At 53.1% G+C, this 136,177-nt stretch overlaps 8 protein-coding genes across 10 annotated transcripts; 6 read left to right on the plus strand and 2 right to left on the minus strand.

Annotated features, from left to right (window-relative positions):
• The first annotated feature begins 3,545 nt into the window (after positions 1 to 3,545).
• SLF2 (SMC5-SMC6 complex localization factor 2) lies at positions 3,546 to 32,947 on the plus strand. 2 transcript variants are annotated; one of them, XM_041461505.1, is made up of 20 exons: positions 3,546 to 3,789; positions 8,884 to 8,927; positions 9,402 to 9,556; positions 10,759 to 10,816; positions 11,492 to 12,636; positions 15,710 to 15,792; positions 16,764 to 16,874; positions 17,147 to 17,314; positions 19,255 to 19,357; positions 20,761 to 20,836; positions 22,110 to 22,251; positions 22,679 to 22,787; positions 23,410 to 23,583; positions 24,077 to 24,252; positions 24,897 to 24,984; positions 25,482 to 25,607; positions 26,430 to 26,507; positions 28,095 to 28,181; positions 29,565 to 29,633; positions 30,771 to 32,947. In XM_041461505.1, the coding sequence occupies exons 1-20, from the start codon at positions 3,680 to 3,682 to the stop codon at positions 30,804 to 30,806; spliced, it is 3,138 nt and encodes a 1,045-aa protein (XP_041317439.1). In that variant the 5' UTR covers positions 3,546 to 3,679; the 3' UTR covers positions 30,807 to 32,947. The 2 variants fall into 2 exon arrangements, with proteins under 2 accessions (XP_041317439.1, XP_041317440.1); XM_041461506.1 differs by having other exon boundaries at positions 24,155 to 24,252.
• A 2,662-nt stretch (positions 32,948 to 35,609) lies between these two features.
• On the plus strand, positions 35,610 to 64,820 carry SEMA4G (semaphorin 4G). Its single transcript, XM_041461637.1, has 17 exons — positions 35,610 to 35,768; positions 56,157 to 56,393; positions 57,549 to 57,697; positions 58,232 to 58,294; positions 58,374 to 58,472; positions 59,640 to 59,733; positions 59,925 to 60,038; positions 60,241 to 60,407; positions 60,550 to 60,719; positions 60,883 to 61,027; positions 61,105 to 61,327; positions 61,414 to 61,529; positions 61,854 to 62,005; positions 62,196 to 62,257; positions 62,353 to 63,609; positions 63,821 to 63,940; positions 64,023 to 64,820. The coding sequence occupies exons 2-15, from the start codon at positions 56,270 to 56,272 to the stop codon at positions 63,192 to 63,194; spliced, it is 2,520 nt and encodes an 839-aa protein (XP_041317571.1). The 5' UTR covers positions 35,610 to 35,768; positions 56,157 to 56,269; the 3' UTR covers positions 63,195 to 63,609; positions 63,821 to 63,940; positions 64,023 to 64,820.
• Positions 64,821 to 64,870: 50 nt separating this feature from the next.
• Positions 64,871 to 65,884, minus strand: MRPL43 (mitochondrial ribosomal protein L43). The gene is made up of 3 exons (XM_041461394.1): positions 65,715 to 65,884; positions 65,271 to 65,383; positions 64,871 to 65,102 (listed from the first exon to the last, which is right to left on the minus strand). The coding sequence occupies exons 1-3, from the start codon at positions 65,843 to 65,845 to the stop codon at positions 64,888 to 64,890; spliced, it is 459 nt and encodes a 152-aa protein (XP_041317328.1). The 5' UTR covers positions 65,846 to 65,884; the 3' UTR covers positions 64,871 to 64,887.
• A 29-nt stretch (positions 65,885 to 65,913) lies between these two features.
• Positions 65,914 to 71,049, plus strand: TWNK (twinkle mtDNA helicase). Its single transcript, XM_041461392.1, has 5 exons — positions 65,914 to 67,321; positions 67,830 to 68,070; positions 68,737 to 68,844; positions 69,178 to 69,319; positions 69,907 to 71,049. The coding sequence occupies exons 1-5, from the start codon at positions 66,061 to 66,063 to the stop codon at positions 70,159 to 70,161; spliced, it is 2,007 nt and encodes a 668-aa protein (XP_041317326.1). The 5' UTR covers positions 65,914 to 66,060; the 3' UTR covers positions 70,162 to 71,049.
• Positions 71,050 to 72,740: 1,691 nt separating this feature from the next.
• LZTS2 (leucine zipper tumor suppressor 2) lies at positions 72,741 to 78,439 on the plus strand. Its single transcript, XM_041461198.1, is given in 7 exon segments — positions 72,741 to 72,785; positions 72,787 to 72,981; positions 73,573 to 73,641; positions 74,670 to 75,110; positions 75,449 to 75,964; positions 76,482 to 76,751; positions 76,835 to 78,439. Coding segments are annotated over 7 exon segments (2,214 nt in total). The 3' UTR covers positions 77,513 to 78,439.
• Positions 78,440 to 78,635: 196 nt separating this feature from the next.
• PDZD7 (PDZ domain containing 7) lies at positions 78,636 to 86,620 on the minus strand. The gene is made up of 17 exons (XM_041461197.1): positions 86,128 to 86,620; positions 85,096 to 85,503; positions 84,772 to 84,912; positions 84,216 to 84,390; positions 83,706 to 83,882; positions 83,344 to 83,491; positions 83,057 to 83,117; positions 82,177 to 82,602; positions 81,490 to 81,693; positions 81,262 to 81,303; positions 80,917 to 81,074; positions 80,641 to 80,732; positions 80,404 to 80,495; positions 80,236 to 80,307; positions 79,371 to 79,862; positions 78,961 to 79,061; positions 78,636 to 78,819 (listed from the first exon to the last, which is right to left on the minus strand). Exons 2-17 carry the CDS (start codon positions 85,286 to 85,288, stop codon positions 78,670 to 78,672), a joined length of 2,724 nt encoding a protein of 907 aa, XP_041317131.1. The 5' UTR covers positions 85,289 to 85,503; positions 86,128 to 86,620; the 3' UTR covers positions 78,636 to 78,669.
• Positions 86,621 to 87,304: 684 nt separating this feature from the next.
• Positions 87,305 to 92,107, plus strand: SFXN3 (sideroflexin 3). 2 transcript variants are annotated; one of them, XM_041461199.1, is made up of 11 exons: positions 87,305 to 87,335; positions 87,880 to 88,046; positions 88,263 to 88,433; positions 88,595 to 88,693; positions 88,941 to 89,016; positions 89,453 to 89,538; positions 89,856 to 89,983; positions 90,109 to 90,158; positions 90,306 to 90,355; positions 90,807 to 90,854; positions 91,118 to 92,107. In XM_041461199.1, exons 2-11 carry the CDS (start codon positions 87,883 to 87,885, stop codon positions 91,212 to 91,214), a joined length of 969 nt encoding a protein of 322 aa, XP_041317133.1. In that variant the 5' UTR covers positions 87,305 to 87,335; positions 87,880 to 87,882; the 3' UTR covers positions 91,215 to 92,107. The 2 variants fall into 2 exon arrangements, with proteins under 2 accessions (XP_041317133.1, XP_041317134.1); XM_041461200.1 differs by having other exon boundaries at positions 87,311 to 87,335; positions 87,883 to 88,046.
• A 2,156-nt stretch (positions 92,108 to 94,263) lies between these two features.
• On the plus strand, positions 94,264 to 104,487 carry KAZALD1 (Kazal type serine peptidase inhibitor domain 1). The gene is made up of 5 exons (XM_041461653.1): positions 94,264 to 94,427; positions 99,478 to 100,077; positions 101,285 to 101,445; positions 102,408 to 102,555; positions 102,758 to 104,487. Exons 2-5 carry the CDS (start codon positions 99,570 to 99,572, stop codon positions 102,841 to 102,843), a joined length of 903 nt encoding a protein of 300 aa, XP_041317587.1. The 5' UTR covers positions 94,264 to 94,427; positions 99,478 to 99,569; the 3' UTR covers positions 102,844 to 104,487.
• The last annotated feature ends 31,690 nt before the right edge of the window (positions 104,488 to 136,177 follow it).

The raw sequence follows: 136,177 nt of genomic DNA on the forward strand, positions 1-136,177 counted from the left end.
CATCAAGGACAGGAATTAGCTTTGTTGAATGTTAACATCATGGATGTCTGCTGAAGAAGCCACAGGTGAAGGCCATTTCCATTTTTAATTTGCTTAAGCTATAAACCAGATTTTAACTTGTAGTCATGACAAAGGAATTTTGTGTGTGTGGTTACATGGCTATTGCCAATGAAACTTTAAATATTGAGAGACCTGGAACTCACAACTTTGAAATACTTGAATAAATAAAAGGTAGGGAAGAGAATAGGTGGAATTTCACTGACCTAGACTGATTTGAAGTTTTCCATGAAAATGACTGTGGGAATGGGTATGTGTGTCAGGAGAACCATTAGTGTTAGTTAAAGTGAGCAAACTATGTACTGATTAGTAAGTATATATTAATGTTGTAGAATTATTATGTACAGACAGGTATTTTCTACACACTGTGTCCCCTTGACATATCAGTGCAGTGCTGCCAGCTTTTTGTCCAGCCAAAAAAAAGGAACTGGTGTGCTAGTTGAGTTCCACATTTCAATTCTCTGGGTGAAGCAGGCTCTGAAAAACACAAATACTTCACAATCTTGAGAAACAAACCCTCTCCACTGATTAAACTGTTATTGCAATTGACAGTGGTACCGTAAATATTCTCTCCAGATGTTTACCTAAAGCCAAGTTTAGACTCTGCTCCAGGAGCTGCATGTCAAGGTATCAGTGTCTGCTTGGTAAAGGAGGTGTAAATTGGTTCCTGCAATGCACAGCAGGGAGTATCTGATCGAATAACATCTGGGAATTAGTGAGAAAGGGAATCTTTTCTCCAGAAAGAAGGAAAGAAAGGAAACCAGGAATGCCAAGAAATAAATGTCTGTGTCTGAACTCTGCTGTAATCTGTGGCTGTGCCGAAACCACACAGCAAACTGGTGATGAAGGGAACAAAGAGCAGCTGAGGCAACCCCGGGCAGGAAGCTGAGTGTGGAAGCGCCTGGAAGAGTGCATCACCCTGATGAGTTTACACAGGCTCGGCTCAGACATGTTCTGTGAGGTGCTGCCATGCTTCTGGCTTTGTGCATTCAGTCAGAGGAAACCAGCCTAAGTCTGAAGAAAACATTATTATTCTGGTTTCAAAATAGGTGTTTTTCTACTTAAAAACCCCCAGCCTGCACAGTGCTCAGCAGTCCCCTTTGCATGTGCAGCACAAAGAGTAATGAATGCCTATATCTGACACTTCCACATGAGACTGGGCTTTATCCCTTCCATCAGTTCCACAACTTTTTTCAGTATCTGTGTTCTTCCAGGAAAAACAATGAAAATCTTTAAACATTTCCTTTCTCTTTCTGAGCACTGACCCTGAAGCCAGTGGCACATCAGTGTGTATCTGAGAAAACCACTGTGATCAGCTTTTCCTTCCCTCCTGGGTAACAATGAGTGATGGCATGTGTGTGACTCTTGATAGAATAACTGAATTTACTGTCTGGATAATGATCTGCTATTAATAAGTTGACTACAACAATTTAATAAAAGAGATGCTAATAAATATTGGTTGATCTGTTTCCACACAGACTGGGTCCTGTATCGGGGAAAAAGCAATTTACAACACTTAATCTCAAGGGGGTAACTTAATACAATACCAGTATTTGCTCTTACCAGCCATTCCCTGTGGTTCCTTAGCAAAATCTTCCTTTTGTGGCCTCACTGCTTGTGTTTGCTTTTATTCTTGTACTCACAGTTGTAGGAGAGTTTCACAGTCCTGTGCCACTTCAGAACTCCATCCTTACTTCCCATGATAAGCGGATTCACCTTGCCATCACCAGAGCAGGAATTGGATGTTCTGTCGAAGCTGCTCTGTATCCAACTCCTTGGTTGTCTTTTAGAAACTCTTTACAACTCCAGGTGACTTAACTGTAGGAATGCCTCTCTGTCTATTGCCATTTTCTGTGGTTAAAGTATTAAACTTGAATGACAAAGCAAATGTTTATAGGACTTAAATTTCATCTGTTCCTTCAATGTGTTATAAAAATATTTCTGGAATTCCTGGATAACACTGGGTATGAAACTTTAACACTTTATTGATGGTACTTAATATATACACTACTGTCTTTTCAAACAAATCTATGTGACAGCAAGTCAAACTGTTCTTCATTTGTTGCTCAAGGAAGTTCACCCAGCATAAACATGGATTTATTGTAGTGTTGTGCGCAGTGGGTGTAGAAGCATGTTGTCAAACAGTGGGATCCACTCCAGAAAACATAACAGTCACAGGTGGTCCCTGGGGCAGAGAGCTCGCAGCTGGGGGCAGGATTTGTGTAGGAGGGGCTCAAGCAAGGAAGAAGCAGGGTGCATGTTGTGACGGCAGCCAGTGTTTTACGCTTTTGAGGCTGAGTTAAGAGATCAGAAATTACATGGCTGAAAGCTTTTGAAAAACAGAGACTGAGGGATGGGCATGATGAAAGGGGGTGGGGTGCATAGCACAGGGCAGACTCAGATATTGGGGTGTTCAAAAAACATTTTCTTATTTTGTCCTCTGCCTCTGTTTCTGTGTCACTGTCACTTCTGCTTTGCAGCCTTTCCCTGGGCCAGCCTAAGGCAGTGTGTGAGAAGAGACGTGGGGTGGATCCCTCCTTTTCATTTGAGTCAGCTGTCTCCTGGTGTTTCTGAACCCTAGAAAACCATCAGGAAAACAGTCGCTTTGGTCATCTCCACTCTTAGGCAAAGTGCTAAACAAAACCTCCAACAAAAACCCCAATACATACCTATAAGGAATATCTTCTATCTGTACAGTGCCTGCTTTGAACTGCTAAAGCAACTGTTTGATACTGCTAGTTTTTACAGACTAATTGTGTGAATTTACACAGAATTACAGCCAGCAGTACTGGCACTCTCTAAGCTGGCAGGTCTGCTTCTTCAGTTGCCTAGTCCAAGATTTTGTCCAAAATGTTTGCCAGGTGGTGGTGCAGGACACGGGATTCCACTCGGGATGCCTTTTGTGGGGGAAGTCCAGGCACAGAGTGAATCTTGCACAGCAGGCTGAGGACGGGCAGGCACAGGGTTTAGTGATGATTTTGAAAAAGTTCCTGCCATTCCAACTTTATAGCCTCCCCGCCTTGTCCCGCAGCTCTGGAGGAGGATGGGCAGCCTGGATCTCCTTCCAGACGCAGTGCAAGCCGCACGCCTGCAGCTCGGTGGCGGTCCGTGGCGCTCTCCTCGCAGGACGCTTCTGGTCGTGCAGGAAACCCGCGGACTGTCCCCGCCCGGGCCACCGTGGGGACACCGGGGGAACACGGTAGGGACACCGGGAGCGGCGGGGGCGGGGCCTCGCGCGGGGGCGGGGCCTGCCCCGAGCGCACCAATCAGAAAGCGGCAGCGCGGGCGGGGGACCGGCACGAGACCAAGGCGCCAAACAACCCTTCCTCCCTCGGACGCGGAACGGCGCTCCCGCCTTGCGCTCCCCAGCAGCCAATCACAGCCACGATCCGGCTGCTCACTGCAGAAAGAACCCAATGGGAGACGCAGCTGCTGCGGCCGCTCAGCCAATCAGCGCCTGAGCCCATTGAAAAAGGAAGAGCGAGCCCGTTAGCTCCCACCCGTGACCTGCGGCCGCGCTGGGCGTTCCGGCCGTGTGGGGCGTTCGAGCCGCGGTCCTGGCGATGCTGCCGGCGGCGGCCGCTGCCCTGCGCCGCTCGGGCCCCGCTGCGCCGCCCGTGCCATGACCCGACCGCTCGGCGAGGGGCTGCCGTCTCCGGGCCCTCCCTTCGCCATGTCCCGCCGCCATGTTACGCCGGCGGCCGCGGGCAGAGAGGCGGCCCAGGACTGCAGGTACGGGCGGGGCGCGGCAGAGGAGCGGTCGCGGTCGTCGCCGGGCACCGAGCCCGCCCAGAGGGACGGCCCGGCTGCCGGCGTGCGCCGCGCTGCCCAGGGCGGGTGGCAGGGCTCGGCTCGGCGGGGGTTACCGGGACCCCCCGGAGCATCCCCGGGAGCCCGCCCCGGTGTTCCAGCCGCCGAGGGGCCCGGCCGGGGCCTCCCCATCGGAGCCGGCACGTGTGCCGCTGTTCGTTGGCCAAGGGGTCTGGCCAGGAGTGTCCGGCTAAGTTCTGGCTGGCGTTTCCAGCTCATCCCTCAGAGCCCCGCGGCCGGGCGCTGCCCTGGCGTTACCCGGCCCACCTGCAGGGCTGGGCGGCTTCGGCGGTTCGGCTCTAACCGAGAGCCTCGGGGGTCGGTTCCGCTTCCCAGCCTGCTCCGGCCCGAGCTGCGCCTAACGGTGCCGGGGACGCTGCCCGGGGAGAGCCCGGGCTGCCAGCGGCAGAGTTTATACACCGGGCAAGCTTGCCTGCTAACTAGAGATTCAAATTCTGCCGAAGATTTGAGGCTTTTCAGATGCTGCTGTGTTGTTTCTTGCAGAATGAGACAAGTCATAATTTTCTTATGCTGTTAGTAGCACCTTACTTTGTTCAGATCCTCTGTTTTGGTGGCATTGTCGTTTAAATGAAGGGGACAGGGTAAAAATCACTTTTGCAATCTTTTTTGCCCGTGAAAGTGAAACGAAACTGCAATTTCGGTTTTGTTGCAGTTGTCTAAAAGACTGAGTTTTATTATGTAAGTTTCTGTTTTGACTGTTTTTGTCGTGATTTTTTTTTTTTTTTGTTCTTTTTACAGAGCTTTTCAAGATACTCTGTGTTATCAAAGATGTAGCTTTTTGTAGCATATTCCTATGTTATGGGAATTTGCTATCTCGGAGCTATTGCTAGTGTTTCCATACAGCTTTTTTAAAGGATAGTTTTTATCCAGCCAGAGATAACCACGAATGTCATTGTAAACAGTAACAGCTTTTACCAAATGCTTAGGGGATTGTTTTTTAAGACAAGTGAAAGTATTTCCTCCTTCCCTCTTCCATGCCGGCTGTGTCCTTAGTTTTGAAAGGCCTGTTAGGTTCACCACCTGGCTGTGCAGCTTTTTTCTTTTGTCGGGTCAGCTAATGTATTTATGGGTTTTGCATTTTCTTTTGGGTTTTTAGTGTCTCAGTGGAGCTGAGATTTCACAAAATATGGTGCGATAATTTTTATTTGGGGTAAAAGGTCTTGCAGAATTTATATATATTGCTGAAAAGTGTTGACCAGAGCTGTATAGTGGTTCAGAAAGATACATTAAACAACTGTGATTTTCGTGTTAACAAAAGAGTGGAACACAGTAACCTTCTACTAAAGGGCGGAGATTCTCCTGTGAACTGTTTGTGAACAGTTTTTCACATAGAAAATCATATTTCTCTCTGTACTTTCACATGTATGTGAAAGGCAAGTTGGACAGCCCAGTTCTTTTTCACTTTCTTCCTTGTACTGTATTGAGTTTTTTCTGTTTTTCTTTTCCCCACCCTTTGCTTTTGTCTGAAGTTTCTAGTACACTTCCTTGTCTGAGACACGATACAGAACTTTGGCTGGACAGTTCCTAGCCCTTGCACTCTAAAAAGCAGAGTTACAAACACAAAACAGAAAATATTGCTGGATTAGCACTTCCAAACGAGCCACCTAAGAATAATCACTCACCATCTCTTCATTCACATTAAACTTGAAGAAGGGAAGTGCCTTCATTCCCTGTTGTTTTGTCTAATTATGGAATAACCCGAAATTTTGTTACAAAGCTCTTGGATTTATAATAAAAGACAGCAAAAAGAACAATATGGGAAGGATGTAAGCAGTCATTTGGAATCAGTGGCTGTGGAAACAAGGACAGAGATGGCAGAAGGCCTTGGGTTTTGGTTTTGTTACAAGCTGCCCCTGAAGGCCAGAGTAACTGAGGTTAATTGCTCCCTTTGGGTAGATTAGAGAGAAAGAACACTGAATACCTGGTGTTTATGTATATGCACCCATAGGGTTTATTTTAGGATCATTTGGTTGCAATTGAAATGAGGTATGTAGGCATTTTGGTTATTATCCCTAGTAATATGACAATATAAAAGTATAAAAATACACTTAAGGAAATATATAAGGAAAAGAAAGAAAAAGCAAGGATAGGAGTAGATTGCAGAGATCACCATCATGGATCCAGTGATGAGACTTGATTGTTGCAATTCCAGTGTCTGCTGGTCAAAGTGGTACTTGCAGTCTTGGCCAGGGATGTGGGAAGCCCCCAAAATGTGGAGCTCAGTGGGTTAATGGGTGTTCAGGTGGGAATGCCCAGGTACCTCCCTCGGAGAGGGTGAGTTTAACACTGTCTGTTGCAAGGCCCCAGGAATGAGTCTGGGGACACTTCGGAGATCTTTGGTGGTTTATGACCCCATCCTAGTCTGGTGCTTCTCACACCATGTTTTCTCACAATATGCTTTATCAGAAGGGGTAAATACCTTCAGCCCAAGTGTGAATATGCCAATACCTCCCCCTGGATGGGGGGGTGTTGTTTTACACCTGAGCCAGTTGTGTAAGGGAGGACATTGGTGTGATAAAAAGCATTTTCCCACCTCTGCAGCATCTGTGCCTTGTCATCCTTGTCCCTTACCTGGCTCAAGCCCCAGCTGGTTTTGTCGTGGTCATCCTCTGGTGGTGGGTGTACACCCCCTCCCGTCTTAGGCACCCCATCAGAGGTTTCAACACCACACAAAAACCCTCTCCTTCTCCCCTTCCACTGTGAGGTGCAAACCTGGGCCTCAGCAATATTGCAAAAGATTGCAAACCTGGGCCTCAGCATTTGAGTAAAATGACCTTTAACGTTTCTGTCCCTCACAGTTTGTCTTCAAGATGTGGGTGCACAGAGGAATCTGGGTGGTAACTGAAGATGAGACGTGGCCTGCCAGCCACGCTTCATGTGCACATGGGGCTTTAGAGGGGAAGAAAGAAGTACAGTCACTTAGCTAGGAAAATAGGAATGGTTTGGAAGGATAGGCGGTGTGGAAAGCTCTGGGCACCGGATGATTTCGCAGCCTGAGAGCAGTCCAAGCAAGCACTGGGTGTGTCCTGAGGAATGCGAGGTGGAGAGGGCTTTGCAGAGAGCAGGTGAGGCCCGTGTGGAGTGCAAGGAGGTCTGGGGCAGACAAACAAATCGGTCAGCAGCAACAACAGTGAATAAACCTGCATTTAGTCTTTGGTTCTTCTGCTGAACTGAAGTACAGGGGATCCTGTGTGCTGAAATTTTTCTCTTATTTGAAAGTAGCCGAGTGATAGAAGCAGCAAGAGTTGTTAGGCCGCAAGTTGAGCTTCACTTGAACTACAAGGCTCTGTTGAGTAAGTCAGAGATGGATTATAGCAAAACCTGGGGCTAACAACCTGAGCATTAACAGTTGTTAGACTAGGCAATGTTAATGGCTTAAATATTACTTTAAAATTAATAGCTGGAGTGGACAGCCCATAAGTAGTGGTACATGAACAGTAACAGCCATATTTACAACATGGAGCACAGAACCAACTGAAATTCCCCCTGAAACAGCTGAAGAGGGTGTGAATACGACCACAAAGCACCTCTGGGTAGCAAACAGTGAACCAAGGAACACTGACAAGACTCCAGACCCTAAAATCACTATTGGTCTGGACCGGTGGGTAGTTTAGATTGCCCAGGATTTCTGTTTGTGGTCCCTTTTTTGAGGCACCAGCTTAAGCTACCACCAGGTAACTGATCTGTGCCAGTAGACCTGTCTGATGGAGTTGAGAGCCTGGTGTCCAAAATGTAACACCTGCTGTAGCATGTGGGAGGAACACACATATTTTGTCCTATGTCAAAATGAGCTGGGACAAGCTGGAGGCAGCCAGTCTCTGACAAGTAGTTTCTCTGCTTTCTTTGGTAAGCCAAACCCAGTTTTGTGCACTCACAGATTCTTATTACAGGTTACCTTTTCACTGAGTTACAGGATCTTCAAATATCACTGCTTGCCAGTATCCTGATTTCAGAAGTATCAGTGCATTTTAAACAGCTTTTTGTATTTCTGTAGGTGCTAACAATGCAAAAGCTGTGTCAGAAGATGAAAAAGTGATGATTACAAGCTTAAAGATTCAAAATTAGATCCAAATTCATTTCATTTTGTACAAGTGAGCAGGGGGTTCTTCTGGCCTAAACTTCAGAAATGGTTACTGAATCTTTGGGGACACAGTCATGTATGGATACTTGAATATGTTAGCTTAGTTTCTGGAGTAAGTAGGTTTTGCCTTGGTTATCACTGTTACTCAGGCAATAACAATGTAACTTTGCCTTGGAAGGTACAGAAAGACAAAACTTGGAACCAACCTCTGCTGTTCTTGCAACAACGTGACCAAGTGTTCTCACATCAATTCTTTGTTTGAACTTCTGACCCTTCCAAGGCAGGCACTCAGTATAGCCTTAAAGTCATTAGCAGGCTGTGTGCAGGAAATGAAGATACCAAGTTCGCAGATTCTGATGTATTTTGTTGTTCAAAGTGCACCTTGTTCAGCCAATCTGCCCATTTTTAGAAGTGATATTCTTCAGTGGAGAACACCCTGGTGTTCTCATGCCCCACTTGTTCTTGCCAGAGAAAAAACCCTGATGCAAAGCCAGTGATTACCTTGTGGGTGGCTGTGTTGGAAGCTGGGTGAGATGCTAACTTGGGTTAGCAGCTCAGAGTGCTGGTGGACATGGGGAGGTTGTTAAATGGCACAATGTCATCACAAAATGTGCTGGTGAGGTCAGGCCCATTCAGGACAGTTTAGTTTAAGGTGGAAGGGTGGCTGAGATTTGCCAGGATTATAAAGAAAACAGTTTGAGTAAGGAAACTGACAGGTTTAACTTCATTAGTCCAGCAGAGTGAAGGCTAAAAGGTGAAGATGATGATGATGCTTTTTCTGATTTATCAGAAATAAGAACTGGCATGAAAGAAAATCTGTAGAAATAATTTACAGTATTTTAATTATATAACATTCAATGAATGTCCATTTAATTATTGCTCTTTTATAAAGATAAGTTGTGTTTTCTCTTCAGAAACCAGTTGATTACGGAGTTCTTCAAGCCAGTTTTAAGTCAAGGTAAATATGTTTTTTTCTAAGTTGAAGACATTTATATGAATTTTAATTATGTAAGCATGCAGAATGATAATTCAGTCTCATTCCACAGTGGAGCAGCAACATAATGAGTATAGCTTACCAAATATATCAAAATGAGCACATTAAAATTTTTTCTAATAATGCAACTGAAAATATCAATTTCCTGTTTAAACTAATTTTTTTAAATAGTGATGCAGTTATTATTTCAAGTTCTGTCTCATGCTTAAGCCAAATTGTTTATAACAACTGAAGCTGCATCTTAGGTCATGTGATTCTTTGCATGGCAGTAGCAAAACTGGATGATTAAGTGAATTAATTTTGGATTACATGGGAGAGAGAGAGAAAATAGCAAGTAATACACTATAATAAGGTTTGTTGTTTTGTTTTTAGGGTTTTTTTTCCAATATAGTTTTTGTGAATAATTGGTCTTTTATCTCCTACACCATGTCCATAAAGACAGAACTGTGCTGTCCTCACCAGACAAAGGAAATGTAAAAGATGAAGGAATGGGACTGTCAGTCTTATGCGCTGAAGGTTTTGAAAGGAATTCACCTTCTCCAAGGAAGGTCAGAAGAAAAAGATGCCAGACCAAACACCAAATGAGTCCTGTGGTAGGTGTCTTTTGGAAAAGAATTGAGGAAAAGGACAGTGCGAACATGTCAGAGAATGGCAGAGTGAGCAGGGCCCTGGGTTCATTGCAGCCAAAAGTTGTGATTCAGAAACTCCTCATTGCTGCAGGGTCTCAGGTGCATTCCTTGACCAAAAAGGAAAAGACTGCCTAGCCAGAACAAGGAAAGAAATGAAAAGTGTCTGGGTTTAAGGAGAGCTCCATTGTCTTATGGAAATAGTTGGGCAGAGAAGAATGACTGCATGGATCTCACAGATGCCAGCTCAGACTCTGACAAATGGGTTTCACCTGCAGAAGCTGATATTTGAAAAGCCTGGGCTGGAAAAATGGCACTGTGAACACCACATCTCTGTGCTCAAGCCAGATTTCCCCAGTGGCCTGCTCTCCTACTGATTCTGCATTTAGGTTGTCACTGGAAGCTCTCTGCAGAGAAAGGGAATGTGAGAAGCAGAAATTGAAACAATCTGATCCACATCCTGTAAAGCCATTCTAAGGAACAAATGTTTTCTATCAGTTATTCAAGGTGCAAATCAGTGACCCATTGTGCATGTGAATTTTTAAATTTTTAGATTTTTGAAATTTTACACAGTAAGATCAGATTCTCGGTGCTGCCTTTTTCAAATGTAACACGCGTTTATGTTCTCTTGCTATTCCTTTGTAAGTTTTAGGTCATGCTTGGGTAACCGGTTCTTAATAATTTTGCAATCAGTGAAAAATCCTGTTTTAAAAGCAGGGGAGATATTTTGGGCTAGATGCAAGCATGGAAATGCAATAGAAATTGTAACTTGAAATTGTATTTTCTAGCAAAAGATGCCTTTATCTTAAATGCCTTATCTTGTGTTTTCTTACAATGTAGCTTTGGGGACAGACTGGCAAATTTCTTCTATTTAGAAGCTGCAGTTAAGAGCAGTTCAGATTTATGCATTTGAGCCAGAGTATTTAGATAGAGATGGGCGTGGTCCTATTGCAAATGTAGTATTTAATTACAGGTCACTTTTAATCTGAAGGAAAAAGTATAGAATTTGGTTCTGGAGAGATCTTTGCAGCTGTGTTTAAAATTTGTCTTGAAATAAGGTCCATTAACATGTTTCTGGAGTTGTGTGGAACTAACTCTGTGCTAGGTTCAACACTGGTTTTTAAAAGTATACAATTAACTTTTTTTCCTCCCTCTGTCTTTGTTTTTAGGGAAATGGATGTCCTGTAAGAAAAATAATGCCTTTTGGCTCAAGGGAGATTGCCCCAGGTATGAACATTGCTGTTAATATAGAATTAATTAATCAAATTCGTCACTTCATGTCTATTTTTGATGGCTTTTTTTTCTTGAAATTGTTCTTTTACTAAAACAATAATTGCTACTGAATAGTCAATATTATTTCTAATATATGGCAAGTTTTAATAGCTTCAAAAGTAGTTTAGGATTTTAGTGTAAAATGTGTTGATTGTAACTTAATTAGAATTTGTGATATTCCTTTGTCTTAAAACTTTGATCCCAGATTTTTTTTTTAATGGTTTCTCTTGTGTTTTGGATAATCCACACTTTCTGTGGTGGTTAATAATTTGTGCCTTTTAGTTTAATCCAGAAAGAATATTCTTGTTGAACCAACCACTAAAGTTGAGCTGGTTTTTTGTTGTTGATCTTTTTTAACCACATAATTTTGTTCTGTGAGTGGTAGAATGGAATCTGAAAAGCTTGAGGTAGGTCAGTAGGAAGATAAACTTTAAAAAGAAAAATAAAGCGGGTCTTTGGCTGTGGAAGCTCAGACTGTTTGCTGCTCTAGTCCTAGTTGACTTAAAAACAGAAGTTAGTTTTTAAAATGGAAAACTGTTACATGTTTGTTTTTTAAGACAATTAGTGTTACTATTTTGATTTTTTTTAACCTGATAATGATGTTTTATCTTTTTCTCCAACACTTTACAGATGACCCAACTCAACTAAGGCTAACACAGGTTTTAGAACATGAGGCATCTTCTCCACATGCATTAAGAACATCATCTGAGATGGCCTCTGGTGCACCAAAGAGCCCAGCTGCTCCTTCACACTTCCTTAAGGTGTCCTTTGGGCTATCCAAACCGAGAGACTCTCCTGGGAAAAGAAAACAATCTGCCATGAGTGTGGATGCAGATAGTCCAGAGCAATCTGAAGTGAACGACCCTGATTTTAGTAGACCATCAAAATGCAAGAATTTGAAGTGTGGCTTTGTAAAAAATATCTTTTTGAAGTCTCCTCATGATGATGTTCTGCAACTCAAGGAGCCTGCTGCCCTGTCTAGACATGATTTGACTCTTTCAGAGGAATTCCTCAACTCAAGCAATGAAAAGGAGAAAAATAATTACTCCACTGTAGTTTTTTCACCTTCATATTCTGCACACAGTCCTGCTAAAAATAACCACATTTCTGTTGTGGATACCAAAGAGAATCAATTGCAGCTGGCTAACTCATGCTTTTCCTTGGAAAAGTCCCTTCCTTTTTCTCAGGAAAAAAGTACTGTATTGCTTTCTCCCCATTACTTAACACAAACAAAAGGTATGAAATCCCCTCTCCAGGTTGCTGGCTTATCTCAGGTATTGGATGTTAGGAAAGAGCAAGATAAAAGACCAGAAAGACATGAACGGAATAAAGGATGCAGTATTCAACCCAGCAACAGTTTTTCAAATGCAGTCCCTGAGATTTCTGAAAATACTTCTGATTCCTGTAGAATGGAAATCTCTGGCAGACTTGGACTGTCCCCAGAGACTGGCAAAGGTGTTCCCCCTTCATGGCCTTTGGAAGAGCCTTTTGTGGACAGCAGCCATGAGTCTTCGCAACCCTCAGGAGAGCTGGAAGTTAAAAGGAACTCTACACACAAGTCCAAGCTGAGCAGAAAATGGCAAAGCAGCTCTGAGAGTGAAGATGACATTTTGGAATCCATTCTAGATGATGATGATGAAGAGGAAGCATTAATGCCACTGCAAAGAATGCTTAGTTCAAACCACAGGCAGAGTCTCAAACCACAGGCAAAAACCCTGGAAGACTCCTTTGACAATGCTTCTCAGGACACTGTAACTCCATTACTGAAGCTTCATGTAAGTTGGCTAAAAGCCAGAAAAAGACATTCTTTCAAGTATTCTTTTAGAGATGTTATTTGCAAGAAAAATAATAGAGATTTTAGCAGAGTGCAAGGCCCAGTGGGTCGTAGGTTATTACCCCATATTTCAAAATTTAGGAGAATAAAATTTTATATAGTAGGTATATACCACCAAAACACAGATGGAGGCCCAGTTGATGGAGACATCTCATACTCAAAAAGAAAATTGCCTCCAACCTCACCTGTTCCATCTGGCACATACAGACAGCAGCTTGTTCAGGTGTGCCACAGAACTCATTTCTGCTATTTAGCTCAGTTTTATAAACAAATGACAAGCTGCTCCAGCAGCTGAGATGTCCAGTAGTCTTTAGTACCTATTCAGTCAGGATGTGTGTGACTGATTGGTAATAGTTACTTTACATTAATTTTAGTCAAAAATGTACCAACACTCAGCCACCTCTTGCTGATTCTCATTATTATGCCATTAAAGCTATTGCAGAGTATAATGAGATAACACAACATAAAGCTGATTATCTGCTTTTATATGATTTTCTCCCTTATTCATAATGCATGATAATTCAGAATTATTTGCCTGCAAAACTGGTTACTTGGCTTAAGGGTCCTGTGCTGCTGTACAATTACAGTGTAGTTGGAGCAGGGATGTGCTTGTTTCTGTGCTTGTCCTGGGAATGGCTGAAAGATGGTTTGTGCAGCCAGATTGATTTAGCTCTATCCCTCCTGGTTGTTTTTAGGAGTTCTGTTTTTGCTGTTTCACCCTCCCAAAGATAGGAGGCTACGTTTAGAAAATGTGTGCAGTCTAATGTTTTTGTTTTCCTAGTCAAGTAAGGTTTTGATGAGCTGAAGTTAACTGGAGGAATCTGATGTAGACATTTAGAGGTCTGTGTGCTAGACTCCAGTCATATAGCCTTGCCACAGTCTGTGGTTGGCAGAGATCTGAGAGAGTAAGTGTGGTCTTTTCTTTGAGGTTCTATTTCATGGAAATTGGAAGTATTTTAGGATTTCAAAAAGCTGAATGAATTCTGATCACAAGGCATAGACTATGTCTTTGAATCCCTGTATACAGGATTTTATGGTGATGAATTGGTGTTTTTAAAATTAGCTCATTTGTTCAATAAGAGCTTGTCAAATAGGTGGTGGTTTTGAAGTTTTATTGTAAAATGATGTTTTAACAGGGAAGGTCCTGCAGTGGGTCTTAGTGTGGCAGTCCTGACAGTTGGTACAGGCTGGAAATGGCTGTATTTAAACAAAGAGATTTCATACTGAGCCTGGCTGGGTTGGAATTAATTTTCTTTATAACAGCTGTATGGTGCTGTGTGTTTCAGACAAAACCAGTGTTGATAATAGACCAGTTTTCTACCTGTTGTGGAGCACTAGCACAGCATCAAGGCTTTGTCTTCTTCCTGTGCTGCCCCCATAGAGCAGACAAAAAGCTGGGAGGGAACAGAGCCTGGAAAGCAGACCCTGAATGACCAAAGGGATATATTCCATGCCACATAATGTCATGCTCAGCAATCAAAATCTGAGTGGGGGGATTTGGTCTGGCATGTAGCCATTGCTCAGAGTGTAGTTGGGCATCCCTCTGCTTGTCAGAGGTGCTGACTGACTGCTTGTATAGCTTTTTCTTTTCTTGCTTGTGCCTTTTCCCTTACTAAACTATTTTTATCTTAACCTATGAATTCTCTCTCTTTGCTTTTCTTGCTTTTCTTTTCACTGCCCTGCACCACTGGCTGGGGAAATAACCAAGCTGTGTGGTGCTTAGCTGCTGGCTGGGGTCAGCCCATCACCAGTTTCTAAAGTGGAAAACAAATAGCAGAATACCTGTATAAATTCTCTCTTCTGCCTTCCCCTCACCTCATGCCTTTCAATCTCTGATAGGGTTTATTTGTTGGCTGAGTTACCATCTCCGTGGGCAGATGTTGAGCAGCCATAATTATTATGTGTTCTTATGATTCTGTAATCAAGAGTGTTATAGATCAGACTTGTGTGGTTTCACATGTATTTCACAATCTCAGCCAACATGACACGTGATTAATGGTTAAACCCGATAAACACATGCAGCCAATGCTTGTGGGACATGTGTGTGACCACAACATTGGGCTGGCTTGTTCCTGGTATAATTAATGGCCAAGTAAGGCAAAACAGTTAAGAACAATCCCAGCATTTCCATGACCATGATTTTTGTGTACATCCACATTCTTCTCTTGTAAGAAAGGATGTATGTGTACATTGGAATAAAGCTTTGATTCCCTGTTTGTTCAACAGCTACTTGACAGATATTAACCAAATATAAAATCAGCTAAGTCTTGCAGATTTCCCACACAAAGACATGCTGCTCTTATATTTAAGAGATGACTGAATATCAAGATGGTGTCAGAAGAGCTGTGTTTGTCCAAAGAATGGAATCATGGCCATAAAAGTTTTCAAATCTGTTACCTGCTACAAGCTGAATAAAAGACTGGCTACTGAAAACCAAGCCACTAGCAAAATTTATTAAAACGTTTTGTGTGTTATGTTTATTACCTCCTTAATTTGGTTTTGTATTGGGATTTTGATTGGAAGTTTTGTTTTGTTTGATTAATTTAGAGGTCATTTAGCAAACACTGGAGTTTTGCCCTCTAGGGACTCTGAAAGCAAAAGAACTGAGTAATTTTTGGAAGTTCCTGTCTCATGCACAAGAATGGGGATTCCCAGAGTCTCAGTGGATGATAATAATAGTAAAGTTGTGAGGTAAAAGGTTTCTGATGGTAATGTTCTTGGTGAAGGATAGCTGAAGGTTAGCCCCAGACATGCAGAGACTTGCTTCACTGTTCAGATCCACTGTGAAGCAATTATTTCTAAATTAGTCATTGAGAAAGATTTGACCATTATGTGAAATTGTCAAGGGATTGAGAAACTTAAACTGATAATCATCCTGTTTCACAGGGTCTCCTTTAGGTTTATATCTGTGTGTAAAATACTAAAATTAGGAGAAATTTCTATTTTGATTATTGTCTAATGATGAATTGATGGCTTATGGTATTTTTTAAAATGTCTTGCTATTTCATTTACAGCTTTCGAAGACTCCTGTTATAAGCAAGGTGTCCTATGTGAACAGCTTAGATCATCTCTTGAAGGAGAAAGAAGAATCTAGAAGGTTTGTTTCTTAAAGCTGGTTTGAATAATGCGGGATGGTGTTGTAGAAGCTTGGATTTGCCTTGTCTCCCCAGAACTGATGGAGTTTGATCAGCAGCAAGCTAAGCTTTGCCTGCTGATGCCACCAACATACAACTGAACTGACAGGACCTACAAGTGTTGCTTAAATGGTAAAAGCTGAATGACAGGCTTCTTCATAGCAACAAGGAATGATTTGTGATCCATCTGTTTACCCCTGAAGAGCCAGGCTAAATTTACTGATGCCTTCGTTTTAGGTCACTGTGCCAGCTAGCAGCTGCTGGTCAGGCATGAAATAGAAATATTTATGTAGACTGACTGTACTAGTTTTTTCAAAGGCATTTGCAGCTCAGTATTGGCCAAATTTTGCAGGCAATGGGTGTCTGAGTAGTTACACAGGTCACTGAACAGAACTAATGAGTATTCTTACAAGAGATCTTTTGGGTAGGAAGTGAAATGTGGTTTATGTATTAATGGCAAGTGGTGGTGATGAGTATATGTGTTTAACTGCTTATGTGATTAACTGTTTGGATTAAAGAATTTGACCCTGGTAACCATGGGCTGACTGCCCATGGAGTAGCAGATACTCCTGTAACTAATAGTGTTTAACAAATAAAATACTTGTTTGGTGCTTAAAAAAAAAGCAAACACTCAGCCACAAGATCGAAAGTTTTGTGTAATTACAAAAACTTTATCAGAGGTTGGTTGAGTATTTGTGTCTGACAAGCCAGTGATTGATTGTGCTGTTGGAAATTCATTAGGTTCTGGGAAAAAATCACTTTGTGTCTTGGAATAGTAAGATGCTTGGGTTTTACACAGATGCAATGCCTCACATGGTTTTGCGGTGTATAAATGGCTCCTGACTCCAGGGTTCACATTCAGAGCTTGGGTTTTGTTGATTATGTTCTAAATATGAAATGGTGATGGTATGCTCTGCTGCTGCTGTTATTTCAGGTTAGAGGAAATAGCGAAACAGTTACAGGAAGACATAGAAAGAGAGGACAATGCTTCAGATGGAGAAAAAGAAGACAATGCCAGTGGAGATGATCTCTTGGAAGAACACAGGTCCTTGCAACTCCAAAACCAATGAAATCTTGATCTCTGCTTTTCTAGCTGTTTTTTTCCCTAACCTCTCTCTGTTTCCAACTATTGTCAATATGTTTAATGAGAACCATATTAAAATCTTTTGAGGTTGGGTGGATTTCCTTGGGTGCAACTGTATTCTAACAATTCAGCTTTCATGTAAGACTGATGTGTTCATGACCTACAAATAACCTTCTCAAGCAGCAAATAGCTTCTCAGTGTTTGAATTGTAAAAGCAATTTTGAATTTTACAGGGCGTTTATAAAGAGATTTTCAGTAGCAACTTATGTTATACCTGACAAACACCCTGGAGAAGATTTATTTGATTTATCAGCTGCTGGGAAAATCTTCACTCAACATAACCTTGACTTGAGGAATTTTCACTTGGTCCCTCACAATCGTATAGAATATCTGCTTGTGAAGTAAGAATATGCTCTTCACTTTGGTGTGTTTACTTGTACAATTTTCTTGTTATTTTTAGCAGTTTTAAGGTACTATCTAATCTTTGCATGAAAATGAGCTGTCTTACTAAATAGGCAAGACTGGTTCCCTTTCCTTGGAATTTTCCTTTCTGCGTTAGCTTTACAGAACAGTAAATTGTAATTTGAAGCTTCCTTCTTTCCTCCTCTGGAATTCTTGAAAAACCTCTTAAATGAGACATGAGGAAAAACAGCTGTTCTGGCCTCTTCTGTGTTTCTACCACACTGGGCTATCAGTGATAACCTTACCAGTTTGTGGGAGACAAAAGCAGAAGTGAAATGTTATAATGAACACAAGCTTAACCATGTGCAGACTGAAAGACCTTTGTGGTTACCTGTTTGTGACCTTCTAGTGTTACATTATGTCTGCTGAAAGACTTCTGGTGCTTCCGTCCTGGCTGGGCCTGGCCCTTGGGGCTCCATCTAACGAGGATTGCAGAGGCCAGGGTCTGACATCTGTTAGATTCTGTCACTGAGCCACTGTCTGTGTGTACTTAAACAACTGCTCCGTAACCCACAGGCATCTCTGCTCTATGTTTGTGAGGCTGTCACACTACAGATAGCTGGACAAATACTTGCCTAATGCCACAAGTGTAAATCCTGAAAATTTCTGGTTATTTTGTTTGGTATTTTATTCCAAACATGCATCAGAGGAACTGAGAGAATTCAGTTACTCTTAAAGGATTTTATGTACATGTGTATGTATGGCTGCGGGTGTGAAGAGGAGGAGAGTGACTTTTCATCTCTTGAGGAAGTGGTGTTTGTGATACACTCCTTTGGCTTCAGGCCTTTCTATTAATGTTTTGAAGATCACAAGGGTATGAGCTTCAAAAGCATCTTGTAAATCAGTGACTAGAGGAATGAGGATTAAACTGATCATCCCTTGCAGAAGGCAATTATGATTTAATTGCTTATGCATTCAGCCCAGTTGGCACATGGAGGTCTTACCAGTCAGGCAGGCAGAGGGTATATGCAGGAGTTAGGACACAGATCTCTCGACAGAGTTACCTGATTTAGTAGATAGAGAGAACAGAGGAGACTAAAGAAGGGTGTGTGGGAAACTGGATATCTTTAATTCAGCTGCTTATGACATCCCTAACTTTCTAAAGAAGAATCCTAGAAGAATCCTAGAATATCCTGAATTGGAAGGGACCCACAGGGATCATCAAGTCCAACTCTTCAGGGAATAGTCCATGTGGGATTTGAGCCCATGAAATTGGTGCTACCAGCACCCTGCTCTGACCAAGTGAACTCATCTGGGTGACTAAAGCTCCAATAATTCAGTAATAGCAATGGCACACTTTGTTATCCCAACAGCTACTGTTTGCACCGCACAGATTTGCACAGTGAGATTAGGCTGTGGGATTTTAATTACATTAGTTTGCCCTCCAGACCCTTTATTTAAAAGGAAATTTTAAAAATTTTGAAAACAGTATTTTTTCCACTCTTATTCTGAAAATGTTGGTGAAGGTCATTGGACAGTTAAAAATCTTATTTAATAGTCTTATTGAGCATAGCAGGCTGTCTGTGTAGTCAGGTATAGTGGTTCATAGACCAATGGTGTAAATCAATGTTTGTTTGAAACTATTATTTCCTAATAATACAGATGTTTCCAGACTGTACAGTATGGCTTTATACAGAGAAAGATATTTGTTCTAAAGGACATTTGTAAAGTTGATTGCTATTAAAAATCAAGGCTTGATTACTATGACATTTTATATAAGTAATAACATAAGAATAACATCTGTTTTGCATATTCAGATCTTTCTTTGCTGTTGATAATGATCTGAGGGGTGAGGAAGTTCATATGTTTTTGTGAAAGTGATGATGCAACCACTAATCAATTTCTATCCTCTTTCCTTGCCCCCATTTTTCTCTTACAGTTCTAGTGTAACACAGCAACTTTTTTTAGTTGTTAATGGCATTCTAAGTTCTGCTTACCGTGATACATTGTGTCCCATACCAATTCTGAAGTGGCTGTTCCAGGTAAGTTTGTGCTATTCATGCAGTTATCATGACTCTGTGCATGTCTGATATTTTTCCTGGAGCCAGTTGAAGCAGCTTGTGAATCTCTTCCATTAACAACTTTTAAATCAGACATTATATTTTCCCCCGGGTTGTAATTTGTTCTCCCATCTGAAATGCTTTGATTGTCACTAGGGGTAAAACAACTGAGAGCCTTTTCTCCACACTGAGTGAATGCAAAGCTGCATGTCCATGTTCATATATGCTAGTGCATTGAAAAATGACACAATAAGTGAGGAGAGGTGCTGTGGGCTAAATCATGAGCAAATGCTAATCTTGTTTCCTTTCACTCTTAGAAAAACAGCACATGCTGCAGTATATAAAAGTGCAAAAGTACAATTTTCTACATATATCATCTTCTAAGTCATCAGTGATACCAGCATTATCAGATAATTTTCATTTGGAAAAGGCTTATGGCTCAGGAAGAAGCCTGGAGTCATTCACAAAGGAAGTGTGGTGACTCTCTCCTTTCAAGATATCTGTCACAGTGTCTGAATCACCAGGAATTTGCACAGTGCTGTTACTCACAGAAATGCCTCCCTCCAGTCTCCATTCTGTTTTTAATTGCCACATTCTAACTTCACCTGAAACAAAAAGAAATCTGGACCACCTGGGTAATTGCAGCTTCAGTCTGTTGACTGGCTTTCTACTTTTGCCAAAAGCAAAACATTTTGCTTTTCCGTGTCCTTCCCTCCAGCCAGTTAAAAAATTGCTTTTCCCCTTTCTGTGAGCTCTGGTGGTCCACTAATAAGGAAGAAGTGTGAGCCAATTGAGATCACTTACAGAGCAGGAAACTGTCCAGCACTTGGGGGAGAAAGAGTTTTTGTTGGGCCAGTGAAGTGCTCCAAGAAACCTGAACTGTACTTCATAGTCATGTTTTTGTAGTTAAGAGTTATGTGAAAAACTAAGAATTCATTGTTTTGGTTTAGTATTGCATATGTCCAACTTGTCTGTGACTGGAAAAGGGTGTAGTTAACTCTGTTGCCTTCACTCCTGTTCAGGGAGCTCAGTTTGATCACAGATACAAATGGGTTCCAAAGGGGTATGTGATACTTTCTATTCTCCTAACCCTCAGAACTTGTTTGTAAACCAACATGGAGTTACAGCATTCTGATACTGTAAATAATTAATTTTACAGTATTCATATCATCTTTGCACTGCTTGAAATAATAAATGTTCACAGTATTCTGTTCTGATTGGTGTATCTTGCTTAAGAGGCTTGTTTGTTTGTTTTTAAATTTGTTACTGATTTTGCTCTGCTGGGAAGTTTGGAGTTGTTTTTGTGGGGTTTTTCTCTAATTAAAAGAAAACTGATGCCATGATGCAGCTTGGTTTTTGATGCATAGCTCCTTCCCTCTTCACAGATGATGTCTATTCATTCTGACCATTGTGTTTCCACCAAGATCTTAGACAGATTGATGGAGTTATCACTAAAAAACTGTAAGTATTTGAAGGATGGAAAACTGACCACCTGAGTGGTCACTCTCTTCTCTTCAGTTTAGAAAAGTGTTAGTGAGGAAGTAAAAGGCACTAGTTCTGTTGGGTGATTTTGGCTGGAATTTGGGCTCTATTTTTACTAATGTAATGCAGAACTGCTGGGGGCTGACCTTCATTGAGTGTGTGCATCCTGTATCACAGTATGGCACATACCTCCAAAGTAGTGCATCCAGTACAGAGCCTTTTAAACTCACTCCTGGTATTTCACAAACAGAATTGACCTGAAGAGAAGCTCAGTCTGCACAAAAGTTTGCCCTCCTTTCTATTTTTTACTTTGGATGATGTGGACATTTGTAGCTTAAGAATTACAAGATGTTTTTCACATTGTCATTCCCAGTATGTAGCACTTCATGATTTATTTTCCAGACAGATGACAAAAATGAGGTGAATCATACACCTGCACAGAAACACTTTGAAGGATCTGCTTCAGCCCACAGTGCTGCTAATATCTTCTATGTTTTGTCTTCTTCCTTTGTCTGTACTCAAATATTTCTCCACTACAAGTTTCTTTCTATGTTCTCCATGTTTTCATTCAGATCCATCAAAAGTGACATTCATTTAAGACTACCAGTTGACATTGTTAAAGTAATGTGGTTCTCTTGAAGTGTTTGCTCAGGCCTGTCCAAACTGTACCCTGTATTTTAATTCTTGTTTGAAATCAGAGCTGATATCAGAGGGAATGTAGCCTCCTTTATTTTATGCCTTGCTGGCATTAGGCTTGATTCTGAATGAACAGTTCAAGATAATGAATAAGCATTCAAACAATTAAGGCTGGGAGTTCCTTGTTTACCACTTCTGTTCCAGAAAACTTGCTTGTTTTCAAATCTTACTTAGCTTCTCTTCTAGTCCCACTGTGATAACACCCTCTTACCTTTGCCTACACAGGCAGTAATTTAGTGTTCTCTTAGACAAAAATATTGCCTTGTTGCTTGTTCTGCTGTTTGTGATGAAAGAGAACTATGACAGAAAATGGGTGGAACTTGAAAGTAATTGAACTGTTATGTAGGCAAGTTGTTTCCCTAGTGTAAAATACTGTATTAGACTTTTTTTCCTCCCTCCTTGTTCTGAAAATAAGCTTACTGTTTAATGTACTGACTCCTCTGAGATGAGAGCTGGTAGAATTGATGCCAACTGCTAAGCTTATTTGTTTCCCTTAAAAGGAACTAATGCTAAGAACTAAATTTATGCTAAACCATTGCATGTCTCTTATTTGTAGCTTCCATCAGTGATGAGCAGCTTAAACCATGGATTCCTTCAATAGCTGATATATCAACTGTTTTTGTCAATATGGGTGTTGGGTTCAGATCTCTCTTTCCATTGCAACATCTTCAACCCCCCTTCACCGAGCATGATATTTTGTAAGTGTTTTCCTTTTGATTTTTTTTTTGCCTAGATCCTGTGAAAGCAAGTTTTTTTTGCTTAGAATGTAGAATCAGAAGTTTCTTTATTTCCTTTCCCATACTCGATAAGTTCTTGCTCAGGTCTTAGTAAGAATAAATAACCCTGGAATTCAAACAATGCCTTCTAGATAAGGATTCAGCAAACCAGAGCCTTGTCCTTTGTCCTGCATCTTCCTAATGAAGGTATGCAGGAATACTGGCTAAATAGGTGGGCAAAGTAATTGGCTAAGTTGAGTTAGATGCGTGTGTTAGATGCTCTGGAACTGAGGATTATTTTGATTTGAAGGCATACAGGATTTTTTTTTTCTTCAGTTTGATGTCAATGAGCCTTTGTGGGCTTTTGAATTGTTGTTTTTTTTTGCTCAGATTGTGTTTCTTCTATTAGAAGTCAGGTGCAGGAATCAGTGAGTCAACAACGGCCAAGAGGAGATGAGGCCATTGCCAGTCCAGCGCTCCCCAGTCTACTGGAAAACAATTTAATTAATGTGATTAAGGTGAGAAAACTCAAAGGGTTTTTTGGCTGTGTTTCTTTTCTTTTCTTTGTGTCTTCTCTTTTGGGAGGGAGGATAGGGTTTGCAATCTAGTCCTGAGCATGTGTTTGAGTAGATGCTATCCTGAGACTTCAGCTTCATATTCAGCAGGGTTTATTGCAGGCATTTTGCAAACTTCCGTTGCTTGTCTTCTGTTGGCTTCACTCACAACTGCAGAGTTTTTCTGCCTCCCTTTCACAGCTGTGGCACTTCATAGAAATTTTGGCTCCCTCACAGAGAAGAAACTATCCACTGATTTCAGTTTTCAGTATTACTGGAGTATTAGAAAATCTTCTGGCCATTCCTTCAATTAAAGGAGGATTGTGTTATGTACTAAAGAAAGCTCCTTCCTGCTCCAGTAGTGTCTGGGTAATATTGCTATTGCTCAAAAATGAGTTTCCAGCAGGTATTAAAATGAAAGGGTGGTGTTACTGGGAGATGGGGACATGTTAGTAGACAAGTGTTGCCAAAGCAGTAGATCATTTGAGGTACATTTTAATGTGAGTGTGGAAAACTTAAGTTCTCGTCATGCTTCAAAATAAGCTAAAATATTTCCATATTTTAATGCTTTGTATTTCTTTTCAAGTTTCTAGTTTTCTGTACATCAGTAATTCGTGATGGATATACTGACCAAGAAATATGGCTGCTGCTTATATTGCTATTTAAAATAAGCTTGGAGAAACAGTTAAAACCTTTTATGATAGATTTTCAGTGCCTTTTTTTCAAGCTTCTGATGAATATAAAAGACTGGGATACTAAGGTAACTTCATACATTTATTGTACTAGATTTGTGGATTTGTGAAACTGCAACTTCTGTTTTGAAGTTTTCTTTATTTTTTCTTTTTTGACATACAGAAAAGTATTGGCTGAAAATGTAATATAGAATTTTCAATAATAGTACATATAATATGAAAAATTCAAAGCTTTGTGTTTCTGTGAGATTTAGGAAGTGGGTGGCTATACTGAGAGGGTTTTTGTTGCATGACATTGAGTTGCCTGTCCTCTTCTACAAGTTTGTTTATCTTAAGATTATGTGTGCTAAAACAGCTGTATGTTTAAAAAGGCAGTCTGAAAGAATGAAGAAATTATTGCATATGCGGGTAAGCTGTCATTAAAAACATTCTGATCTCAACTACCCTACTTTAAATTGTATTTGGCAGACTCACCTGCTGGTGCAGCGCAGACGTTTTTTAATGCACGTCATCTCTTGTTAGATCGGTTCCTTTTATCACTTGTGCTGCCTGTGTTTCTAGGGAGTAGGTGTGTGCTCCTTTGCAAATACAGCGAACAGCCCTTCTTCAGTTTCAGGATGTTTTGTTGTTCTTTTGAAGATGTCTGAGCTGTGCCTGTCAGTGAGTGAGCTCTCCAGCAGCCCCCACAACCTCCTGTGGCTCGTTCAGCTCGTGCCCAGCTGCGTCGCGCGTGGACGGTAATGCCGCGGCCGTGGCAGCAGCACACGTCATCCACAGCTGCTTCCTTTGTGTCACCTCAAAGCCTGAACAATGACACCTAAAAAAAAAAGGGATTTGTTTGCTCATATGTTACAGATGCACCCTGGTGTGCACGTATAACTTCCTGATCACCTCTGCTGTGAAAAAGCGTTGTTAAGTCTTTTGTGTGGTTTCTGGGCTGTGGGTTCTTGGTACACTGTAGCACAGGAAGGCTTAGCTTCAGGTTCTGACATCCATCACTCTAATTCTTGTCTGAGTGATCAAACTTTAAATTTTCTTTGGGTGATTCATGTCTGCTTCTAAGCATTATTCTGAATTCTGTATCTTTGAAATTAGTAAATGATGTAACTGAGTGAGCAGAATTAGTTAAGTCATTAACTTCAGGCTTGGAGAGAAGTATCTAGCATTGTTTACTTGTGCAGAAGCTGAGATACAATGAGATTAAGTATACTTCTGTTTTACTAGCCTACTTACTGGTTTATATAGCACCTATATTCAGAAAATCCAGTTTAATGGTTGCAAGCAGGTTCATGTCTAAGGAAGACTTGCATAGCCTCACATACTTTGTAGAAACTGTGGATTAAAAAAATTCTAAGGGAAATAATTTTTTTTTGTTTTTCAGGGAAGTAAAGAGGCGCCTTAGCCTAGTGATAATTGCAAAATTTCTTCATAGAAAGCATGTAGAAATACCTGATGACAGTGACAAGCAGGTATGCTTACATGTGTTGTCTTTGTAGAATTTGGAAGTTCAGAAAATATAAGTATTGTATGCTTGTGTTTTTTGTTTTAATATTGTAAGCCTGTTCTCAAGAACGTTGCCAAATGACCAATTAATAATTTTCTGTTTAGATTACTGTTAAAAGTGTATTTGCACGTGTGTGTAATTTGCATATTCTGCAGCTTGTGCTTGTTTATATGCCTAAACATTAGTTTTAGACATTGGAAAGAGGTCTACACTTCTTTGAGTCTTCCTTTTGTAATCATGTGGAGACACACTGTTTTCATAGGTTTGATCTTTTATTGAGAAAGTGTACAAACACTGAAGTCTTTAATAGTCAAAAATTACTCAAAGCATGGAAACGTCCTTTTTAATTAAAAATCCCTTTCTGTTCTTTTTCTACTGGATAAGTAATACTGTAGTGGCACTCATTTTCCAATTTTCTGTTGTTAGTAAATCAGTCCAATTTGTTAATGCTTGTGTCTGTAGATGTTTCTTCTGCATCACTTTCTGGTGTGTATGAAACCTTCTTATCTACTGAAGAAGATGAGAGAGATGAGAAAAGAGCAGAACGAGCACAAAGATGATGAAGTTCATGCAGAACTGGAACATGAGGTATATAGGCAATAGTGCTTTTTTTCCTTTGTTTTTTATTCATCTTTTTATATTTTATATATAGTAGTATATATTTTATACAATTTGGGGAATGTTTCTTTTACTTTGTAACAGTTCTGTGTGTGGAACTGTAAATACAGTTTTGTTACTGTTCATCTTTAAAATATTATTAATTTTGGTTATAGTCATGGGGGAAGGAAAGGAACGTATCATGGAGGAACATGTACTGGTTGTTTTACAAACAGGGAAGTGGTCAGATTTTCTGAAGTCACAGGGAAGTCTTGAGTCTCTACTTCTGTAATCAGAAGACAATCTTCCCTCTCTTCTGATGTAATCAGAGAAAACTGTTTGGTGCTGAGCCAAACCTTCACCTTCAGGCTTCAGAAAAAGATTTGTGAATCTTCTATCAATATCTTCTCTCAAAGAAGTGCTAAAAAGATTTAGTATTTCCATCCATCCAAAAATTGAATATTTGAATTTGGTTATTTAAGGGGTTATCATGGAATCTCTCAGCAAGTGTTTTGATCTGGGGGTAGAAGATGGGAAGATAAAGCCAACTGCTGAATTTAATTTTCAGTTTGTAAAACCACAATTTTAAATAACTTCGGTTATTTAAACCAGTATAATACTGGTTTAAAATGTTTTTAATATGTGAGTATACTGTTTCAAATTAGTTATTTAGGCAGATTACGTGGATATACTTGTCCATAGGCCTGGCTGTTGGAGGATTCTTTCCAGAAAGCAGAGATGATTCCGTGTCTAGATGTGAAGAGTTTAAAAAATGGTGCTTTCACTGCTAAAGCTCTTTTGATTTCTCTCCAGGTATACTACCTAATCTATGTCCTCCTTCATCTAGTCAGTGAAGCCAGTTTCCTTGATGTTGTAAATTCTAGTCAAAGGGTAAGTAACTTTAGTAGCTAGACCCTTAGATTTTAAAATGTTGTTTATCATGCACATTTAATCTGTTTTGGTAAGAGCTATCGTGTGATGAAAGATCACCAGTGTGTAAGATCACTGGGGGAAGCTTTTGTTCTGGGCAGGGTAAATGCAGAAGAACTTCTGTGTGTTTACTGCAGAGAAAACTCTCTTCTGTGTTTCTGTGAATGGAGCTACCTCCAGAAATAAGGCTGTGAAAGAGCAGGCATTTGTTGTGTTAATCTTTCCCAGAAAGTATCTGGAGATAAACTTAACACAGAAATTCTAAGTCAAATGATTCTATCAACTTTGGAAGTCAATTTGAAGTTTTTCAATCCGGGAGAAAACCATTTCAAATATATCCAGTAAAATATTTTCAAGCACATTTCAGTTTCCTGTGCTGGAGTGCAGCAAGTTAAAGCAGGACTGTAGCTCTTCTCTGTAGTGGCAGTTCCTTTTTGCCATGTGATGTGAACCTCTTCTAAGTAATTCTGTCTGCTTAGCCTTTCAGTATTTCTGTTCAGATTTCTGTGATCATTTGCTGGGAGTTGCTTGCTGCAAGGTGTCTGTGTAAACCTTGTGCCCTGTGGAATCACTCTTGGCTTTTAAGAATCTGTCACAGGGACTGTTTGAGACACATAAGCCAGTAATGTTTGGCTACATTTGGATGCTTAGGTGTCTCAGTATGTTACTTAGATTTGTGGAGAACTTGGTATTTTCAATTGTTTTTTAATGTCTCAATTTCTTAAGGAAGAAATACTTTATTATTCACTGACCTGTTAGCCATCAAGTGGCAAGAGAGGTATGGCTGAATATTGTGCAGGCTAGACTTGTGCAAAATCCATCTTAATTATTTCATTTCTGCCCCTCTTCCAGTTAGAGAGAATAAATTGTGGTGGCCTTGGGAAACTAGCAAATGTTTATAAATAGGATTTCAGCATGTCTCACCTGTTCTGCAGAGAGGAGCCTCTTGGCAGCTGTTCAGTGAGAGACTGAAAACAGGAATTTTATGAAGAAATTAACAGAATGTGAAAGACCTTGGGAGTCATAATCAGGAGATCCTGAAGTGCAAAACTGCTTTATTAAAGTAATCAGAAATTTAGAGAAAATAAAAGATCAGCTCATAAAAAATTGGCTATATTTTACCTGCTCAGCCAATTCCTACAAAAGAAATTACCTGAGTCATCATTACTGAAAAGGTTATTTTCAGCTGTTGTAACTTGAGAATTTTTTTGCTGATAAAAGATGTGATTGGCACTGCACTGTGTTTGCTATTTTGGGGGACAGAAAGGATTAGCAAATTAGTTAGTAAGCACTTTAGAATTTGTGTTGTATAGCTCTGCTATACTTTGAAGCTGCTTTTATAAACTTAGACCTGCTTTACCAGGAGCATGTCAGCAACAGATAGAGGATCTTGTGATGTGATCTTGTTTTCTTTCTTTTCCTTAACTGTGTATTTCTGAGAAAAATTCATACTGAAGCATGTAATTTTTAAATTGATATAATATTTGAATAAAGCCTGTAGTTTTGACATGGAGGATTTAATAGCTGTACACTTTTGTCTTTATTTAGCAACACTTACTGAAGCTTTGTCGTGCCTTAGATAAGCACGTGAAAGGTGATATTAGGGAAGATGCAAGAATGTTTTATCGGTCTAAGGTAAGATGCAAAACTTGATTTTTCTGTTTTGTTTTGGTTTTGGGGTGGTTTTTAGTGTTTGTGATCCATGTTGTTCCCTCATCTCAGCCCTGGAAATTCTAGGAGTTCCTCATGGGCTTGGGGGTTTTTCCTGGTTTTTTTTTATCTGCATCATATCTTTGCATGGGAATAAATACATGCCCATTTTAATTCACTGAAAATACCCCTTATGCTAACAATGGGACTCTCAGCAGCTCTGAAATGTGGCTGATCATCCCTTTAGCCAGGCATCTCCACATTTAGGCCCACAGAGTTGCTCTGTTTCTCTTTGTGGCAGTCACTGGTAGCTGACTCCAGTTGTAAGAGCAGAGCCTACCTGCAGGGCAGGGTACAGGGGGCTGAAAAAGTTGCCTGTCTTGCACGAGTCTCCATTTTATTTTTCAAATGAATGAATTGATTAAAAATGCTTTGGATGTAAGCGAACTGTTTGTGTTGTAGCTCCAAGCTTGGACAGCTGCCTTTTGTTTGCTTTGTCTGTGAGCCTTACATTTGGTAGTCCTCATTTTGTGACCTTCATGCTTTGCATGCTACAGACCAAGTCAGCTCAGTGATAAAGTCACCAGCCCCAGCTTTGAAAAGCCGTGGCTTCTTCGGCTTTAAATCAGACATTTGCAATTGCATGTTTCCTTACCTCTCAAAAACATTCTTCTTTTCTTACTCAGACACATTAGTGGAGCATGGATCCTTTTAACAAGTTAATTGTTCTTGCCTTGGAGTGTTGTATCTCCGGTTGCTTTCACTTCTATTTCTATTTGCCTTTGCACTGAGAGGGGAAAATCTTACTCTGGTTTCTCCATTGCTTCATTTGTGTAATACTGCAGCAACTTCTAGAGGATGCCACTGTGCTGGGTGTCAACACAGCAGATGAAGCAAATCTCAGTGTGAATGGCTTGGATTAAACACCTGCTTGTGACTGGTTGTGAAAAAGCACGGTTTTATGTACAAGGAATTTGTTTCAGAAGCAGCCGGTGCTGCATTGCTGGCTTTTGTGGCCACAGTTGCCCCTGTTCTAGGTACAATCAGCCTTGTGACAAACCCATTTCCCAGGGATGAGGTGGTGTTTGGAGGGCAGAGGTTTGCATGGTGATTCCAAGCATTCAGCCTGAGGAGTCATGTGCCTCCAATGTTTGTGGAGTGCATGACTTTCAGTTCAGAGTGATGAGTTACAGGGATCTGAAGTGGAGGTGATGATACTTCGTGACAATTAAATTGTTCCTTTCCAGTAAAGCTTGTATGCTGAGTTATCTGTTTATTTTTGAGTTTGAAGCTGGGAGGGGGAACACAGAGGTATGATTTTTGTCTTTTTTAACAAAAACGGCTAAATTAATCAGTGTGAATTTGCAGGTAAAAGGCTTGGCTGCTAGGATATATGGGAAATGGCAGGATGTGATACAAACCACTCGGCTTACTCAGGTACTGTAATGAAACTTCTCTTCCCTCATTGCAGGGTGCATTTAACTGAGTTTTTAGCACTTGAAAATGGCAAATCTTTTCAAGAGATTTTCTTTTTCTATATAAATGGCATGGCTGTGGAATACACTTAGATGTATTAGAATGGATTTTAATTGGAATGCTTGCTTTGCTGGCTTCAATAAAAGCAGGACCTCCTCTCCATTGTTAAAAGCTGTTTCTGTAAAGGTGTGTGTAATACACTGAAATCCCAGTCCTGAGTAGAGTCACAGGGCCTGTCTCTGATTACAGCTATTAGCAGATGCTTCCAAAAGGAAATTGGGGCAGGAATGCAGTGAGGCACATCCTGCTGGGGTCTGGCACCGTGTAGCTTTGAGACTTCTTGAGTCCAGGGCTTTATTCACATATGTTTAAGGGTTCTCAACAACTTCTCCCCCTTTGAATGTGACAAATTTCATGCCACGATTAGGCAAAGCCCCTCATGTTTGTAAAAGTATGAAGTAGTAAATAGTGCCATGATAAGTCTCAGAAATATTTGCCTTTGTGGCACTTAGCTGGCCTTGGTAGAATAGGTGGATAATTTCTGCTGATACTCAAAGTTCAGAGCTCTTTCTTCCAGCCTTGGCTTGTAAGGTTTCTGTTGTAATGTGATCAGGCCACCTGTGTTATTCCTGTCTGGGAACATAAAGCTATCTCTCCTGGAAAAGCTTAGCTTTCCAGTAATGTAGAATATAATTCATATAAAATTTAAACCATACATTATGCTTAGTACTGATTCCAGTTAAAAACTGTGTAATTAACCATTTGTAAAGACTATTAATTGCTCCCAACAATGTGCAAAAAAAAGTTCAGTGCAGTGTGTGTGATATTTCGAGTTCTAGAACGAGGAGTGACACGCGGCTACAGAATCTGCTTAGCAATTAATGGAAGTTGATAACGAGGTGGCTCTTTCAGTATTTTTTTTTTTTTGGGTGTTTGGGGTTGATTCACATATGGGAAACTGACAAGTGTTTCAGAATAAAATTCCAGGAACTTTTTCCAGCACATTGTGGTGCTCCCAAGCTAAGCACTTGCCTACTGTACTAATTTCTTCTGACACTGGATTTCTGACTTGTATACTAATTTGTTTTTACCCTTTAGGGAAAACTGCATGACTTCTGGGAGCCAGATTCATGAAATCTTCACTAGTTAAGGGAAAATAGCAGAAACTGAAATCAAGGAGGATGTAGAATGAATGGAGCTTCACCTTGTTTGGAACAGAAGAAATCAGTCACCTGAGTTAGAACTTGAACTTGATTCAGACAAGTTCTAGACACATGAGAATCTGATTTGACTAACATTGTTTTTACTACAAGTGCTCTACTTCTGAGAAATTGAAGTGGATCAACTGAAAAAAACCCCAGCCATTCCTACAGCCCTATCAGAACTGGCTAGAAATATTTTACTGTATTGAATGCTGAGGGGAGTTTTCTTGTTTCCCTTGTTAATCACAAGACCTGTTTGATAACAGTAAGTATTTATTTTCTTGCCAGCACATACCTGCAAGCATTGTTTTAGGTTGGCTGGGCACGAACTACCCTGTGACATGAAATGTGAGTTCAGGAGGAGTGTTAGACCTCCCCTGTTGTGAGCAGGTGAGGAAGTGGTTCAGATGTGGGCTGAATCATGGTAATCTGCAAAGCAGAATTGGTATGAACATCCAGTATCTCTTAAAAATACAAAACACAGCAGTTGAACCTTCTTTAAATGGAGAATAAAATATCATCTCAGTGGAGATTAGAGAACACCATTTGGCTCACCTTTGTAAAGACTGTGAAAGCCATATGATGGCTGAATTCCTTGGTGTGAAGTCCTGCTGCACAGACAATATGTGCTCAAAGCTCCAGGAGCTGTTTATGAAATAATCAGAGGAAGGTGTGATCTCCTTTTGTGATCTCTGTACAAATGCTACACTTAAATCATACACTGTGGTTTGTCTGTAGAATGGATGTAATAGGAAGAAAAAGTTCAGTTATTGGGTAGAAGCACCAATGGGGATTCCCATAATAAGAGAGATTTTTAATAACATCAACATGTGTATTTTATAATACTGTTTTGTTTTAATTCTTGTAGATTACCCTGTCTTGTATGAAATTCTCTATGATAAGAATGTAAAATAAGGCTTAAAAACCTGCCAACTACAAAACCTTCAAATTTAATTATGTGTAGTACATATAAAAGAACTGCTATAGAATGGACACATCTAAGAGGAAATCTATTAGATTTGCAAATTCATACTAAATGTTTTTTCTTTCAAGTGTTACATTGTTATGTCAATGTCATCTTCTGCTCTTTGATAGCTCATCTGCCTTCCCTCTCTAACAGTTGCTTACTTTGTTGGATATATTGTATGTAATTTTATTAATGTTTTTATTTTTTTCACTAATATTGTATAAAGGTAAAAAATGTGGAATGTTTACTGTATTTAATGTGTACATATTTTCTTACTGTGTAAAGTTGACATTGCTGGCCTGTATATTTTGAAGAAAAGGGGAGGAGTTTAGATGAACAGCTTTTGTACTGCAGTTCAAAGCATGTTGAAACTGCTGAGGGTTTTTCCACACAAAATAGCCATTTTGATACTTTCTTTCATTTAACAGAACAATGAAAAAATAAAACCAGACACTCCTTTCTAGTTAAATACCCCTGGACAAAATGGGCTCTGTTTCACAAAAAACAAATGACCACAGGTCCTATTTTATTCTTATGGCACATGTTACAATTCTTGGGTTCACAGGTGATTAGCTCACTATAGATGGAGACAGTCCTGAAATCATTCTCAGCTCAGCCAGGCCTGTGTTTTCATGCTTAATGCCTGTTCCAGCACTTTGCCTCTTCCCCCACTCCTGCTTGGTCTGGACTTCTCTTCCATCTGGTTTGTAGCTGAGGAGTAATTCCTCAAGAGGTGAAGTCTAGGTGTGGGTTAAATTGGTGCTCATCAGAATCCTTACAGAGATGATTCCCAAGCATCACTACAGGGTCTTTACAAGAGGGTCCTGGCAGTGAAATAGCAAACCTGCTGCCCTTGTCTTTTGCCAACTCATTTGCTGTCCCTCAGCCAGGACTTACGTGCACTGGAAAAGGCTGTTCCCTTTTCCTGCAAAAGGTTGTTGCACACTAAAGGTCTTAACTGCTTTGGATGTCTTCAGAGAAGCATTTTTGCACTTGAGGTCTATCTTTTGATACTGTGTTGGCTATATTAAGAGCCACATTATCACATTTCATGTGGAAGTAGGTGCACTTTATTGCAGTAATAACAGAAAAAAATTAAAGTCTGGTTGTAAAATACAATTTTGTAGCTCCTTGCCTTTTTTTTTTATTTTTTATTTTCTGACAAGCCTCTCTCTGGCTTAAAATAACACAAGCATTCTGGTTTTAAAGTTGAAGAAACCTGGCAGTGAAACTATTTGTGCATCTTATATTCTCACTGTTCCTGTTATGGAACTTGGTAATGGATGGGGATTTCAGAAGTGATTAATGATGTGCAGGTAGGTCTGGCTGAAGGTCAGTAGGACATTTCATTGATGCAGCAGCTGCAGGAACTCTCTGAAGTCCCCAAGATAATGACTTAGTTGAGAATGTCTTTGGGAAAAGGAGGTGACTGGAATACCTGAAGTGTGTTGTTATTGGTGGAGGATTTGATTAGATGGCTGCAAAGGCATTTTAGAGGTAGGATTTCAGTGTGGAAAAGGACTTAATACTGAGGGTTGATTTACATATGGGAAACTGGCAAGTGTTTCAGAATACAATTGCTGTGCTGCTTTTCTGAGCACAGAAAGCCAGGTCTGTGTCCCTGAGAGGTGTCTGTGCTCAGCACTGTCCAGCACCCGTCCTGGGGGCCAACATTTGGGCACAGGGGCTGCAACAGACTGTGCTGCTGTGGAGAGTCAGGCAAGTGCTGCCAGGGAGCCGGGTTCCTCTGCTCATCCTGTCACTAGCAGGATACTGGAGCTCCAGTACTAATGCTGGTCTTCTGTTTGTTTTCTTTCCCAGGAGAACTGTGTGTATAGCACAGTATCCCTGGCTTGGGGTTTCTGTTTTGGTGTATTGTTGGTTTGTCTTCCACTGGTTTGTGGTGGTTGTGACTTTTGTTTTACTGAGAAGGGCAAATCAGAAAGGTTTCTGCTGGAGGTTACCCTCCTAATTTTTCTGGAGTCCTATTCCTTGGGTTTGTGAGCTTTTGGAAAACTGCTTCTTGCCTAAAGTTTCCCAGTGGGAAACACTGCCCTCTGCCAGAGGGGCAGCTGTTTCTACTGGCATATTAGTGCTTCTTTTTGCGTTCAGAAAGAGAGACAAGGGTCTTAGGACCGGCTGACTTTGAGCAGGGAAGAGGTTTGATGAGCTTGTAGGAGCCTAAGCAGCTGCTAAGGAGCTCCAAAGGAGCTGCCCAGAGAGGTCAGACAATCATTAGTGGATTTAGCTTATTCCTTGTGGTTTAACTTATCAGAATTCCTTTAATTGCCGTTTTCCCCATATTCCCCCCAGGCTGTGAAATACCTTCATGTTTTGGCTTGTGGATATTTTGCCAGCTTTACTGGCAGGGCCCCTTCTTATCACGTGTTGAAAAGGGCTTTCAGTGCTGGGGAATGGCGTGGGCTGCTGGTGGGAAGGATCCTAGGAAAAGTGAATTCCTCGAAGCGCTTCTCTTTGCAGAGAGGCTTTTAGTTTTGCCTGACTGACGTTTTTTTCAGCCAGTGCTTCCTCGCCTTTGCAGTCAGGAATTTGAAAGGGAGTATTTTATCTGGTATCAAAAGCAAGGCTGGGTGGTGAGCGAAGAAAAACATTTGCGTCTTCCATCTTGGTATTTTGATCCGTTTGGAGAAAGCCAGTCCTATGCTTTAAGGCTGCTTTTAAGTGGCATTTGGATATGTTGTACTTTTTTGAATGCCTCCCTTGTCTCTGCGTGGTGAGATGCTGCTAATGCTTCACCTCCTTCAGCTTTCCTGCCACCTCTCAGTTCCCTGTAGGGAGGTCACAGGGGAGGGGATGGAAACTCCACTGGAATTGTTCCCTTCATTGTCATCAAAGCGCCTTTGCCGTCAGCCTGGGGGGAAATCTGAAGCTTTTCAAGGCAGGTTTGTCCCGCACGGTGTGTAGGGGTGGATAAAGGGGCCATTTTCACACACCCTTGTCCCAGTGCTTCCCTTTGGGTTTGCATTGGCGGCTGAAGCTGCCTGAAGCCTAGTGAGCGATGCTCCTTCCCTCTCGCAGAGGAGCAGAAAGGGTAAATGGATTTGTGCTGCTTTTGTGCTACAAAAGGGGCGAGTCCTTCACCCGAGCAGCGAGCGCTCTGAGCTGGGGCTGGGCACGCAGGCTCCGGGGCTTTGCCTCTGGATTTCAGGCTCTCCCAGGCTTGGTGAAACGCCTGGCTCTCGGAGCAGATGCAGGAGCAGAGGGTTCTCTTCCTCTCCGGACTGACCGCCAGGCTGCAGCTGAAATAAAAACAATAGCTTCAAGCTGCCAGGGGCAGTGGTGGGGAGAGGGGGGCAAGGCATTCAGTTTCATGCTTTATTCACACTGCAGGCTTTTATAAATGCAGCGTAAATCATGCAGAGCAGCCGTGGGCTCCGCAGACAGCATCGCTCAGGCTCTCAGACACATTGATCTGCATGCTGGAAACTGAGCGTGTCCCCTTTGCCCTACCCAGGCTGTGGGGAGAGGCCTGCCAGGTGAGGATGCTGAGCTGCTGCACTGCATATCAGCTCTCCTTCACCTTTGTGAAGCGCTGCCTGCCTCCCCTGTGTACTAACCTATTTTTTCCCCCCGGAATTTTGTGCTCCAGCATTGTTATGGTGAGGTTTGCACAATGCAACGTGTTTTTCCCTCCAGTTGATTTTCTCTGATTAGCCCATTTTTCCTCTTGCCCTCATTCTGTTTTTTCCCGCAGTATGCGAACGCCGTTTGCTGAGAAACTGTGTCAGCCTTCCTCTAATTAAGAGTCTGGCAGGAGCCAGCGCAACAGTAATTTTGGAGATGACGCTTCCAGTTTGGAGCTGACAGTGAGCTGAGGTGCTGCGGCAGGGGCTCGTGCTGGGGATGCTGGAATGTTCTCCGGCTGAGCAGGACAGGGGGACCCACAAGGAGCCTGGTGCAGGAGCAGTGAGTACCATGGGTGTTTGGGTGTTTAAACCGTGTCCTCTTGAAAAGCAGCTGCAGGAATGGTTAAATCCGTGGTTATGTCACAGGTTTAGCCCTTTGTGAGGGAGTCTCTGTGTGTGTGTAAAGGACAGGAATAAATTGTAGTGGCCCTAAGTCGGCTGCATTTCTCTGAAATAGTTGTAATGTTGGAAAGTAAGATGGAGAGCTCAACAATCAAATGGCCTGAAAAAGGGCAAATAAGGAGAAGCCATTCAATGGTGCTCCGTGATACGGCTTCAGACTCCATAGTTCTTTTATTAGCAGGAAAGCTCAAAGCAAAGAAAAGGAGACAGGAGCTGGGGATCTGCTTGCCTCAGGATGTTGTGGATGCTAAAAGCTTAGAGGTTCAAAGAGCATTTTATGGCAGAAAAATGCAGTGTGGGTCTGTGAAATGAAAGCAGTTCTCCCTGGCTGAGAAAGCTTCAGGCTGCTGATCCCTGGAGGGTGGAGCATGTGCTGGGGAGATATCCCAGATGTCTGTCCTGTTCCTTCACCCCCTGCAAGGTGCTAGGATTTGGTCCAGTGTGGGGTTAATGCCTGTATGCTTTAGGTGAACAGCTGAGGGATTTCGTGTCATCTCTCAGTTTCCAAACAGTCCATCATGTCCACCATTCCATCTCTCCATCCACTCCTGAGACAGAAGTTGCTGTTGAAGGTGGTGCCAGCCCTTGCTCTGAAGGAGCCCAGTGAGGTGTATGGGGTCAAATGTTTATTTGGCTGAAGAAAACTCAGAGACATTTTTTGATCTTTCTAATGACCCTGTGAGTGAGACTAGGAAAACGAGTTGTGTGGTTCAGGGACTCCAGCAGAACACAGCCAACCACATGCCAGAGTTGACCTCCTTCCTCTCTCCTCCCACCCCATCCATAGACGTTTGCAGCTATGGAGAAGTACAAATAAGAGCAGATGAGGAGATTTTTTAAAAAAAATATCCTTCCTATGTGGTACCTCTAGAGCACAATTCAGCATTTTCCCTCTCTACTTGCTGTGTCAGATTTGCCTCTTGGGGGCAACCTCACCCCACTCCGGCTGAGACCAAAGGGCGTTCAAGTGCTTGGGGGCGATGACTCACTGCGCATCCCTCTCTGCCTTTGCGTTATCTGATCGTTTTTAGTAATCGAGGTCATAATTTGCTGAAAGGATTTTAGGATTTAAGCCGTCAAGGCTGACTGTTAGTGGCTTCTCAAAAATGATGTGATTGGCTCTTGAAGGTCCCTTTCCAGGCTTGGAGTCCTTCAAAGTTTTTTCCTGCTTTGGTGTCCTTCAGAGAGAGGAGGGTAGTATGGAAGGACATGTGTTTTGTGGTTCTGGTTTAATGGGTAGAGCATAAATCTCTTCGAGGAAGATTTACAGTGTGCTCCTGGCTCTTTTGCCTGGGTTGGCTTGGACTGTCACTAAGCCTATCCGATAGTGCTGAGGACACTCTGACTTGTCAGGAGGGAGAGCAAAATTACTGCTCCAGCTCCATTTCAGCTCTGAGTCCCAGAGCAGGCGTCTTGTACAAACTTCGTCCACAAAAAACCATTTGCATTTATTTAAAGGGCGTTGAGGTATATGATGGAATAAAGGAAGTATTATTCATGCTTCGTGCTGTGGTTCCTAATAGTACTTTACACGCTGATATGACCTACAAAGCTTGTTGTTTTGTGCCTGCAGTGCTCTGATGTTCTTCCTACCTTGAGGGTCAGAAATGACAAGAATAAATGATCATGATGAGCGTCTTGCAAATCCCTGCTCCCTCTCCTTGGAAATGTCCTTGCCAGGGCACAGCTCAGTGACCTTGCTGGCACAGGCAGCAGCGGGGCAGCATCCTTGTCCAGCCCACAGGACTGAACAGAGTGACCTTCCTGTAGATGTGAGGGCAAATCCATTTATCCATAGGTGTGTTTCACCTTCTCCCCGAAGCACAGGGATGCAGCTTGGGCTGGGCAGGGGGCTTGGCCCAAGCTGAACACACACAGGGCCCCTCCTCTGGAAAATACCAGGGAGGAGGTGGGAGCAAGTGAGGTTAACCATGGACCCCAAAGCATAGGGACTACTCCAAAGGGGGGTGCAGGGCCTGCAGCCTGTGAGTGCCCAGTGAGGGACTGAGTCAGCCTTGCTGGGGCAGCAGCTCCTGGCTCCAGCCAGCCTGGGCACTTGGACAGCAGCAACCACGCAGCTCATTAACCCAGCCCTCCGGCACTTGCTCTGCTGGCCTTGACACTGTCCTTCTTAATAGCTCCTCTTCTTTGCTTTCTTTTTTTTTTTTTTCCTTTTCTTTTAATAAAGGTAAATTAGCTATATGGATATGCAGGGACATGAATCAAAGGAATTGACTCTCGAACCGTTCGTACAGAGATGTGCTAAAGCACCAGGATGTGATGGATGCAGCCCGCTCAGAAAACACCTAAGGACAAAAACTGCTTGTGAGGCATCTCACTGCAGCCTCCAAAAATCTGATTATGTAGGGGGAGGAAAAAAAAAAATCAGGTTTTGGAATACATTAACTCAGTTGAACAGCACAGAGAGAAGGTACCAGTAAGAAGCAAATCAATTCCTGAAGGCTGCTGGGAAATTTCACTGAATTGAAGCTTCAGAGTAAGGCTGGCTGCACTTAGAAGAGTTATGTTTCACCTGAAATATTTAACACTGGGCATTTGAAGTGCTCTGTGTGTCCAAAGAGCCCACCAAAAATACGCTTAGGAGGAGATTTTAGAGGAACCCTGGGCTCATGCCATGCTGTTGATGGGTGAACCAGATATTCACGTTGTTCGGTTTTGTTGGGTTTTTGTTGTTTTTTAGTTTCTTGGGGTTTTTTTTAAGAAAAGCATGGGCAAGATAAGTCCCTCGCCTCCATCACAGGGAAGCAAAAATTACCATGCAATGAATGCTGGTCTGCTTTTGGGACATGTGCTGACAGATCTGTTGTTAGGAGTGAGATGTTTCCATAGCAAAAGCATCATCATAAATGGCACTGAAATGCAGCAGAGATGCCGTGGTGGCCCCGGGGACCATCTTCCCAGACCATTCTGAGCATCCTTCCAGAGAATATGGGAGAATGATGGCAGGGGGAATCAGAGCAGCTCATGGTGATGCTCCCCACAGCACTGCCACAGCACCGGGGCTCTGCTGGCAAGGCTGTCAGCTCAGCATTTTTCAGTCCTTTCTGACTTCAACAGAAAACTACAACAAAAGGCAAGCTTGAAATAGCTCATTTTATCTCTGCAGACAAACAACTTGCTTTGAGCATCATTGTCACTCAGCCTAAATTACTTTTAGATGTTTTTAATGACTGGGTAACGTTTTTCAGCTGTTCATTCTGCAGCACCCTGCTGAGGGACAGTCCATCTGTAAAGACCAAGGACTCCAATATTGTGGTTGCTCTTCCTGACATTCATTTGGCTTTATTATTTGATACGTGATTCCCTGTGGCAGAGATGTTTTCAGCTAAATTTACAGCTACAAGCTCTTTTCTTTGCATAAAGGGGATCTGTTTCCAAAAGGGCTGGGAGGCTGGCTATGCATGTACCAGTGGAAGGTCAGGGATGTAGAGGAGAAAGTCTGGGAGATTGAAGGTGACAGTCCAAGTCCTGTCTGCACTGAGGGTGACATTACCATTTGTGCTGGAAGGATTTTAGCCCATCATTTGTTACCTCTACCTTTCACTTTACTTGTAATGCTCAGCACGGAGAGCTGTGACTTGCAAAATGATCCCACCGGGGCCATGGTTTGTGACATCAGCCATGCAGGTCTCTCGAGTCCCTCTTTTCAAGGCAGGCACAGCTTTTGCATTCGTTTCTAAAGGCAACATCTAAGCCACTCGCCTTCACCATCTCTGGCTTTTGCAGTGCTTCTGGGAGACTGTATTTTTAAATCCTAGCTCATAAATTTTGGAAGCTACTTTCCTTCCCCACCCCCTCGCCCCTATCAAAGTGTCAGAGCTGAAGAAAAACTGCGAGAGTGATGGATGTGCCCGGCTCTGCTTGCCAGTGCTCTGCTGTGTGTGGGGGGGTTATTTACTGCACTGCTGGGGTTGTTTCTTCTTTGGTGGCAGAGGCAGCAGTGTAGGGGTTCAGTGCCTGGGAAGGAGGGGTAGGATGCCCACGGGTCATCCAAGCATTCGGCTGGAGGAGGCAGGGCTGGGAGAGAGGTTGCTTTGGCACAGTTGACACAGAGAGCAAAACGGTGAAGCCGTGGGGACATGGATCCTGTCTGGTGGCTTGGCCCAAAGCGTGGATGCTGGGGACCATAACATCTTCCTGGCCTCAGTTCTGGGGGGTGCAGGGCTCACCCAAAAGGGCAGCTTTTAACAGCCACCAGTCTTCTCCCATCCCTCAAGCAACCCCAGGTATTTGTGTTACTGCTCTAGGCAGTGTGTGGCAGGGACCTGACCTGCCATGCAGGGGAAAACACAGGGGCCTGTGCCCCACAGCAGAAACAGAGAGAGACACTCCTGTGCTCCCTGGCCAGGCTGGAGCCTGCCTGCTTTTACTGGGAGCAGCTGGATGATGGGCAGAGGGGTTGTCAATGTCCAGCCCAGCAAGACACTTCTCCTGGAGCTATGCCTCTGTTTCTTCCTTACCTGCAGCCACCTTTGTCCCGCTCCTGCCCCAGAGCTGGGACAAGACCCCACAATGAGCTTCAAAACTCCATTTTCCAATAGAACTCCCAATGCCTGCTGGCGTTTCCCCCCCCCATGCTGCAGGAGCATCCCAAAGCAGCTCTGCCTGGTTGAAAGGCAGGTCAGGACCCTGCCCTCCCGCAGTCTCACCAGCCCTTCCCTGAGGGCACGCTGCCGACAGATCCGGAGCCAGGGAGATGCTTTCCGCTGGCTTAGAGAGGTTTGCAGACAAGCAAACCAAACCTGCCAGCTCGCTGTGCGAGCGCCTGTCCTCCGTGAACTCCCGTGCGTCTCTTGCAGCCGGGCTTGTGGGAACGGATCGGAGGCTGCTGTGACTCAGCTGCTTCTCCCTTGAGAAAATCTGCCCTGGCACGGCGCTTGGCTCTGCGGCGGGGCTGCCGGCACCTGGCAGCCTTCATCAACAAATGGCCTTGGGCAGAACATCCCAATTTCCACTGCCAAGCATTTATGGGAGGAGAAATGCAGCATGTGATTTTGCAGGAAGTGGAGGCAGCAACTCTGTGCTGTACTGAGCTGGGGGGAAAAGTCCCATCCCTCCCTGAAGCTGAGCCTTGGGCTGGAGGGGCTGCAGCACAGGCTGGCTCTTCTGGTCTGCCCCTGCCTTTTCCCATCTCCTTATTACTTTCTCAGACAAATTCTTCTGCAGTTGTAATTTTCCTCGCTGGCTCTTAGCCTGAAGAAACAGTGGTTTGGAAAGTTTGCTCAATGACTTGAAGGGAAGAGGCTCCCAAGCCTTTCATGCTCTGTGCCCATTGGAATATTTTTTTTTCCCGGGGCTAATCTGTGGAGCATCACACTTGGCTTGATGAGTCCCTGACGCTCTCAAGAAACAAAGCCAAGCCTGGTGAGTGTGTACTCAGCTGCTGGGAAGCCCCAAGTGCTGCTGTCGGAGTCCAGGCAACACCATGTGGTCTTTTCTGTTCCTCTGCCCCACACGGATCTGCCAGCCTGGAATCTGCGCGGGCTGGGCTGCTCCTGTGGTGGACAAAGGGGACTGATGAGGTGGTGGGTGCTGGAGCAGCAAGACTCCCCTGTGCCGTGGGGCTGGTGTGCTCCCCATTGGGCTTTTTTTCCAAAGGAGGCAGGTAAAGCAGCAGTGCGGGTCTCACAGCGTAGCTGAGGGATGGAGGGACCTGGAGAAAGGCTGTTTGGCTTGTTACTTTCTCATGTCGAAAGGGGAAAGTACCCGTTTTTCCGCTGGTGGTTTTGACTTTATAACAAGCCTCTCGCTGTGGTGTGGGCTGGCATGGCCTTAGCCTGAGTTTCACAACTCCTTTGTGGGTTTCATAAAGCCCCAGCGGCTGGAACACCGTGATTTTGTAACTCCCAGCTGGCTTTTAAACTAGTCTGGAGAGGAGCTTGAAATGGTTGGATGCCTGCTGCCTCTCAGACTACAGAGGCTGGCAAACCAAATCCCAGATCTGGAGTTTTATCTGAGTTTCCTTACCTGGGGCAAGGGAAAGACAGACTGCAGATACTGCTGAGCAGAAGCCAGGCCTGCCTTAGGAAGCAGTTTCCTACCAAAGGCTGGGGATCCTGGTCAGCCCCATGGGTTTGATAAGCACCAATGCCCTGTTAGTGCTGCAATCCCAAAACAGAGCCCTTTGTGACATGCTGCTCCCATGGTGTGCACCCTGCCAGTGTATTTCTAATTTAATCCTGGCTGCTATTTGATCCTGCTAAGTTGTTTGTATTTACACCTCTGTGAGCCATAATGAAATCCTCTGTGTGACCAAACCTGGGTTCCAGTACTGGGAGAGGTGACACAGAGCAGTGGGGAGAGTGGGGATCCTCTGACAGTCACCCTGGACACCCCTGTGCGTGGGACATCCGCTGAGGTTTTGGTTGTGCCAGATAAGCCTGAGAGGGGGCAGGAGGGCTGGGGACTGGCATGTTTTGGGACTGCAGGCAGGGTGAGGGTCCCTTAGAGCCCAGGGTAACTATCGGTGCTGAGCTACAACCAAGCCAGACAATGGTTCCTCCCCAGCAGACCCTGAGGCACTTGAGGCACGGTGTCCTGCATGAAGCACCCTAAATTTTGTTGTTGTGTGCTCTGCGGGTCCTTGTGTGCTCTGCGGGGTCCGCGTGTCTCTCCAGGGAGGCTGAAGGCTGGCGGAGGCTGGGGAAGTGTCTCTGGCAGGGAGCAGCCGGCAGCGCTGCTGCCCTGGGTGCTGAGCTGCAACCTGAGTTGCAGCTCAGCAACCAGGTCGCCGTCTCCCAGGCGTGGGGCGGGCGCAGCATGCGGCTGGGAGAGCTGATCCGTGCTAATCCCATCAATATTTCACGGTGTCATGGCCCTGTTATAATTCCTCACATCATTTGGGATGCCGGCTGGGATGGGGGTGTGGTGCCAAGTGAAACATGAGCGCTGCCACGGCTTTGCCCTGGCTCCCTGGGCATCTCAGGGGTGAAAGGGGCTGTCTGTGAGCTTTTCTGCTGGCTGCCGTGGGTAAAGTTGTGTGGCACAAACAGGTGAGCCCAAAAATGCCGGCTGCTGGCGTCTGCCTGGTTTTGCCATGTGCCGGAGTGGTGGGGCTGTGCTGTGCTGGGGCTGTGACATGGCAGAGCCTGCTCCACTCGGTCCTCTCTCTGTGGGACACAGTGTTTAGGTGACAACAAGAAGAAATTAATCAGTAACCAGTCTCTGTGCTGGTGATGATGGCATGAAAGCATTTCCTTTTCCTGAAGGCTGTTTGGGGTAACAGGGAAGAGAGCACTACAGACAAAATCTGGCATGGTTTTGGGAATGGGGGTTTCCCAAGGCACCATGTCATGACTCAAAGGGTCCCTGCTTTGGGCTGGGATAGGAGTCGTAGGGCTGTAAATCCTATGAGGAGTGGATGATGGAGCTGGAGTTGTTTAACCTGGAGGAAAGGATGTTCTGGAGAGACCGTGTCACTCTCTGTGATTGCCCGAAAGGAGGTTGTAGCAAGGTGAAGGTCAGCACCTTCTCCCAAGTAACAAGTGATAGGACAAGAGGAAATAGCCTCAAGCTGCACCAGCGGAGGTTCAAGTTGGACATCATGAAGAATTTATTGTCTGTAAGTGTTGTTAAGTATTGGGATGGACTGCACAGGGAAGTGGTGGGGTCACCATCCCTGAAGATGTTCAAGAATCGACTGGACATAGCAGTGCTGTGGTTTTGTTGACCAGATGTGGTTTGGTCAAAGGTTGGACTCAATGTTCTTGGAGATCACTTCTGACCTTAATGATTCTACGATTCTAGAGCTGCCCCAATAGGAAATTCCCCTTCCAGCACCTTCCTGGCTCTGGGCTAGGGCTGAAGCAGGAGCCAGACCTCCATGCTTGGCAGAACCAATCCATGGATAGGAGGGATGCAAGTACAGGAGAGGCTTGGATCTGTTTGGGCTCCTGCTGCCTGGAAAAGTGCCTCTCTGACTCTTGGGAAAGCCATGCAAAGAAGAGGAAGGTCCTAGCCTTCAACCTCTTGGAGCCCTAAATTCCTTCAGTTAATCTCATGGGGGCAGCAGAGCAGGCAAAGCTCTGAAAATAGATCTGTTTCCAGCTGCCAATGACTCGTGTTAATTAATTAAAGACTCGCAAGCTCAGGCCTGTAAAAGCGCAGTGCTGGTTGCGCGAGGCTCAGCTTGCTCTGCACTCACACACTAATTATCCTACTGCAAGGCCAGCAGCTAACGAAGCTCCAATTTGTGCTGGGTTCGGCTTCCAGCCATGTGGGAGGCAGGGAGTGCCGTTGCAGGATGGGATGGGTGCAGTGCCCTGGATAAGGGGGAACTTTGGGCAGCACTGTCCTAGCCCTGGCACCCCCTTCCGCAGCACTCATGGACCAGTTCTCCCCATAACAGGCCCCACAGTCTCCAGCTGTGCCTCTGCTGAGGTAGGGAAAGGGTTTTGGAGAGGATGTGGAGGACCAGCTGCCTTGCAGCACCTGAACACCCCATACCTAGGTAAGACAGGCTGGCCAAGAACATCCCTGCTTGGCTCCCGGTGCGTGGGCCTCCCACTTCCGCAGGGTGGGCAGAGGGGCGAGGCAAAGGGAGGCGTGGAGGAGACGCTGGGGTTTTGCCCAAGGACAGGAGGAAATGGTAATTAGCCGCTGGAGCACAGAGGAGGCAGGGACGGGGAGGCAGGGAGTGCTCCAGGAGGTGGGTAGTGTCTGCTCTGAGAGTGGGGACAAGGAATGGGTCTTGAGATATCCTGCTGGGAGAAGAGGTGGTGGCTGTTTGGGGAGTGTGTGCAAGGGTGACAGAACCAGCTGTTATTAGGAGCACTAGGATGAGTCCCCCCTCAGCTGAGACCCATTGGTGGGTGAGGACTGGGGGGATTCAAACCTCTGTTACCCTCTCTCCCGCCTACAGTGTTTGTAGGAGATAGGATCCTGGCAGTCAGAGGCCCTGAGAATTGGCATGCTAGTCAGGCTCCCCACAGGAACACCCTGGCCCTGCCGTCCTTACTGACCCTTAAGGTCCAGAAGGTGGTGGAATCTCAGCTAGGGCTGACCCTCATCCCCAAACGATGCTCAGCAACTGTAGCACAACCTGCTCAGCCCAATGCCCTGCTATGGGTCTGGCTCCAGGTCTGCAGGGTGTGGGGTTGGGGTGGTCTTTGTCCCCTTCCTGGAGACCTCACCCCTGGGACAGGTTGGTGTGGAGTGGAGGGGATGAACTGGCATCCAGCGGTGATGGCGCTGGGACTGGGCACCACATGGCTTTGTAAGCACAGGCTGGCACCACCTCCCTGCCAGCTCCGGGAGAGCTGTAATTCAGCATACACAGGTACAGCATTTCCCCACCTCCTGCTCCAGCTGATTTCCAACTGCCCTAGATCCAACCTGCTGATTACACACAATGTTGGCTCAGAGTTTGGTTTTGGGAGGCCTGCTGCTGCTGTGAGGGTTGAGGAGGGAGGGTTGGCCAGGTGCTGGAAGCTTACGAAAGGAAAGCAAACACAGGCCTGGACCTGGCAGCTCCTCCACAGGGGGAGGAGCTGCAGAAGCCACCCAGGATAAAACGGCTCCACACAGGGCCCCAGAGAAACCATTTCTGTGTTTCCAAACAACCTTCTGCCATGCATGAATGGCAAGATGTGCTGAGAGCAGAGAGAAGATGGGGCACGGTGCCTGACTCGGGTGCACAGTGCAGGGTGCTGGGGTGACTTTGGGGAGCAAGACACCTCAGTGAGCACCGTGGCACTGGCGGGGGGCTGTGCTGTGCTGACACAGGTGCCTCTGACTGGGGGCGTTGGCGTGATGGCACAGGCAGCATGTGCTTGCTGTGCTGGCAGAGTAGGATGACACTTATCCATGTTCAGTCACGCTTTTTCATAGTCCTGAGTCCACAATGTCAACCCTTTGCCTCTCTGACTTTGCAAAGGGAATTCACACGGGCTTTTGCGGGCTACATCACCCAAACCACCCGTGCTGAGTGAGCCCTCGGCCCACCCTACGTGTTGGGGGCTGACCGGGGGGCTGCACGGTAGCATCCCTGCCTGCCGCGACTCTGCCGGGGCACATGCTGCCACCTGGTTCCACGCAACGCAGGCAGGGCGCCCCTGCTCCGCTCCGCTCCCCTCCTCCTCTTCCTCTTCCGAGCCGAGCCGAGCCGAGCCGAGCCCTGCCCTTGCCCGCCGTGCTGCCCGCACCTGCTGCGCCACCGCACCAGGCAAGTACCGAGGGGACGCGAGCAGCGCCGGCCGGGGCGGGCGCGGGTCCGCAGGCCGGGGGGGTGCTGGGTTCGGGCGCCGCGGCCGCAGGTGGGATCCGGGGACTCCTCCTCCTCCTCGCGGCCCCACGCGGCGGCCGCTGCCTGCGCGGCGCTGCCGGCAGGGGGCGGTGCGGGGCCCGGCGCGGCTCGGTTGCGGCGGGGTGCGGGCGCTGCGTGTGTACCCGCCCCGGCAGGGTGCTCAGCCCACGGGCAGGGTCTGGAGTGCTGGGTGCGGGTGTTGAATCGCTCGGTGCTGGCTGTGCTGGCTCAGAGTCGGGTCTGGGTCTGCAGGTAGGGTTTGGGGTGCTGGAGCTCAGCTGCTGAGTCCGCAGGCAGGATTAGTGGTGCTGGGTCCGGCTGCTGAATCCACGGGCAGGGTTGGGTTGTTGGATCTGGGGTGCCGGGTCTTGGTTGGGGTCCACAAGCGGGGTTTGGAATGCTGGTTCTGTCTGCTCGGGTGCTGGATCCGGGTGCTGAATCCACAGGCAGGTTCTGGGGTGCTGGGGGTGGGTGCTGCTCACAGGAAGGGTCCAGAGAAAGAGGAGTAGGGCTCTGACTTGCTGTGGTTGAAATCCAGGGAATAATGCGTTTGGGGAAACGAGGGCAGAACCTCAGAAGCGGTAAGGAAAGGGGTTCAGGGTAGGTCTGATGAAGGTGACGATTTGGGGATGATGAGCAGGAGGGGAGGTGGGATGTGCTCTTTGTGGTGGCAGTGCAGGAGCTTTCTTTGGGGACAGGTGTGGGGTGAGGTGGGTCTGGGGCACCTGGGTAGGAGTGACAGGGGAACATGCTGGGGGGACCATGCTGAGGGAACACGATGCTGGGAGCTGCGGACACACAGGGCACCAGCTCTGGGCAGGGAGAGCTGCTGGATACTGCCCTTCCCTCCCCCTGCCCAGCAGGCTGGGGGGATCAGGGATCTGTAGGGATGAGAACTGCTGGGGGTGTTTGGGAACGCTGAGCATTACCTGGGGTCAGCTGGTGTTTCAGATGGCTGGGATGAGGTACTAAACCGATGCAGGTGGTGCATGCAATCCCTGCCCCCTCTCCTTCCCTTTGGAAATCAGGGGGTGGTCATGGAATGTGGCTTGTCTGAGCCTTGACTCGTCGAGATTCATCTCCTTGGGATGCATTGCTGTGGGGGCTGCAGATGGCCCTCAGGCAAAGCAAACCAGCCTGTGCTGGGGGCTTCTCTGCAATTTCCTGCCAATCCAAAGGTAGAAAGTACCTGCAGCACTGGAATTCGGGGCTCTCTTTGCTCTCTCCATTAGTGCCCAGGTGAGCCAGTGACTTGTGCCTGGCCTTTAAACCAAGAGCGTCAAGTGGGAGGGGGAACGATGAAAAGGCTCTTCGGGTGCCAAAAAACCCAGTCTCCTAAGACAAAGAGGCTTCCCAAAATGGATGAGAAGTGCAGTTCTGCTCAGATGCAGGGAAATTATTAATAACAACAGCGGCATTTTTGGTGCTAGTTGGCCTCCACTGCGGGCTCCGGCTGCTTTGCTTCCCTCTGCGGCAGGCGCTGGTTGGGGCCCCCCCCCCGAACCCCGAACCCGGGCAGGGTGACCATGGCAGCCGCAGATGCTGCGTGTGTGCCCTGCAGGACAGGTCTGTGCTTCATCTTGGTTTGGCCAGGCTTGCTCTGCCCAGAGGGATGAGGGGCAGGGAGCTGCCCCCCAGCAGGAGAGATCCCTATCAGGACTTTGTTTTTGTGTTGCAGCCTGAGGGGAAAAAAAAAATCCAAATCCCAACCACCCTTTCAGCTCCTGCACATGAGGCTTTGTTCTCCCCCCCCCCCCCCCCCCCGCCCCGTGCCTTTTCCAACATATGTTTGAACATTTCACCACTTTACCCACCAGGAATGCAGCGGGTTTGCTGGAGTTGGGAGGTTTATTCAGCAAATCCGGCAGGTCATGTGCCGGGAAAAAGCATGCAGGTGTGCTTAGCAAGCCGGGTGAGGGGCCTCTGCCGGCCCCCGTGCAGGGGAGATGTGGTGCCAGCCTCGCCTGGCCGCGTGTGGGGAATTTCCTTGCACTTGCCCGCAGGCTCTGCTTGGCATCTTGATGAGACTTGTTGGGAAGCACCTCATGTGATGGGCGGTTTTGTGAGAGGGGGCCTGTCCTGGGGACCTGCTGCCTCTCAGAGGGGAGAGGTGATGCCCCCAGACTTTCTTATGCCCCCCCTCCCCTACAGTGGTGCTGGGTGGGTGCCTGCTCCTGTTCAAGGTGAGAGCTCCCTGCCTGGCTGGTGCTTCAGGAGGAAACGCTGCCATCTCCATTCCTCCATTCCTGGCTGGCTGTGCCACCAGCTCCTCGTGATTTACAAGCATGAGGGCTCTGCCACAGCAAGGTCATCACCAAACCCACCCGCTCCCTCCTCCTGGGGCCTGAGCTCTGCTGTTCAGAGACCAAGGAGGCCCAGGGTTTCAGGCACCAGGTAACCGAGCGGTGTGGGGGCCGGGATGCAGCTTGGTGATTCAGGGTGTGCTCTGCTTTTCTTGTTGCTTAAAAGATCCCTCCAGGTACAATCCCACCTCCGTTACCTGACAGAAAGTGACTGTTTGCCTGTTGCAAAGCCCAGCCCATGTAAATAATGCGGGGATCTGATTTTGGGGCAGCAAAGCTGGTGGTATGCAAACAACTGTGGGAAAGGCCAGATGTTACTGCTTTGTGCTGTGCAGTTTTGAATGCAAAGTGGAATATCAAAATTGGGTTTGACCCCGAACTGAAGCTTTATTAGAGGGAAAGCAAAGGAAACAGGAAGATGTTGTTGAAACTGGGAGCCCTAAAACTGCTCCCGTCATCTGGTTTTGCTGGACTTTGGAAAAGAAAACAGTTTATCTTTGGAATAAATAAAAGGGAGAGGAACAGGCTTGCAGCAGAAAGCCCCATGTTCACTGCGGACAAGCTGGGTTGTGCTCCACCTCTTGCCCCCACTTCCAAGGGGACCCCAGGTTGTGTGTGATTTCTGAGCCTCTGTTTCCCCTTGGGAAAGCCCCGCACTGTCCCGACGGCGGGAACCCCAGGCATTGCCAAGAAACATCTTTGAAACTCAAACCTGGCTTTGGAAAATAACTGGAAGACAAACCGGCTCTAAACAAACACCCAAGTTAATTCCGTGTCTTGCTTTGTATGAGCCCAGTGAAATGAAACACAGTGCAGCCACAGGGACGGACAAATGGATTCAAATGCTTTAAAAAGCCCTGAAATCTGCTGGCTTTGAGATGTCCTTTTACATTTAGGGTTGGGATTTTTTTCTTGTTTTCTTTCTAATTGTTCCTGGGAATTTAATTCTACAATTATTTTGCTGCTTCTGCTGAGGAGACAATGTGCTTCAGCCACAAAGCCTTTGAAGGCTGAATTGCAGATCACATCCGGTGCTGAGCCACTTGGATGCAGACGCCCCCTTGCTGGGTGAATTTGCTGTGATGTGGAGGGCTGTCTGTCTCTTGGTTTGTCCAGGCTGCCGAGGGGCTGCCGGCCAGCGGTGAAGCTTGTCATGCTGCAAATGAAAGAAGGATGGAGCATGTTGGGGTTGGGACGTGATGTTGCTAGCACCAAGCTTGCCTCTTCCTAATGATGGAGGAGGTGGGAGTCCCAGGGATCTGCATCCCGTATCTCAGGGCTCAGTGGCTGTGCTCTGCCTCCCCCGTGTCCTGGATTGGAGGCGTGAGAGTGAAGTCAGAGCGAGGCCACAAAGTCTCGGCACCATCCGGTTTCACTTCCCGGTTGTTGCACGACTCCCTGCTGTCCTCTCAGGTGCTCCCAGGCCGTGGGGTCAGCCCAGGGCTGCTGCTGTGGTGTTTCCAAAGGGGAGAGATGTGCTGTGTGAGAAGGAAGAGCCATAGGAACTGTGTCCTCACTGCTGTCCTGCAAAAGCTAATGGCCTCCAGCATGTGAGGAATTGCTCCTGTGAGGGGAGTTTTCCTGCTCTGTCCAGGGGTTCTGGTTCTGGGCTGGATGTGGCATCCCTTGGTGCTCTTGGTCCAACCACTGAGCTGCAAGGGTTTGCCCTTCAGCCTCCCTGCCTTGCACCCTTCCAGGCCATGTCCTGGCAAGGCCTCTGGATCCAGGCAAGGAACTGTTTCAACTAACAGACAGTGTTGGTGGGTTTTCCATTCGGGTGGGCAGCGGAGGAGTGATCTGTTCTGCTGTCGTGGGCACTGTGCTCTTGCTGTCTGCTTGTCTCTTGTCATGAGCAGCTGGAGCAGAGCTGTCCCCATGCCTGGCAGCCATGGCAGAGGGCAGAGCAGCTTTCCTTACTTTCTCATTTGGACTTTTTTGGGTGGGTTTGGATGGGAATGGCTGGAGAGCTCTCATGGGGACTTGGCACTGAGCTATGATGCTGCCTGGCAGCCCCTTTGAATCTCCTGCTTCCCATCAGACCCAACCTGATGGAGGAGAGGAACGAGTTCTTGTGAGATTAGTGAAAACAGGGAGCTTGGGAGAAGCTAACACACCCTGATCCCTGTAGCTCTGTAGGGAGGACACCATGTATCCCTGCCCCTTGTGGGGTGGGCAACATTCCCCACAGGAATGCAGCAGGGGGATGGCAATAAAGGCCTCGTGCTGGGGTGGGGCACAAATCTGTCGGAAAGTGGGCTGTTGTTAGTTTTATTGCTGACTGCTCAGCTTGTCTTTCCAGCGATGTTTGGCTCCCTCCGGCACTGGGGCCCCTTAAACTGTCCCACATCCCTGACTGTCCCTACTCTCTCCCATCCATCACATTACGACTTCTCATGTCTCCTCCCTGCCCTGACATTTCTGGGATCAGAGCGGGGTGCCCTCCTCTGCTGGTGGCTGGTGGGGACTGCTGTGGGAATTCGGAGCCTGTTCCCATGGCCTGCAGGAGCCTCCCACCCGCCTCCCTGGCTCCATGATGGCTGTGCTCTGCGTGGGGGCTTTGCGTCGGGAGCAGGGCAGGACACTCTGTGAGAGGAGCTGATGTTGCAGCTCTTCCTCCCCTCCTCTGTGCCCAAATCCCAAATTTGGGTAAAGGAGAAGTACATCTGCTTCTTGAATGGCGGAAGCTCCAGTGTGTGTCTGCTGAAGCACCTCAGGGTCATGCATGGTTTTGTTTAAAGAAAGCAACTAAAATAAACTCAGGGAGGGGCTCCCAGGAGGTCACTGTGCTCCTTCTCTCCCTGACCCAGCACGGGTCCCCTCTTCCTGGAGGGCATTTGGCAAGTTTGCATTTTTTTTCTTGTGTTGTTGACAAAAATCCTGTCTGGTTGAGAAATATCTGTGCAGCAGCGCCAGCCCAGTCCCACGGGTCAAATCCTGCCCCTGCAAATCTGTGCCGGGAACAGTGGCTTGTTTTGGGCTGGCCTTTGCGGGTGCTGCCACGGGGGACCCATGTCCTTGCAGGGCAATCTGGGCATGAGGCCAGGAGCAAACTCCTCAAACAAATGGATGGACACTATGGGCTTGGGGTGGATCTGATGTTTTATCATTTGCTGGTTGGGCTCTGCAGCAGAAGCAAAGTGCTGGAAGTTCGTCAAGGGCTGAATTAAAGTTGCCTGGCAACCTCCATCCCGGCTCCTCTTCCCACATCTCGCAGGATTTCCCACCCAGGGTCTGCCGCCTCCAGGGAAGGGGGCCCAAAATGCTTTGCGTTCACATCCAGGCTGGGGCTAGGCTTGTCTCCCTTCCCATAACTCACTGGCTGTTCCCACGCCTGGCAGCCGGGAGCTCTCCCCACCTCATCATCCCCTGGGGCAGGTGCCTTTCCCCCAGCCCGAGCCAGGAATGGGTCGGGCTGTTTCAGCTGATCCTGAGAGCAGCTTGAGCAGGTCTCCTGGGGGGTAGAACAGTTCAGTGACACTGGGAATGCCAGTGGCTGCGGGGGGATGTGCCAGGCTTGGCCCCCGTGAGTAGAGTGGAATCGGCTGCATGGGGTTTGGAGTGCCCCGGCTGGGCTGCCGTAAAAAAGCAGGGTGCAATTGGTGTCTTCTGGTGCAGTCCCTGATGGGGATTTTGTTAAGGCTGTTTTGCAGCTCCATAACCCAGAGAAGACCCACTGGAAATCCCTGTCTCCCACTGGGAAACTGGTAGTGCTTGCTTGTAGTAGTCTGTGATGCCAAGGGAAACAGCCCATGAGAGAGGAGGAATGTCCAGCAGCCACTCTGGGAGCCTGCTTGGGCTTTACTAGATCTTAGTGGAACAGCTACCAGCTGTCTAGGGAAGGGTGGGATGGGGAAGTGTCTTATCCCACTCTGCAAATCTGTCCTGCCGTCCAGAATGGATGCTGAGGGTAAGTTAGAAAAGTGCTGCTCCCATGTACCACTTCCATTCTTTCTCCTGAGTTCCTTTGAAATTAAAAAGGAATAATTGGCATAATTTTTAGCTGTGCTGATGAGGCAACATCTGTGGGGGTCCTGTAAAACCCTGTCTGTACTCTCCGTGTTTGGCAGCCCCACAGAGAGCACCGCTTCCCTGCAGTGCAGCTTGCAAACAGCTTGTGCTCCCAGGTTTTGCTGCCTTGTGACTTGAGGACCGTGGGGCACTGGGAAGGGGCTGCTATGCCCACAGAATGTCCTGCTGCAGTGGCTGTTGAGGTGTGTGGCAGCTTTGGCTCGTTTCTTTGGCCAGATCCAGGTTGGTGAGAATGTGAAATTCACTCATCAAAAGCTTTTTGCTCCTCCAGGGACGCTGGTCATGGGGATTTTAAGGAGGTGCCGACCGGGCCAGCCCGTTTGGGCGTGCTGTGCCGCCTGGCTGCCGGTGGGAGGCTGAGGCCGGCACAGTCATGCTCGCACGGCTTCCGTCGTGACCCAGTAAACCCAGTCAGACCTGACCGGGGCTCGCTCGCTCCCCTGCGCGCTCACCCACGCCTGCACGCCTCTGCCACCCCTCTGCTTCCCTGCGCTCCCCAGGGACCAGCAAACACATCCCACTGGTGTGAGACGGGACTGCCCCGGCTCCGTGCTGCGAGCTGTGGCTGAAGCCCGTAGGAGCACTGCTAGCCAGTGGTAGGAGGGTGGGCTTTGCCTCTGTGCATGTTACACGTAGTGAGTAGAGCAGCCGGTTCCTGGCTTCGCCCCTCTCGGGGTGTCCGTCCGTCCTGTGCCTGGGTCCTGGATCCGCCGTCCTGCTTCTTCAGCATCGCCAGCCAGCGACGGGAGCCTCAGTGGGCGCCGAGGCTGGACCATCAGTCCTATGTTGGCCCCCCTGTGCTGGGAAGCAGGTGAGGTGCCAAGGGACTTCGGAGCTCATTCCTGGGGATGGGGTGGGCTTTTCTGGGCAGTTTTTCTCTTAAGCTCCTAGCTTTCTTGGAAGTGATGCTGCTTTTTAGCCTCTTCATCTCCCCTTCTTGTTTCCCTTCCCCAGAGAAAACTCTGTAGCGTTTCCATTCCCAGCTTTTTTCTATTTCTCATTGAAGTGCTGGACTTGTGTAATCCATCTGTCCCCAGCCCTAGTGGTGAGTCCCACAGATCAAGACCTCCACTACTTCCTGCCTGAGCCCTGGGCTTCACCCTGAGTTTAGAACTTGCACTCTGACAAAGGGGAAGTGATGAGTCTGGGGGTGTTTGGTGTGGCTGCAGACCAGGGTATTGACCTGAGGGGAGCCAAGGATTGTTTCAGTTCCTTCTTGTTTTTTCTCTCCCACCCTAGGTATGAAAAATAAAAACCAGAAAATAAAAAAAAAAAAAGGGGGAATCTTGGAACAGCCCTTCTCTTTGAGTAAAACATTAACTGGCTCTTACAACGTAACTGATTAAATGTTCTTTAGGACAAAGTTACATCTGATCTCGGTCAAAGGAGCCTTTGGAAATGGGTGTAGCTGCTTCCCTGGAAAAAGCAGAAGAGCCCAGCCCTGACAGCATGGGAGGCTCTCCCCCCTGCCCAGCCGGGAACCCTGCACAACCTGCCATTTTAATTTATTGTAGTTTTTCCCCTGTACTGGCTCGGTGTGTATAATGGTTAAATGTTAGCTGGGGCTGGCTCACAGCACCACACCAGGCTGTGATAAACACCATCCCTGCCGCCCTGGCCGGCCGCACTGCCGGCTCCGGTCCCCGGCACGTCGGGAGCCAAGCAGCAGGCAAAGTTCAGGGCTTGTTTGTGCAGGGGAGATAAGGTGAGGACGCCCAGCAGCATGCAGGGTTGTTACTCATTTATGAGAGATCACTGTTTGCCTTGTCGTAAGGAGGCTTTTCCTCCTCTCTGCTTTCCCATCCCAAGTGCAGCAGTGTGCTTGGCTCTTGTGGCTCGTGCATGATTCCAGACTCGTGTCCCCCCATGTGGACGCTTGGGGAAGGGTCTCTGTAACTTCCAGAGCGGCCTCGCTCCCACTGGGGGGATGGAGAGCTGTCAGCATAGGGCTGGCTGGGGTGCTTTGGTGCTCCAGGTGTGACCCCACCTCTTGCTTTGACCAAGGCTTGGTGGGTTTGGCTGGTGCTAGACATGGTGCCACCGAAGCAAATTGTTTCTTCTTGGTGTCCCTCTGCACTCACCTGCCTTACATTGCTGTGCTGTCATTCATGGGCAGACCCTCTGTCTGTACAGGGCTTGTCCTGGGAACAGGAGTAACCTGGAGTGAGCCTGCTCTGGGATCTGCTCCCCAAGGAGCTCAGTCCTGCATGCAGCACCCTGCCTGCACCCAGGGTTGGATGCTCTTGGGTGCTCTGTGCTGGTCTGGAGCCTGGGGGACAGTGGGGCAGTAGGGAGAAATATTTCCTGTCTGCGTCATTCCCGGAATGCTCTGGGGCAGCACCAGTGCAGGTGTGAGATTTGTGTCTGAAACCTCTTGAACGAACCAGCACTTTGATGCAAGTTCCAGAACTGTGGCTGAATCCACATCCAGCCCCTCACTTCTCCTTTTCAGCCCCAAAGCCCTCTTCACCTTGGTTTTACCTCCCTTCTTCTTGGGACTCGGCAAAGTATTTGCTTCAGGGAAATGGTTTGCAGTGAGCGTGTTTGAGCAGCTTCTCTACAGGGTCAGGTATTTGGGTTTTTTATATATATATGTGGGTGTATATATATATTTATAAACCTCTAAGCAAATACTTAGGTGCTGGTTGCTTACTGGGAGCTCTCCAGCTCAGAGATACCCAGTAATTTTTTTCCTCCTTAATGCCTGCAAGATGAGCCTGCAAGTGGCTTTGCTCAGTGCAGCTGGGAGAGGTGAGGGTTATTTGTGAGGGATCGAATGCATGAAAGTGAGAGCTGAAGTAGATGTGGAGCTTCAAGGCAGTTTGGGATGAAAGAGAAACTGAAATCTTGTGGAAGAACACTGGGGGAAAAATTGTTTCTGCTTGAAAAGACTTGCTGAAGATTCCAAGCAGTTTCTGTATGGATTTTCCTTCACTTTACATCCCTGTGTGCCTGAAGCATCATTTCCAATACCTCAGTCCTCTGGAGTCTCATAATTTCAGGGGGGGCAGAACTGGGGGCAGGTATCTTGCACAGCAGGATGTGGTCAGCTGGGCTTTTGGGAGGGAGAGGAGACCTTGGGCTCCCCAGGACCCTCACTGTTGCCGCCGCTCTGGGTGTGCAGTGGGTCTTGGGGTACCCCAGTGTGCCAAGACACCCACAGAGGGGCTTGGCCCTGAGCCCCTTCCTCTGCTTTTGAGGGAAAAATGTGTCTGCTTTTTGGGTGTGATATGCAATGGGGGATCAGCTGCTTCTGCTGAAACATATCCTTCAGTCAGGGGGATCTGCAGGAGCAAAAGGCTGGGAGTGAATGAGGGATGAACCCAGAGAAGACTTGGAGGAAAATGTACCTTCAAGCAGCTGATGCAAGTGCTCAGCAAGCAACTCCCTACTGTGACAGAATGGCTGCTGACCCAGGGGGATGCTGCAGAAGGTCACTGTGCTCAAACTCCCCTCCATGCTCTGTGATGGCTGCAGGCTCCGTGCCTTGTGCTATGCCTTGGTTTCCCCTTGAGCAAATGAGGGTTTGTTTTTCCCTGAAGCCATCTCTGGTCTGAGGCCGTGCCGGGTCAAGCATCCATGCGTGTATGCAGCTGGCTCCTTCCCAAGCCTGCTTGCTTGTGAGGTGCTGGGACAGCAGGAGTGTCTGAGGCAGTGCTCTGTGTTTCAGGAGGGTTTGGTGGCCAGCCCTGTCCCAGAGAGCTGGAGAGCCCGTGCTGAGGATCGGCTGTGCCGGCCCGGCGGCAGCGGCTGAGGCGCTGCCCGTGCCGAGGGAGCGGGAAGATGAGCGTGGGGCCGGCACATCTCCTGACCACTCTCTTCATGGCAGCGGCAGCCGTGGGCTACCGCTCACGGCGCTCTGGCACCGACCTGGATGCCACCCCCAGGACAACAGTCACCTTTGATGGTAAGGGGGCGTGGGTTCTGGTGGTGGAAGTGAGGTTTGGGATTTTGCTGGCACTGGCTTTGGTGCATTGTGACTGCATCTAGTCTTTGCCAGCCTGGAGCAGGGGGCTCAACACAGGAGGGTGGCTACATGAGGGCCTCTGATCCCCTGGGCTCCAGAAATCAGAACCCACACGGCTGTCTGGTACTGGGTGCCCCAAAGAAGCGAGCATGGCAAAATCATCTCCCCACAAGCCAGAGGGGGACAAGGATGTACAGGGAGCCAGCTCTGACCAACCCCTGGCCCTGCCCAGCAGCCATTGGAGGGTGTCCTGAGCTGGGCATCACACCTGAGCTGGGATCTCATGGCCCAAATAGTCAGCAGGAAACTTTCTTCCATGATTTTCTCTAATTGTCACTGAGCTCTTGACCTGCAGCCTCTGTGGTGTCAGTGAGCCCAGCAGTGTCACTGTCCCTTGGGCATCCACATGGCATCATTGACCTCATTAGTGAGGCTCAACTCAGCAATCAATGGTGGGAGAGTTTCATTAGTAGCTGGGGTGCCCTTTTCTCTCCAGGCAATGCCTCTTTTCTGGGAAAGATGGGGAATCATTCCTTTTCCAGCTGCCTGCAGGGTCCCAAGCTTCACAGAATTTTCACTTCCTGCTGGTCCCTCTGGCCAGGGCTGAGTCCTACCTCACACTTCTCAGCACCTCAAATTGGATGGTTTCATTGGCTTGGTGGACAGGAGCACTCAGCCTCACAGCAGAATCACTCCCCTTGTATGACAGTTTTGGTTCAGGTTTTTTTATCCTTCCCTGGGCTGGCTGGGCTCAGTTCAGAGCCAGGAACACTGCTGGCATGTTTCTGCTTTCTTCAGCAGTTTCCCAAACAACATGGCAGGTCCATGCCCAGCACAGACATTGCAGCTCCCATCCTGAGCTGTGCTTTAATTGGTGGAGAGAAATTTCCTCTGTGAGCCTGAGTCCAATTAGTGCCTTTTGCCTTTTACCAAACTTTCTCCCTTCCTTTCCTCCTGCTGTCACCCAGCACTGCCTGCCTGATAACCTCAGTAAGTGCCATCCCACCCACTTCCAGCTCCATTCTCTTGTCTTTTCCCAGTGGCTCGCGCTGTGCCTGCCCCGGGGTCCCCCTCAGCCCCCTGTTCCCTTTGCAGAGCTGTCGGGAGCCCGGCGCTTCAACGCGCACACCCTCAACTACAGCACCCTGCTGCTGGAGGACGAGCAGGGCATCCTCTACGTGGGCGCCAGGGGAGCCATCTTCGCCCTCAACTCCAGCGACGTGGCCGACGGCTCCCACCACACGGTGAGCCCAGCCTCTGCCCCCTTGCCCAATCCCCCTCCAAATCGTGGCCACTCTATCCCTGCTCAACCTCCCCCTCACCGTCACGGGTCTTGCCTGGAGGATGATGTCTCCAAGTTTGTCCCCAGGTCCCCTGGGGGCACCTGGTCCTTCTCCCCAGCCAGGCAGCATGGGGACAGCAGTGGAAGGCGTCCCCAAGCTCAGAGCTGCCTGTTTCAGGGACACCGCAGCAGAATGAAGGGCAGGGAGGGAGTCACACTTTTTTGTTCCCCCAGGGAAGGATATCCCAAAATCCTCCAGGCTCCTGCAGTGCTCTGGGATGTCTGCCCACTAATTGGGGTGTGGGACCACTCTTGCCCCACACTGGTGGGATGTGTGCAGGGTGCCATCTTGTGCTCTTAGCAACCATCCCTCCCTAAATAAATAAATAAGGATTTTGTCATCTCTGATGGCTCTGATGAAAGCTGGAGGTTGCAGCGACAGGGGGACCATGCAGTGATGGGGGTCATGCAGTAGCAGTCTCTCTTCCCCTTGCAGATCCACTGGGAAGCCTCCCCGGAGAAGCGGATGGACTGCCTGCAGAAGGGCAAAAACAACAAGGTAGAGCCACTGGGTGGGTGCCAGGGAGGGGCTGCCCCTGCTTTTCCTGGCTTGTAACGCCTGCGCTCCCCCTCCGCAGACCGAGTGCTTCAACCACGTGCGGTTCCTGCAGCGGCTGAACAGCACCCACCTCTACGCCTGTGGCACCTACGCCTTCCACCCGCTCTGCGCGGCCATCGTGAGTACGGCTCACCCACAGCTGCCTCCTGTCCCCTGCCACTATGTCACCCTGGAGAGGTGCAGCCCCTGTCCTCTCCCACCATCTCAACCCACAGCCCCACACACTTCCTACTGCTGTCCCTGCCCCTGCCTGGCTCATGGTGGGGGTGAGTGACTCCTGGGCTGAGTAGGTTTGAGGATGTGGCCACCATGATGCAGATGCCATAAATCCCCACCCCGGCACTGGGGTTGGACTCTGACCCCAAGCGAGAGGACTGGGGATGGATCAGTGCCATGGGGGATGCATGTGGGCTCAGCAGGATGGGATGCAGCAGCCCTGGACCTGGTTTCCACTGCCTGCTGTTGTAGAATACCCTTCCAAGAGGAGGGGCTGCAGAGTGGCTGATGGCAGGTGGTATGCATGCTCAGGGAAAGGTGACAGGGGCAGGACTGACTCAGCAGCCCCTCCCCAGGGATTTCCTGTGCTGAGAGTCCCCACATGGCTGTGACTCATGGCAGAGTGTCCAAGAGCAGCCTTGTTTTATTGGCAGTGGGACTTTGACCCCCTTTCAGTAGCTCCTTGAGTCCATGGAGGCTCAGTTGCCGTTTGCCCACCTCTCTTCCTGAGCTGGGGGGCAAAGGGGCCCAGTGACCATGTCTGCAGTGTGGCCAGGGAGCCCTGGAGAGGCTGTGCCTGTTCCCATGGCTGTGCTGCTGGTCCGGTTTGGCCCTCACACACACTGAAAATTGGGTGGAGGAGCTGCCAAGCTGGAAGGGCCCCGTCATTATTTAACATGCTTTGAACTGCAAACCCCAAAGAAAGTAACTCCTGCTATGACATGGACAACACCTGGGGGGACTCCAGGCTGGCTGAGCAACATCTGCCAACAAGGCACTGTCTGGGAATATTGGCTGCACTGGCTGGCTCCTGCCCAGTGCCCATGCAAAGCCCAGCCAGGGCTCCTCTTCCTCCCAGAGCCCCCTACCCACTCGTGGCTGGGGGCTGTGGCTGGCTGTGTGGTTTCTGACCAGCTGGAGGGTGGCAGGGGGGTTTGTCTTACTTGGACAAGGACATGGCTGTGGGCATCACTTTGTCCCTGCTAGCAGCCTCAGCAGAGAGCCTGAGGCTGGCAGGTGAGGTGGGTCTGTCCCCTCCTGTCTAACCTGATTCCCTGTCTCCCTCCAGGATGCCAACAGGTTCATGTTGCCATCTCACTTTGAAGAAGGCAAGGAGAAGTGCCCATATGACCCTGCCCGTGGCTACACCGGCCTCATTGTGGGTAAGCAGAACCTTTCTGGGGCTGGCAGGGACATGCAGGATGCCACTGACCATGGCCCCATCCCCAACACCTCTCCAGGGGGTGCCAGTAGTCCTCCCCCCACTCGTCTGCCTGGGGTGTGGGGATGCTGGTGGCCTGTGGGGCTGTCCTCAGGCCGCAGGGCCATGCTGATGGGCACCTGCCCTGCACAGATGGAGGCTTGTACACAGCAACACGCTACGAGTTTCGGAGCCTCCCTGACATTCGGAGGAACCTGCATCAGCGGCCACTGAAAACAGAGGAGTCCCCACTGCACTGGCTGAATGGTGAGATGTCCCTGTCCCTCCCATCTTGTGTCTGGCATCATGGGTTGTGGGGCACTGTGCGTTGTCCTGAAGAGTGTGGAGCAGGTGTGGGGGATGGCTCTGAGTCCTGTGTGACAGTTTGCTATGAGAAGGAACTGAGGCAGAGAGGGATTCCCCATTCTGTGTTGGTCTCCAATCACCACCTCTTGCTCCGTGTCCCCAGACGCTGAGTTTGTGACCTCTGTGCTGGTCCGGGAGAGCAAGGACAGCCCTGTGGGTGACGATGACAAGATCTACTACTTCTTTATGGAGCGGGCAGGAGAGGAGACCACATCCTTCTTTGACAAGAGTCAGGTGGCTCGAGTGGCCCGGGTGGCCCGTGTCTGCAAGGTAGGCATGCTCCCAGGCACAGGGAAGCAAGCACTGCTCCTGTTGGTGCAGGGGCAGCATGCCTGTGGGAAGACTGAGGCACAGGCAGAGGGGAATGAACAACTGTCCAGCCTGTGCAGAAATGCTCTCTGCACCCTCCCAGAGCGATGTGGGGGGGAAGAAGATTCTGCAGCGCAAGTGGACGTCGTTCATGAAGGCACGCCTGGTCTGCTACATCCCCTACTATGAGGTGCTGCGCAGTGTCTGCAGCCTGGATGGGGGCAGCTGGGCCAGCACTGTCTTCTATGCCGCCTTCACACTCTCAGCACAGTGGTGAGTGGGGCAGTGGCCAAAATTATAGGGGCTAAAAGTCTGCAGCACCAGGGGAGCCAGAGATGCACAAGGGGATGCACAGGCAGGAGATGAGCACCTGGGGGTGCATTGGTTGGGAGCACCCATGTATCTTCCCAGGCTGAGGTGAGGTTCTGCTCCTCAGGAGGACCATGGAGGCCTCGGCCGTGTGCCGCTACAGCATCTCGGCAGTGCAGCGTGCCTTCGAGGGCCCCTACATGGAGTACCAGGACTGGGCTCGCAAATGGTCCCGCTATGATGGTGCAGTGCCCGAGCCCCGGCCCGGCTCCGTGAGTGCCTGGGAGTGGAGAGCAGGGGTGCCATGGGGCAGCTGCCTTCCTCTCTGACCCCTGTTTCCCCTGGGCAGTGCATCACGGACCACTCCCGCAGGAAGGGCTACAACTCCTCTCAGGACCTGCCCAACAGTGTCCTGGACTTTGTCAAGCTGCACCCACTCATGTTTGAGGAGGTGAAGCCAGCTGGCGGGGAGCCACTCCTGGTGAAGAAGAACGTGGCATACAGCCAGCTGGCTGTAGACAGGGTGCAGGCCCTGGATGGCCGCTCCTACGATGTGCTTTTCATGGGGACAGGTGAGTGTGAGATGAGTTTGACAGGCTTCTGTTGGGCAAAGGGCACACCTCACATTCCCTCCTGAATCCTCTGCTCTGCTCTCCAGGGGATGGCTGGATCCACAAGGCTGTGGTGGTGAACTCTGGCATCCACATTGTGGAGGAGGTGCAGGTGTTCAGGGACCTGCAGCCTGTGGAGAGCCTGGTGATCTCCCACATCCAGGTGAGGGGTGGAACAAGTAGGGAGAGACCACACATGGGGCATGCTTGTGCTGTGAAGCTACCGTTGCGCTGCTTGGGGCGCTGGGGGGACGTGACTCCTGGGTCACTCCAGCTTGGAATATGTGCTGGAGCCCAGGAGGGTAGCTTGGGGAAATGAACCAGCCTGGCCATCAGCACTGACTGGGGGCTGGGGGCCCTTCTCGTGCACACCCATGAAGGGAGAGCTGTGCTGTGGGGCTGGGGGGGATCTCTGGGCACCATGGGGCACTCTACAGCCCAGCAGGACCATGCTGGATCCATACTGAGCCAGCCCTTTCCCCCTCAGAGGAGCCTGTATGTGGGGGCAGCCAGCGGGATCGTGCAGGTGCCCCTGGCCTCCTGTGCCAAGTACACCTCCTGCTATGACTGCATCCTCGCCAGGGACCCCTACTGTGCCTGGGATGGCAGGGCATGCCGCACCATTGCCACCACAGACAGGTAGGGATGGGTTTCCCATCTGCAGATTGGTCCCCATGAACCTTCCTCTTGCCCCATCCCATGCTGTTTCATGTCACCCCAGAGCCAACCCCAAAGGTCTGGCATGTGACAGTGGGTCTCCTGGTGGCTGTGATCCCCATAAGGGTGGGCTCAGCTGAGGCTGTATGACTGAGCTCCCCATGCCTTGCAGCACAGGGCTGGTGCAGGACATTCAAAGTGGCAACAGGGGATGCCGGAGCAGTTCTGGACGGGGTGAGTCTCTCCTGCCCTTTGGGACCATAGGGATGCTGGTGTCCAGCATCCTTAGAATAGCTGGGAGAGGTGCAAGGCAGTGCGTGTCCCCACAGGCTCCCTGCTGTGGAAGAACCGGACGGTGCTGCAGGGGGACGATGTACTGCTGCCCTGTGACCAGCGCTCCAACCTGGCCCGAGCTGTGTGGCTGCTGAACGGCAGCGAAGTGCTGGGCACGGGGCAGGACCGGCTGCGTGTGGGGGTGGATGGGCTGCTGGTGACAGACACGCTGCCCCAGCACAGCGGCGAGTACCGCTGCTACGGTGAGGAGCAGGGTCTCCGGACACTGTTGGCTGCCTACAGCCTCTCCGTGCTGCCCGAGTTGCCCCGCAGCCCTACAGCTGTCCCATCACCCCATGCTGCCAGCCAGGCGACCAATGACATGAAGGTGGCTTACATTTCTGCCATTGTCACCTTGGTGGTGCTCTGCACCGTGCTCAGCATCATCCTCCTGTACATGTCCTGCCTGGAGAAGCGCAAGGGCAAGTATGTGCTAGGGGAGCCACGGCCAGCCAGTGTGGAGCTGCAGACCGTCTCGGCCAACTGCCTGCGCAAGGGCCACCGGGAGGAGGAGGAGGAAGAGCTCACCTACCCCGATGGGTGCCTGCGGATCATCCCAGGCGAAGCGCCCACAACTGCCACCTCCCCAGTCAAGGAGCTGCCAGCTGCCGTGCCCCCGCTGCCACCCCCGCTGCCAGCCGAGCTCACCAATGGCGTGGGGGCTCTGCCCAATGTCCTCCGCAAGATGAACGGCAACAGCTACATGTTGCTGCAGCAGCAGGAGGAGCCACTGGCCTCCCCACTCTACAGTGCGTCTTTCACCGAGGAGCTCAGCAAAATTCTGGAGAAGCGAAAACACACGCAACTGGTGGAAAAGCTGGATGAGAGCTCCGTGTAGGGGCTGGGGAGGGGGGTCCTGTCAGTGGGACCCTCCTCCCCTCCAGCCCCTTCTCCCACCCACCCTTTGCCAGCAGTGTTACAAGACTCAGGCAAAACTACCTCCTTGATGGCAGAGCTGGGCCGGGCCCGGGCTCGACCATTCCTTTGCTTTTCACACACTTTTGAGACTTGCTGTACAGAAAAAAAGGAAAAAGTATCTATTTAAATTTGGAGCTCTATTTATGTATAAAAACTCACTGACGGTGGCCACGAGCTGGAGACAGGAGCTGGCACCTGGCTGAAGGTGGACACCATGGGGAGGGAGAGTTTTTGTCTGTTCACCAGGCGTGACAGAGACGCTGTTGTGGATGTGTGGACTTGGCCAGCCCTGCTGGGCATCCCTTGGCACACAGGAGCTGGATAGCTGCTGAGAGGTGGGTGAAGAGCACGGAGGAGGGCTGAGGGCTGACATACTGTGTCTGTGCCTCTCACAGGGCACAGGATCCCTTGCCTGTGTAGGGCTGGCGGGTTTTCCCCAGCTGCCAGCCCTCAGGCAGGAGAGGGGCCCTGGACACATCTCACATTGTGAGGGGTGGTCTCGGTGGCTTCCAGCCCCTGCCCACTGTTCCGCATCTGCCCCCTCAGGGTTTCTTCTCTGGGTGAGGATGGTTTGGCAAGGGACAAGAGATAGGGCGAGGAGCTGATGTCCTGAATACCCTGGAGCAGCTGGTGAAGGGGCATGTGCCCACTGCGAAGAGGCCACAGGTGAAATACGGGGCTGGATGCACTGGGGAGGTGGCACCCCCAGGGCCTCCAACCCTGACAGGGTTCTGCTCCCTTTCTCCAGGGCACTGGATGCAGCAGCAGGCAGCAAGATGCACTAGCAGCAGGACTGGCAGCCATCACTGTGCCCTACAGCATGACAAGGGAGCCGCACATGATCCACATGTCCCTGCTGTCTGCAGTGCCCCTGTGGCTCCAAGCACGTATTTCTGCCTTCCTGTGCAGTGCCGTTGGTGAACTGGGGTTCAGGCACAGCCCTGCCACCCACGGGAAAATGCGTGGGCAGGGAAATATCCTCACAGAGTGGGGAAGAGGAACCTTGGACAAGGGCCTGCCTCCCTCTGGAGCCTGCTCTTCATGGCACTTTCCAGGACCAGCCACGGTCTCAAAATCCTCCCAACTGTTTCTGCAACTGCCACCTCCTGGGGAAACCTGAGAAATGGGGGTGACAAAAGCATTTCATGCTCCAGGGACAGTCTGGTGACACTGGAGAAGCTGGGGAGGGACAGACCTGCGGGGGTCCATATCCTCCCACGTTCCTTGCTCGTACCTCCACGATCAGGACATTGCCAAGGGCTCAGCCCTGCAGGGGAAACAGGATGACAAACGGGTGATGACCTCCAGGGTCCCTCACAAGCTGCAGTTCAGGCCTCCTATTCCAGGAGAGTGAGGCTTAGCAGGAAAAGGCAAGAGTTGCACACTCTGCCACCCTGCCCCAGCCCTTGTTTCTGCTGCAAGAAGGGGGCATGAGCCACCCCCAAGGACCACCCCCAACCCCTCAAGAAGGGGCATCACTCTGTGTCTGGCACTCCTCATGCACAGCTCCACATTCCCCCCAGCAATAAAAATGGCTCTGTCTGGATGTGGTGTAGCAGTGTCCCTCTAAAAGCAGGAGAAATGGATGCAGAGACATAGGGGTGGAGGAGGCTTTATTGGGGCTGGAGGCGTGGGCCCTGGACGGTGAGAATGGAGGGTTTGTTGGTGAGGGGGTGCCACTGGCCCTGGACACTGGGGTTGTCAGTGTGGAAGGGCTTGCGGATGCGGACGATGTCCAGGCCGGACTGGTTGGCCAGCTTGGTGGCCAGCTGCAAGATCTCCTCACTCGTCTTGCTGGCAACGAGCTCGTCCCGCACCGTCCCGTTCACTGCAGCAGAGTGAGGGGTCAGGCGGCGATCCCCCCACTCCACAGCCTCCGGGGGGCAGCTGCTGCTCGCCCATCCCACAGCAGCTGCCCCGGCCGAGGTGGTACAGAGCCGAGGCAGGGCACGGAGACCCCCGTCCCCCTCCCGTCCCCAAACCGCCCAGCACTCACAGTACTCGGCCCGCAGCACGGGGGCCGGGCCCGGGCCTGAGTGGGGGCTCACGTAGAGGACGACATCGGGGTGCTGCCGGGCGAAGTCCTGTGCCGCCTCCTCCACGAACTGCCTGGGGGCCAGAGGGGACCCTCAGCCCCAGCCGGGCCAGAGAAGGGACGAATCGCCATAGCCGCCAGACACGGGTCACCGTCCGCCCGAGCCGGGCCCACGGGAGGGGTCACAGCGCAGAATTGGAGGTGAGGCCCCCGGTGCTGCCTTCCAGATCCTGCCCCGTCTCGCAGGTTGGGGGTCCCACCCCGCCGCTGCCGTGTGAGCAGGGGCAGCAGCACTGTCCCTTCCCCGCGCTGACGGGCCCAAGGAAAGACCCGTTCTGCCACTTAAGGGGTCACCAGGCTCCCCCCGCCCCATCCCCGGCAGTCGGATGGTGCCTCCGGCGGTACCTGGCGCCGCGGGCGTCGGCCGCGGTGGGGCTGAAGAGGAGCTGCAGGCGCTGGAGCTGCCGCACGTACCGGCCCACGCCGTTGTGCAGCACGGCAGTCAGGAACCGGCTGGGCGACCCGCGGCCCGTCATGGCTCCGCGCTCACCCGGAGCCGGAACCGCGGCAGGGGCGGGACGGGGCAGCCCGACCCCGCCGGGAAGTGACGCGCCGGGAGCGGGAGCAGCAATGGCGGTGTCCGTGCGGCCCCACGTGGGGGCTGCGGCCTGAGCGCTCTGCGGGGCCGGGGCCGCGGGGCAGGCGCCCATGCGGAGCGGCGGCGGCGCGGGCGGGTGCCGGGGCGGTCAGGATGGCGCTGGTACCCCTGCGGCCCGGAAGAGCCGCCAGCCGCCTCCTGCCGCTGCTGTGCGGGGGGGTCAGGAGCAAGGGAGCCTCGCTGAGCCCCGGGGCACCGGGCCGCCTCGGCCAGCGGCGCTACAAGAAGGGCGTGCTGCCCTCCCCCGACGGGCCCGCGCCCTCCGTCTCCATCACCGAGATCCGCCAGTACCTGCGGGCGCAGGACATCCCCTTCCACGATGGGTACAGCTGCCTGCACACCCCCAGCCTCTTCACCGGCGACCGCGGGGATCAGCCGCTGTCCGCCAATGCCCCGTTCACGCTTTTCATTGACAAGACCACGGGCAGCTTCCTGTGCACAGCCACCCTGGCCGAAGGCACCTGGCAGGACTTCCAGGCTAACGTGGAAATGCGGCACCATGGCGTTACCCCCATTCCCCCTGCCAGCTCGGAGGAGGCGGAGGAGGAAATGCGACAGGCTCGCGAGGATGCCCGCTGCATCTGGGAACGGGCTCTGCCGCTCTGGGAGCTGCTGGATGAGAAGGAGACCAAGGAGACCAAGGCTTTGTTTGGTATCTCCCAGGTGACAGACGCCACCTTGAAACGCTTCGGTGTGCGTTATCTGAGGACTGCCAGGTCTCTCGTCTTCCCCTGGTTCAGTCCTCAAGATGCGACCCTGAAGGGCCTGAAGCTCCTGAGGGTGGAGAAAAAGGGGGGCACAAAAACTTACGTGGAAGAGACTTTACCCCGCTTCGATTCCTATCGCAATCTTTTTGGGCTGGCCCTGATTGGCCGCCGAGACACAGAGCTGGTCTTAACTGGGTGGGAGCTGGATGCCCTGGCCCTGCACCAAGCTGCAGGAGTGGCCAGCGTGGCCCTGCCACGGGGGGCCAGCTGCCTGCCTCCCACCCTTCTTCCCTACCTGGAGCAGTTCAAGCGCATCACGCTGTGGCTCGGCGAGGACTTGCGCTCCTGGGAAGCTGCCAAGCTCTTTGCTCGCAAGCTGAGCCTCAAGCGCTGCTCTCTGGTGCGCCCTGGCAACCTGCAGCCCCGGCCCTTGGAGGCTCTGAACCAGGGCCTGAACGTCACCAAAATCCTGCGTTCTGCCCTGCTTGCCAGCCACAAATCCATCATCTCCTTCCGGCAGCTGCGCGAGGAGGTGTTCGGGGAGCTGGTGAACACCGAGCAGGTGTCTGGTGTCAAGTGGGCACGTTTCCCCGAGCTCAACAAGCTCCTCAAAGGGCACCGCAGAGGGGAGCTCACCATCTTCACAGGTAACGGGCACGACGACTGGTGGACAGGGCAAGTAGAGGGGTATTTGGTGGCTTCATCCTCTGGGGGGTGGTGCTTCAAGAGTCTTTGAGATCTCTTTCTGCTCAAGGCTTTTGCTGAGCCTGTCTTGCGGTGTGTGAGAGGCTGGGGTGCATTCCTCAGTTCGGTGGGACCGTGCATGCCAATGTGGTGAAGGGCTCCCTGCCTGGGGCAGGGTAGGAAGTCCTGGGCTGTCCCTTATCCCTGCTCCCACCTGCCATCCTGAGGTCATCCCACTGCCTGCCCAGACCTTCACAGGGACCTGTGGGGACCCATAAGCTGTGGGAGGCCATGCCCAAGCACCCAGGTGTGTAGTGTGGCACGAGAAGTTTGTTTATGGTCTGACTGCTGCAGATGGGTTTCTCTTACCCCGCTCCCTGGTGCTTCCACCTCTTAACAACCCCCCAACACGGTCAGGATGGGTCAGATCATCTCCCCCAGCTAATTTTCGTGTTGTTGTCCTTGTACCAGGCCCAACTGGCAGTGGGAAGACCACGTTTATCAGCGAGTATGCACTGGACCTGTGCATGCAGGGCGTGAGCACGCTGTGGGGCAGCTTTGAGATCAACAACGTCCGTCTGGCCAAAATCATGCTGACACAGTTTGCTGGCCGGCGCCTGGAGGACCAGCTGGAGCTGTACGATGAGTGGGCTGATCGCTTCGAGGAGCTCCCGCTCTACTTCATGACCTTCCACGGCCAGCAGAACATCAAGTATGGTCCTGCACCTCCATTCCCAGTGGCATTTACCCCTCACAGCATGTGCTGCAGGGCCCTGGGGAGCCAGGGCTCTTCCCCCACAGTGAGTCGCAGATTTGGGGCTGGTAGGAGTCACATTGGGACTGTTCAAGTCCCAGGGTTGGTGTGTGGGGACTGTGTGGCCAACCACCTGTGTTCCTCCTGTCACGGGGACTCTTACAGACTCTGGAGTGGGGGTGAAGGAGGGGACTCGACCCTGTGCTGCTCTGAAGCCAGCCTGTGCCCATGGCAGGACATGTCCCCTCACACCCTGCTTACCTGCAGTGCTGTTGTTTGCTGAGCAGGGAGGACAGGCACCTCTAACCCCTTTTGTCAGGCACTGTGGCACCTGCATGCATCCCTATGTGCCCTGAGGATCCCCGTGGGCTGGGGGCATTGCAGGGCAGTAGGCAGGGACTGTGTGGGCAGCGCTGAGTCCTTCTGATCCCAACTACCTTTACCTGGGGGATGAGGCTGCACCTGCTATACAGTGGGCGAGGTGCAGAGGTGGGATGTGCCCAGGTCACATCAGGACCCAGTCTGGTACCTTCCAGCTCTTTCTCTGCATCCCTTTGCCTGGCTCAGCATTCCCATCCCTGCCTCCACTAACCGCAGGGGCTGATGCTGATCTCCCCTGCTCAGGACTGTGATTGACACCATGCAGCACGCAGTCTACATGTACGACATCACCCACGTGGTTGTGGACAATCTCCAGTTCATGATGGGACACGAGCACCTCTCTATGGACAGGTAGTCCTTCTCCAGTCTGACCCTTCCTTCCTCGGCCACCCTCACTGCTGGAGCTCTTTCTGTCAGGTGTTGTGCCAGGTCCTGGGGTTCTGCACAGGGTGTCGCCTTTACTCCTCTCTGGCCACCTTGTTTTATTAAAGGGCAATCAGTGCCCTAGGGAGGAAGAGGTGGGAAGGAGTGAGCAGGTTACCAGCCATCCTTGCCGTACCACATCCCTCTTCTCGTGTGGGCTTGTTTGCCTCATGTTCCCGGGTGGTTTCTGCTGTGGGAATCAGCACCTCGCTGCCTCCTGCCACTGAGCAATGCCTGACCCCATTCTTGCTGCTGTGGCAGGCTCGCTGCCCAGGACTTCATCGTTGGTGCCTTCCGCAAGTTTGCCACGGACAACACGTGCCACATCACCCTGATCATCCATCCTCGCAAGGAGGATGATGAGAAGGAGCTGCAGACAGCCTCCATCTTTGGCTCTGCCAAGGTGAGCTGGGCCAGGGTGGCCCTTCCTGTCCCCTTGGGTGCTGTGTATTCCCAGGAAGGGACTAGGATATGTTGGGCAGTCGTCCTCAGCTGCCGTCAGTGCCCTGGATCATCACTGGGCACTTAAAAGGTGTGGGATGTCTCCCAGAGTCCTGATGCAGGCAGAGAGAAAACCCAAGCTCTGTTGGGGCTTTAGGTGCAGTTAATTAATACTGACTGTGGGTGGAATGTAGTAGGAGATAATTAAAGAGGGAGGCAGGGAGGGTGTGGGTATGGGCTCTGACTATTCCAGTCTCTTCCGTGATGCTGACTGGCCCTGCAGTAGTGGGCAGGAGGTGCTCTCTGTGCACAGCCCTTCAGTGATCTCATTTCCCCGGGGTGGACTGTGGCACAGGATGTTCTTGGTGGGTCCCTGGACATTCCAGGGGAACACAAGGGGTTGGTGTTGGGGAAGTGCTGGAGTTGCTGTGGCCTGGGTTGCCCTGTAAAAGCGTTTAAAGGGTCTGGGCAAGCATTGGTGAGCATCTCTGAAGCTGTCGCTCTGGCAGCATTCCTTGCACCCTCCTGGAGATGTTTTCTTCTCCCCAGGCCAGCCAGGAGGCCGACAACGTCCTCATTCTGCAAGACCGTAAGCTGGTGACAGGGCCAGGGAAGCGCTACCTGCAGGTGTCCAAGAATCGCTTCGACGGGGACGTGGGTATCTTCCCCCTGGAGTTCAGCAAGGCCTCGCTCTCCTTCTCATCCTCCAAAAGCAAGGTCAGGCTGAAGAAGATGAAGGAGGAGAAGGAGATTTTAGCCAACAAAATCGTGGAGGGAGGCTCAGGAGCCTCCAAGAAGCCATAAGCTCAGCAGGTCTTTTCCTCAGTTCTTGTGGAGGAACAGATCCTAGTTCTGGTAGCTGAAGGCTGACATATGTCAGCTTCTCTTCCCTGGGAGCCTCTGCCATGGGGCTCTGTGGCCCTTTCTCCTGCATGAACAAACCTCTTGACCGCCAGCACAGTGTCTCTGAGATGGGGGACCGCCATGAGAGGAGGAGTGGTCTCATCCTAGCAAAGAGTGGCTGGAGAAGGTGCTTTGACAAACACTGGCTGCTCTGTGTTGGTGCTGAGTGCTGGGAGCATGGGAGTGGAGGCAGAGTAAGCTGGATGATGGTGGGGATGATCTGCAGGTTCGGGACTTGGGTATCTGGACCTGGGGCAGGTCATTAAATCATGTCTAAAATGGAGCTCAAATCCTGAGCTGTCACTAAAGTGGGAGGGAGTGTGGGGGGCAACTATGCAGAGGGACACGTAGTAGAAACCTCCCCTGTCGCAACTGGGATCTGTGGGCTCAATCCTGCATGGAAGAGCCAACAAGAGAAAGATGGTGAAGGAAAGTGTGGGAGATTGTGGGTGGCTCATGCTCCAGGGTGGGAGCAGGTGTTACATGGAACTCGCTGGTTCTACCCGCTGGGCTGGTGCCTGACCTGGCCCCCTTTGCTCAGGGTCTCCCAAGCCCCTTTCTCTGGGGGGGGCATCACCAGCAATAAAACCATGTGGGGAACAGTCCTGCCTTGCTCTCCTGGGTTTGGGGGGGGCTGCCATCCCCCCTGTCCTCAGGGCTGCGGGCAGCAAATACTGTGACCTGACTAGTCCTTGCCGTGGTAGGGAGTGTCCATGGCTGGATCTTGGTCTAATCCCTTTGATTTTTTTTTCCTCTTTGTAGTTTTATTAAAGCATAAATATGAGTGCATTTTTGTCTCTGTGACTGGAGTACCCTGGGTGTGGGGAGGGTATCCTGGCCAGGGAGGAGGTGGCCCCTGACGGTGTCCCTGCTGCGCTGAGCATCCTGCCCCGGTCCTGGCACATGGGATTATTACCAACCTCCATGCTGGGAATAGTTTTGACCTGAGCCATAATGAGGGCCCAGAGCAGGCGGGTGGTACACACCCAGCCCGGGGTTTCCAGGGTGCACCAGCTCACCTGGAGAGCATCCTTGAGTGCTGTCAGTGCAGGTGTGAGCACGCACAGGCAGGACAGGGGTGGTAGCAGAGGAGGGTCCTGGGGAAGCAGAGGTAAGGCAGGGGGAGTGGCGCTGGGTCAGGGTTCACATGGCGGTGTGGGTGGGGGCTGTGGGTTTCCCCTCTCAGCCCAAGGATTCCCTCCATCTCGCTGGCTTCCATTTGACCCAGTCTAGTTCAGGTGGGGTGCTGTCATGGGGGACTAGAGTGGAAGTAAGGCAGTGGGATAGCCCAGGGCCCCATCTCCTACCTATCCCTCCATGGGTCCCGGAGGGGGTGAAGAAGCTGAGCCTGTGGGGGGATGCTGGCTGATCCCAGACCCTGGGGGGCAGGTGGTTTCTTGAGGGTTTGTTTTATTCTCCTTTTGCCCCTAGTTTGGGTCTCCACGAAAGGCTAGAGGGTGGCAATAGCTGTAACAACTCATGCAGAGGGTCAGTGTGATGTCAAGCAGGGCAAAGGCGTCCAGGCCCCCCAGCAGAGTGCTGGGCTCACCAAATAATTGCGGAGGGGGCATAATCTAGGGGGTTCTTCACCCCGGCGACCCGGGGATATTTTGGGGGTGCAGAACCCTGAGGCGGGGGGCTTGGCTGGGGGAGAGAAGGGGATGAGCGCCGGGAACCCCCGGAAGGGACGTGCCTGGGAATGTCCCGGGCGGCGGTGCCCCACGCGCCCCCCGTGCCCCGGGCCCTGCCCGCGGGGGCGTGGCCTCGCTCGGGGGCGGGGTGAGTGCGGGGGCCGGGCCGGGGGCGCCCGGGGGTCCCGCGGGGCGCGGGGGCGCTCCGGGGACTTGGCTGGCAGGGTGCTTCGTGGGGAGCTGCAGCTGCTTGGGGTGTTGTGGGGCCGGGCCCCCCCGGGCCGATTTGGGGGGGTCCGGGGGATGGGGGGGCAGCGGCGGCCCTGGAGCTCCGTGCGGTGCTCTGGGGATGTTTCGGGCACTTCGGAACGGTCCTGCGAATGCAGAGGCCCAGGGGCTCAGTGGAGTAGTTGAGGGGGTCGCGGGGCACTTTTGGGGTGCTCCAGGGGCGAGCTATTGGGCAGTGCAGGCCTAGGCTCGCCGTGGGGCACTTTGGGGGTATTTTGGAGCACTTTGGGGGTGGTTTAGGAGCACTTCAGGGGCGGTGTGGTGCAGCAGAGGCCCAGGAGCGGCGTGAAGCATTTTAGGGGTGTCATGGGGAACTTTGGGGATGGTTTAAGGCAGTGTGGGGGAGCTGTAGTGCAGTGGGGCCCACGGGCACCGTGGGGCACTTCGGGTTGCTGTGGGGCTGGGATGGGTGGAAGCGCCGTGGGCCAGGCTCGGCGCTCTGGGGCTCAGTGGGGCAGCGGAAGGTGGGTGGGAGCGCCGGGGGGCGTTGGGCGAGCAAGGGAGGCAGCATCACTGGGGAACCTCGGGATGCCGGGGGCCTGGAGAGGGGCACAGCCAGGCATGGATGGTGTCTGTCCCGCATGTGCTGGCTATGTGGGGAGGGACGGGGGCTGACCCTCGTTCCCCCTGCTCGGGGGTGGCCCTGAGATGCCGTCGAGGCACGGGGGTCCCCGGGGGCCCGGAATCCCCACAGTAGCTCAGGGTGGGGGTCTGGCTGAGCAGGGACCGAGTGTTCCCTTACCATTTAGGGGTCGGAACGGTGGGATCCGGCAACGCTGTGCTCCGGCCGGAGTGGCTGGAGGTGACGCCACCCCAGTTGGTGACTGGTTTTGCTGGGTGGCTGGAGGCCGGGCTGGGCACTCCCTCCCTCCGCGGGCGGCGGTGGGACCCTCTCGTCAGGCCGGGGGGCTGGGGGGAGGGAGAAGATAAAGTCTGTTCCCACCGCCTGCCTGGCGGGGCCCCAGAAGTGACCGTGTCCCCTCCAGGCTGTGCAGGGACCCACTGTCCCCAGGGCTGTCCGTCCCCTTGACCTGCACATCCTGGGGGAGTTTCGCTGGGGTGGGGTACTGTGCCTTGGCTGGCTGGGCTGGGAGGACATTAGATGTCCCTTTGGTGTTCCTGATCCCTGACTCCTGTTCCTCTGGCAGCAGCAGGTCCCCAGTGGCGGGCTCTTGTCCTCATCACACTTCCCGGGTTGACCGCAGCCCACCCTGGGTGCCAGGAGCAGCGCACCCTCCGCCGGGCTCCCCTGCCACCCTCAGTGCCACGCTGGCACCACCTGCCTTGGCCCTGCCGGCTAGGGCATTTGGGGGGGAGGGGGCAGCGGGGACCGCGAGGGACCCTGCTGCCGTTCAGCCCGCTGACCCCCTCCTCTTCCTCCTCCCCGCTTCAGGGGCCGGCGGAGCCGAGTTCACGGTGCGGGGGCTCGAGAGGACCGGACGGATGGGCAGCGGCTGGCGAGGTGAGCGGAGCTGTTGGGGGGGGGTCACCCACCTGCCCACCCAAGGGTGTCACGAGCACGGTGTGAGGTCACGGTGCCTGGGGATGGCACGTGCCGGTGGGGGTGACGGTGGCGGGGGGGGGGCGGTGGTTGGCTCGCCGGCGTCTCTGCCCTGCTCGCCCCTCCCCGGGCGCTGGCAGGCGGATTGATTTCAGGTGACAGCTCGGCGGGCGAGACCGTGCGGGCAGCGGCGCCCCCCGGCCCGCGCCCTGTGCCAGCCGCAGCCATGTGCGAGATGCGATGAGGCAGCAGGGGATGGATCCGGCCCGTCGGCCGGCTCCCGTCACGCGGGCGTATGGCGTGGGATGGGGCAGGGGGAGTCACGGCAGAGACCGGCAGAGCCCCCCCAGCTGGAGGGGGCGGGAACAAGCCTCCGTGTGTTGGGGCTGGGAAAGAGCCTGGTGCCCACCTGGCAGCTTCCCCCTTGGTGGCCCTCTCCAGGGAACCCTGTGCCCCACTGTGGATGGTTGGAGGTGGAAAGCAGGCTCTGTGGGGTCACTGCTGAGAGGAGGGCTGTGGGGCAGAGGAAGTGGCTGATCCTGGTGTGTGGGGCTGTCCCCTGCCCTCCATGATGCCTGTGGGGCAGACAGGCGGGCAGACTGCCTTTGAGCCAGCTCTCTGCAGGCCTCTTGGGATTCGCCTCCAGTCCTGGCACACTTCCCGTGGCAGGGTCACGCCAGGGCACGGCATGAGGCAGGACTGCATTGCCACTACCCTGCTGTGCCACCAGCACCCCAGAGCCCCTGACAGCCCCAGGATGCTCCTTTGGGCTGCTGAGGCCAACTTGGAGTTTGCTAGTACCACTCTCCCTAACTAATCCTGGTTTTGTTCTGATTCATTTGGCATCTCCTGCCCTTGGGTCAACCTTCACTTATAAAATTGGGGATGGTGACTGGGGACCTGGTGATGTCCCCATGCCCAACTGGCTGGGTGGTGGGGCACTGTTGTCAGTGCCCATGGCTCTGATGCCCTGTCTCCCTTGCCTGCAGGCTGCCCACGTGCCCCTGCCCGCCGGGGGCCCCCCCGCCATGGCCATCGTGCAGACGCTGCCAGTGCCCCTTGATGCCGTTGCTGAGGGGGCCACACAGCTCCGCGCCACCGCCCGCTCACCCCCTGCCACCATGGGCAGCGTGGGCAGCCTCCTGCCCGTCCGGCCTCGCCACGACTGTGCAAGTGATGGGGACCCCTCCACCGCCTCCTTCTGCAAGCAGGAGGGGCTACTCCGAGCCACTCCTGAGGAGCCCCGTGTATCTGTGCCTGGTGTCACCCACTCCTACGCCAATGGGGGCTTCTGTGGCGACTGGCTTGATGCCTCCTCTCCTGCCAGCCCCTGTAGCGACTCAGATGATCTCCGTGATGACCAAGCACCAAGTGATCACCTTCGGGGCCCACCCCCCAAGCTTGTACCTGTCTCTGGCAAGCTGGAAGAGGTGAGGGGGGCAACAGCAGGGTGGGTAGGTGTGTGCTGCAGTCTTGACTTTCTACACACACTGGGACTGTTGGCTCAGATGTGTGAAATGGGATCACATGGCCACACTTCTGGTGTCCCTGGGGAAGTGGCAATCCCTGTGCTCTTAATGTCCCCTCCACCATGGTAAGGGTGTCTGGGGAGCTCACCTGGACACCCACGGAAAGGCGACTGGCCTCTGTCTCCTTTGGGGTGTGAAGACATCAGGGATGGGGGCACCCACTGTAACGTTCCTAGGCAGCCTTTCTTGGGGCTAATGGGTCCTCCCCATCCCCTCACTCTTCCCTCTTTTCCTGGCAGAATGTGGAGAAAACCCTGATCCGCCCCATGGCCTTCAAGCCAGTGGTATCCAAGCTTCGGAATGCCCAGCCAGGCACACGCCTAGGGCTCTCAGAGAGCCAGGTGAGCCTCACCCACTTGCTGGGTGCTGAGAAGCCTGGCTCTCTGAGCTGCCGTGCCAGCACCCTCTCGGACTCGGGGCGCAACTCCCTCTCCAGCCTGCCCACTTACAGCACGGGCTGCAGCCAGCACCCAGAGGTGGGTGCCCTGCCGACCACCCCTCATGGCCCCCTTGACCCTCCGGGGGGCTGCCGCCCCTCCAACTCGGACAGCGGGCGCTCATCCTCCAGCAAGAGCACGGGCTCGCTGAGTGGCCGGGGCCGGCCCTCCTCGGAGAGTGGCTCCTGCGGGCGCTCTCCGCTGCCTGGCGAGGAGGCCATGCTGGTGCGGGAGCTGGAGGACAAGCTGCGGGAGAGGGAGGCCGAGCTGCGGCTCCTGCGTGACAGCCTGGATGAAAACGAGGTGGCCATCTGCCAGGTATGTCCCTGGTGTCCTTATGTCCTGTAGCTGTCCCCCTCTGTGGAGACGGGTGTCGACGTAACCCCTGGTTGGGAGTAGGGACCCACTTTGAGGACTGTTACAGACCCTTGCAGAGGTATACATTTTCCTGTGGGTCTGGTTTTTCCCACCAGTTGGGTGGTCCTGTGTAATCCATGGGGGAGCCTTGTATGGCCCATGAGACCAGTTGTACAGACTGGGCTGCCTTATCTTGGGCTGCCCTTGTTTGAATGAACCTGGGACCTGTGGCTTCTCCCTGCTTGTGATGGAGCTGGAGGAGCCCTATAGGCTCTGGGGGTGCTAACATGGAGGCCCATCATGCAGAAGGGTAGGGGAGCACAAGGAGGTGTGTACCACCACATCGCACTCTTCCTTGAACCTTTCTCTGTGTGGGGGAGATGTGCTGCCCCTTCCCTGTGATGCCGATTTTGGAGATGGCAGGTGAAGTGGAGGGTGCCGTGCTGCCCTCCCAGCACCTGTGCATCCCCTGGCCCAGGTGTTTGAGGAGAAGCAGCGTCGCTGTGAGCAGGAGCTGGAGGGGCTGCGGCAGCGCTGTGCGGCCCAGGCGCGGCAGGCAGCCCACGCGGCACATCGGGGGCAGCAGGTCCTGCAGCTCCAGGTGCTGCAGTTGCAGCAGGAGAAGAAGCAGCTGCAGGAGGACTTGACCCAGCTGCTGCAGGAGCATGAACTGCTGGAGCGTCGCTGTGCCTCCTTCCAGCGGGAGCGCACTGAGCTGGCACCCCGGCTGGAGGAGACCAAGTGGGAGGTGAGTCACCCAGCAGCACCAGGCATGTCAGGGGGCACAGGCTGGGGGTCCTGGCCGGCACCTGAACCCCATCATCCCCACAGGTGTGCCAGAAGTCGGGGGAGATCTCTCTGCTGAAGCAGCAGCTGAAAGAAGCACAGGCGGAGCTGGCGCAGCGGGGCGCCGAGCTGCTGGGGCTGCGGGCTCAGCTGCGGGAGGCACGGGCACAGCTGCAGGCGGGCGAGCGGCGGGCGCAGGGGCTGCAGGAGGCCGCTCGCCTCAAGGCGCTGGAGCTGGAGGTCTGTGCCAATGAACTGCAGCGCCGCAAGAGCGAGGCCGACCTCTTCCGCGCCAAAGCCGGCCGGCTCGAGCAGGAGGTGGTGGGGCTGCGGGAAGCTGCCCGTGGGCGATGCCCACCAGGCAGTGGGGAAGGGTGCCCCCCGCCTGGTGAAGGATGCCCCCCAGCCAGCGAGGAGCCCCGGGGCAGTGTGGGGCTGCGGCGGCAGCTGGAGCGGCTGCGGGCGGAGGTGGCCCTGGAGCGGCGGCGTGGGCAGGAGCAGCGGGATGCCTTCGAGCAGGAACGCGGCACGTGGCAGGGCGAGAAGGAGCGGGTCATCCGCTACCAGAAGCAGCTGCAATACAGCTACATCCAGATGTACCGGCGCAACCGGCGGCTCGAGCAGCGGCTCCAGCACCTCCGGCTTCAGGGCGAGGACCCCCTGCCCGAGCCCTGTGACCCACCTGACACGCCCTTTGAGGAGATAACAGCCACCGAGATCTGAGATACTGCCTGCCCTTGCCCCATGCATGGAGGGCTGAAGGGGCCTGGAGGCTCCTGTGATTTTGGGAGCTGTGGGGCCCCTGCTCTCCCCCAGCTCTGCAAACTGCAGCCACTGTGAAGGGGCAGGGGAGACCACAGGTACAGCCCCTCCCCAGCGTTGAGGTCTTGGGGCAAGGATGTATTGGTGCCCACAGTGAGGGCTGCCCCTGAGATGTGGGGTCAGGTGGGTGCTGAGCCCTGGCCTTGGGGCCGCCCGGAACTGGTTTCTGCTGATCCTCTTAGCTCCTGGGGATTAGCAGCACTGGCTTCAGCCAGGGTCACCTTGGGCAGAGGGAGGGCTGACTTGTCCCCTCCCTCTCATCCCTGCTGGCACTGTCACCCAGTCACTTGGCGTGTGCCCTGTCTCTGCCCATGCCAGCCTCCCTCATGCCCCTTTGTGTGTTTGTCAGGGAATTTGTTTCTGTGCCATTTTAAATAACTCTATTTTTATAGGACCTACCAAAACATATCACCCTCTCCCAGCTCACACTTCACCAGTCCGTGCCCCCTCACCCCTGCCACGGGGCAGCTTGCCCTCAGTGCCTTTCCATGCTTTTGCCCCCCAGCATCCCTTTGTTTTCCCCCCCAGAAAAGCCCATGCCTCTGTGATGCCCAGCCTGCCAGGGGAGAGGGGCGTGGTGCTCTATGTGCCAGCTGGGGACACCCTGGGGACACCCCTGTGGATGGGCAGAGGTGAGGGGCCCCACTGGGCACCTGGGGAGGCAGGGGTCAAACCAAAGGAAAAGTCTGGATGTGCCCAGCTGTGGCTTGGTCACCCCTGGCTCCAGGGGGGGATTTTTATACTTTATTTCAGTCACGTCTCGTTCCCAGAGCCTGGCTCATCAGTGTACCACCCAGAAACAGCAATTAAAAACAAGCCCCTGGCTGTGTTTTTTTTCAGACTCTGTCTGCATGTCCAGAGCAGGGTCAGGGACCACCTGTCCTTCCCCTGTGTTGCCAGTGCTGCCCTCCCTTGGGTCCTGCAATGGGCTCCATGCCCTTGGGGCAGGTCTGGCTCTCACCCTCTGGCTGCACTGAGACCAGCCACAGCTCAGTGCAGGAATGAGCCATCTGGCTCCTCTGGAACACAGCACGGCTCCTCAAAAAGGGGCTGCAGCATCACTCCGGCGGCGGTCCAGGCACCCGCACCACCAGCTCCATGGGCTCCTTGGCTTTGTTGCGGTAGGCCTGGCGGATGATGTCCACAGCCCTCTGGTGCGTGACATTCTGCAGGCTCTCCCCGTCCACCGACACCAGCTCCTGCCCGGCCTGGGTCCCAGAAGGGAATGCCACAGGGTGAAGTGCAGCTACTTTTGGACTGCCAGAGGTCTGCCAGCAACCCAGTGGCACCAGGGGATGGGAGTGTCTGGATCTCTGCCCACCCCCTGGCATATGCTGGGACCCCCGTACCTTGAGGATGCCACTTAGGAAGGCAGCTCCACCAGGGAAGATCTTCTCAATCTTCACTACTGGCTGTGCCCTTGACTCAATACCACCAGAGATGCTGATCCCTGCAAGGAAGCCATGAGACCCTCACACCTGGGTAGGCTGGGTCCCCCACCCACTCCCAAACATGGCACCACCTTTCCCCCTTTCCCTGGTGAGCTGCATCTCTGTCTTGCCCTATTTTGGTAAGTTCTACAGAGATGAGGGACTGGGGCAGGGACAGCTCTTCCCCCCCATTCTCATTTTGGAAGAATGCTCTGGGGATTGCCCCTTGCCAAGAAGGTGCCACCCATCCCACTGATGCTGGTGCCAGAAGGGTCCTCCCCCCACCCTTGGAGTCCCACCCATGTGCCACCCACCCATGTGCCACCCACCCAGTGAGTGCTTCAGCTTGGAGAGGGTGACGGTAAGCAGATGATACTCTTCCTCCTCCTCTTCCTCCCTGCCAGCATCTTCAGGGCCATTAGCTGCCCCGGCCCTTGCCTCCCCCCCTGGCCCCCCAAAGAGAGGGGCAAGAGGAAGCCGTGCCCGCTGGGGCTTCCCCAGCACTTCAGTTTCTCTGTTGGGCGCTGTCCTGGGGGGTTCCTTGCGCCAGGTGGCCCGGGGGCTGCGAGAATGCCCATGGCCCTTGCCAGGGGAGGGCTCAGCCAGCAGCCAGTTCGGGGGCTGAGGGCCAAGGGTGGGCAGGGGCCGGCTGGCGGAGGCATAGGCATCCACTGGCACGTCAGGGAGTGGGGTGTAGGTGCGGGGGTGAGGCCGGCGGGGGCTGGGGGAGGCTCTTGGACGGGCTGGACTCGCCTGCTGCTCCCCCGCTTCCTCTGGCTCTGGGGTCCCTGCTGGCTTCAGCAGGAATCCGCCCCGATAGTCTGCAATGAGAGGGGCTCAGGGATCTCCCCAGGGACTCACAGCCCTGCTCCCTGTCATGCAGGCCTCCCATGAGTACCCCAAAGCCCTTGGTCTTTTGCCACCTAGGGCCGCAGATCTTCCTCATCTAGAGACCCCTAGACACCCCAGTTGTCTGCAAGCACTCCATGTCCTCCTCCCCAAGAACCCCAGCACCCAAGATCCACAGATTGTGTTGCTCCCAGTCTTCCCAACACCCAGGGATGCCAGATGCCTTCTTCCCTGGGAGCCTCTGCACTCAGGTATCCCAGTCCCCTTTCTCTTCCTCCAAACTCCCTCCACCCTGTCCCCACTGTGCAGCCCAGTGTCCAGGCAGACCCTACAGGTGGCACTTACCAGGCACTGGTGTGATGAGGTGTCTCTTGGGGGGGATGTCATGGTGGGCCGGGCGGAGGGCAGGTGAGCGCACTGCAGTCAGGGAGAACCTCCAGTTACCTCCTGAGCTGCACCCACCCTCGACCACTGCCTGCCCCCAGTCAAGGTCCCTGGGGGGCTGGGATCTACCTGAACGGCTCTTTAGGGCATCAAAGGCTTCCAGCTCCAGTGGCATCACCATGCTATCAAACCTGCCCAGGTCTGTGGGGGCCACCACGCTCCTGCCAAGGCAAAAAGGTGGGGACAAGTTGTAGCAGCCTCTGGGGTGGAGTGTGATCAGGGCTGAGGAGCATGAGTGAGGCTCCACTTCAATCACATCAGGATGGGCAATACTGGGGTTCCCAGGTATTTCCTAGCAGCACTCACCTCACATCCCGTAGCAGCAGGACCTTCTCGGGCCGGTCCAGGATGGCCAGCAGTGGCCGCACCAAATCCTCCACGCTGCCCTCGTGCAGGTACTGCGGGCACACGAGGGGGATCAGTGGATGCCCCCTCACCCGTTCCTTGGTTTACCTCCCAGAGTTAAGCATGGGCACAGAGTGCTCACCATGCTCCTAGGATGCAGGAGCTTTCCAGGGACGAGCCCAGGGTGGCAGCGCCGCCCTGCCCGTGCCCTGCCTGCGCCCTGCCTTCGGTGCGTACCCGGGAGCAGTGGCGGAGCACGGCCGTCACCTCGTCGGGGCTGAGGAGACATGCAGCAGTGTCCTGGATGTGCGGGAGCCGGGCCTCAGGGTCGCTGCCGTTGGGCTGCAGGGTGGCGATGCCCATGGGGCCCAGGATGCTGGCACGCTGGCTTTTCTCTGGGGAGGCATAACAAGGAGGGGTGGCCAGCGGGGCAAGGACTGCCCCAGCCAGCCCAGAGAGCTCCCCATCCCCCCTACCCCAGCAGCTCACTCCACACCAGAGCGGGACAGACACAAGCAGTGCAGGGCCAGGTGCATGCAGAGCCTGCCCACACCCCCCCAGGCACACGGGCACCCCCGTTACCCCGCCTCAGGCTCCGGATGACAAACTTCTGCACAGCGCCTACTGCAAGGGAGATGGAGAGCGGTGAGTGCTCCGGGCAGACAGCAGCATCGCCGCCCACTGTCAAAACTGCGTGCTTGGGGAACCCCTCCCTATGCTCCCTTCATGCCAGGGATGCCACAACAGGCCCATAGAAGGGGGAACAGTCCCAGGTTGAGTCCCTCTCTGCCCTGTCACCCAGGCTGATACCTCTGTCCCCGTCAGAGCGCCCTGGGGACTTGGAGCGTGCCCGGCGTTCAGAGCCAAGGGCCTCCTGGCTGGGGGGGGCCCAGCTCTGGCTGGTGGCACGGCCCCCCTTGAAAAAGAGGTTGACAAGAGTCTTGGAGCGGTGCAATCCTGGGGTAGCCCCCCGTGCCCCTTGTCCCTCTGGCTTCTCCTTCTTCCGCTTCTCCTCTGTGGACAGAGAGAAGGGGCTGTTGGAGTGGAGAGGTGAGGGGATGCCACCCCAAATCTTGTCTGAGGGCAGGGAACTTTGCAGGATTGGAGGGGCTACTGGGAGACACTGACTGGAAAAGAGGCCTTCTGTGGGGTGCAGTGGATCACCAGGGGTCATGGGACTGGGTTTTGGGGTGCCTGGCAAAGCCCAGGGACAGAGTTGGGGCTATGTGGGGTTATAGGATACCGAGGACTGGTGGCCAGGGGATTATATGTGCTATAGGGTGCCAGGGTAGGGGCCTAGATGTTTGCTATAGGAAGCCCAGGAGTGGGGGCCAAGTATCCATGTGTGTCAGGACTACAGGATGCTTGAGTGGGGGACAGGCTGTCCACATGGGGCAGGGCCTGAGCTGCGGGACTCCCAGGGCTGGGCGTGCAGGGTTGGAAGGAGACTTCAGCCAGGGTTCAGTCCCATGTGTGGGGCTGTGCCCCAGTGCCTACCGGCGACAGTGAGGTCACTCTGGGAGCGTGTAATGGGCTGCCGTGGCCGGCTCAGCGCCAGCAGAAGCGCCGTCTTGGGTGAGTGGCTGAAGGTGCGGCGTGGGTGGGTGCCAGGGGTGTCGCGGGTGCCCTGGCCCCGGATGGCCGTGTCCCGCAGCAGCTCGGGGGGCCGCACTGTGCGCCGTGTCTCTGGCAGCCCCTCAGTGGCTGGCTCGGTCTGCATGGCCCGCTCAGCGCGTTCCCGCACCCAGCCCCGCCGTGGCCCGTCCTCTGTGGAGATGGCCACATCCACGGTGCGGGCTGGGGGCACTGGGGCAGCTGCCCCCAGCCCATTCACTGCCCCTGGTGCTGGTCCTGAGGAGTAGGAGGAGATGGAGGAGCTGGTTTCCGAGGTCTGAGCCAGCTGTTGCAGCTGCCCGTTGGTCACTGCAAAGGCACAGCAGGGACACACTGTGACACGCTGTGGGCCACCTAGAGCTCCATGTCCCTCCCAAAGACAGCAGATGTGGGGAACCCGCAGGGCTATGGGGAACCTGTGGACTACTGGCTATTGCATAGGGATCATCCTGTCCTCTCCAAGAAAGTGGACATGTAGGATGCTGTGGGATCACAGGGACCACAGGGCTGCTGGCCATGGCAGGGAGCTCTTCATGCCTCCTCCAAGGACGGGGGACAGCTGGGACCCTGCAAGTCCATCAGGCCTGCGGGTATGCTAACCAGTGGCAAAGGGAGCTCCCTGCTCCCTCCAAGGCCTTGGGACCCCATGGCATGCAGACCTTCTCCCTCCCTACAGTGGTCAGACATCATACACATGGGAGGCCCAGCCCCACCGTGCCCCAGCCCAGCACCCCTGCCAGTACCCGCACGGCACTGCCCTTACAGCGACTGAGCCAGCAGTACTCGGCCACCAACTCCTTGTAGGCAGGGAACCGGCCTGTCTCCTAGGCACAGGGGGAGAGGACAAGGGGGTCAGTGAGTGCTGGCTGCCCTGGAGAACTTGATCTGGTGCCAGCCATGAATAATGCATCCCCCCCTCCCACCCGCCTGAAACCCAACCAGCCAGCAGCTGCACCAGCCCCCAGCACTGGGCTGAGCAGGGGCAGTGCCAGTGAAGGGACATGCCAACCCCTGCCCCACCCGAGGGTCCATGGGGCAGGGTGTGGGTACCTTGATCGTGAGCATGATGTGGGTCTGCCCCTTGAGCACCTCCACTGCCTTGCTATGGCTTATGTCTTCAAACTTGACTCCATTGGCTGCAAGGACTTGGTCTCCCACCCGAATACCATTTTGCTCTGCCAGCCCTCCGGGGTCCACCCTAGAGAAACAGGGGGGCAGGATGGAGCCAAGCCCTTGCAGGAGTCCTGCCCCACACCTCCATTTGAGTAGCCCCATGGCTCAGCACCCATGATGGTAATGCCCACTGTCTTCTGAGAGTGGGGGGGCTCAGCCAGAGAGGAGGGGCTGAGCCCCAGCATGGGCACTGCAGAGAGTGGGGTGTCACAACACCTCACGCCCCAGGGCAGCCGTACTTGGAGACGTAGATGCCGAGGCCGAACTCTCTGCCGCCGCGGATGTTGAAGCCCAGGCAGTAATCATCAGAGGTGGTGTAGAGGTGGACGATGCGCCGCAGCCCATCCTCGGAGCCACTCTCCGATGGTGTCGAGCCGCTTTTCTCTACTACCAGGCGCCTGTTCACCACATCCACCCTGCAGCACGGTACAGGGTAGGTAGTCTCAGGGATTTGGCTCTTGTCCTCCTCCAGCATGGGACCATTGGTGGCACCCAGCAGAGGAGAGTGATGGGAATGGGGGATGTTTAGCATGGGGCTTGCACCCACCCTACCTGCTCCAGACATTCCTATTCCATCCTAGATCCCACCCTGATCTTTCCCCATCTTTGCCAGAGATTTCTGCTGCCACTCCACCCTGGGGGTCCCCCAGGGATCCTCCCTGTTTCCCAGAATCCCACAGCAACCTCTCCCAGCATGCCCTCCATGGGGTTGGGTTTTGGGATGCTGGCATGGGAGATGCCCTGCTCACCACGCTGTCTTCTCCTTGGAGAACTTGATTCCTGGCACACGGCCCATCCGCCGGACCACCATGCGGAGGCGGTTGTTGCCAGTGAGGACCTTGACAGCGCTGCTCATCGTGATGTTCTCCAGACTCACACTGTTCACCTCCGTGATCTTGTCACCAACACACAGCCCGGCCTGCTCTGCAGGGGACACACGGCTCATCTGGGCACCTGACCTGCTACTGATGCCCCTGTTTGACATCCCCTCCCTCAATGTCTCCTCAGCCTGCTCTGAACCCCTTGGGAACAGAGGCAGGGGTGCCTGACAATTGCACTGAATGGCTTGTCACCTTGCTGTGGCTTGGGGATGGAGCTCAGAGTCATTGGCACAGGACTGTGTACTCCTGTGTCCTGCCCTTCACTTTGGGCAGCCTGCAAATCTCATGGCCAAAGGCAGCAGGGAGCAAATGGTGGCTTTCCACCATGAACGATGGCATTGTTGCTGTGATCCCATTTCACTGGGAGCTCCTTGAGAGGGTCTTGCTGGCATGTGCCTGGTGTCCCTCACCCTGACCCTCTTACCAGCAGTGCTCCCCTCCTCCACTTTGCTGACAAAGATGCCCAACCCATGCTCGGAGCCACCACGGACGCTGAAGCCCAGTTTGCCGTCCACGCTCTTCTCCACTGTGATGGCATTGATGACATCACTCTCGTTGCTGCTGGCTGTGGGGACAGGGGAGCAGATGAGTCACACACGCTGCATGTGTGCAATGGCAAGGGGTCTCTCTTTCACCAGGATCATCCCCAGGCCCAGGCCAGCCCTCCCTGCCCCTAGACCCAGGGAATTCAGCCATTGGGGCTCTCCTGGCCATGGGGGTGGGCAGGGGGCCGGGACACCCCACACACCTTCGATGGGGGCATTGATGAGGATGACACGGCCCATGGGGGAGGCGGCACGGCTGCTCCGGGTGGTCCCATTGAGCAGGCGGCTCTGCTTGCTGAGGAGGTAGCGGGGAGCCAGGCTGGCTTCGCTGCTGGAGCTCCGTGACCGGCTGCCTGTCGTCATCCCCGACAGCACTGCGTCCCAGTCCTGGGCCATGGTGGCGCTGGGCACGCCGGCGTCCTGGCGTCTGGCTCAGGGCTGGCTGCGTCCTCACAGGGCCAGGGCTGCCCGTCAGCCAGCGGGGGACATGGCATAGTCCAGAAGCACATGCCCGGGCTTGGGCACCGCTCTTTTTTAGCAGCGCAATGCTGGGGGCAGCTGGCCTGGGTACTCGCCGCTTGTAAGAGAGGTCCTAGGCCCAGCAGCACAGCCTGGAGGGACAAGGAGCTTTGTCACCCCCTCTCCAGCCTGATCCCTTCCTGTCCTGTACTGTCCCAAGGATCAAACTGTCACATAGCATGGGGGTGTGGGCACAGGCTGCCCTGCCCTGGGGTAAGGATGCTGGGGTTAAAAGGAGCTCTCCCTCGCAGTGTAAATCTGGAACAGGGGATGCAAAGGGGCTTTACTTGACAGCACAAATCCGGAAAGGCTCCAGAGAGGGGATACGGGGACATCAGCTTTACGCTAGAGAGCAGGACCTGATCCTTCTGGCTATTTCCCATTCTCCCTGGACCACCTCGGAATTCCCAACGCCATGCAGCTAGAGATGGGTGCACCAGTCCCCAAGGCGGTTCCCGTGGGGATTTTCCAGGCGTGGGTGAAACGCCACCACGGTGCCCCCCCCACTTCATTCCCCGCTCGCCCCAGCCTGACCTCAATAAATAAGTGATGGCCCCTGCTCCGGGGACACGCCGGTATCCCCGACACTGCCAGCCCCCCACAGCGCCCACCCATTATCCCCCGCCAGCATCAGACGCGGGTGCCCCCTCCCCGAAGGGGCGCAGGGGACCCCCTACCGCCGTCCCTCCCTCCCCCCCGCCCCGTGCCCTCCTCACCTGTCCCCATGGTGCCACCTGCGAAAGAGACACCTGGCAGCAGCGCGGGGGGGAAGGCGAGGCCGGGGGGCAGCACCGCCTCCTGCCCCCCCGGCCGCGGGGATTGGCTTTCCCTGTGGGACCGGAGAGGCCATCGGGCGCGGGAGCTGTCAATCGAGAGCGGCCGGGGCTGGCCTTGCAGCTGGCGGGGGGGGTGGCAGTCCCGTGGGTGTCCCCCGCAAGAGGGTCCGGGGGCGCGACCCCCGGCGAGGCTGCGAGTGGCAATGGATGTGGTGTCCCCCCTGACCTCCTCCCTTAGCGCAGAGCATCCCGGGGGCACACAGGGGAAACTGAGGCACGGTCAGGGGAGGAGGGGTGTCGCGTGCCTCCGCTTCGCTCACTCCGGTGATGCCAGCCGGTATCGCCCCGTGTCCCCCTTCCCGGGGGGCATCGCCTCCAGCCCGGGCCGGCCGTGACCCCCCGGCGGGGCCCGGCGCCGCCAGCGCGAACCCGACACCGCGGCGGTTTCAGGTGATGCGCGGCGGCCGCGGGGACTGCGGGGGGGCTGCGGGCGGGCGGCGGGGGCGGGGGCCGGCGCGGGGGGGCCGCCCCGACAGCGCCGGGGTGAGGGGCTGGGGGGGCACGGCCGGCGTGGGGACACGCACCCACATGCACACGCACCCCATGCACCCACACGTCCACGGCATGCGTGTCCGTGCCCTTGCGCGCGCTCACAGACACCCACGGCGCGCCGCACACGCGTGGACGCGGCCCCGCTCACACACGCGTGTCCCGGCACGCGCCGCCCTACGCACGAGCCGGCGCCCGCTCCCGCGGAGGCGCGGTCCCCGCGCGCTCCGGCGCAACAACCGCGACACGCGTGGACGCCGACGCGGCGCTACGGACACGCGTGAGCGCGCGGCGCGGGCATCGAGATCCCCCGGGAACACGCGCGCGGCTGACACGGGGACGCGCGGAAACGCGCACGTGAACACCCACGTGCAAACACACGAGCACCCGAGCGAAAGGAAGCCGAGCCGACGTGCGAGCACACGCGCGCGGTCACGGGCAGGCGCGTGCACGCCCACGGGCACGCCCACACAAGCGCGGGAGGGCCACGGGCACCGCGTGTGGCTCGGCACGTACCGCTCCCCCCGCCGCCGGCCCCGGTCACGCGTGGTCCCCGCCGCCCCCCGGCGGGCGCTGTCGCTGTCGCTGTCGCGGGAGCCGTGAGTGCGGGGGGTGCCCCGGGTCCCTATGCGGGAGGGTCACGCGTGGCGGGAGGGATGCTCGGCGCGGGAAGGAAGGGAGCAGAGCCCCGCTTCCCTCGGGGCAGGGCGGGTGTGGAAATAGAGCCGGGTGTGTCGGTGCCTTGCCGGGAGGGACATTCCTCCTTCCAGTGCCCTTCCTCGCTCCGCTCTCCCGGTGCTGGCAGCAGCTGTGGCCCCTAAGTCGTGGGTCCCTGTCCCCTCCTCTGTGACCGGCGTGCTCTGCTGGGGTGGGGGGTCCCTGACTTCTGGTGGCTGGTGAGGGCAAGGTCGCGGGTTTCTCTTTGGCACAAGGTGCAGTCCCATTACAGGTCGCACCACCCACGAGCTGCCTTGTGCTGGGAGGGCTCAGGAGTCGCTGCTGAGCTCCTTTGCAGAGGGGCTTCCTGTTCACCCCTTGTCCCCTCAGGCTGGGGGAGCACCAGAGCTGCTGCAGCAGGGATGTGGGGGGGGGGACACACAGGCACCACATCCCATATAACCCTTTCATCCCCTGCCCTGCCAGAAGATGCCACCTTCCTTGCCTGCCACCATCAACATCCGGGAGCCCCGTTGGGACCAGAGCACCTTTCAGGGCCGGGCCAAGCACTTCTTCATGGTGACCGACCCCCGAAACCTGCTGCTCTCGGGGGCTACCCTGGAGGAAGCCCGACGGGTGGTGGAGGACTACAGGTACCCACTGGGAGGGTGGATATAGCCTCAGCACTGCTCCCAGGCAGGAGCCATTCCCAGGAATGGGAATAGAAGTGATGCTGGCCCCCCTGGCCAAAGGCCCCAAAACTGCCCGGCTGGTCCCTAAGGCATCTCCCAGCTGGCCCAAACGGTGTGGGGGACCAGCCATGTGTGCTGGCAGAGGGTCTTTGAACAGGTGTTACCCTTCCCTGGCAGGGCAGGCACCGTACACCCTGGGCTGACAGAGGACCAGCTTTGGCGGGCGAAGTACATCTATGACTCGGCTTTCCACCCTGACACGGGCGAGAAGATGATCCTTGTGGGGCGCATGTCCGCTCAGGTCCCCATGAACATGACCATCACTGGTTGCATGTTGACCTTCTACAGGTACCTGTCCTCTCCTCACCTCAGGACCAAGAGGATGCCTGGAGGATCCTCCTGGCTCTGGGGTGAGGAGGGGACACGTGTCCCGTACCCCGCTCGTACCCGTGCTGTAGGAGCATGGGTGACATCCCCCAGTGTCTCCAGCACCCTCCTCTCTCTGGCAGGACCACACCAGCCGTGCTGTTCTGGCAGTGGGTCAACCAGTCCTTCAATGCCATTGTCAACTACACCAACCGCAGCGGAGATGCACCCATCACCCCCAGGTGAGCATCTCTCTGACCAGGTCCTCAAGGCACCCCAAAACACCAGGGGGTGCCTTGCATAGCAGGGTACTGTGAGATGGGACAATGGGGACCTGATGAAGGCAGAGATGGATGCCATTGGGGCTGTCAGGGTTAGTGGTAGAGCTGAGAGAGGAACCCAGATGTCCTGATGCTCTTGAAGGGCATGCTGTTCCTTCCCTGGGATGGGGAGAGCCTGGCTTACTGGTGTCACTTCCTGCTCTTTCAGCCAGCTGGGGACAGCCTATGTGAGTGCAACCACGGGGGCAGTTGTCACAGCACTGGGACTCAAATCCCTCACCAAGGTAAGCTGATCCTTCACCATCACAACTGGGGGATGTGGACCCTCCCCATGGGATCGCCCTGAGCTGCGCAGGGGATTCACCTGGAGTGGGGGAGAAAATGAAGAAAAGGGGTTTGCTGAGGTTGTCCACACAAGGCAACTGCTCTCCCCAGTGATGGCTGTGGAGATGGCCTGTCCCTCCAGCCTTGCTCTGGATGTATCTCCAGGCTTCTTTCACCCCTTAGCCAATATCCAGACCTGGCAGGGGACCTGGATCCCCCCAGACCCTTTGGTCTGTGCCACTTTTGCCAGCTGAGAGTTGCAGGGGAGGAGGGAACACTTTTCCCCCAGTGGGGCTGGGACAACCCAAGGTCTTACAGGAAGACAGAGGCAGACCCAGGGACAGCCAGCTCTGCCCCCAGACCCTCTACATGACGTTCTCCTCCTTTTCCCCCCAGCACCTGCCAGCCATCATCGGCCGGTACGTGCCTTTTGCGGCCGTGGCAGCTGCCAACTGCATCAACATCCCGCTGATGAGGCAGAGGTGAGCCCCTGCGGTGGGACAGGCTTGCCTCAAGTGGGGAATTCAGGGACTTCCTTGCTGATCCTTAGCGTGGGGGGTTGGCTTGAGGGTACAAGCACCTGGTTGCAACCCAGGGGTTTATTGGTCTCTGTACAACCCTGTTGGGGACTGCTGCCAAATGTGAATGTGGGTCCAGCTGAGACCCCTCTGATTTATTGTGTAACCAGTGGATGGGGTACAGGAGGATGCCAGCCTCCCTTGGAGACATGTCCCTGTCCTGTGTCCTGATCCCCCCACCATTGTGCCCTGTGGCCCCCTGACTCCGTGTGTCCCTGCAGAGAGCTCAAGCTGGGGATCCCTGTCACGGATGAGAATGGGAACCGCCTGGGCGAATCCACAGCAGCAGCCCAGAAGGCCATTTTCCAGGTGGTGGTGTCCCGCATTGGCATGGCAGCACCAGCCATGGGTGAGTGTCCCTTCCTCCACCTGTGTTGGGATATTGCAGCTGATCCCTGGCAGCATGGGATGGGGTCCCACTGCTGGCAGGGGGCTGTGAGCACTGGGAGCTCATCTCCTTCCTCCCTTCCTCAGCCATTCCGCCGGTGATCATGAACATGCTGGAGAAGAGAGCTTTCCTGAAGGTACCAGTGAACCTGGGATGGGCAGGTGGACGTAGGGATACCCACCATGCGTTGTTGGCACCCCTCAGGGCTGGCACCCTCTTGGGGAATAGACACCTTCCTGCCTGTCCACTGCACTGACACACTTCCTCTCCCTGTCCCTGGCAGCGGTACCCGTACCTGAATGCTCCCCTGCAGGTCAGCCTGGTGGGACTCTGGTAAGTCCTCCTCCACTGATGGGCGTCGCTGCTCTGGGTAGTGCATGGGACAGTGCTTCTGGGAACCCTGCTTGGCAGGGCCGGGGAGAACTGCCCCAAAGTTTCCTGGGGCATGCCAGAGCTTGGCCAGGCTAGTTGCACCCCAGGCAGATGGGATGGGATATGAGGTTCTGGGGCCAGGAGTTGTTTTGCTTCATCTTGGTGTCTCAAGCCTGCCATGGGCTCCTACTCAGCATTGCTGTTCCCCCACATCATTGGGGGACAGACTTTGCCCCACTTCAGGAGCCAAATGCAGAGCCTGGAGCTTGGAGAGGGCATCTCTGTGGCCCTTTCCTGGCTGAATACCCAGCACAGCTCTGGGCTGCCTCATTGCTGCTCTGGGATCAGGCCATGGGTGGGTGTGGGTGATTTATGCAGCCCAGCTTCACCTTTCCATGTCTTTCCTTTGCAGTTTGGTGTTTGCCACCCCGTTGTGCTGTGCACTCTTCCCACAGAAAAGGTACAGACAAGCACTTTGCCTGCATGTGTGGCTCCTGTGTGGGATGGGGGTGCTCTCTGACTCCCAAGAGATTCTTTTGCCTCTTTGAGCAGTCAGGGGCTTAAACCAGTGCACACACATTTCTGTGCAGGCAGCAGTGCAGACCCAAGGGTCTGTGCTGGGCCATGGGGACAGCATCCCCATGGGGTGCAGCAGGTCGTTTCCAGCCTGAGGCCACTGGTGGCTATACCCCTCCATCCTCTGTATCCACGTTTCCTCTACAGCTCAATGCCTGTGAGCAGCCTGGAGCCTGAAGTCCAAGATCAGATCCGGAAGAAAGATCCGTGGCTGGAGACTGTCTACTTCAACAAAGGGCTCTGAGCAGCTCCTGGGGGGCTGAGATGTGCCCACGGAGCTGCCGGGCCAGCGCATTGCTGAGCTTCGCCCTTCGGATCCCCTTGGGCTGCCGCCGCTTTCCCTTGGCCGTTGTGTGTCCGTAGGTCCAGGTGCTCAGCCCAGCTTCCCGGGGTGCCTGCAGCCATGCAGCACCACACCAAACCCTGTCCCCATGCCCGGCTCAGCCCTGCTCTGGAGACCTCCTGCTGGCACCGTGGTGCACCCCTCCTCTCTGCGTGTGCCTGTAGCTCTGTGCAGTGCACAGGGAAGTGCGGGCAGCAACACCAGGGACCTTGTGAGCTGGAGGGAAAAATAAAAGTGAGATGAGGAAGAAAATGGTGCTCCCCAGCTTTAGGAGGCAGTAGAGAATCAGCAATTGAAGGTAGAGTACCTCTGCAGGCACCCTACAGTGCCCAGTGGTTCAGCAGCTGGTGCCTGGGGATGGCAGAGCAGCTTTGGGAGAGGAAAACTCCCCATACCCAAAATAGCTGGGGGTGAGTGATCGATTGCACGTAGTGGCTGGAACTCTGAGTGGGGGGCTCTCCCAGCCCAGCCGTGTGCTCCCAGCTCACCTTCTGCTCTCCTCCGTGCTGCTCTGGGGATTTAATCTGGCTTTCTGCTGCTTCCATCCCCAGAGCAAATGGCACATTTTAATCCCAGTAGAGTCTTGGTTTTTATTCTCATTTTAAATGCCATCTGCGTTCAGGGCTGGGCTTCCCCTGGGGGGTTACTCTGCCCCCTCCTGGAGTGCTTGCTTTCAGGTGGACCTTCTCAAATAGCTTTAAGTGCACTGTGGTTTCCTCTAGATATTTTGATATATATATAATGTACCTATATATACACCAAACAATAAAGGCAGATTGTTTATACAAAACCAACAGCAGAGGTGTGTTGCTCGCTAATTTGTATATGGTGGAGAGGGTCTGCTGTTGGGGTGAGAATGGGAGCAGGAGAGAGGGGCAGGCTGGCTTTTGGGGTGCCTCTGCACACCCTGGGGCTGGGTACTGCTTTCCAGCCCACTGCCTTTATAGCAGCTCTGGCTGGCCTGGCATGTGTTTCAGCTTATCCAGCTGTCAGGAGGGTTTTTTTTAGTACAGTCGGCTTTGGGCCTCGCTGCTGCGCAGAGAGCTTTGCTAAGCTGCTGCCCTGGATGCTGCTGGTTTGGAGAGGCCAGAGCGTCACCTTGGCTCTGCCCACACTCACACCCCCTCTTGCAGCCCGCTCACAGGACAATCCTGGCCCTGCTCCTCTGCCTTCCCTGCAGGACTATTTTTATCCCACTTTCTATGTACAGCTATCAGAGAACACGTTGGAGAGCATCACTGCTGTGGCAGGACCCTGGCAAGCCTGCGGGCAGCAGCTGCCTCCCCCTCAGCTTTGTCTGACAGGGCAGTCAGAAGGAGCAATGGATGTCCAGCCAGGGAGAGGAGGGATGGAGGCAACCAAGGAGGAACGAGGCCACTGCAAAGGCCAAGATGGGCAGATACAGCAGTGACAACATAAGAGCCAGGCAGCCCAAAGCCACCCTGTGCCACAGCTTCCACAGCTGGCAGGGGCTGGCAGAGGCCAGGCTCGAGCTGCTCCCCTCAAGGGGCAGCCAGGAGAACACCTGTACCCAGCACCTGCCCAGGGTGGGGAAGTGAGTGGATTGGGACAGGCACATCAGGGATCTGTCCCCCTCCTTCTCCTGGTCCTGGAATATTGCAAATATCTCCCCTGAGCCAGCCATTGGCAGCTTATAAATAATGCAGCCCCTTGCCGTGCAATAAGGGCTTGTCAGTAGCTATTCTGCTCTCATAAATTAAAGATGAAAAGGTACAAGGCTCTTGCCAGAAAAATGAAGACAAATTTTTAATAGCTTGCCAAGACACAGGGAGATGGAGCGCTCAGGAAAAATGAATTACGTTTTTATTATGTGTTTTATTGTGGTATAATTGAACGGGATTATCTGAGAATACAATATATTTCCAGAGCAGTGTAAAGAAAACAAAAATAATGATGACACCTGCTTCCTCCCACACACACCACCCGGCTTTGCAGGGACACCCTCCTTGTGTGTGCTGGCTGGGAGCTGGCCCTGAGCTGCTGGTGGCCACGAGAGGCAGGGATGGAAATGGGAGGGACATGAGACCAGAGACACAAATGCTTGGGGTGGCTGGGTGCAGCTGCATGGGTCTGGCCAGGCTGAGTCTGGGCTAACCCTAAGAGCCCCCTAAGAGCCATGAGGCTGGGATACAGGGCAGTGTGGTGTGGCAGTACTCAGCCACACAGAGCCACTGAGTGTCTTTCATCAGTCACCTGCTTTCATTCCACCCCTGAGGTCCCCTTTGGTCTGTCCCACACCTGCACAAGCTGGCACTGCTATGCAGAGACATGAAAAACTCAGTACTGGAGCATTGCAGGTCTGGGGTGCTCAGTGTCTGTTCTTTCCTGGAGCCAGCAGTGGTGCAGATTCAGCCACTTCACTGTGCTAGGGGGAACCTGTCCTGTGGATTCCCCTGATTGTGGAAGAGAAAACTTACTTGGCCAGTGAGTTTTGGGGGGTCAACAAGCCCAAAAGGGACACTGCTGCCTCTGCAGGGGGGCAAGGATGCTCAGTCCCTTCCCGAGCTGGCTCATCACAGAGGTGAAGGGCCAGTCCCAGAAAGAGCAGCTGGATGTCCCCAGGGGTGCTGGGGGTGTTGGGCGGCACTGAGCTGGGGACATCGATTGGTCCCTGGCATTTTTAATGAGCTGCCCGACCACATGCTTTAACCTTGCCCATAATGAGGGCGAGCAGCAGCAATTCCTACCGCCTCAGCCGGCTCCCCCAGCCTTAATGAGCTAATCAATACTTGTTCTCAGCTTAATTTCCAGCTAATTGCTCTTTAATGACGCCTGGAAATGGGCAGCCTCTTGCAGGGGGGAGCGGGCAGGTTCCCCCTCCCCAGTGCCCGTCCCCAGTGGCAGCGGGTGCCGGGGTGCTGGCAGCGTGTCACCTTCCCTGGCTGCGACCCAGCCCTGCTGGCGCTCCTGGAGGCTGGGGAAAGGGAGGGTGGCAAAGGCGACAGCGGGCACGGTGATACTGAGCTGGCGGCACCCTCTGGAGCACCCACCCCGTCTGGGGGGCCATGCAGCCCTGAGCACCAGGGCAGGCTGAACAGAGGATCCCACCGTCACAGGAGGATGCGCCCAAGCCCCTCAGGACATTGCACTGCGGTGAGGGCTCCCAGGCTCGGCTCACAGTGCGGCTTTTAAAGATACGGGTGGTGGCGCTGAGGTGTCCATGCATTACTGCAGGTTCCGCAGCCCCCGGGTACAGGGGCAGTGTCACCGCAAGGGGCCGGGGACGAGGCCAGCAGTGCCCTGGAGGTGGCAGCAGAGACCCCGGGCCGGGGCAGCCTGCGGCGGGCGGGGACACGAGGGGCCCCTGTTTGCTGCGGGCTCGGGGCGGGCCCGGAGCCGGGCGGGTCGCGGGGCCACGGAACCCGCTCTCACCCGGCACCGCAGTGTCAAAGTTGGCACGGGCGTGCCAGTGCGGGGACATCCCGGGAATGCGCCCCCCGCCGTCTTTTCGGTTCCTGGCCCCGCGTTATTAGGCTTGCGCTTGGATGGGGCTGGGAAAACCTCAGCACACGGCAGGATTCCGGCTGGGATGGAGCTGGGCCGCGGCTCTTGCCTGGGGCAGCTGCAGCCTGGGCTCCGGGGCGTCCCTTGCCATTGGGCCATCGCGCCTCGGGGCCGGGTGACCCTGCACACAGCTGCAACCGCTTCCCCAAGAATTTGCTGACGGGTTGGTTCTTCAGAGGAATTTGGTCTGGAAAAGCCTGGAGAAACCTGAGCCTGGCCGCTTCCTAGAGCGGGTCCGTCCTGGCACGCAGGCGGGGTGACCTGCCTGCTGCCCATGCCTTGTGCCCACAGTGGAGCCCTGGAATGCGGCTGGGGCCCCCGGAGAACTACTGAGCCTCGGGGTGGGCTGGCCAGAACCAGGCTGTTTCAGGCTGTCAGACAGCAGGAAGCAGAGAGTGTATTTGATGTGAAATGAGAGAGGTTTGGTTTATTACCAGAAGGAGACCCCCTCATGCCCCAGGCAGTGTGCCGGCAGCATTCTGTCCCAGGATCTCTGGTGACACGTGCTTCTGCTGTGACATAACCCACATTCTCAACCCCACCAGCCCAGCCCCAATGCTGCTGGCCAGCTTTGCTTGACATGACGTATGTTGAGTCACTTGGCCTAGGACTATTTTTTCCAGAGTAGATTTTTCCCTTGGCTCTGTCTGCCATAAACCCCAGATTGCTATGGGGTGTCTGGGGGATCAGCCCAAAATGCGAGGGGTCAGTGGGGCCAGGAGCAGTGTGGCACCCCTGACTGGATGTGATGTGTTTCATTCTGATGGCAGAGCTCTGGAGGGATGCCAAGGATGTGGGCCTGCCAGGAGCACCCATGGACTCCTGGCTTCTATGGGACCATCACAGGATAAGAAAACAGTGATAGGGAGCAACCCACGAGGAAGGGAGGAGGAGACTTTGGTGCTTTAGGCTCAGCCTTCAAAGCCCTGTTCCAGGAGCTTCACTGGGCTCGAGAAAAGTGAGGAAAAATGACAGATAACTAGCCAGCACTAGTAGGGAGCCAGGAATGCAATATACCCCAGTGCCAGGCCATGCAGAGTTGTGATCCCTTTTCCCCACAAAGCTGTCAAGCAACATAAGCCACAAACCCCATTTGCAGCCATGGCTGTGTTGATTGACTTCAGGTGTGATTGAGCAGAAGTCCTTGTTAAGCACAGGTTAGATCTTCCACCCCTCATTCATAGCTGCTACTGTCTATTAACACATTCAATAGTCTCATTAAGCAGGAGGTTTAATTAACTGCCACGTTTGAGCTCCGTCTTGTTGAGCTGAGCTAAGCTGCCCTTGGCTTTCTGAGGCTGGGTTGTATTCCTCCACAACTTGTTCCTGCTCAGACCTGTGTTTGGATTTCACCTTTGGCCAGGGGTTCTCCCCAGTTAGTGGCTGATGCTGCCGTGATGCTCAGGTGAACTCAGCCACCCAGAGGCAGTGATAATTCCATGAAGATAAGACACAGCAAGTGTTTGGGCCATGGCACATGGGAGAAGGAGCCATGTGTGGGAAAGGACAGCAGCAATGGGGCCTGTCCCCCTTTGCAGAGGGCAAGAGACATAAATAACCCGAAACACTGATGGTCCGTTTTCAGCAGTGCCTGGGATTTAAGTGCTGGCTCTGTTTCTGTGCTGGCCAGAAGCTTTGTGAGCAGGAGGTGGCATAGGGGCCAGGCTTGCTTCACTGCTTTGCCCCCTTTGTGGAGCAGGGGAAGTGAGGGTGTGCAGGAATGCCTGAACATGCAGGCAGTCCTTCATCCCAAAGCAGGAAGGGTGGTATGGCAGGGATAGCCCAGGAGGCTTAGCACTGCAGTCTCTTCTCTCTGCTCAGGCTCTGACCAAGCATGTAGGAAAACCTCAGCCCTTCCTGACTTTTTCCCTGGTCCCAAGACAGCTGCAGCCCCAGCTGCTCAGCAACTTGTGGATGCTGGACCTGAAAACTTGCGGCATGTGGGGACCGAACTCAATAGGCTGGACAAGGGGAGCCGAGGGGGGAGGCAGCCCTGAGCCAAGGGGCTGGGGGCCACAGAGGGGGAGTGGGACGTGAGGCTGAAGGCAGAGCTGGCAGAAAACCCCACTCTGCAGCAGGGGGCTGGGGAGGGGAGTTTGGCCGGCAGAGGCAGATTTAAGGGGGCTGAAGCCTGCTGCATTTTCTGTTTGTTAGACATGGCTGGACTCACAATGTGACCAAGCAGAAGCCCTGGAACCCAGAACAAATTTGCAGGAGGGTGTTGGAAAGCAAAAGCAGATTTTTGCAGCATGGTGAAGGAAACCAGATCCTTAGAGAGGTCCTGATTTGCTTGAGCTTCATGGAGGAACTAAATCCCACAAATTCCTTGCCTGGAGAGGAGTGGGCTGTGTGATCCCCCCACCCCGGCATGGCATCCGGAGCAAGTTGCAAATGCACGGTGTGTGTTTGTGCTGCAAAGGCGTGCTGGCTCCCCCACTCCTCAGTGCCAGTTCCAGAGGGAAACTGAGGCAGGGAGCAGCGAGGCAGCTTGCTGGGAAGGTCTGGAGCCCCAGCCCTGTGCACATGAGTTTTGCACTGCTGTGGCTGGAGCAGCCCCACCATCGCTCCCAATAGCTCCACTCCAGCCAGGGGAGTGCCGTGGTTTACACCCCAGTGCACCCTTCACACGTGGCTCCTGGTGTGAGGCGAGTGCAGACATTCCCGAGAGTTATCTCCCCCATTTGCTTACAGAAACTGCTCAACTTTTCAGTCTGTTTCCTAACCAAATTACAGGCTGAGAGATGCTTTTGACCGCTTCCTTAGCCATGCCCACCTCTGCCATTCACTTGTCCCCAGGGACTGCTGCCAACTTGGACTGCAAAGGAGGGGACCCCAGTCCCTTCCTGCCCCATGGTTGGGGCGGAGCATCAGCCCGGGTCCCGCACACGACTGGGGTGATTCCAGCGGGGAGGTGCCGGTGCCAGGGAGAGGCAGAGCCCCGGGGCCAAGGTGGGGTGCGTGGCGGGACCCCGGCAGGGAAGGGGTGCCAGCCAGTCCGTGTCCCGGTCCAGGGACGGGCCGCGGGCCCGGAGAGGGGCGGGGGGATTCACGTTTCGCTGACATCACGGCGGTGCTGGAGCGGCCGGGGGCCAGCAGCCCCGGGGGCCAGCAGCCCCGCCGCCACGGCCGCTGCGCACCGCGGCCCCGGCACCGGCGCCTCCGGTAAGTGGCGGCTTATGGCGGGGCGGCTCCTGGGGGACCCCAAGGGACATCGTGCCCCTTCCCAGAACTCTTCCAGCACCCCCAGCGCCTGCACCCAGACATGCGGAGCCAGAGACCAACTTTGTAATTCCCCCGTACCCTTTCTCTAGCCCCCCACATCCATGGGGGATGGAGCCTTACTCCGTACAGACTGCGCTAGGGTGGGCGGCGGGAGGGCTCCGGCACTGGGACCCTCTGCCCCTTTCCACCCCTGGGGCGCCTGGTGGGCTCTGGTAAAGGGGTCAAATCTTCGCGGGTTTTTATCCGGGGAATGCATCTGTGTAACCCAATATCCGGGCCATCCCCACCCCAGCTCTGGGCAGTGTTAGCCCCGAGAGTGCGGGGTGTAGCTGGGGGGGCTGCAGCTTGTCGTTCGGTGCTGTTCCCAGCGGGAGGGGAGGGGACGGCCTGTCTGCCTAGGTCCCCTCCCCAGCCCCGCTCGCTTATGCTGAGTTGCCCTGGGGTGGAGGATCATAACTTCACCCATCTCAGGGAAGGCACCCAGGGTATAACAGGGTCCAGGGAGGGATGTTCGCAAAGGGATTTGGTTCATTGTCACCCTCTCTGGGGACAGGCTCTGAGATGCCACGTTTCCCCCCCAGGGAGAGATGGGAAGCCCGGAGTAGGTAATGCAGGCTTGGGGTTTGAGGGCAGGGTCCCTGCTGTGCTGGTACACACTGACCACACTGGGTTTGCTGTCAGTCCAGTGCCAGCCCAGGAGCTCAGCTGTGCACTGGGCTTCTCCATGCTCAGCTTCAGTTGCCTGTGTGATAACTGAGGGGATCACAAAACCTTCTGGGGAGTAGGCATTTTTCCCCTGCTCACGCAGGTGGTAAAAAGAGGGGTTGCAGCACAGGGAGGGAAGGAGAACAAAAGCCAGGCATGACTGGGAGCATCCTCCTGTCTTGGCTGCCCCCAGAAAAGAAAGAGCACCTTGTCTGCAGGATCAGCCACCCTGTTGTGCTTGTATGGATGGTGAGGGAGGAAAAAAGGGTTTGTGACTCTTGCAAACAGGGAAAGAAAAGGGGCTTGAGAACAACATTCTGACAGGACACCAGGAGCAGGGTATGAACGAGATGAACCATAATGTAGTAGAACACCCTGTCCAGTGCCCTGCCAGCCCTGTGGCTTCCCAGGCTGTGCTGGGGTCAGAGGAGGCTGGACTTTGCATGCAGGGCTGCCAAGGGAACAAGGATGAAGCCTGATGGGCTGGGTTCATCAGCACTATCTCTCCAGAAGACATTCACCGTCTCAGGGCAGGAGCTGGCTGGAGAGCTCCAGGGTGCAAAGGCCGTGACTGCAGGGCTGGGGGTGAGAGGGGCTGGGACAAACCCCCCCTGCACATCATGCAGTGCTGCTGCTCAGAGGAAGCCAGCCAGGAGACAAAGGAGTGGGAGACACTTCCCGCACCAGTAACACACTTTCTCCCTCCTAACAGGCCAGGATGGCTCCTCAGATCTAGACAGGGAGACCAGAGCAGTGCCAGAAATCCCCATCCAAGTGACAGTGGGATTGGATAGAGGAGCTGCCATGAGGATGTCTGAAGCCAAGCCCCTCAGCATCTCTTGCCTCGTGCTTTCCTTGCTCTCCTTGCACTGGGCTTTGCTCCAGCTGGGCCAGGCTTTTCCCAGCACCTCTGACTACCTCCAGCGGGGCTGGCAACGGCTGCTGGAGGAAGGGGAGGGCTGCGCTGAGTGCCAGCCCGAGGAGTGCCCTGTGCCACGCGGGTGCCTGGCAGGCACAGTGCGGGATGCCTGTGACTGTTGCTGGGAATGTGCCAACCTGGAGGGACAGATCTGTGACCTGGACAACACCAACCACTTCTACGGCAAGTGTGGGGAGCACCTGGAGTGCCGGTTGGATGCCGGGGACTTGCGTCACGGAGAGGTGCCCGAGCCCCAGTGTGCCTGCCTCTCCCACCTGGCCCTCTGCGGCTCCGACGGCAAAACCTATGCCCAGATCTGCAGGTTCCTGGAGGCTGCCCATGCTCACCCCCATGCCAACCTCACTGTGGCCCATGAAGGTCCCTGCGAGTCAGGTGAGTGGCCCTGGAGCTGTGGGAAGAGGCAAGCAAGGGGGTCTGGCTTAACTGTTTCACCTGGCAGCAAAACCAGGGACAGGACTGTGCTGGGGGCTGCTCCCTGCAGTGCCAGGTTCCCACTAGTGCCCCCACCCTGCTGCTCTGGGGGAGCCCCTTGCAGATCCAGTGCTTGGAGAAATCTGGGAGCAGCTTTGCCAAGAGGGAGTGGAGTTTATGGGAAGCAACAAATCCTGCTGGAGCAGATGGGGAAGTTCCAGGGAATTGTTAGCGAATTCTTGGCGGCAGGGCTGGGTTCACACTGGCCTGTTGCTCCCGAGAAATGTGCCTGCCTCCTGCAAATAGAAACTAGGGTTGGTTTGGCTTGGCTGTGTGATTTCCATTTCCCCTTTAAAACTCAGGTTGGGGCTGAGAGGGGACAGCCTAGCAGGAAGGCCGTGCCCCATCCTGCCCAGTCCAGCACAGGTCACCAGTCACTGCAGCCTGAGGGGTGTCAAGGTTGACCTTATTTTCTGTAGATCATCATGTTCTTGACTGTTCTCCGAGGTATATTTGGAGGTGGAAAGCTTCCCTTGAGCTCTGGCTCACACTATGGGCCAGATCATGGCGCAGGTGTGTGTGAGAAGGATGGTCCTCACTCTGTCCCTCCAGGGAAGGGATGTGGAACCTGGAGCTGTTGGCTCCATCGAGGAGATGGGGACCTGCTGACTCCCTTCATTGCTGGCATGAGCCCTGTGTCAGAGCAGAGGCCTCACTTGGCTGGAAGATCAACTACCTCATCTATCCTCACCAGCCTCAGGCTGGATGAACGCCCTTTGGCCTTTCTCCCACAGGAGGAGCGTGCTCCAATTGCTCAGGAGAGCTTTGTTTTGTAACATTGTTGTCATTGCACTCTTCCTGCTGCGAGTGTTGCTTGAGCATCTTTGCACAGGCGGGGAAACTGAGGCCAGCAGGGATGGCAACCCTCCATGGACTGGGGGGGGTTGGGGAGGGAGCTCCCAGTCCCAGCTGTGAGGAGGGACCATGTCCTTGGGAAAGGTGAGGGTCTGCCATAGGAGGGAGAGGAGACAGGCATGGAAAGGGTCCCAGCATCCCTATGTGAACCAAATGCTGCTGCTCCAGAGACCAGCCCAAGAGAGCCCATGGGACCTGCCAAGGGTGGGACCACTTCTGAGCCCACCCTGCTCTCCTCTACCCCCCTCCCCAGAGCCTCAGATCACCTCTCCTCCCTATGACACATGGAACATCACTGGGCAGGACGTCATCTTTGGCTGCGAGGTCTTCGCCTACCCCATGGCATCCATTGAGTGGAGGAAGGATGGCACAGAGATGCTGCTGCCTGGAGATGACCCCCACATCTCTGTCCAGGTGAGCAGTGTGCCCAAGGCATTGAAGACAACGCCAGGGTGACCCAGTGCTTCTCAGAGCTCATGGACAACCAGAGCTGAGAGTGGCCATACTCTGGGAATGGCTGCCTGGGGATGAGAAAGGGTGACTGGAGGCTGTAAACCATGAGGACTGACGGAGCCAGGGCTGGTGTCTCAGTGGTAGGAGCCATCAGCATAGCTTTCTTCTGTGATTTCCTCTAGTAATTTTTGAACTTATTCACAGAGTCCTGCAGTGGAGAGTTCCTACTTGCCTGCCTTCAGTGTGCTGTGCGTGCTGGCTTCACTTGCAGTCCTGCTGACAGGGCTGGAAAGGACCTCTGAGTGCCTTACAGCCTGGGTTGTCCTCTGCTCCTACCAGCACACCCAGGCAGTTCCTTCCGTTTTTTCCCATCAGCAGGGCTTCCTTCCCAGAGCTGGCAGGCCCAGGGGTCAGCATCCTGCCTGCGGCCAGCCCCAAATATAGCACCCAGCTGGGTGTACCCCGCTATTAGAGGGTGTGGGCAGAGGCAAAGGGGCCATGCACCTCAGCCAGCCACCAATGGGGAGGAAAATGTGGTGGAATGGATGGAGGGAGCCAGAGGAGCAGGTGGAACCTGCACCATGGCCCCCTTCCATCTTTCTGTGCTTCAAGCCTCTCCACAGCTTGTCACAGGGTCTGACTGAGGATCTTCACCCCAAGCAGGACTACCCTGCCTGGTTGGAGGAAACTCTACTGTCCTCCACCCCTGGCCACCACACCATAATAGCAGCCTGCAAACACAGCTGCAGCCCAGCTGGGTCAGGAAAAGCTTATTTATTCCTGGGGATAAACAGAAAATAGATGGGTGCTGCCAGAGCAATCCTGGGACCTCACTGCCTGCTGAAAGGGGACCCGGGGCTCTGTGGCACAGACTCCCTCTTGCTTCTGCCACAAGTGCTGACAGAAATCCTCCCTTCTTGCAGTTCAGAGGCGGCCCCCAGAAATACGAAGTGACAGGCTGGCTCCAGATCCAGGGTGTGCGGGTGACGGATGAGGGCACGTACCGCTGCTTCGCCAGGAACAGGATCGGGGAGGTGGTGGCACTGGCCAGCCTGACCGTCTTCACACCGGGTGAGCACCACGTCCTTGTCCCCGTGCTCTCATGGGGACATGGGAAGAGATGTTTGGGCACAGTGCACCAGTATGGCAGGAGCTGCTGGAGCAGGGGATGTCCCAGAAAGCTGCTGTGCATGGTTTGGCTTTGGCCCTAGTGGGAAAGGGGACAGGCACAGCAGGGTGGCCATGTCACACTGTCCCCATGCTGCCATTTCAGACCAACTCAACCTGACAGACTTCTCCCTGCTGAAGCCCCGCACGACACCTGAGGACTACAGGGAGAGTGAGGAGGACTACTACTAGCCCAGAGATGGCATGTTGGGCTGCAGAGATCACCTTGCTCACAGCACCATTTCCTGGGGCTTGGGGACATTGGACATCTCTGGAGCAGGCATCCTCTGGCCCAAAACTCCTTTTCTGAACAATCCTGGCACAACAGCCTGTTTTTTGGGGTGGGGGACAGGGTGACACAACCTTTTGAGGTGCTGGGGGAGGGATACTGGCGGGTTGGCAAGGGCTGGGATCAGGGACAGCTCTGCCTGGAGCAGGGTGGATCTGTCCTCTGGCACTGACTGGAGACACAATAGGACACTGCGGGGACAGCTGTGCTGTGTGTGATGAGGACTTGGTGCTGGGGATGGAGACAGCCTCCTTTGCGAGAGTGAGCCCAGGGCAGGGGCATTGTGTCCTGTATGAATAATTTTTGGGGAAGCTGGAGCAGAGAGTTGGGATCTGACTGTGATAACCAGTGTGTCCCTGTCAGCTCGTATCCCCCAAGCACAGAGACATCCCAGCTTCTCCCCAGAACCCGAGGAACCTGCTGCCAAAACACCCTTCTCTTCTGTTTTGTTTTTAACCAGAAAAGTAGTGATTTGAGGAAACCAGGCACTTTCAGAGCTGTCTTTTCTCCAGCTGAACCACCCTTGTGGTCAGAAACACTTTGACCTTTTTTTGACTGACTTCATTTTTCCCTTCCATGCCTTTAACTTCATGCTTTCCTTTGTCATTGCAGTTGATGTTATTTAAAATATACATGTAGGTCAAAGCCAAGGCTGGCTGACCATCCTGCATCCACAAGGATGATTATGGGGGTGAGGAAGGGTGCAAACACTGTGGATGCTACCTTGTCCATTGTGGGGTGCTTGAGTTGACGAGCCCTCCTGCCCATCCCAGTGCTCACAGCTGGTCCTGGTGTGGGTCCTGCCCTTCCCACCCCACCTGGGGATGGGGGTGCCCAGCAGACAATCTTCTGTGCAGTGATGATGCATCAACTCAAATCACTGTACTCCCAAGCATTTGGATCCCATCCCAGTGCTGCCCATTTTCATCTTGGGGTCCTAACTTCTGTGACACTGGGGTCTCCACCCAGGTGACCACAGCTCTGTCAAGTGTGGAGCAGCTTTGTGCCTAGTTGGTGAAGTAAAGGGATGCTCCAGTTTCCACTGGAAACATTATATTAAAAAAAAAATCCCACCAACCTCCCACAACTGGTAATTTAGAGCAAACTTTCATTTGGGGGAGCAGAGGAAGGAAGCTCAGAACGGCGCTGTGCTGCTCACTGCCCAGAGAGGGCTGTCAGGACCCTTCCTCTGGGCATTCTGGGGCTGAGCTCACATTCAAGGCATGCCTTATCCCCCAAAGCAGCAGCATTTACAGGACTTTTGGTGCTCAAAAGCTCCATATGGACCAAACCCCTTCCAGTTACTCAGTCCCAGCTCCAGGGAGGTCCAGAGCTGCAGCAGGGAGCCAGACCCTGTGAGAAAGGAATTGGCCAGACCCCAGGCAGGAGCAGGCAGGATGCAATAAGGCTGGTGGCTCGGGTCCCATGCTACTCTCCTTCACATGTTTTTTCTTTTCTTTTCTTCCTTTTTCTCTTGAGAGCTGGCTCAGATGACACAATTATGGCACTGAAACCTGAACAAGCGAATAAAAGGGATTTGTCTGGAACTGGCAGCAGAGCAAAATTCCTGCAGACGGTGAGGCTGGGCCAGTTCTGACCCCCTGCACCACAGCTTGACGGGGCACTGCTGCCCTGCCTGCTGGGGTGCCTACCCTTTTTGGCAGAAAACCCTTTCTCAGCCAGAGAAATGCAAAAGCCATTGATGCCTCAGCTTCTCCTTCCATCTAAGAGCATAACAGAATCCTCCTGGGCTGCTCCGTCAGAGTCGGAGGGTGTTCAGGAGGGACCAGGGACAGAAGTGTGCCATTGGCTTTTATTTTGCTTTTTTTGGGCGTAAAACATTCCTTCAGAGAAGCTGGGCCTTTTTTTATCCATCCTGATCCCCTTCCTGTTTTGCACACAAATGAGCTGGTGGAACTGGGCCACACTCAGGCTGAGGCTGCCACGGGGAAATCCGAGAGCGTCCTGGAGCTTCAGCACTCAAGAGCTGCTTGCTGGGCTCCCTGCCGGTGCCCGGGGCTGGCCCCCAGCCAGGGCTGCCATGCCAACCCTCCTCAGGGCCAGCCTTGCCCTGCCTGTGTTGGCACAGACCCAGGTGGTGCCGGTGTGGGTGCAGCTTTGGTCTGGCTGGAGAGTGTGGGATGCGTCACACGCTCCATCCCTGGCTCCCCGTGTGCTCTGCAGGACAATGCCCTGCCTGGGCATTTGGGTCTCAGCCCTTGCCCCCCTCTGCTTCACACCCAGGGCCTTCATACCCTGTAGGGAGCTGGCAGGGAATGCTGGTGGTTCCTGCCTGGCAGGAAGAGCAGTGGGGACGTGGTGACTGAGAGAGGGGAGAGTTTGAGCAAAAGCTCTTGGCCAAAATTAGCCAAACCAAGGGCTGTGTGCCCCAGACTCCTCAGATCCCACTGTCTGACTGGCAGGCTGGAGCTCAGCCAGCAGTTGAGATCTGCTCCCCCCAAGGTGAAGGGCAGCAGAGTGGCTCCAGGAGCACAGAGAGGGCTGGTGTCTCCTCATCCCAGCTCCCAGCTCCAGTCTTGCCATTTCCAGTCACTTAAAAATTAAAGAAGCCAATATTGCTGCACGGCTGGAATCGGTCACTGCCACAGAGCTTAATTGAGGTTATTTGTTGGCTCTCAAAACATTTGGTCACCTCTGCTGCTGGCTGCTCAGATGTTTCCTGCAGCCCCTGCCCCAAGGAGGGGGCACCCCAGGCTCTGCAGATCCTGTTCTCAGCTCCAGGCACCCAGAGGGTCCCGGGGACCTGACCAAACCTGGTGTCCCTGTGGGTTCAGAGGGTGTACAATGCATTCAGCACCAAATTCCTTTGCTGGCTGATCTTTGGCACAGTTGCTTTCTGGGGGCAGAGAGGGCTGAGCATCTCCTGCCAGCCCAGCTGACTGCACTCAGAGCACCTGATCAGGTGAGCCCAGAGGTCAGACTGATGTCAGGGACGGGGAGAGCTGGACTGGGAAGTGTTGACGTGGCCAGTGGCCCAGGCACACCTCCTGGCCACCTGGTATGAGCAGGGTGCGGGTACTTCCCAGGGCACCAGAGGTCACTGCGAGCCTGGGTACAAAGAAAGGGCAGCTCGTCCTGCCAGGACCTGGAAGACCCTGGAGATGCACCCTCTGGCCAGCTGCCAACCACAGGGTTTTGTGGTCTGCAGGGAAAACCCAGCAAGTCTGGCAAGTAAATACATTCCTGTAACAAAAACATGCTGCCCCTGTCCTTCCCCGGCCTTGGGGGTGCTGGGACCTGCCCCTGTCTGGGCCTGGGCAGGAGGCACCTGGAATCATAGAGTAGTTGGGATTGGAAGGGGCTTTAGAGGTCACTTAGTTTCAACACCCCTGCCATGGGCAGGGACACCTTCCACTAGGCCAGGTTGCTCAGGGCCCCACCCTGCCTGGTCTTGAACACTTCAGAGCTGGGGTGTCCACAACTTCTCTGGGCAACCTACGCTGGTTCCTCATCACCCTCACAATATCTGACCTAAACTTACTCTCTTTCCGTTTAAAGCCATTCACCCTTTTTCTATCACTACCTGCCCTTGTCAAGAGTCCTTCTCCAGCTCTCCTATAGACCCTTTATTTTCTGCAATGTGCTTTAAGGTGTTCCTGGAGACTTCTCTTCGTCAGCCTACTCTTCTTTAGGCCCAGTTCTCTCAACCTGTCTCCAGCCCTCTGAGCATCTTCACAGGACTCGCTCCAACAGATCCACATCCTTCTAATGCTGGGAGGCCCAGAAGTGGACACGGCACTCAGGTAGGGTCCCACAAAAGCAGAGTAGAGGGACAGAATCACCCCCCTCAACCGGCTGGCCGTGCTTGTGGCACCTCCGCGCGTCCCCCGAGCCCAGGCCGGGCCGGGCCGCGATTCGCCGTTAAACAGTGCCACCTCCCGGACAGTGCCACCTCCCGGACAGTGCCACCTCCCGGACAGTGCCACCGCCCGGACAGTGCCACGGCCCGGACAGTGCCACCTCCCGGACAGTGCCACCGCCGGCAAAGCCACCGCCCGGCCGGGCCGGGCCTGCCACTGCCCCGGGCAGCCTGTGAGGCACGCGGGGCCTTGGGCACCCCTGGAGCACCCCGACCCTCAGATCCATCCGTGCCTGCTCCGTGCCCTTTCCCTGCCCCTTTCCCTGCCCCTGCTCCTGCTCCGTGCCCTTTTCCTGCCCCTGCAGAACCTCTGCCTTGCTGGGAGGGGTGATGCAAGGGACATGAGTATGAACTGTCCCTCGGGATGATCCCAGAGCCAGAGCATCCTCTTGTCACTGGCTTTGGATGGCTGCTGCAGGCAGAGCTGGGATGAGGCAGAGCCTGGAGATGTTCAGCCACAATCCTTGGGTGTCTGCGCTGAGCTAGGGCTGCAAAAGTGTAAACACCCCTCATGGCCACCCTGACAGTCCCCCCACGCCATGGGCATCTCCCCTGGGAAATCAGTGGCTTCTGGCAGAGGCTCATGGAGCCTGAGCTGATCACTGGTCATGCCTGGATGGAAGCAGCACTGTAACCTCGATCTGCAAACAGGTAAACTGAGGCACAAGGCAACTATGTACGGAGAACTCAACCAGAGCCAGAGAGATCTTCACAGCAGAATGACCAGCTACCCCCAGGGCTTCTGTCCCCAACCTGTCCCCACCCCTGTTGGGGGTGGCATTTCCCCCCCTGTATTCTGTCTGCATGTCACCTCTTCCCTCTGCTGTAGTGGCTCAGAGAGAAAATAAAACAGCAAGACGGCTTCCCTGCCTCCACCCGGCACTTATACTGCCTGATAAACAAAATGGAAATAAATCCTCCTGCGTTTGCAGCAAATAGGTCTCCATGGGGGGTTGCTTTCAATAATTCAAATGCTGTTGCAGAGCAGGGCCCACGCCAATGGGTTTTAATAAACACAGCCGTAATGTGACATGCAATTTATTATTAAGCTTAAAACAGGAAGCAAAGAGTTTAATAAAAGCACCAGGTTCCCTGTATCAGTCACAGCAAGTGGCTGTGGGTGCTGGCTGTGGGGGGAGGCTGGGTTAGCTGGCTGCAGGGACACGCAGAGCTGGGTTTGCTTTGCTTTGCTGTATGCCCCTCAATCTGGCACTGCAGGAATCCTGGGAAGTGCATGGAGATGTGAGCCAGACCAGAGGAAATGGGGATTATTGCAAGGACAGGGATAAGGTGTGAAATGCTGCACCCTGCACGGCTGCCCAGCCATCCAGGGAAGAGCTCTGCCCTGGCATCACAGCTCACTTGCAAGGTCAGATTAAAGCCTCGGGTTCAATCCCTCTCTGCAAAACTTTCTCACCCACATCCCTTCCTAAGTCAGCTCCACCTGGGCAGCCCTTTTCTGCTCCACCCTTACCACCCCTGGGCTGCCTTTAAGAGGAGGCAGAGGGAAAGCTGAGCCTCCTGGAGGCAGAGAGGCTCTGCAAGGTGAGATGATGTGAGGCACGGGGAACAGCTGGTGCCTGGAGCTGCAGCAAGTATGTGTGCTGCCCACAGGGCTGCATGGGTGGCCCCTCCAGACATGGATTTGTTCAAGGGCTAGTGAAAAGCAAGAGCTTGTCAGGGAGGTGGCTCAGCTGAGGTGGCTCGACAGGTCCAGCTATGTCTGTAGGCACCTCTGTGTACAGGTGAGGGCTGAAGGATGTTGCACCATCCCATATTCATCACTTAGCAGGATCCAGATGCTGCTTTCTCCCTGTCCTTGCTGTAGGCCTACCTGGACACCTGAATGCTGGCACTTCCCCCTGTGGTTTTTTTTGCCTCCTCTCCTTGGTCTTGCATCCTAGCTGTGCCCTTTCTGTTTGGGAAGAATCCTGCCAACCCCAGCACCCACTCCTGCAGAGAGCAGCACAGCAGGTGGAAGAGATGTGAGAAGTGGCGCAGGGACTGCCCATACTGTTTCCCCATGAAAAGGGGGTTTGTATGACTGCCCTGTGCTCTGGTTTGAGGAGTGTACTCAAGGAGACGCAGCTCTGCTGACACAAGCTTTGCTTGTCTTAGATTAGATAACAGATAGTCCCTTCTCTACCAAGGCTGTGGGAGATGGGGAGCTTTGTCCCAGTCCAGGCAAATGACTGGGGCTTCAGTCTGGGGCTGAACCAGCTCCAGGCACCTGCAGCTCCTTCCAGCAGAGCAAGCAGCCTCCTATCTTAAGGAGGGCTTTCCAGCCAGATAAAGCCATGGAAGCAGCCTCTGTCCTCCAGCCTGGCTGAAGTGCTGGCAGGGCTGTGCGTGGGGCAGCTTTTGTGGACTCTTTAGCTGGTGTTGACAGCAGAGGTTTTATGCTGGGATTGATGCAGGGTAACACCCTCTGCTTCTGCCAGCACCGGTGCCTGCTGGAGCCTGTAAAAGGTTTTAACTTGAGACTGCTTTTTTTTTTTTTTTTTTTTTTTTTTTCTCGGCTGTGTCTGTTGAAAGCTCCACTTCCTCTGGTTTGAAAAGCCCAAGAGCTGCTGATGTGACTCTATCCATGACCATTACTGAGGCTGTGAGTGGAATGTTGAATCTGGATCCAGTGAAGGGACATGGTATCTTGCCTGTCCCTTTGGGGTGATGATCCCTGTTCAGATTGATCAGGAGAGCACCAGCCCAGGGGGGGCTGGAGGGTCCCCACACTCTCCTGGCATCACATGTCACATTACATTTTTGACCTTCATCTGTGATCAGATGGGGGAAAGACCCATCCTTAGCAGTGTGTGGGGATGGTCATGGGTGTATCTCCTCTTGCGTGCTCATCTGATGTCCTGAGTTGCTCCCTATGCTCTGGGCTTTCCCCTCTTCATGGGCATGGAATTTGGTACTGGGGTCTGACTCCACGGAAGAGAGGGGGATGAGCTGGAGCAGGCAATAATCCATGTGAGGGCACAACCTGCAGGGAGCACAGGTATCCTTCAGGGAGCGCCTGGGGTGCGTTATCTCAAAGGCAAGGAGGTGCTCAGCAGGGACCTGCCTTATCGCAGCGCTGGTTGCTGTCTCTCCTCGCAGCCCTTTCTGCCCCGGGGCTGCTCTCTGTCACTGCTCCGCTCCGTAACAGCTGGAGGCAGGCGGAAATGGGAGCCCCCGTGCCTGGTCCCTGCCAGAGCGCACTGCTTCGGAAGTGGGGGGTATCTGGCTTGCAATTACTGTGCCTTTGGCTTGGCAGGCCTGAAAGTGTGAGTGATGGGGTCTCTGCAGAGCAGCCCCTGAGCCCTGGGAAGGGCTCGTACCCATCAGCAGCTTTCCCCAGCTGTGTCTGCTGCTTCGAGAATGTGGGAGGGGAGCAGGGGACAGCAACTTTGGGCTACTTGTAAAAACCCCAAATATTCACCTGGCTGGATGTCCACATTCAAAGCACAGCCTGAGCCCTGCCCTTTAATAATGCTGCTCTCCCAGCCATGGCTGTGAGGAGAGGCAGAAGCTGCAACTTGCATATCCCATTCCCCCCATCCACCTTTCCCACTTTGCAGCCACATGTGGTGAAGGGCTGGGGTGGCTGTTCAGCATCTCTCCAGGACACCTGCTGGAGCCAGTCCTTCCCTCACAGGAGAGTTCAGGTGGGAAGAATAAAACAGAAAAATTCTGGATTTGCATCTTAGCTAGTGTTAGGGTAAACATGAAGGTCCTGGGAAGCCTGGTCTGGCATGTCCTGCAAGTACAGCTGCAGACAGTGGATTGAAGACCTCCATCCTGTAGATAACAAACCATCAGCCACCAGGCTGCTGTGTTGCAGGATGGGAGTGGCAGTCCCCCTGCAAGCATTTTGGGAGGGAGGATGCTGCCTTCCCTGCTCAAGGTTGGAGGAGCCAGAAATGAGTGATGCCAGCTCAGTAGGGAGCAGGGAGCTTGCCCTGGCCTTGGGGAAGGAAGGGTTAAGCCGCAGGGCTCAGCAAAACAAGTGCTCTCTGAAAAGTCAGCCAAGCTACCCAAATGCTGGCCTCCCCTCTGCCCCCAACCTTATCCATCTCTCTTATCTGCCCTGGGCAAGAGCAGGGCATTTCCCCTCCTCCGCTGATGAGGAGCAGAGCTGGCGACAGGCGGAAGCGGGCTAAGAGCTCAGGGCTCGGGGAGGCCGTGGCCGTGGTGTCCCAGCTGTGGGGCGGCCTCTGTGGCTGCAGGGCAGACGTGGAGGGGTGGTATGGTCCACCATGGGGCCGGATCCACTGACAGATTCCCTATCCCTGGCTGTCTCACACCCTGGGTACTCCAGCAGCCCCTCACTTCTGCCGCACGAACTCAGTGAGCCCTGGGTCTCAGCCCCCTGGAGAGCCTGGCTCACATCAAGGGGGTTATCAGCTCTGCAAGGGTTAAGTACCCTCTGGGCACTGCTGTCTGAGGGCACAGCAGTTTGGGGTGGCTCAGGCAGTCCAGGCAAGCTGGGACACAGCTCTGTCCGTGCTGGGGGTGACGATGGAAGGGGGCAGGGGTGTTTCACCAGTGGGGGCTGCAGTGGGAGCAAGGTGCCAGGGCATCTCTGGCAGCGTGTGAGCTCTGCCGACGCGAGGCAGGCTTGGACGGGCTGTTTAATTAAATGTGAAGAGCTCTCACACTTCACAAGCTGCAGCCCTCACTGCAGCCTGAGCGATTCTGGGGAAGAGCCCTTTTATTAAAAGAGAGAGAGGCTCTGGCTCTGCCAGGCAGCCATCAAACGGCACATTTAATTGTCTCGGCTCGTTTAGCTGTCGCACAGGGAGGGATGTGCTCTGAGCCCTCCAGCCTTCACTGTACAACCTCCCCGGCAGGCACATGTGCTGCCTGTATCCTGGGTGCTCCTGCTGCCCTCCAGGAGGGCTGGTCAGGAGTACACAGGAGATGAGCCTTCATCCAAGGTCAGCACTGGGGGCTTGCTTGGTGCTCTGATGGCCCAGCCCACTCAGGGCTGAGCACTGGGGTTCAAAAGGGCTCAGGAAAGGGCCTGGAGAGATGGGAGCCTCCTGGGGACGTGGGAGCTGCCTGGAAGACACAGGGTAACTAACTGACAGCTTTAAAGTATCTCCTTGCTTATTCCCATGGCAGAACACTTCTGGCTCTCAAGAGGGTATTCTACCCTGGTTTCAGTGTGACAATCTCAGTGCATAAGCCATGGGACAGGCTGGCAAAGAGTTAGGATAGTTGTGCTGCACCTTTCCTCTAGGAACTGAAGTCGTTGGAAATATCTTCTGGGCTCTGCACTATCCCAGCAGCAGGGAACTGGCCTGTTCAGGGTGCACGTGGAGGGAGAATGGACCTGTGAGTGGTTTTGCTTTAAATCTGCTGGGTGATATGGAGAGGCTGAACTTGGGTTCAGCTGCTGGCACTGAGTCCATCATCCTGGAGGAGAGGCTCTTTGGCTGGGTGATGGAAGATGCCCCTGGAGGGGGAGTCACAGCCTTTCCCGTGGCTGTGCAGGAGCAGCCATGCTAAAACTCACCATTTGGAGAGGAGAGGGGGAAGAAAGAATGATCAAGAGGAGGAGGAAATACATTCTTTTATCAAAGCCTCCTACTTCAAAGCTGTCCATCCGAAGTGCTCCCCTTTGGTTTAATTTGAAGTGATGTTTCCTTCAGCATCTGCAGCTAAATGGTATCAAGCCAGACTGAAATGGCTGGAAAGCCTGGAAAGGAAAGGCAGTGTTTGGGAATGGCTCAAGGCAGACCTTCCCATTAGGGTCAGCCTTGAAGGCCTTTCCATAGGGATGAAAACTGCCAATGCTGGCATTTCTCATCCCCCAGCTCCTAGCATGGGATAAAATCCAAACCCTTTTGGGAACAGGAAAATTTCTCATCCTGGGTGCCTGGGGTGGCTCCATCCCTCTCAAGTGGCTGCAGTGTCTGTGCCCTTGAGCAAGGGGGAGGCAGGAGATGGAGACGTGGGTGCTGCTCTGCCCTGAGGAACCAGTGCATCTCCCAGGCTTGTTGTTCCCAGCCTGCAGCCTCCCTGAAGATGCTTTGGCAGCCCCTGAACACAGCTGAGAAGAGCTAAACCAGGTTGCAGGGGGTCGCAGGGGAAGGGTCATGAATCCATCTTCCTGATGAATACCTTCAAACCCTCTTGGAGTGGAAGAAGACCTCTGCTTCCAGTGCCTGGAGAATTTCTGTGTGGGGGCAGAAGGGGAAAACAGCAACAGTGGGGCACGTGCTACAGTGTCACACCAAAAAAACTGACTGGGAGGCAAAGCAGCTGGCTTTTCCTGGGAAAGACCAATGTTCTGTCTGCTGCATAGGAACTGATTTTCCCCAGCTGGCTGGAAAGAAGCTACTTTGAAAGCAGCTGTGCCCTGTCCCTGCTGGGGCAGCAGGGCTGGGTACCCGCTGGGCAGCATGTCTGGTCACTGGGAGGACAGAGGTGATCAAAACAGGCCAGCTGCTCTGTAGAGAAGAAGAGGGACATGTCCTGGGAAACAGAAAGGTCATGGTCATCTCTTTAACCTCCAGAGGCCAAAACAAGGTTTTAATGGCAATGACTGTGCTAGCACTACAGCCACTGACCAGGAAGGAAAGTGAAGGACAAGTCAGCTTTTGTTGCACATGGAGAAGGGATGCTCAGAGACATCTGTCTGCTGGGGACTGCTTGTCACAGCATCTGCAATGCTTCTTCCACCCACAAAACTTGAGTGTTGTTCCAGCCAGGGGCTGCCTTAGGGAACAGGACTTCAGAGACTCATGATTGTGGCAGAGCTGGGACCCTGATCCCAGATTTTCTTAAATTAACTCTCTAAGGGGAGATGCTCAAATACATGTTTGTGCTTGCAGTGATGGGAGCTCTGTGGAGCAGAAGACAGCTGACCATGTGCTCCTTCCCATGCTTTCCTTGATATTTGGGAAAAGGTATCTTCCAATCTGGAGTGAAGTTTTGAAGCTGTGCAAAGAGGAGAGGAGGAAAATAAATTCCTTCCACAAGAGTGGGGTAGAAGGAGCTGTAATTTCTCTTCTCCCAGACCAGCAATCCCACGTCCCCCACTGCAAATCCATTCCAGGACTGGTATGGCTGCTGCTTTCTCGACTCTCCCTCCTCCTCGCCCCCTCCTCTCCCTCCCCGCAGCTCCACCCCTCGTGCTCCCAGCTGCTCTAGGAGGATACAGGCAGGCGCAGAGTTCACGGGAGCCGTACCTGTGCTTTGTCTTCATCTGTCACCCCTCCTGACAGTCAGATCCATCTTAAACTGGGAGCGAGAGGGGAAGAGAGGGAAGCAATAATTAACCTCTGTGCAGGCCGTTCCCAAAATGCTGCAGTCTGGTGATGCACGAGGAGACATCCCTGACACTTTTATTGCTACTCCAGCGCCGTTCTGCGTCTGTAGGAGGTGATTTGGCCGGGCTGGGATACCTGAGACTTTCATTATGGTTGAAGAGCTGCTGGCACCCGCAGCCTTTCTTTATGGGTGCGTTAGTGAGGGCTCCCCACCACACTTGCTGGCAAAGCTGGAGGGCAAAACTCATTTGGGGTGTTTGCAGGCTGAGCAGGGGTTTCATGGCTCAGCCCTTGGGATGGGCACAAGGTGTGTGCTGGATTTGGGAGTTGAAGCAGTTTCTCATGTGGGTGCAATACAAGTGTGCAGAAGCAGAGCTGGTGTGTCACTCCAGCCCCAGGGTGAGCTGCCAGGATGTGCCAGACATTGAGGGCAGGACTCCAGGTGTTACAGAGACTGTGACAGATCACTGGTGTCAACCTTGGCCTACACCTGAAAGTTTCCTTGATGGGGGCATGAAGTGGGGAGAGGGGCTGGGGATTTTTGGACTCCCTTGTGGTGCTGTGCTGGACCATAATGCCATCTTGGCAAGGGACAATGCTGAACATCCCCCTGGTCCCTACAGCCTCCTGCCATGGGTGCTTGTGCCTGTCCTGGCACTCTCGGGGTCAAGTGGCCTCACAGCCACCTCCCAGCAATGCTGGGACAGCAGTGACACTGCACAGCTGACAAATGTCAGCCACTCACCTGCCTGATTAGCGACTGGTAGCAAAGAGCCCTGCAATTAAAGCAGCATCAGTGCCCAAGCTCCATGAGATTCAAAGACAACAGTTGTTCTTGTAAACCCAATGGAGCCCATGGACAAAAACAGCCTAACCCCTCATGGAAATCAGGAAAGGCATCCAAGGGTTGGTGTTTGGCTTGGTTCTTCTGCAGGATTGCTGTGCTGTCAGTTGGAGCAATGACTGTGTTTCATAACATGTTGATACCTGTTCAGCAGATGTTGCACCCTCACCTTATACCAGAGCGAGGAAAAAATTAGTGCCAAAAGCACTTGGCAGGCAGACCTCGAGCTGTGCTGATCCAAAGTGGCTCGTGGTCAGGCTGGTGGTGTATTAAACTCCTGGTGCTTCATGTGGATGTGCAGAGGCTGGGGAAGGATGGGACAGCACTGACCAGAGCTGGGAGCTGGGTATAGGTCCAGATCCTGGTGTGGGATGTGCTGCTGTACAGTGTTTTGCCGTGTCCTGGACATGGAAGGTCTTGTGTGTGGGGAGGAGACCTGAAAGGACTCCCTGGGATGTGTCTTTGGGGTAACACTGGCGTGTCCTGTTTGCCCATGAGATGGGTTGCAGCTGCTGTTTCTCCCCAGAAACACTCCCAAGCTGTGCCAGGGCTGGGAGCAGTGGGAGCCTGGTATCAGATCCCAGTGCTGTTCCCAGGGTCTGCAGAAAGGTGCAGCCATCCAAGGGCTTGAGCCTGCTGGATTGGAGGGTTAATGGAATCCAAATGAAGAGAAAACCACTTAAAAATAAGATGCATTTTGTTTTTCACTTGTTTTAGCAGTGAGAGGGATGGAAATAAGCCTTTCCACTAAGGTTAGAGGTGGTTTAGCCAGCTCTCGGGATCTGCAGAGAAAACTGGGATCCCTTGCCCTGTGTTTTTGTCATAGGGATCCTTTATGCAAACCCAAGTTAAGCTGTCAGCGTTTGTAGACAGGTTGATATGATCTGTCCTGAGAATTTCTGAGACAACTACAGAGGATCCTGGCATCTCTTGCAGCCTTCAATTTTCTAGCTGCAGCCTTGGTCCTGGCAGCCTTGGTCCTGCCTACTCTGAGTCCTGGCACCCACGTCTTAGAAACTGTCAGCCCCATCAATGTCCCCAGACTGTTTCTAAGGGGTCTATGCAAAGCCATCAAAAGGACAGAGGTGACTTCTGCCATTTGGGCCAAATTCCTAGTGGAAGACACTCTACTTTAAAGAAAACACATATTTGCAGGTAGGAAGGTGATATTTGTATCAGTTGGAAGTGGGGAAACTGAGGCAAGGAGGATGAGGCTGACTTTCCCAGCTGAGGGAAGGACCTGGTAGCAAGCCCAGAGACAACTCAGAAGTCTTGTAAGTCCTCCCTCTTCCAGGTGAAAAAGTGTCCAGTGGGAACAGGTCAGCACAGTGAAGAAAACCAATCCCAAAGTTTCCAGCTCAGCCTTCAGGGCCCAGTTTGCCAGTGGTGGAGGGGGAAAATGCTTCTGAGCCCCTGAAATGTCCCAACAGGCTGCAGATGAGCCTGTGCCCAAGCGCTGCCAGGGAGCGGGAAGTCTCGGCCTTTCCCTGCACAGATGGGGGTTTAATCAGGCACAGTTCAAGCACATGGGTGTTCAGCACTAATCCGATTTCCCTCCATTCATTAGGGTGGTTATTCATCACTTGGGAATCATGAAAGGCTGCGAGTCCATGTGGATGCTGAGAGCGGCAGCGCTGCTCGATGCGGGTGTGACCATGAGCTCCTTCCTTGCTGTTGAGCCTGACTGTGGGTGGGGATGGCAAGAGAGCTGCTGGGGGATCTCAATCACTTCACAACAAATTGCAAGACAGGCTTGCTACACCAAGCTCTAAGGATCAAGTAATCTCAGGCTTGTCCAGCAGTCATATGGGAAACTGGCTCAAGCACAGGTTAATGCACAAGACAAGGAGCTGCTGAGCTGAGAGAGGATCTGAAGTGATGGAAACTTGTGGCCCTGCTGTGCTCCAGCAGACCCATCTCCCCGTGCTCGGGGATCCCACAAAACAGAAGGTTTAACAAGATGGTCCCAACTCAAGCTGGAGAAAGGCCACGGTCTGTGAGAGCAGAGCTGTGGGGAATGTGTGAAGGAATGGCCATCCCTGCAGGCTGGTCACAGCTCAGGCACAGCACCACCCAGAACAGCCACTGGTGAGGCTGCGCAGGGAAGGCATCGGCTTTGGGTGCATGTTTGCTTCTTCCAAGGGTCTGGCAGGTGCACTTCCACCTCTGCCAGTGGTGCCTGGGTGGACAGAGCAGGTGGCTACCAGAACATGCCGTGGCTGTGCTCTGGGACCCTGGCACCCAAGAAGAAGATAAGACATGTATTTCCCTCTGTTTCTTTCCCCCATATGTGAAGCTCAATATCTTTGCTTTCCAGACAAACAGCAAAGTTTGCACAAATATCGAAGATGTTCCCTTTCAATTCCCAACTTCTGTTATCAGTGTGAATATTCTGGCCATTAAAGGCAAAAACCATCAATTATCCTCCATGATTGGTGTAAAAGTTGGTGTGAATGAAAGGGGCTAAAGACATGGAGGAATCAAAGGCTGGGGAGTGAATGCAAGTGTGAGTGATTTCCTGGAGCCGTTAATCCCCAGTAAGAGTAGATGGTCCTTGAGCCATGGCTCACAGGGACGAGAATTACTGCCCTGCCCCAGGGAACTAAAGAGTAACTACCAATTAGTGGCTGGGGAGATATTTGGTAATTCTGATTATCATGAGGTATCTGGGGACCTCTGGGTCATCGCCATAGGGCACCTGGGCTGTGAGCAGGTATTTAGCCATGTTCTGGGTGAATCAAACTGGCTCCCACATCCTGGTCCTGCAGACACACTTGAGGGTCTCAGTGCAGACTGCTGGTGGGGCAGGGGGCAAAAGCTTCTTACCACCCCCAGAGCTGACCTCCCATGCCTCTGGCCAGTCTGTCTGTCCATCCTGTGTCCTCTTTGGCTGGCAGCTGGGTATTAATGCATCTGAGATGCTGTGCTTCTCTCAGCCTATAAGGTGAACCAAGCTTTGGGGACCTGAAATCAGGCTGCTTATTGGCATGGGGACTCCTTGGCTTCTTCACTTGGCCCTTTTCTTTTCCTTCCTTTCTTCTGAGAGATTTCTCCTCCAAAGCACTGACCCCTCAGTCCCACCACCTGAACTCCTCATTCATTCAGTCTCCAGCTCATGGCATCTTCCAAAACCTCCCTGGTGTCTCTGCAGCCCCCTGCCCTCCCCGAGCCCATGTCCCCTCCCTGTGCAGCACCCCACTTCCCAAGCCCTGGCTGAGCAGCAAGGCACTAACACCGGCACCCTTCTACCTTCCGAGAGGGGCTGGTGGTGGTTTGATGGGAGTAATCCATCTCCATCATTGTAATGACCGTTCCCATTAATCGGCCATAAACTAATAAAGTAAGCACTTTCCCCTCCACACACCCCCCCCAACTTCATTAAGTCTTTAGTACATTAATATGTCTTACTTAGTGTCTGCTTTGGCCTCTGGTTTTGTGGTTGGTTTTGGGTTTTTTAGTTTGTTTTGGGGTTTGGGGTTTTTGTTTTGTTTTGATGGGAGTTGTTTTGGTTTTTTTTTTTTTTTTTTGGGGGTTTTTTTTGTTTTTTTTTTTTTTTTTGTTTTTTTTTTCTTTTTTTTTTTTTTTAGATTTTTTTTCCTGTGGGTAGCATGGGTTTGCTTGCTGATGTTATTCCCTGCAGCCCTGAGGAAGCTTTGACAGCCTAGGTCATCCTTACATCAGCAGGAACATCATGCGTGCTGATGAGCTGAGAAGAAAGGGACATGGACAGGGATTGGGGCGGGGGAAGGAGGGAGGGAGGGAGGGAGGGAGGAATAAAAGATCCCGTACACCTCCAAATTAAATTTGTGATGCCTGGCATCAGATGGGCCCGCAGCCAGAGATTAATTCGACTGATCAAGTTATAAAGAGCGCTGAGGCAGGTAATCAATCTTGGAGCTGTCAGGCGAATAGGCAGCAGTATTAACCTGGCAGGACTCACACACACGCACACACGCTGAAGCCTTTTTAATTCCTTTCACACTGACTATTATTTCCCAGACCTGTTTATTTGGAAGGGCTGGGGGGTGGAGGGTAGTGGTGCTTTGCTCTCTCCTCCCTCCCTGGCAGAAATAGCCCCATTCAAGCAGAGCATCCTTCTCTCCCTCATGCACCCACCACCTCTATGTGCAAAGGGGAAGTCCTTGGATGTGAACTTAGAAGACTTTACCATCAGTTTTCCAATTGCATTTTCTGCTGGATACTGAGAAGACTCAGGCTGGGTTTCCTTCTCTTTCCAGACTGTGGTGTTGGTGCTACTCTTTGCCACCGGCCCTCTGGCTGTGACTGATCCCAGGCTTGTGGTGCTCTGCCCAGGACACCCCCCAGTCACTCAGAGTCCCGTGTGACTCTGGAGGTTCACAGAACCACTGTTCCACTCTGGGCCAGCTGCAAACTGGAGCACTTTGGGGCTGAGTCAACAGAGCCCGTAGTGGATGAAGGCCAGGACCTGTCTTTGAAGGTCTTCCTTAGGAACGGGTGTAAGCAGATGAGCTGTGGTGGGAGCTGGGCAGCTCCTTGCTTGGTCTGAGGCTTGGGAGTAACAACCTGCTGTCAGCAGAGGGGAATTCTGTCCATATGGGCTGGAGACCCCTGTGCTGGCCATGTGCTGGGCAGAGACCTTATCTGGTCCAGCCTCAGGGGTGGATGGGGCAGCTCAGCATTGGGAGTCTAAAGAGCCTTGGATCAGCTCCATGGAAGGGAGACTTGCAGGCAAGAGCAAGGACAAGGCCAGACAGGGACACAGGAATGGGTTGTTTCAGGAGGAAGCTAAACTTGGGGCAATTGGAAAGATGACAGAAGAGAGTTTGGGGTGCTCAGCCAGCAGAGAGCACTGTGATGTGTCTGTGAAACCACCCGTGCCCCCATGGGGATTGTTGGCCATAAACATGGGCTCAGCTGATGGCTGTTCATAGCAAACCACCCATGGCATTAGGAGGCAGTGGGACCTCCTTCCATGAGGAGAGCAGGATGCAAACCCCTGCTAACTCCTGTCTGGCTGGGGACATCTTCTTTGGTGATGCAGTCAGGCAGCAATGTCTCCATGCAGATGTCAACTGCTGACAGCCACCAAGAGCTATTGGTGGGTATTTTTCACCTGGTCAAACACCCAGTGCCCCATCTGGCATACTTCAGGATCTGGGAGGGGACCTGGGCAGGTGAACAAGTTTGCGTTGATGCTGAGTGCTGAGCATAGCCCAAATGAATGGGACTGGGAGCTGGCTCTGCAGGGACCTACACCTGGTGGCTGGTGGCCCTGCAGACCCTGTGTTTACTTGTTTACTGAAAAGGCTCAGGTACAGGTTGTTCCTGTACTGCAGCTGTGCTGGTTAACCCAGCTGGCAAAGGGACCAGAGCCTCACTGAGCCCCTGGGCTGGCAGTCCTTTGGCTCAGAGCCGTGCTGTCCCGTGTCCAGGCAGGCTGGAATTTTGCAGTGGTCCTACAGTACTTTCTAAGTGCCAAAGCTGCAAGCTGTCAGCGTGACACAATCAGGACACGTGACTCGGGGTGCTGGGAATGCTATGTCCTTTCTGGGATGTTCAAGTGGGTCCTTTCAGGCTGGAACAAACTGCGTGGGCAGCTCAGGGGTATGAGAAATGCTCTGTGGTGGGAGCTGGTGTCTTTGCAAGAGGAGTTTCTTTCCATGCAAAGTGTCCCGGTTAAATATTTCAAAATCCTTTTGCTCCCACAGTTTTCCTGTGCATTCCCTTCAGGGCCTGTCAGTCAGGGTGCAATGGCCCTGCTGAGAGCCAGGGCATCCAGCATGGCTGCAGCTTGCAGCCAGCTCCTGCATCTCTGCATCCAGCACTCATTCTTGTGCAGTGCTGTGCCAAGGGCTGAGGGGCGGCACTCGCCTCTGGGGTACTTGGAATAGGTCCCCAAAAGGGACAGAGTTTGGGGAGTGATTGCTGGATGATGCACTCAGCACCCATCCTCTGTGCCCCTCCCTCTCTAAAGGGGATGTGGGGATGGATGCTGTGTGCCCCAGGGGTGTCCCCCATAAGGCAGAGCAGGGGTGCTGGTGCTGCTCCTCTCTCTGTGCTGGGAAGGTGTGCTCTTCCCCCTGTTCAGAGAAAGTAGTTGCAGCCATTCCCCATCTCCTGTCCCAGTGGCCCCATTCCTGCCATCCTCTGGTGCTCTGATTGATGCCATGGCTCCTTCCACCAGATCCACCAACAAACACCTGTATCCTCTGCTGCCTGAGCCAACCCCACCAGCTCACAGGGCTGCAGGCAAGAGGGCTTTCTTCTGGTGCCAAACCTCTCCTGCTCAGCTCATGCCAGCAGATTTTGGAGCTGCTTGGTGCCAATGTCTTCTCCAATTAATCTTCCTCCTCCCTGACTCCCCTCCTCACTGGACCACATCTTGGGGAGGATCCATCAATCTCGGAAGTACCCAAGAAAGCATCTGGAGCTCAAACTAGACTGTGTTCCCCAGCACCTTCCCCAGGTTGCTGGGTAGCAGTGCGGATGTTGTCTTCATATTTGATGGTATTATTAACACAAGGGGGGCGAGGGGGAAGTAAGCACTAATTGATCTGGTAATAAAGTTAATAGAAGCTCTTATGAGCTTGCCATTAAGAATAATTAAGGAAGGGTGAGTAAGGGGAGGAGGTTGAAGAGAAATCCACCAAGGCTGGGATGGGCTCGCTTGGTGAGGATTTCCAGCTCTTCCACCTCACACTTGGCCTCCACCCCTAAACCCTCTTCTGTCCCTGATCCCACCGTCTCAGGCAGGTCTAAGTTCTCCATCTGGAACTGGGGCAGCTGAAAGCACAAGTCACACAAGCCTTGGGAGGTGTGAGGGTGAGACCTTCCCTGTTGGCACCCAGAAAGGCAGGGGTCCCGTGGAAATTTAGCAGAGACCACCACTGGAGAGGGTGCTGGACTTCTTCCAAAGATCTCCCAGCAGAAGGTGAGCATCACTTCTTACCAGGATTTTCAGGGAGGCTGGGAGTGCTCTGGATCAGAGCTGGCTTGGCAGGAGCAGCATTCCTGTGCCAAGCTGCAGACACTGCAGACTCTCCTCGTCGGGAAGGACCTTGGGGCATCCTGGGCTGGAGACAGGATGACTGAATTCAGGCATGGAGAAAAACCTCAACCTCCAAGCCCCTGGTGAATGTAATTGCCAAAAGAATCTCAGTGGGGTCAGGGGTAAACACAGACAGGGCTGCTCCTACAAATGGCAGGAAGGACAGGTGGGATTTCAGTGGCTGATAACAGAAGGCAGCAGGGACGGGTTGGGCTGTGAGTTGGCAGAGGCAGGATCAGCCTGGCCGTGGGACAAGGGGCCACAGGGTATCTGGGGGCAATGGAGAGAAAGTCCCCTGCACCTTCCCTACTCCTGGGACTGCAGGCAGTGTGGCACAGTTCCTGAACGCTGGGAGACACTGTTCCCTGCTTTCCCCACCCTGTGGAGCTCGTTGTGTGCTTGGCTTGGTTGATGCTGCCAGCTACCAGCACTGGGCAGGATTCCAGGGAGCTGGGCAGCATATACCAAATAAACAAGGAATTCAGAGGGTGAGTGTGATGTTGCAGCTCAGGCTACAGCAGACAGCCAGGTATCCCAGGTTTGCTTTGCCTGTGAGCTGCCCCAAAATGGGACAAAGTATCCCTGGCTCCCAGCAACACAGTTTATTCCTGGCCTGCTCCCAGCCTATCCATCTGCAACCAGCTGGGACATGCAGCCGGAGCGGGGCTGCGGGGCAGGCGGATGTGGGGCTGCTTTGAGTGGCAGGTGGATTTTGCTGCAGGCACTGAAAAGCAGACACCAGGCAGCGGGGCTGGACTGGCTCCCCCCACCACTGCACACTAGCTCTCCCCAGCACTCTTCCCCAGCCTGGACTCTTACACATCCCCCTCGACCTTGGCTTTGCAGCTTGGCTCTGTCCCTCTCTGCCCATCCCTTGAGCACTCTGTGGGTGCAGAGCTGTGCCCATGGGTCTCTGGACAGCCAAACCCACACATGGCATTTATTTCTGTCCTGCCTGTATCACATAAAGGGTGGCTTCACCCTCATGTGAGCAATGTGGAAGCCCTGAGACCCCCGGCTGCAGGGGTAGATGGGCTGGCTTCTCCCACCACTGGGATGCAAGATTGAGCCGTTGCCCAGCTGAGGGTGGGGGACATGGCAGGACCAGCCTGGAGCACCCAAGCCAGCTCAGGGCTGGCTGCATGCTGTGTCCATGGGAGGATGACACCTGCCTGCCCTGGTGCCCCCCAGGCTGACACAGCAGGTGATGCTGTCTGTGTTTGTTTGCTCTGAGAAAAGCAGTGAAAGCAGACCCAGCTGTGCTGCTGTTTGTGGCAAGGCCCTGATGCAGACACAGGACATGGTAAAGAGAAGCGGGATGCCAGCGCTCACTGGAGGGCCACGTCCCTCCGGTGGGTGCCACAGGGAAGCACCTCCACACCATTTCTCAGGGCATCCATCTCTGTCCATCCTACCCCCACCTGCAGCCCTTCAATGTTCTTTCTGGAGCAGAAAATCCCATTTTTTTGTGGTTTTGTAGCATTGCCAAGTGATGTGTTGGGTACCAACATGGGAATGGGGACCAGGCTGGTGATGTGACCCTGCAGAGCTCCTTGCACTCCCCTGCCACTTCAGCCTCCATGACTGGCAGACGGTCCCTGTGAGGAGATCAGTGACATCTTAAAAGCTGCTGCAACACTAGCCGGGTGGAAACACCCATATGCTCTGCCAAGCCCTGGGGAGGGCAGCCAGGGCCAGCAGGCTCCAAATATTGATCATGGCTAGCATGTTCATAGAACATCTTTCAAGCCCTGCCATCGTGGAGAGCCATGGCCAGATGTCCCTGGTTTAAATATCCCGTGGGTAGAAAGAAGTGGTACCTGTTCCTTGGACCCAAATAACTTGAAGCACTCCCCTGTGTCACCCATGGATGACAGAGCCACTCATTGACACAGCAAGCCCAGCATGTCCCTTGTGACCATGAATCACCTCTGCACAGGGGTGACACCCTTTCCCCCCTGTGAATACAGGCTGACTGACTAATGGGGCTTGGGACCCTTTGTGGTAATCCAGAGAAGTGATTTACTTTTAATTACCCAAATTAATGTGAAAATAGACTCTGCCCAAGAGCCTACAAATAACTTTCTGTGTTCATGGCTTGGGCTAATATAAGTCCTCCCTGGAAGATCACTGGGCTGTGAAACAAGGGCCCAGCCAGGCTGGAGGGGGAGCTGGGGCTGGCCATGCCAGTGAGCAGGGAAAAGCTTTTCCTGCTAGGCAGTCTGTGACCATGGACTCTCCCCTTCTTTTCAATGGGTGCCACAGGCCTGATGCTGTCAAGGCTCTAAAACACATAGTTAAACCCTCACCACATGGATACAACTCAGTGGTGTCTTTCCTGAATTTTGTGTTACATTGATTATTAAACCTAGATCTGAATAAAGAGGCATTTTTTTTGTTGAAGGACATGATACAAGAGGAAGGAGTCTGGCATAGCAATAGCAGAGAGATCAAACACCAAAAAATAGTGTGCAGAGCCAGCTCAGGACTTGGATTCAAACCCCATCATACAGGACACCTGTGATCTTGGCTACAAACCCCCAGTGCTCTCCCTCTTTGCACCCTCCAGCAGATGCAGAAGCATCTCTGTCAGGCTGCTGTTGTTGGAAATAAAACAGGTGGTGTTCACGGAGCACAGGGGGAGCTTGCCTGGAAACAAGTGCAGTCCTGGACAGGGTGAAAAAGAGCATTTGGAGTCAGCAGTTATCAAATAAGTAAAATAACATTCCGCTTGTAATTAATTAATGTTAATGAAATGTTAGTTATCTGATAATTGTTAATCAAGTCAGATCTTGAACTTTAAAAAAATTTATTTCTAAAATAACTTCTGCCACCAAGCTAGTCCACTCCCATGGATCAGAGGGCTGGTATGACAAACCTGCAGACTTGTGTATTGGATGTGACCTAAGAGCCAGCTTTGATGGCTTTGCAGAAAATCACAAATGCACTGGGATGTCAGAGTGTGCCTGATCTGTGTGTGTTTAGTTTCTTAACATGTCTGAATCCCATTAAACCTGATTAAGGCTAATATGAGGTGTATCCACCCAGAATGTCTTGCAGTGGCTTGGTGGTCTCCATTCAGTCTTGTCTCTGATTTCTTGCTGCCCAGGAGCCCTCCAGCATCTGTAACTGAATGTGAGGTCTTCTGTCCAGGGCTGCACGCTGCATTAATCACCTCAACCTAATAGAGCCAGGCCAATAGATCTTCCCAGCATGTGAAATAACTCATGTTAATCATTGCTTGTGATTAATCCTTTTCTCTGTCTTGTACATGAATTATTCAGGATGATGCTGTGGGAAACTGAGGCAAGGAAAGCCATGAGAGTGGCTGGTCTCGGTCCCCCAGCTGGGAAGGCAGGGTGGGATGCAGTGGTGTTCTGCCTCTGGCCCTGGACACATCCAGTCTGCAGGAGGTGCTTGGCTGGGGTCTTCACTTTCACAGGGGCTGCTGGAAATTAATTGAACAGTTGACAGCCATGTGTTGAACTCTCTGGGCATCTCCACCTGGGCTTCTCAGGACAGGCTCTCCTCCCATTTGTCTTTGTGCTGGCTGCAGGGCTGTGTCCATCATTGGCGCCGCATTTGTTTTGCTGTGGGTATTTCCCTTTAGCCCCAATTACACTCAGGCTTACACCAAAACAAACAAGCCCTGGGATGTGGAGGTACCTGGCTGGCTCAGACAGGCTGGTGCCACGGCTGGCCCCGGGGCTGATAAAGGACCCGTGGTGTCGCTGTGCTGGAGTCTGGGCTTGCAAAATGTGACATGGTTTTTCTTGTCAATTAATCACTGGGGAGAGAGCAGCATCAATTAATGGGTAATTGGCCTGATTTTGGGTCAGGGTTTCCAGGCTGGACTCCTTTTGGCCCTCTCTCCACTACAAAAATGAGCATCTGCGTCGTGGCACCTGGGTGCAAAGCCCTGGGGGACAAAGTGAACGGAGCTGTGGGTTGATCCACCAGCGGTGGCAGCCAAGGGGGTTTTCTTGGGTGGGTGGGAATATTAATAACAAACCCCAAGACAGGGAAAACTAACACAGCTGGGATGAGGACATGACTGACCTTGCACTCACCACTGCTGTCTGTGCCCCAGCCTGGCTGGGAGCACATGTCCAGCTTGAGCCATGGGGTGTTTCAGGGCCTGGATGCTTTGAGGTTTTCAATTCCCTGGTTGGCCCTGTGTGGGGTCAGAAGCAAGGGCTGCTGACTTTGTATTTAGGGGTGAATTGAGATTCCTCTAATGCCAGGAAGTGCAAATATTTCTGGTTCACACTTGCTTTAGGAAGGACTGCAGTGAGGTGTCTGCTTGAAACACTTAGTGGAGAAACTGAGGCATCTAAGCAGCTTTCATAAGACAGAAAACTCCTGATAAAGCAGAAAACTTGTAGCCACTTGTGTGGCACTGGGGGTAACTCCTGGGACATCCTCTCCAGCGTAGCAGCCACTTTGGAGAATGGAGTGTGCCAGTGGTGAGAGCCCTTCCCTTCAGCAGGGAGCACATCCCGGAGTCTGCGGTGATCAGCCTGGGAGCTCTGACACAGGCCAGAGGAGGAGTACGGATGGGAGAGTAATTTGATGCTCTGAGTGTCCAGGAGAGATCCTGCTAGAAATACCCATCTGACACTGCTTGAGATAAAGCAGGGGAGGTGGGTTCACTTTAGCTTATCGGACACATTTCCTCTAGAGAGATCTCCATCAGCTTAGGGAGGAAACTACTGAATATTTGTCTTTTGGTGACTTTTTTCCTCCTGAAATTTTTCAAGGGGAACAAAGATGGTCAGGAAAAAAGTGTTTCACTTGGTCCGACTTTGTTGGTGAAAAAGGTTCGTGTTGGAAAGTTTCTGTCTCTGTTTTGTTTTATTACCAGGAAATCAAATTCTTTTTCCCACAATTAAGATAAACTGAAAAATACTGCCTGGAGAATGAGGTGGAAAATAAATTTTTAAGCTGAAGAAGAGCAAGTGACACACTTGGAAAGCTGTATTTTTCATAATTATCCAATGGAGACAAAGTGAAGCACAAACACAACATGGGAATTTCACATGATATTTCAAAGCTAATTTAATGAAATATCATTTTTCAGGGACAGAAGCAGCTCATCAGAAAGCATTTGCAGACATCCCCATCCTTAGGACCTGATCTTCTGCCTCCTGCTGTGACTCTGCACGTGCTGGGGTGGTACAAAAGGACATTTTGGATGCCCTCATCCTGTGAAGACCCACAGGGCCTTTGCTTGGTCTCACCTGCTGTGCAAACTGCTTCATTCCTGGCATCTGCTGGGCAGGTTTTGGGCTCTCAGAGCTGCCCTGCACCCCCAGTCTGCAGGAGAGAAGTGGCTCCCAGCCTGATCCTCTTCCCCAGGGCCATCCCCAGGCACTGGGGCTCCTCAGCAGGGACCTCTCCTCCAGGCCATCTTCTCTGGGGACCCGGACTCCCTCACCTCCCCCACCTCCAGCAGCAGCTGTGCAGGTAGCAGGGCACGTGAGCAGGATGCTTTGGTGCCAGGCGGGATTCCTGTCCCCTGGCACACGCCCAGGGAGCTGTCATCTCGCCACTGCCATGCTGCTAAGCATCAGGCATTCAGCACCACTGCCCCAAAACCCAGCAGCAGCCTCAGAGCATTCACCTGGCAAGCTGCAAGTGTGAGCAAATGCATCATGGTGCACCAGCATCTCATAAAAACTCCTGCAAGGCTGTGAAGATGTTAAATACCAGTTTTGGTACAGCACTGTGCAGGGACCAGGCCCTGGGGAACACAGCCTCCAGGAGCTGGAAGTGCCTTCATCCATTTGACTTTCCAGCTCCTTTTATCATGGATTTTGAAAACATGCCACTTGCTAATGTTTTGCAAGTGCCCTTTTGTGCCTTTTCTCTGTGAAATGAAGCCCTGGGACAACGCTCTCCCCACTGTTATATGATAAACCATTTCCATTCATTTTCCTTTGAATTTTTCACCAATTTGCTGATCTGATTCAGTGAAGAGACACTTCTCCAGCCCACCAAGTTTTCTGTTCTTATTTTCAGCTCTGTGTTAACCTGCCCTAATCATTCCTAAATATGAGGTTTGTGTTTGCTGGTAGTCAGTGCATTTCCCCATGGCCTTGGTACTGAGGACCACGGTGGCCTCAGGGGTTCCTATGGGCAATGGGCAGGGAAAACAGGCACTGGTCAGACAGAACAGCCTGGGGAGGTGTCAGCACCACAGCCATTGCTGGGGTGTGAGAGGAGCTGGGGTGTGCTGGCCTGGTGGTGGCCTGGGCCCTTTGCCAGCCTGGCAGCAACCTTAGGGAAGGGAAGCTTCCAGGGTGTCAGTGACCAGCAGTGCTGGGTGTGTGGCCGGGGTGGGCGGTGTGTTAAGCAGCTGATTGGGGTGGTGATGGATGAGCAAGGTGTTTGGGGCTCATTAATTTCCTGGCAGGGATCAGCTTGTCACATCCTGTAATGCAATCAAAGTGGGAACACATCTCACTCAGGGAGCACCAGTGCAGAGGCAGATCACTGCCTTGCAGCATCCTCCAGCTGATACAAAATGCTATGAGAGTTTGGCCCTGCTAAATGCTGGGCATGACCCAGCCTTGGTTTGGTAACCCTCAGCAGGGATGCTGCTCCCACCTGGCTGATTTCTCCTGGCTGCCCAGCAAAGGTGGCTGTGCAGGGGATGTTAGAGCTTAGCTTAGTGCTGCCTTGAAACCCCACCATCCCTGGGTTGCAGGTGTCCTGGGAAGCCTCTGCCCTCTGGAAGTCTGGGTTGCTGAAGCACAGACCACAGGACTGGCTGTGGTCACTCTTCCTTCCCCTCCTGTCACCACATCCAGCTTTGGGGCTTGCTGGGATCCCGAGAGCAGGGTCTCAGTTGTTGGACAGGGGCAATTTCCCTGCTCCAGAGGTACTCTGGTGCAGCCTGTGACAGGTTATAGCCAGCACTCCTGCAGCCAGAGGATGCTGTGGGACAGGGCTGCAGTGGGAGGTCAGGATAGATGAGCTTGTGTTCCCTCCCAGCCTGGAAACCCCCAAATCCCAACCTTCTCTGCAAGAAGCTCTACTTCCTGTCATCCAAAGCACTGGGAGAGCACGGAAACACAAAGATTTAAAAAAAGAAAAAGGCCCCTGTGGTGACAAACATGATCAGCATGGCTGTGAGCCAAGGCACCGCTCACCCACCCAGGGGAGAGCTCGGGGGGACACACACAGCCCCTCCAGCCGGGCCTAGGGCAGGGGGGAGGTTGTTTTTCCGGCTGCAGCATTGTTCTGCAGGACCTGAATAAACACCCAGCCTGGTGCACCCAGGCAAAGGGCACGCTTCCCTCCCAGTGCCTGGAGTCTTCAAGGAAGCCCTTTTTTGTCTCTGATTTTGGCTGAACCTTGGAAAACACTTCCACTCCTTGCAGGCAGCAGTGCCTGCACCAGCACCATGGGTCCCTTGCTGCTGGAGAGGGTGGGACCCAAGGCTGGATTCCAGCTCCTGTGCAGACATCTGGGCTCCTCTGAGACAGTCAAACTCTCTCATCTGCTTCCTCAGAGCCTAACCCCAGCACATGTGTGGGTGGGCTTTAGAAATACTTTGATTCACCCTTTTAATATGACTGATATTCAGTAGCAATTATTTGATAGCCATTTAGTTATTCGTGCAGCTTGTTTGCTACTATTGATTACTTTGGTTTGATGTTACTTGCAGACAGCAGGGAGCTGAGGTCAGGCTCAGCTGCACCACAGTGAGCTGCAGTATCCCAAACAAGGGGAGAGATGCTCAGTGGCATGTCCCCAGGTGGCTGTCCCCAGGTGGGACAGGACTGGGAAAATGCCACTCTCTGTGCTCATGCAGGCAGACAAGGTTTGAAAGCTGCTGGGTTTGTGGCCTGCTGCAGCTGGGGAACTGTAGCTGGCCTACTGATCTGTACCTCTGCTTCTGGGGAATTTTCTGTCTCAGAGTTCATTAGCCATCCTGGGGGGTCCAGGACATGGCTGGGATCCACCAGGCTCTCTTGTCCTGGGATGCTGTAACAGCAGAGAGGGCACTGGCAGCAGGGAGCTGGCTGCTTGTGCTGGGCATGGAGCCTGGAGCTGGCACGTTCCCCAGCTCAACACAGGACCCTGGCTCTGCCTGATGAAGGTCTTGCAGGTGCAGCAGCATCTGATGGGCTCAGGACAGGACCTGAGTCACTCCAAGAGGGGATGGCACCAGGATACTGCAGTGTCCAGGGACAGTGCTGTTCTACAGGCAGCAAAGACCAGCTCTAGAGACACCACCACACAGAAACTGCAAGGACAGGTGTGATGTCAGGGATATAATTTTCCTGTGCCATCCATGACCTTCAGCCTGGAAGAGATGTCAGAGCTTGGAAGCATGTGCGCCCCTCATTTCATCCTGTGCTGAATTAGATCTCACCCCTGTGTAGGAAAGAGCTGCTGCCTGTCCAGCCTGCTTTGCTGTGTGGCACTGGTATCACCCAGAGAAGGCAACACACTTCTCTAGGGCATAGGAGTAGAGGAGTGCAGGCTCATGGCCAGAGAGCAGCTTAGCAGCCCATTTTGTGCCTATTATCCAAGGCACTGAGAGGGCTGCAGATGAACTAAGTGCGGGACTAAGTAAATAAAGGATTGACCTTCCACCCCAGGGGCCAGAGGGCAGCTACAAACTAGTGCTAATGTGAAATAGAGAGCCCAAACTTTGCAGACTCTGGAGGAATTTACCCTGGAAGCATCAAAGAAAGCAAAGGACTCATGTATCACCCTGTCTGCATCAACATGGGGGTGATGGCCCTGCCACCCAGAGGACCAAGCTCTGGCCAGCGACTCTGGGGGGGGACTCTGTGACAGTTCAAGGGCTGAAGCAGAAAAGGTCTGCGGGGAAATCCCTGCCTTGGATGCCTGGGGCTGCTCACACTTCCAGCGTGATGCCCCGTGGGCCGCTCAGCACAGGCGATGTGCTGTGTGTCCCCGTGTCCTGCAAAGCGCCGTGGGGCTGCTGGGTGCTGTGCAGGTGGATGCACCTGGCAGCTGGGAGTTTTGTGGTAACCTCTGTGTGCTGGGACCAGGGACCGCTGAGAAAGCTTGGGCTTTGCAGTACAGAGTTTTCAATGGACTTCCTAAATAGGGGTCACATCTAAGCGTCTCAGGGTGGGCAGCCAGCATCCCCAGTTACTTTTGACCATATGCAAAGGGACACACAGAGAGTCATATGAGAGAGGCAGAAGACCACAAGGGATGGACGGGTCAATAGGAGCTGGCAGATGGACATGGCCACTGGAGAAAAGGAAAAACAAGCAGATAAAGGTGAGAGCTGGAGATCACCAGAGGAGAGTTTTGATTGGGATATTTTGACTGAGTTATTCCAGCTGAGGGAAGTTGAACCAAGGGGTGGATTTGTTATTGCTTTTCTTGCTCTTGTCTTGTTTCAGGGAGAGGTGAGGCCTGTTATTAATAGTTTGAGATGCGTGGGCTGGCACAGAGCACTGCTGATAAACCTACAGGATCCCCAAATACTCCAAGTCAAGCATTAATTCATTCACAGAACCGTGGCAATGTGCACAAACCTCTCTAGGCCTGTTGCATTATGAAAGTCTGTGAGAGATTTACACCCTGTTAGCAGGACCCATAAACAGTCTGTGTGTTATCTACAGAACAACTGGGCTGCTTTCAGCTCTGCTTCCTATTTTAATTGGTGCCCAGAATTGCTCTTCCTCCCTCACAACTGATGCTATGGTAATGTGCTTGCCTTTTCCATGGTGGAAAAAAAAAAAATTTAAAAAAAATCCCCCAAAGCACCCTGTTAAGAACTTCCACATCTCATTGAGCTGTTATTAATAGGGGATTGTCTGGTGTCACAGCACAGGCATAAAATACATTATCACATAATCTTATTTAGCAAACACTTGTGTTGCTTCGCCCATGGTAATTGCATTTGGGAGATGCAATATTTATGAAAGGGGAGAAGGAAATGTCTTGACTCATCTCCTATGAGCAGTAAAAGTCCTGGGAAAAAGGGGGAAAGATCCGCTGGGAGGTTGAAGGGGAAGTCAAAACTGCTGTTTCCTCTGCAGCAGGTTCAGTGTCCTGTCAAAACTTCAGCTTTGCTGCTGAGCTGCTCCTGGAACTGAGCGGGGCTGGGGAATGATGAGGGTTTTGCACTAGGCTGTGTCGGACCCCAGAGCTCCCCCAGCATCTCTCTGCAAACCCTGCTGCGAGCTCACTCGCTGCCTTCGTTAGCTCCTATTTCTGGTTGGACCTGCGAGGCTTTTCAGTGACTGCACTCGAGGCTCGGCTCCGAGGATGCTCCCCTCTGAACGGGAAGATGGAGCAGGATTTCTCCTGGGACAGAAATCCCCACAACCAGCCCCGCATTTCTGTGTCAGACCCACAGTCCAAGAGCAGGAGCTGAGGAGAGGAGTTTTGCCCAGGGTACAACATCTCGACTCTGGGAGCTCAGATCTGTGTGAGCACTTCTCCCTCCATCTCTGAAGCCTCAGCTCCTGCCACTTGCAGATTTGGGGAAAATTTGCAGCAGAGGATGAGCTGCTGCAAGTTGTCTCTGTTTCGCAGGGCATGCTTTAGGGAAAGGAAAAAGCTGTCTTGGAAGATTATAGAATGCCTCGGATAGATCCATTCCATCGGAGCGCCGAAGTGTTTGTCCCCGGAATTCACAGCTCATTTCCCCACCTACAAAAACCCAAGTCCCTTCGTACCCGCGGTGTCCGTGGGTGACCTTGACAGGCCAGCGAGGCACGGTGAGCTCTCCTGGGGTCCCGGGAGCTCCCGCTCCAGAAAGTCGTGGCGGGAGCAGTAACACAAAGCAGCGAGCTTTTGCAAACCCCGATCCTGTCGGCACTGGCAATTCAAAGCCATTGGTGATCTGCACGGAACTGGGAAACTGGTGTCACCGACTCTCCTTCCCGATTTATGTTTACACACCGTGTTTAATGTTTGTTTTCTGTCGTGCTCTCTCTAAGCTGATTTTCGGCATTCCACTTGCGCAGTCAGAAACATCCGCAGAACCTTTGGGGTGGAGTCGGCTCTGACTTCTCCCCGTGGTCACTTGGTGAAACGAGAGGCTGTAGCACTGGCTATTACAACGAATTACAGGTGGAAAATACACGTAATAAGAAAGTGAAAACTGGAACTAATTGATTAAATTCACAAGTGTGCAGATGACTCCTTGCGTCAGCGGCCGATCGTGTTTAAATACAGATAATCCTTGGCGCTCCCCATCCCCGGGCATCGGTCTCGGGGCGGAACTCGCTGGGCGTTTTTCCCGCGGGGAGCAGGTGGTGCCTCGAGGGGAGGCTTGGGGTTTGGAAAACCCCATGATTTCCTGTTTCTAGATCACTTCCCCGATTTTCTGCCATGGGTAATACCTGCAATGTCCTGCAAATGACAAGCGCTGCGGCAAGTTTTTAAGTGCCCTGACAGAATTTGAATGTGTTCTTAAACGTCAGCAATGAGTACAGGTGCAAAAATTAGTTAAATGGTGAGCAGGGTAGACTCCTTTGCTAGGAGACTTTGCCAACTGTTAATTCCAAAAATCACGTTTCAAAATGTCATAAAATAAAAGGTATAAAATCTTCACAAATATTAACTTCGATTACATACAGTATGTACATGTCAAGAAAAAATCTTTAGGTCAAAAATTACTATAAGTCATAATGGGTGGTGTTGGAGTTTGTCGGTACTTTCCTTAGGTACAAAGATATTTTCTGTTTATTTACAGACCAGATATTTCAGCCCATATACGAATCACCTGTAAGAAGACCAGGGTGAATAAGGAAAAGCGCCCGAGCCCATTGGAGTCTCTTGACTTCGGGGACGGAAGGGACTCGCGGGCAGGGCAAGGACTCGTCCCCGCAGCCACCCACCTGTACGGGGGGAACGGGCAGCCCCCCTGCCCGGCCCTCCCCTCCAAAGGCTAATGCAAACAGCAGCAAATTAGATTTAAACTTACCCATTGGTTCTATCATAATTTGTATTTGCTTTTTGCGTACTAATTGACCTCGGGGAGGGGAAAAGAGGGAGGAAATAAACAAACAAACGCGAGGATTTACCGAGGAGGGTTTTGAGGTTTTTAGAGCTAAGCCCGTAACAATGTTTGCAATAATTAAGACCATTATTATCGGATCTTCTCATTCATTAGTGAAAGCTACTCTGTTAGCGGAGCCGGCAGGGCGGGCCGCTTCCCGCCTGCCCGGCGTTGGGAGCTGCCTGCGCCCCTGTCCCCGAGGGCGACTTTTAAGATGGGGGGGCCGGGAAGGGGAGAGACACAAATCTGTTGGCAAAACAGGACTTTGTCTGGTGGGGAAAAGGCCTGAGGCTCGGGGCGGGGGGCAGACAAAGAGGCCGCCGCTTCCCCGGCGGGCGAGCAAACAGGGCAGCTGCCGGCAGCCGGGGCCGGCGGCGGCGAGCAGCCCCCGTGGGTGAGGGGCAGCCCCAGGATCGGGCCGTATCCCGATTGCCATCCTCTGTGTCGCGAAGGGCCTGGCTGTCGCCGTGGTCAGAATTTCTCGGAGCTGGGGAGACCCAGCGGGAGGCTGCGGGTGACCAGCCCAGTCTGGTCCCTCGCTGCCACGGCGAGTGTAATTAAACCGTGAGTTAATAACGGGGCAGAGCCCCCGGTGTCCCCCACTGCCGTCGGTGCCCTCGGGGGTGGCGGCCAGACGCCGTTCATTACAGAGGGGCTGGTGCGGAGCGGGTGGCCAAGGGGACGGGGCTAATGGGATTACACGCATTTCTGCACGGTGGAGAGAGGGGCTGGTGCCGCAGGACCAATAATTTATTGGCAGATGCTCCTCCGGCAACCGGCGACACTGAATATTCATGGTGCGCCGCCGGGCACGGCGGGTCCCATCGGCCACCACCCCATTTCCTCCCCTCCGCGGGTACCCCCGTCTGGGGAGGATCCGCAAGGACGAGAGACCCCCGGCCTGTTGCGTGGAGCTGGGCAGCCCCAGGGCCGCGAGAGGCGGGAGGCAGAGGGAAGGTGCGGGTCCTTCTGCTTGCGCCCACAGGTGCCATGAGTCGTGACCCTGCACATCCCGCTGCTGAACACTTTTTCTCCAAGAAGCCAGGGGCTACAGGAGGGTGAAGGGGCAGTTTGCAGACTGCTCTAAATACTTATTTTTGGTAGATAACTACTGCCCCGGGAGATGTCGTTGACAGAGCAGGGGAGCCGGCCCCGCCGTTCCTTCCCCGCCGTATTAACTCGTAGCCCCTCGGTCGTTTGTAACCATAAAGGGGAGAAATATCGTTGCGGGTGAAGTTCGTGCGATGCTACGGCTCCCGCTGCGCCGGGCACTTTATACTCATTAAGTGCAGCGGCGCTAAGTCATTACTGTAATAAGGAGTTATGCTGAATGCACGGGACCACGTTTCCAAAGCCATAAATTACAACTGTCAGTGCGTATTCGGGGGATCAACAGAGCTGGGAGTAATTATTTACAGCGTGCTTTATAGAGCAATTAAAAATTCCCCAAATGGTGTTAATTGCTTTTAACGCTCAAGAAGCGCAGGCCGCCCTTCCCGCGGACCGTGAGCCCGGGAAAAGGCGCCGCCGTCCGTGCGGGCTCGGGCTCGGTGGGAGATGCGGAAAACGAGATTTCCCGTTGGGAAGCCCATGGCCCCGCGGGAACCCGGCTGGTTGGTGCGGGGGTCGTCCTGTTTCGCTATCGGCGTCTGTCGCCACCCTTGCGCTATAACTTAGTGCGGGCGAGCGCTGAGGGATAGAGAGAGCCCCGACGGCAGCGGAGACCGCGCCGTCCGGTCCTGGGAGAGGCGAGGGACGGCCGGCGGGGCCGTCTTGGCCCCGGAGCTCTGCCTGCAGCCCCCGTGCGCAGCCCGAGCCCGCACCGGCGCCTTCGCCGTAATGGATTTCACAGGGGCCGCGACGGGAGAGAAAGAGCTGCGGGAGGTGATGGACGCGCAGAAAGCTGGATAACACCCGAGCTGGGGAGGCCCCGGCGCAAGGAAGCCAGGGAGGGATGGAGTCGGGGCGCACCCTTCTGCTAAGGGGGGTTTGTCGCCGCGCACCTGCCCGCAGCAGAGCCCCTCACTCTCCTTTCAGCAATAGAGAGGATTTTATAGGAGCTGGAAAACACCGCTCGAAGTGCAGTTTTCGGACCGAGCCCAACGGGCTTTGCTGGGATCTTGCCAAGGTCCCAGACACACCACTTTTGTCCCCGGTCCCCTCAGGAGAGCTTGTATTTCGCAGCGGTGTCCCGGCCAGCAGCTGCGAGGCAGG

Source organism: Pyrgilauda ruficollis, unplaced genomic scaffold (genome assembly GCF_017590135.1).
Source record: "Pyrgilauda ruficollis isolate IOZ18807 unplaced genomic scaffold, ASM1759013v1 scaffold15, whole genome shotgun sequence".
Lineage (NCBI taxonomy): Eukaryota > Metazoa > Chordata > Aves > Passeriformes > Passeridae > Pyrgilauda > Pyrgilauda ruficollis.

Bases quoted from the DNA above. Each gene is read 5' to 3' on its own strand.
- MRPL43 (XM_041461394.1), bottom strand. From the start codon at position 65,845: ATGACGGGCCGCGGGTCGCCCAGCCGGTTCCTGACTGCCGTGCTGCAC. The intron at 65,384-65,714 runs GTACCGCCGGAG...TCTGGCCCCCAG, and splicing joins GCCGACGCCCGCGGCGCCAG to GCAGTTCGTGGAGGAGGCGG. The intron at 65,103-65,270 runs GTGAGTGCTGGG...ACTCTGCTGCAG, and splicing joins CGTGCTGCGGGCCGAGTACT to TGAACGGGACGGTGCGGGAC.
- KAZALD1 (XM_041461653.1), top strand. From the start codon at position 99,570: ATGAGGATGTCTGAAGCCAAGCCCCTCAGCATCTCTTGCCTCGTGCTT. The intron at 100,078-101,284 runs GTGAGTGGCCCT...CCCCCTCCCCAG, and splicing joins TGAAGGTCCCTGCGAGTCAG to AGCCTCAGATCACCTCTCCT. The intron at 101,446-102,407 runs GTGAGCAGTGTG...CCCTTCTTGCAG, and splicing joins ACCCCCACATCTCTGTCCAG to TTCAGAGGCGGCCCCCAGAA.
- TWNK (XM_041461392.1), top strand. From the start codon at position 66,061: ATGGCGCTGGTACCCCTGCGGCCCGGAAGAGCCGCCAGCCGCCTCCTG. The intron at 67,322-67,829 runs GTAACGGGCACG...TCCTTGTACCAG, and splicing joins GGAGCTCACCATCTTCACAG to GCCCAACTGGCAGTGGGAAG. The intron at 69,320-69,906 runs GTGAGCTGGGCC...TCTTCTCCCCAG, and splicing joins CCATCTTTGGCTCTGCCAAG to GCCAGCCAGGAGGCCGACAA.
- SEMA4G (XM_041461637.1), top strand. From the start codon at position 56,270: ATGAGCGTGGGGCCGGCACATCTCCTGACCACTCTCTTCATGGCAGCG. The intron at 58,295-58,373 runs GTAGAGCCACTG...CCCCCTCCGCAG, and splicing joins AGAAGGGCAAAAACAACAAG to ACCGAGTGCTTCAACCACGT. The intron at 61,328-61,413 runs GTGAGTGTGAGA...TCTGCTCTCCAG, and splicing joins TGTGCTTTTCATGGGGACAG to GGGATGGCTGGATCCACAAG.
- PDZD7 (XM_041461197.1), bottom strand. From the start codon at position 85,288: ATGGCCCAGGACTGGGACGCAGTGCTGTCGGGGATGACGACAGGCAGC. The intron at 83,883-84,215 runs GTGAGCAGGGCA...ACCGTGCTGCAG, and splicing joins TCCAAGGAGAAGACAGCGTG to GGTGGATGTGGTGAACAGGC. The intron at 80,308-80,403 runs GTAGATCCCAGC...CCCTGACTGCAG, and splicing joins TGCCCTAAAGAGCCGTTCAG to TGCGCTCACCTGCCCTCCGC.
- SFXN3 (XM_041461199.1), top strand. From the start codon at position 87,883: ATGCCACCTTCCTTGCCTGCCACCATCAACATCCGGGAGCCCCGTTGG. The intron at 89,017-89,452 runs GTAAGCTGATCC...TTTTCCCCCCAG, and splicing joins GACTCAAATCCCTCACCAAG to CACCTGCCAGCCATCATCGG. The intron at 90,356-90,806 runs GTAAGTCCTCCT...TTTCCTTTGCAG, and splicing joins GTCAGCCTGGTGGGACTCTG to TTTGGTGTTTGCCACCCCGT.
- SLF2 (XM_041461505.1), top strand. From the start codon at position 3,680: ATGACCCGACCGCTCGGCGAGGGGCTGCCGTCTCCGGGCCCTCCCTTC. The intron at 8,928-9,401 runs GTAAATATGTTT...ATGTCCATAAAG, and splicing joins CAAGCCAGTTTTAAGTCAAG to ACAGAACTGTGCTGTCCTCA. The intron at 16,875-17,146 runs GTCCTTGCAACT...TGAATTTTACAG, and splicing joins GATCTCTTGGAAGAACACAG to GGCGTTTATAAAGAGATTTT.